We start from the raw sequence: 120,167 nt of genomic DNA, 5'->3' as shown, positions 1-120,167 counted from the left end.
TACTTATTTCTCCCAGCTGTATCCTTTTAAAAATAGATGAGCATGTCTCTTTATTTAAGACACTGATAAAAATAGTGAATGAAACAAGGCTAAGGGCAGAATGCAGTAATATATTTCTAGAAACTTCCTTCATAGAAACACATTAAGTTCTACAAATGTTGGCTGGGAACCTGTCATGTGTTGGAAACTACCCTGTGTTAGGTACCTGAAATACACAGAGAATGAGGCAACCTTCCTGTCCTTGAGAGGCCCGCTGTCTAATGCAAATTCCGATCTGGAGATCACGCAAGGACATCTCTTGCCAGCACTTCTGTCCTTTCATTAAGCTAATTATGGTAACAGAGTCCATGTCTGTGTGCCCTGAGGCAGGTCTGCTTTGCCACCTAATTAGTGATGAAAGAACCAAAGCTAATTCAATCTAGTCTGTCACTCTCTAGACTGAGGAATTATCCCAGACATCATGGGAACACAAGGTCTCTCTTGATAGTATAAGAAAGGACAGCCAACACCACAAGATTTTTATTTCTCCTGAGGAGTTCATTGAATCAGAGCAAATGTGACCTTCTACAATATATATACCTTGGAAGGAGATAGAAGAAACTCATCATATACAACATATGTAGCGATATCTCAGACGGATGGCACAGGAGAGTAGGAAGAAAGACCCTGACTTCTGACCAATTTTGTCTTAGCAGGCTGATACCTTAGAATTGATCCACCATCAACTGAATAAGCAAAACTCAAGACCTCCAGCAAATTCAGATAAACATTAAGAAAAAAAAAAAATCCAGCTCTGTGTAAGGAAGAGCTGAATAAAAAACTTTAAAACTGACCAATGTCTTGACATTGTTAGTCTAATTCAATTTTCAATTTCTTTGGAATTGAAAATTCTTTGTCCCACAGTCCCTAACAACCTGCTGGGCTTCCCAATTCACCTGCACCTTCCCCCCTGGTCCCTGGGCCCTAACATTCTTCATTTAACAATCATCAACAAATGTTTACTAGATGCCTTTTATGAAACAGGCCTTCATGAAAATAAAGCAGCATATCAATAAATAAATAAGGTTATTTTAGTTATTGACAAATGCTGCAAAGAAAATAAAACATGGTAAATGGTGAGTGACACAGGTGTGTGTTCCTTCATATTCGACCAATGTTCTCCAATTCTGAAGAAGAATGTTCCTGGCCAAGGGAATGTTCCTACCCAAATCTCCCCGAGACCGAGCCCGGGGCCCCTATTACTAGATTCCCCTCCCCCCCACCACAGGTTCTTCTTAACCACTTGGGTCTTAGCCATTTGTTGTCTGCTCTACCTCATTTTCAATGGACACCTTAGATCTGGTTGTTGGTTTGGACATTCTACATATAATACTTACAAATTCTCTCTTACCCAGGCCTTGTGAGTTGAATTCCTGGCTAGGGTTTGCTTTAGGACCCCTTTTTCCAGGTCCTTCCCTCTAGAGAAACAGACTCTGGCTCACTCCTCTCATTAGAACCCAGGAGCTTTTACTCTGTGTCCCCATAGTGCCCTGAGCTTCCCTTTCTCATGGAACTTTCATGCTATATTGTCCTTGACATGCCCATTGTCCCCACCAGACGGTCAGCTCTTTGAAGGTGGGGGCTAACTCTCCAGCCCATCTTCCAGCACAGTGTCTGACACAGCTTGGCCCTCAGACACTTGACATGAGTGGATAAGGAGTGAATAAGTGGTTTTATTATTTATTTATTTATTTATTTTTTAAAAAGTTTTATTTATTTATTTGACAGAGAGAGACAGTGAGAGAGGGAACACAAGCAGGGGGAGCAGGAGAGGGAGAAGCAGGCTTCCCGCTGAGCAGGGAGCCCGATGTGGGGCTCGATCCCAGGACCCTGGGATCACGACCTGAGCCGAAGGCAGATGCTTAACGACAGCCACCCAGGTGCCCCGAATAAGTGGTTTTAGATTCAGATTTTTAACTTCACCTCATTTGGCTGAGTCATACTGCCATGTATTTTTAATACGTATAAAAAATATATATATATTTTTTCTGATGACATTAACTACCAAGGGTTGTTTCATGTGGCTATATTTTCACTTTGTTATAAGTACGTTACATTTTTTCAATTCAAATTGAATTCCATTCTACTTAAAATGGCTTTGGGCAACCAGTCTTACTGGACAATAGAAAACTCAGTGGGACTTTGTGGCATAAGATTTATACGTTTCTAATTCACCTCTGGTATATATCTTGCTCAGTTTTAAATGACACATGGCAATACATCGGTGATTTTTCACTTTAGAAAACCAAAGTATTTAATATTTTTTTTCTATCATTTATGTGTGTTTGTTCTCCAAGAAATCTCTGGAGATTTTTTTTTTTTTCAATCCTCCTCCTTGGACATTAGAAAAAATCATAACTTTTCAGGAAAACAAGACTGTGAAAACAAGCAATTTTTAAGCTTGTCTTAAAATTCAGAAACAGGGACATTCTTACATACATAAGTAATAACATAAGTACTGTATTTTGGAAAGGAAAGAGAGTCTTCATGCTTCTCCCCAAATTCTCTTGTAGCCAATGAGTCTTCCAAAATTCCACATTTTTAAGATTTTCTTGTTAAAATGCAAATTCCCTTAGGAAGGACACATGAAGCCTTGCTCACACTGAAATTTAAGTGGCTAACATCAGATTTTTTTTTTCCTGCAAAAAAGTGAATAGCTTATAAACTTCCAGGCTCCAAGGGGAGAAGGAAAGGAATCGGAAAGAACCACAGAGATGAGGATATATAAAAAAATGGTCTCAGGACCCTGAAATTATATTTTGTCAGCTCTGCAATTCTCCAGGGGTTGATCTTGCCATTTGGGCAGGGACCAAGGCCAAGCTTGAGAGAAGGTGTTTCTCTCCTCCTATCCTTCACAGTTAGTTTTCAGATACAATATTGCTAAATGCTTTAATATGTTTCTGATGACATACCATGAAATGTGAGGAAATAAATCCCTTGCCTATTCTGGGATTCAGAGTGAAATATCCTCCACGTATTGATTTTGAGTATGCAATTGATTCTGGCCAGTCATTCATTAGTAATGGGCAAAATAATTTAAAATATTCAATAACTGGGCTATGCCCTTCTGTGTATTTACAGATGTCTTCATAAGAATCACCAAGGGTAATTTTACATTTATCTATTCAAGCTCTGGCCAACGTTGAGTTTAGCAATAAATTACTCACAGGCACTTTCTATTTTAAAGCCAGATTAGGATTCCAAATTGTATGTGTGTGTCAAATACTGAATAATTCAGATGGCTTTTAATCAGTTCTCACTGCAAATGCTGTGGGTAGGAAATAGGACGTAGAAGGGAAGGTATCACAGGGCCCAGCAGGGAAAAAGGACAAGACGTGGATTAAGCACTGCAGGTGGTTGGCAAGGAAGTAAATGATGAATGAGAGAGAGAGAGTTGATGAAAAGTCTCCTGGGCTGATGGTGGAGGAAGGTCAGGCATTAATAAAAGCAGCCAACATTATTAGGTGCCGTGTTCTGGGAATTGTGCAAACGGCTGGAGGATGCTTATCTAAGTGGTCAGCAGCCATAGGACTTGAGAGCTCAAACTTGAAACCACTGCATTCTCCCAAGAGGGATGCAGATACAGGCAAGACAGAACACGTAAAGCCGAGGAGGATCTTGGGATATAAGTTGTTGGGACTGCAGGTACACACCCTCTCCTGGCTCCTGCTCCGTGAGGTGTTCTCAATACCATCAATCACAATCACCTTCTTCTCCTCCGGGACCCCACTGCACTTGACATGGAACTCTGTTGTAACACTTTCATAGGTGGATTTGTTCTTCATTATACACCGAGTTGTTTCAAAAACTATTTTGGAAACAACTTTCCTGAGACATAATGAGGTCTAACTGACACAATAAACTTCACATATTTACTATCCATGGTTTATTAAGTCTGACATATGTATATGCTCATGAAACCATTATCACAGTCAAGACAGTGATCATATCCATCACCTCCAAAAGTTTGCTGGTGCCCCTTTATAATCCTGCCCTTTATCTCTTATCAGTCAGGGTTCTGCAGAGAAACAAACCAATAGGATATATGTTATAACAAATTGGCTTATACAGTTGTGGAGATTGAGATGTCCCAAGATCTGTAGTTGGCAAGCTGGAGACCCAGGAGAGTCAATGGTGTACTTCCAGTCTAAGTCCAAATGCCTGAGAACCAGGAGAGCCAATGGTGTAAATTCTGGTCCAAAGGGTGGCAGGCTCCAGCTCCAGAAGAGCTGATTTTTCAGGCAGGAGAGGAGAAGTCCCAGCTCAAATGTTCAGGTAGGAGGCACTCCCTCTTACTAAGCCTTTTTATTCTATTTAGCTCTTCAATTTCATAGGACGAGACCCATCCACATTAGGGAGGGCAATCTGCTTCACACAGTCTACCTATTCAAATGTTCATCTCATTCAGAAGCATTCTCACAGACACACCCAGAATAAAGCTTGGCCAATGTCCAGCCACCCTGTGGACAAGTCAAGTCGACAGATAATATCAATCCCGCCTCTCCTTGCCCCTGTGTCCAGGCAACTACTGATCTGTTTTCAGATACACCATTCATTAGTTTGCATTCCTTAGAGTTTTAGATCAAGAAATTCACACAGTATGCACTGTACCCTTTTTTGTCTGACTTTATCCATTTTTTGCAACATAATTATTTCCCCCATACTGTTGCATGCAGCAATGGTTCATCCCTGCTTATTGTCGCATTGTTTTCTACTGTACGGATGTACCACGGTTTATCTGTTCATTTGTTGATGAACCTACAGGGTATCTGCTGTTTTTAAGTCTTACAAATAAAGCTGCTCTGAGCACTGATGTATAAGCCTTTGTGTGAGCATATACTTTTACTTCTCTTGAGTAAATACTTAGAAGTGGAATGGATGGATCATACGGTAGGTATATCTTGAACATTCTCAAGAATGGCCCTACTCTTTTCTAAAGTGGGTGTACCATTTTACACTCCTACTGGCGGTATATGAAAGTTTCAGATCTTTTAGAACCTTGCTAACACTTGGTATGGACAGTCTTTAATTTTGTCCATTTCTAATAGGTATCTTGTTTTAGTTTCAATTTGCATTTTCCTAATTGCTAACGATATTGAGCATCTTTTCATGTGCTTATTTGTCATCCATGTATCATCTTTGGTGAAAGTGTCTATTCAAATATTTTGGCCATCTTTATTGGACTGTTTATTTTATTTTTGATTTTTGAGAGTCCCTTACCTATTCTGGTACAAGTATTTTATCAGATATGTATATAATTTGCAAGTGTTTGCTCACGGCTTGTGGTTTGCTCATTTCTTCAGTGTCTTTTACAGAGAAGAGGTTTGTGAGTTGATCAAGTTCAATTTAAGTTTGTTCTTTTATGAATTATGATTTCGTTGTTGTTTTAAAGAAATATTTGCCTAACCCAAAATAGCAAAATTTTTTATGTTTTCTTCCATAAGATTTATAGTTTTAGTTTCCATAATTTATTTTGAGTTAATATTTGTTCATGGTGCAAGTTATAATCAACACTGTTTCTTGGGGCGCCTGGGTGGCTCAGTCGGTTAAGCGTCTGCCTTCTGCTCAGGTCATGATCGCAGGGTCCTGGGATCGAGCCCCGCATTGGGCTCCCTGCTCAGCGGGGAGCCTGCTTCTTCCTCTCCCACTCCCCCTGCTTGTGTTCCCTCTCTCGCCGTGTATCTCTCTGTCAAATAAATAAAATCTAAAAAAAAAAAAAGAAAGAAAGAAGGAGTGTCTGGGTGGCTCAGTCAGTTAAGTGTCTGACTCTTGATTTCAGCTCAGGTCATGATCTCAGGGTTGTGAGACTGAGCCCTGTGTTGGGCTCCACTCTCAGTGCAGAGTCTGCTTGAGATTCTCTGTCTCCCTCTACCCCTCCCCACTGCTCGCTTGCTCTCTCTCAAAAATAACTAAAATCTTAAAAAAGAAAAAAAAGAAAAGACTATTCTTTCTTCATGGAATTACCTTTGCACCTTTGCTGAAAATCAGTTGTCCATGTTTATTTCTGGATTTTCTATTCTGTTACGTTGGCCTATTTTTCTATCTGTATGCCAATATGACTGTTTGGATTACTGTTGCTTTAAGTAGTAATGTTAGTGTTAATCCTGAGATTTTGGTTTTCATTTTCAAAGATCTTGGCTAATTAAGATCCTTTGCATTTTCAATATAAATTTTTGAATAAGTCTGTCATTTCTACAAAAAACCACTTTTTGGAATTTTGATTATTATTACATTGAATATAGATCAATTTGGGGATGAATGGCATTTGACAATTATGTCTTCCAACCTGTGAACCTAATATATCTCTTCTTGTATTTGGGATTTCCCTAATTTCTCTCAGCAATGTCTTGTATTTCTCATTGTATAGTTGTGCCACATTTTTTGTTAGATTTATTCCTAAGAATTTCATATTTTTAATATTATAAATAATATATTTAAAATATCACTTCTTAATCATTTGCTGTTACTATAGAGATCGAACTGATTTTTGTACATTGACCTTATATCTTAAAGCCTTACTACTCCCAGTCATAAGTTTTAGGAGCTTCTTTGTAGATTGCATTGGATTTTCTACATAGATTATCATGTAGTCTGCCCATAAGGACAGTTTTACTTCCTTCTTTCTAATCTGGATGCCCTCCCTCCCTCCCCACCATTGTCTGTTTCTGTCTGTCTCTGTTAGATCCTCCAGCATAATGTTGAAAAGAAGTGCTGAGAGCACAGTTTTCTCATTCCTCAGGTGGTTCTTGCCGGAGCCATGGGTGGTTTTTTTCGCAAGCGTGTGCTCATCAGTATTCAGTGGAGTCCTCGTGGGGGATCCTCTCTAGATACCAAGGGCTCCCCTGTGTGGAACGCTCATCCTCTGTACTTCATTTTGAGAACTCTTGTGCTGGTCTTCACAGGCTCTTGAGTCTGTCTCCTGACCCCCAGGATGGTGCTGGACTCGGTTGGTCCCTCCTCCCTGCACTGCCATTATAAAGTCTCTTCGGGCAGTAGGCTTCAGTACTTTTCAAGCTCACTTCATCTGTTTCCCGTCTCTCTGGGATTACTGTCCTTCCCTGCCTGATGGACAGTGTTTTACAATCTCTTGTTTCATATATTTTGTCTTTTTAAAAATTGTTTTAAGTGAGAGGGTAAATGCGGTCTTTCTTCTTCCCCAAGAAGTTACATATATATTGATAAGTCAGAAAGTAACTACAATGTTTACAGTGGAAAAATAATAGCTGCTAGCTCCCGCATCCCCAGTACTTGTCCCCTAGAATCAATCACTTTAAAGGTCTCGAGCTGTTTCTTCTGGAACTTAACTCCAGATTTCTACATGCATGTTTATATTGCTTTTTTGATTTTTCAATTTTAGGCTTTGGCTCTTTACTCCCCATACTGCCGATAACATTCCCACACACGCATACTTCTCTTCCCCACTCCCACCAGCTCATTTAGGTATGTCATAATTTTTGGTGACATAGAAGATGGGTTTTACATTAATATAAGCCCAGAAATACGGTTTGCAGTTAAGCCACAGAGGGTAACAAAATTAAAATTTTCTTTTTAAATCATATTTCTTTTTCTTGGAGTTTAAAACCAAACCTGCCCCAGCACCAGGTCATCTAGAAAGTTGTAGAAGAGTATAAATTTCTGGACTCTGACTTGGATCTGAATTGGAAACTTGAGGCTGGAACCTTAGAGGAAGTATTTTTAAAACACTCAGTGGGTCACTGTGACTCAGCTGGTCTTCTGCAGTTTGGGAAGGACTGCCTTTGAACTCCAGCTTCTTGAGGGAGTTGTAACTCTGATAACATCTCCATCATTACTGAACTGTCAGATCGCACTGAAGTTTTGCTGTCCAGGATTTCTCTCTGACACTATACATCAGTCATAATATGCTATGATCTCATCTGTCAACTGGCACTGAGGCAGTGGCCTGAGCTTTGCTAACAATGACTGGATTAAAATTGGACCTGAACTTGTGGACCCTGGGCATGGTATTCACATTTCTGGGTTCACTGAACTGAATTAAGAGTTAACAGCCTCTTTTGAGAAGTCAAATACATGGGAGTGACTCAATTGCTTCTGGGCACCTATATTTTAGTGGCATCAGTTTGCAAAATTTCTGATTTTGGTTGGAGGTAGCCTTGAACACAAGGGGCTGTGCAAATTGTCATCAGCACCACCTGTCTCTCTATTAGCTTCTGTGGTCTAATTAGATTTCTACCATATCAGGAAATACTCAAAGTGTGCAAATGGTGAGGCTTCACCCTGTTTCACCATCCAGTGGGAACCAGAGTATGACAAAGTGAATTAACTCTCTGCCCTTGAAAGTCCAGGAACTGTTTTTAAGCAGTTAATATTACGTTAGACATATCCTCCTGAGACATCAACTCCAGGTCCTTCCTGGAAGAGGTTTCAACCTTTCTCAATAATCATCACAAATGCTAATGCCAAATGCATTATGAACAAAGCATATGCACATGTTGGGAACTTTTGAACAGTACCATTTGGCTTAATGAGCGGGCCGACTCACAACATGTAAGCGGTACAGCCTCTGAACAACTGTGCTGCATTATTCACCTTCATCTTAGAGTTTTGAAAGTCAATGTCCTTGCCTCATCGTTTGTCACAGACATGAAGTAATTCTAACAATTTCAAAGCCCAAGCCTTTCATATGGTCCCTTCCTTGAGGGAATATTCCACACTTCATTAGTGAAAACCAGTTTGAAAATTCTGATTTGTAGAAATACTATAAAATCTAACATACTCCATCAACCACACTTTTCCAGAAACTTTTTCATTTGGAAACTGAACCTGATAACATCAACCTCTGCCTTTGCCAAAAGCTGTTATCAGAGAGCATATTAGGTGCTTTAGACAATGATACAATTGTGAGTTCTCCAGAACAAAGCAAACAAGCCATTAAATTATAATCTATTCAATCATTCATTCAAGAAACATTTAATGAATCCCTTCTACATGCCAGGCACTGGGGTACTAAGAAGTACTATGGATTAAAAGTAACAGTAACAGGGAAGAGGGTAATAGGAGGCTAGCAGAGACTTGAGGGAAGAGAGAAAATAAGTCATGGGAATATGTAGGGAACATGTTTCAGATAGAGGGAAGAGCAGGTGCAAATGTCCTGAGGCAGAAGCCTGTTGGAATGTTTCAGAAATAGCAAAGAGGACAGAAGAATAAAAGAAGTGGGAGGCGGGATCAGGAGGTCGGAAGGGGGCCAGGTCTTGCTAGAGTGTGAGATGTGGTTTGAATGTAATTTTAAATGTGAATGGAGGCTCTTGGCAGGTCTTAAGCAAGAGAGTGATGTGGCCTGACTTAGGTGTTTAGAGGATCCCTGTGAATGTTGTGTGCATGCACCAGCAGGAAATCACAGGGGAAGAGTAGAGGCAGGGATTTGTAGTTCTTGGGACCCTTATGCCTGTGTTAGAAACATGCCAATAAAGGAGAAACAGCAGGTCTTCGAAGACAGGTTATATATTATTGATTTATTGCTACAGCCGGGATGTCCTCAGACAAGTCCTGCATCACTTTAATTCAGTTGTGTAACTTAAGTACTAAGATAAAATGTACCATGTTTTAAAAACTAGGTGCGCCTGCCTTCCTCCAAGAAAGAGGAAGGTAATAAAATAAATGAGATACTCCTTTTTTACTGCACTCTGGGCATAAATTGTTACTTGCCCAGAGTTTACAGGAAAGTGTTGTTTTGTGAGGCAGAGTTCCTAAGTGTCAGTCATGAAGGTTTTCCAAGAGTTGATTTTATAAGAGATCTTCAAGGAAAAAATTTGGAAGAAAGAAAATGATTCTGAGGGATTTTTTTTTCTCCAAAACACAAAAATTATTAAGATATAATTTTTCTAATATCAAATTGTGTGAAAACATAAACCTCTGTTTCATAACGCAGATTCTAGGGTTCAATCTCCAGAGTTCTGAAATTATAAATTTGAAGTGAGGGACGCCTGGGTGGCTCAGTCAGTTAAGTGTCTGCCTTCAGCTCAGGTCATGATTCCAGGGTCCTGGGACTGAGCCCCACATCGGGCTCCTTGCTCAGTGGCAAGCCTTGCTTCTCCCTCTGCCTGCCACTCTCCCTGCTTGTGCTCTTTCTCAAAAATTTAAATAAATAAATAAATTAACTAATTAATTTGAAGTGAAGTCCAAGAATCTTTTTTCTCAATTTTTAAAAAATATTTTACTTATTTTAGAGAGAGAGAGGGAGAGAGTGCACGAGCGGGGGGGCGGAGGGGCAGAGGGAGAGAATCTTCAAGCAGACTCCCCACTGAGTGGGGACCCCAAAGTGGGGCTTGGTCTCAGGAACCTGAGATTGTGACCTGAGCTGAAACCAGGAGTTGGTCGGATATTTAACCAACTGAGCCACACAGGTACCCCAAGAATCTTTATTTTTAACCTGATCTACAGAAGTGAATGGTCTGCTCATATTTTAGGTAACAGTTTATGAATGGTTTTTCTCAAAATTAAGCTTCAGCTAAAAGTTTGATAATGGGTGTTTAATTAAGATCATGAAGTTCAGATGCTTATATTTTTGGTATCATAGGATCTACTCAGACTCTGCACTCTTTTGAAAATTGCTCTTTTCTTCTCCTTGTATCACCTAGCTATTGAGGACAACCATTTCCCACAATATGACCTTATTTCTGTTCCTTCGTCTCATCTCTAGCTATAGGTGATTGGTCCCAAAGAGCTGTCCTAAGTCAGGCTAATCAGAGCTGTTCTTTAGGGCCAGAGACTCAAGCATCTTGGTTGAGATCATAAAATAGAAAATGTGAGAATCTTTTATAGTACATGGGAGAGAGCGAATCATCAGTAATAGATAAAACATAAGAATTAAGCCCACACAGAATATGAAAATAGTCCCAATAGTATTTATGTTCTCATTCCAATAATTCCTCAAATTCAGTTACATTTCTATACTCTCTCTCAGTATCTGTATTAGCAATTGCTGTGTAACAATGTTGCTTAATGGTTTAAAGCAACAATAGTCATGTATTATATCTGGTGATATCTATAGGTCAGGAATTCAGACATACATAGCAGCAGGAATAGCTAGTCTCTGCTCCGTGATGCCTGGAGCCTAAGCTGGAAGATTCAAAGGCTGGGCGCTGGAACTGTCTAAATCTCACTCACTCACGTGTCTATTGGTTGTTGCTAGCTGGTGGGTGAGACCTTAGTTAGCTTGGACAACTGGTTGGAACACCTTCACACGACTTCTCCGTATGATGTGTGCTTTCTCACAACATGGTGATGTAGGGTGACCAGCCATCATGGTTTACCTGGAGCTGAGGAGTTTCCCGGGAAACAGGAGAGTCAGTGCTAAAACTTGGGAAGCCCTCAGTGAACCAGGAGGGGTTATCTACCCTACATGATGTCTGGGTTCCAACAGCAGCTCCTGAGAGATAGATAAATAGTATGTCAGATGGAAACTGTATCTTTATTTTTTTTTTTTTAACCTCGTCTTAGATGGCAAATAGTATTCTGCCATGCTCCATTGGTTGGGTCAACCATAAGCTCCAGCTCAGATTCAAGGGAATAAAATATATAATCCCCACCCTTGTTGGGAAGAGTGTCAATCACATTGTAAGACCCATATGTGGGAATGGCTAAATATATCAGTGTGGACATAAAGATGGCCACAATGACCTAAAATATAATTTGCCACGCTATTCTTCTATAAATCCCATTTTCCTTAAGTTAGTTCAAACTGGGCTTCTGTCACCTGCAAGCAAAATAATAATTTTTTTCAAAACTCTCCATATCGCCAATTAATAATATTTTAACAATCAACTGAAAGTTTGGGTTGAGTTATAAACATTAAGGAGCCTAACCTATTCCTGAACAACTGGTCATGGTATAAGCTAAGAGAAGTGGGCTGAGGGAACACTTTGCAGATGAGGCAAAATTTTCTCCCAGATAGAGTCTGGATCTGCCTCCAAACATGGACAATTTACATTATCGGGGTCCTAAAGTTTCACACTTAAGCTGAGAAATATTATAAGCAGGCATTACTAGTTTCCTAACGTCATTATTAAAAAACAAAAGAAAAAAGGCTCAAGAGAACTCCCCACTACCAATGGAACTTCATAGAACCCCTGGTGAACTTTTCAAGTTACAGTTATTGCAAAATTTGCCTTTAGGTAATGACTGACTTACTACGGAGTACAATTAATGATCTGTCAGTCAAAGGGGAGGCTGCACAGTAGAGTAGAGAGAATTCGACTGGAGAACGAGGAAAACTTTGGGGTCATTAAAGACTTGAAAGCATCCCATCTCAGTCCCTTCTCACTAGCTCTGCATGCTACCCACAACAGCCCCACGGGGCCGTCCTTGGGCAAGTCGCCTAGCTTGCCAGAACCTCTACTTGACTGTAGCTGGATATGTGTTTTTACAGAAAACTGGTGGAAAGACTTTCAGCCTCTCTTATGTGTATTGTGGGCTTCTCCCACTATCATCCCTTGTTGTTGGGAAAGGAAATCATGAGACTCAATTTAATTATACTTTCAAAAGACAAAGAATTTAAGGTGAGATGACAAAAAAAAAGATACAAGGATTATAACATATAAAAATATATTAAGATACATACTAAAATTAAAAAAAAACTAAATAAAAGAAGTAAAATTTAAAACGACCAGTAGTACAGGAATACTAAGGAAAAGATCTAAAGGATGACTTTAATCAGATTTGAAACTATGAAATAAAAAGATTATAAGCAGTTAAAGTAATAAAACATAAAAGTAGGGTATGGCATAAAAATAAAAATTAGGGGGCGCCTGGGTGACTCAATCAGTTAAGGGTCTGCCTTCCACTCAGGTCATGATCCCAGGGTCCTGGGGTTGAGCCCTGGATCTGGCTCCCTGCTCCCCAGGAAGCCTGCTTCTCCCTCTGCCTCTGTCTCCCACCCCCGCTCCTGCTCTCTCTCTCTCTCTCTCTCTCAAATAAATAAATAAAATCTTCCAAAAAATAAAATAAAAATTAGGATAAAGCTGAAAGACAAGAGGTTGTGGGGGGGGGAATGAAATCAGAATAAATTAGGGAGAAGATTTCCTAAAACAATGTAAATGTGCAACGGTTTATTCTCCAGAATAAGGAGTAAAATCATGGTTGCAAACAGCTGTGGAGATGAGTCCTAAGGCAGTCCTTCAAACCCCTGGCCATTCCTCCCACTCATATCTGTGTCTCATTCACCTTTATATCCCTGTCTGGCACCTCATAGACAGAGGTGCTGAGTATTTGTAGAGTAAGTAAACAAATGTTTACCGAGTGCCTGTTATGTGCAATACACCTTTTGAGATATGCTTACATAAATTAGCTTACTTAATTCTCAAAATAATCCCATGAGTTACTTTTGCCCTCAATGTATCATGGGATAGCTGAGGCCAAGAGAAGTTAAGCTGCTATCCAAGATCTTACAAAAACAGTAAGTGTCCATTTTCCACGAGACCACAACCCTGTGGCCAAACCGTCTACCTCTTAAATACCACATCCACGTCCACATCCACGTCCACACACACACACACACACACACACACACACACACGTGCACATCGTGGCAGGTTTTACAAGTGGGCATATGGCTATCACCTGCCTCATGGGAGTCCTCGTTTTAACTGCACAAAGAGCATCAGATCCTAGTTACGTCTCAGAAACCTGTGACTCTAGGCAGCTACTTTCATGAGAAGACTGTAGCAGATGGTTTCCCTGGTGCACATAGAAAGGACAAAGCATTTCCACGTTGGTGTTGTACACAACGCGCCTCACACACGAAAGCCCTTTGAGCCACATCAGAGGCTGCACAAATACTACCGTCCTTGTGTCAGTGGGATATGGAAAGAAAACTGGGTTTAGCCGAACCAGAACCAAGAGTGGCGTGTATTTCTTCACAGTAGAGTGGACATGACTGGTCTGCTCTTCCTTTTGTGTTGAGCAGCTGTGAGGACCACATGGGATCACAGTTGGGAGGACAGCAGGCAGGGGAGAAGGGTGTTGGCTCTGGAGTCAGAAGGACTTGGACGTGGCTTTGCTGTTTATTAGCCACGTGACCACGGCAATTCACTCAGATGTCCTCAGCCAGGGATGATTCCCATTTCCCAAGAGGGACCATATAGTATTGCCTCTTTCAGAAGTGTCTTGTGAGGATCAAAGATGAATGGATATAGAGCACCTCTTTGGCATTTGGTTCACAGAAGAACACAAATGAACAATATTTGGAGGACATTCTGGGGAAGGTGGGAGAGGGAGTGTTTGTTTCAGGCATCTGCTTTCTCGCCCTCCCTCCGTGTGCATGCAGGGCACCAGACAACATCAGGGAAGCCATGGGGGACAGGGATGGCCTAAGGAGAACATCATAACAAGACAGGAGTTGTGTTTTCTGTTTCATGCATCAAGCTTCTGTTAAACACTTAATGAGTTCCGTGGATGTTGGCCCCAAATAGGGCCTCATGAGTACTCAGGTGCATAGTTAGTGAGGTGGTTGTGCATTACCTGCCATGCCCTTGAGGGACACTCAAGGCACAGGCTAGCACTCTGCCACCTCTTGAGCGGTATATACTGGGAAAATCACAGCCTTGGACATTGACAGCAGGGAACGGGGCTGGATATTTTTGGGACGTCCCCTATATCTCTGAAATTAACAGGGCCCAGACAGGATACGAGACGGGCCCAAATTTCTCCTTTCCTCTGCATTTCCCCACCAGCTCTGGTGTCAGCCTCCTAGGAGAGAAAAGTGTGTCATCTTTACTTTAACCTAATTTCACAGTTGAGCTAGCGGGCCTTGAGTTCCCAGGTGTAGCCACTGCAACCCTGTCTTCAGGGCAAGAATGCTCTGCTCAGTGCAGCAGAACACACAGTCCACTTGCTTATAGGATGTTATGTCTGTCAGTCAGGCCTCCGATAGGACTTGGAGAGCAGTCAGCTCAAGGTTAAAGTCTCTGGCAAGGATGCTGTATCCTTGGGATTGTCACACACTGGGATTCAATTCGGCTGCCTGCAGAAGCTCCGCTTATGTTCACGACTTTTACCTGATTAGCAGTAGCGTTGGGAAGATAAAACATATTGTCTGTAGAGGAAAAGATACTATTTTTCTTATTCGCCGAGGCAAAACAGTATGCCTCTAGTTAATCCAAGAAATGCATGAAGCTATTTAGATATTTGGAAGGGAGGAAAAGAATATCCTTTGAAAATCAAGTTAACAATATTCATGCACAATGGATAGGATTATTCATCTAAAGGAGAAATCCTCTGGAAAGGTATAAAAAGTCTGGAGTTACAGTTTAGTAAATAGAATCCTAAAAAATAACATTTTATCTTATTTAGAGAAACACGGAAAAGATACGCACATCCATACACAAACGCAGTTGATCAACGACTCTATTCTCAGTGAGCCAGCAAAATCTGGTTTCGCCAACTCTACCGATAAGTGGCAGTTTATGAGATCTTTGGCCACAAACTGGCTTTATCTTACTAATCACCTGTGTCACATGCCATAATATTTGAAATCTCAACAAAACTAAAGAGAGAGAGAGAGAGAGAGACTAAATCATAGTTGTGATTCATAGGAGTTGAGACTGGAGTATGATACATCAGAAGATTCAGAGACTCAAATGCTGGTGACAGATCATTACTGTCCCCCAATCCTATTAATCTGGAGCTGGAGAGCAGTCAGCAAGGTGAAGAAGAACAGAGCAACACCAGCATGTTCCTGATAAAGGATACTGTATGGAGAAAACAGAACTGCAATTTATTAAGAAAATAGCAATGTTTATTTTTGGTGGCGTGTCTGGCAGTCAACGAAGTTTACAGATACATTCCCCCATAAAGGAGAAGCTGTACTTGAGAACCAGTTATAATGTACAGTTTAGCAAAGAAGGAAACCATCCCATGAACAAAAGTAGCAAAATGTTTCATCCTGAAACCTTTCAACAAGCCCCATGTAACAGAAGTACAGTGCTCTTTAGAAGAAGTGGGAGAAACTAAAAAGTTCAGATACCTTGCCCTGAGTCATGAGAAATAACTCTTATATGTCAATGGAAACCTGTATTCTACATTTTTGATATATCTACATTTATTAAACCTAGTATTACCAAGTTTGAGGTCGTCCACTAAGATCTGTCGTGTTCTGGATTTTTCTCAAGAAATAGAAAATTTAAGGGGCGCCCGAGTGGCTCAGTCGGTTAAGTGTCTGCCTTCGGCTCAGGTCATGATCTCAGGGTCCTGGGACCAAGCCCCACACTGGGCTTCTTGCTCAGTGGGGAGACTGCTTCTCCCTCTCCCTCTGCTGCTCCCCCTGCTTGTGCTCTCTTGATCTCTCTCTCTGTCAAATAAGTAAACAAAATCTTTTAAAAAATAGAGCATTTAAAAAATAATATTTACTTCATAAATTTTAGGATGGTTTCTTCTAGGTCTTGCCTGGGACTCACACACACACACAAACTTGCAGTGATTTCTCCATTTGGAGCTTATCTATCTATTCATTCTCTCTTACATGAATATCTATTCCTGGCACATATTAGCCGGTGTATAGACCTTATAGCAAAATTTTGAAGACATGATTTATTTAATTTTTAGATCAAACACAACTGATGGACTAAGCAAATATCACATAAATCCCAGGGACAAATGATTAAAACATGGCGATTTATTCCTTTTTCTATGACTTGCTTAAGCAGCAAATTGAAGGTTTGCATATTCCCAGGTAAATTTGGATCTAGTCGAGCAGTCTGTATGGATAGCGATAATCAATCTTCACTTGATTATTTATTTGAAAAACTGCCAATAGTGTCTCTTTTGGTTTTGCTTTGCTGGTGTGGAAATGGCCCGCGATCACTTAACACACGCCGTCGTAACCTCCCGCGAGGGTTTATCCAGGGATAAATGAGTTCCTGACACATGACCCTACTGTGTTCATTGCAGATGCCACTAGTCCATCAAAGCGGACTTTCCTCTGGAACCTAGATGCGACCTCAGAATCTTCCTTAACACAACACTCTGATCTGCCACTATCAATTGACTGGAATTTGTACGTAAGATGAAACTTATTTGCCCTCTCTGGCAAAGTACAAAGTATTCTTGCATTTTTATTTAAACTAAGATTCATTGAATATTTAATTATTTATGATATAATTGTGAGTAGACGGCAGCCTACAAGTTATCCACTTATTCTGTGTGAGAGGAAGTAACATCTTGCTTGCAAATTGCTCCTCATGGGATTATTATGATCAATGCCCAGATACTTTCCATTTTTCAATTTTTTGAATGACCTCCTTGCAGAATGCTGATATAGTGCTATATGTGTTATGGAATGTCAAATCCATTAGAACAAGTCACAGAGATTTGTGAACAGACACAAATTTGTTGACATTTTAGTGGCTTTTAAAAAATTGGCTTAAATTTAACAGCAGAGTCACTAGCACAAAATGCCGCGCGCACACGCGCGCGCATGTGTGTGTATTTTCTCTTGTTGAGAGAATAAAATCTGAGTATGCACCAGAAATAAACTCCAGGAGGTCCAAAATTCTGAAGAGCCTTCCCAGAGACCTTTTGAAAAATAACAAATGGCCCAGGTATACATATTTAAATATGTCTGCATTATTTTTCGCCCAAACTTTAAAATACTTGGAAAAGTGCTGGGTTAGTTTAAAGGCCAATTTAGGTAGAATGTGGGGTTTAAATACTGCTTAGTTTCTTGATTAGAGAAATTACCTCTGGGGTAATGTGGTAAGGTTTGTTTTAAGCCCAGGTGACTATTCATTGTCCCTCACTGGAGTAAGTGAATTAATAAAACCATTACTAGACCAGGTAGCGTGTAGAAATCAGTAACGGGGAAGAGACACGGGCATGTTTTATGAAATGCAGATGATACTGCTAACTGCCATAATTGGAGCTGATTCTATTAAAACAGCACGATAAGGTGCCGATCGTGTTCAATTTTCCCCTCACTTTCAATATTTGATAATTTAAAAATGTAGGGTTTTATTCTGAAATGATAACTACCTTAATGCAATTATTCTGGTTCCAATGGCTGAACAGATATTGCTCTAGAAATACAGATAGTAGAGAATCAAAACCGCCAACCTCTGAGCTGCAGATTAATATGGTCAATACTTATAGTAGAGATTACATTTGGACCCAAATTCTAGGATTGCTACAATCTATTGAATTTTTATTTAACTCTGGACAAAGCTTTGTGTTGGCATGAGGCAGAATGCAATTTTCCTTCCTTTTAGGAGAATTTTAACTTGCCAGGATTATGTCTGTTCTTGCGGATTAATCATCCCAATTTCTTATGTCTCTGGGAAAAGTCACACTAAGCAAATGCCAAAGACTTTAAAGAGCACCATTTAATTCAGTAACTAGTCTAAAAATATATTTCAGAATATAGATTACCTTCCAAAAACCTTTCTGGAGGCTGCAGGAAAAAAAAAATCCAAGAAGCCATGTTTAATTATTTTCATCTTTGGACAACCTCTAAACATTATCTCCTAATTCTCTACTCTGGAGAGGCTCCATCTTCCTTATGCCCCCCAATTTAAATGCACTTAGTCCTTCCCCATTAGCATTGGTGTGATGCTGTCTGTGTTAGCCCTTGGTTGTACGCAGCTGACTTGTGTGCATGTCAACATTGGCTGCTCACCTCTCTACCTCTGCCTCTGCTCTCACCCCAGACCCTGGCTCCAGCCTCAGCAGCAGCAGGGGCTGCATTTGAGTGGATGGTGTATCCAGAACACTCTCTAAGAGATGAAGAGAGAAATAACACAACGAGAATAAAGCCAGATTTCTTGTCATTAAGAAAGTACTACCACCTTGAAGAGACAAAATGTAAATGGAGTCTATGTACTACCTGCAAGACCACATGTATATGTGCACAGTCAAAACTGAAAACCTAAAAAAGTATATATAGAGAAGTATGGAGATGAACAGCAATCTCTGTTTTAGATGCCAGAACAAAATTTTATGATATTACATGGACACACACACACCCCCCTACCTGATGACGTCTCTCTCTCTTCTCTCTCTCTCCAAAAATTACGAGGATTAAGCCGTCAGCAGTCGCAGTGAGAGCTCACTCTACAATGCTTTCATTAATTTTACATGATGTACAATAGCAAGTTTATCTGTGTGCTATTAGGTATTTTTGCAATTAAAACTTAATCACACTTGTCAGAATAAATGAACAGAGTTCATTCTCCCTCATGTAAGATGCTTTGTTTTTAATGTTGTATTTTGTTTTTGTACTCTCACTAAAACATAACTTCGCAATCGACAGTGAAGGCCACCCGGCTTAGTTTGTCGGCTCAGAATCCAAACTCAGTGAGTTGCTTGCATAATAATATACTTAGTAAAATTAAATGAAAAACAATGTGTGTGATACTTGATCCGTGGTCCCGGATATGATGGGTGCTGTCTCCCACATTCTTTATTTCTGGTGGTGGTCTCCTAATTTTAAGTATAAGCTGGAGGCAGAAGGTGGGAAGAGTAGGCACCAAGCGAAGAAAGACCCCAGAAATGGGACGGGATAACTGTAGAAAATAATGCAAAACAACTGAGGGTTCCAGCCTCCTGGCAGTTAATTTGTTGGGAAATTGTATCAGGCAAGAGAGGCTTGACGATCGCTGCAAAGCTACTCTTGGCTCCGCTCATCTGAATCACTAAACCATGCAAATGCAGGAATAAAAATACTCATGTGAAATTCTAGTGACCCCTGGCGTTAATTATATCTCTTCCCTTAATTAGATTTGTATTTTCAAAGAGTATTCTCTGAAAAACTATTTGTGTTTTAGCAGTGAAATCTAATTTGAGCAATGTCGTTGTCACAAACCCATGCAGCTCTTTGACTCTTTGATGAATATTGGGATGGAAAAGCAGTATCAAAAGGCATTTGTCTGGTTTTGGGATCAAGGTAATGGTGGCCTCATAAAACGAGTTTGGAAGTTTTCCTTCCATTTCTAGTTTTTGGAACAGTTTCAGAAGAATAGGTACTAATTCTTCTTTAAATGTTTGGTAGAATTCCCCTGGGAAGCCATCAGGCCCTGGGCTCTCGTTTGTTGGGAGATTTTTGATGACTGCTTCAATTTCCTTAGTGGTGATATGTCTGTTCAGGTTTTCTATTTCTTCCTGGTTCAGTTTTGGTAATTTATGCATCTCTAGGAATGCATCCATTTCTTCCAGATTATCTAATTTGCTGGCATAGAGTTGCTCATAATATGTTCTTATAATTGGTTGTATTTCTTTGGTGTTGGTTGTGATCTCTCCTCTTTCATTCATGATTTTATTTACTTGGGTCATTTCTTTTTTCTTTTTGATAAGTCTGGCCAGGGGTTTCTCAATCTTGTTAATGCTATCAAAGAACCAGCGCCTAGTTTTGTTGATCTGTTCTACTGTTCTTTTGGTTTCTATTTCATTGATTTCTGCTCTGATCTTTATTATTTCTCTTCTCCTGCTGGGTTTAGGCTTTATTTGCTGCTCTTTCTCCAGCTTCTTTAGGTGTAGGGTTATGTTGTGTATTTGAGACCTTTCTTGTTTCTTGAGAAAGGCTTGTATTGCTATATACTTTCCTCTCAGGACTGCCTTTGCTGTATCCCAAAGATTTTGAACAGTTGTATTTTCATTTTCATTTGTTTCCATGAATTTTTCTTAATTCTTCTTTAATTTCCTGGTTGACCCATTCCTTCTTTAGTAGGATGCTCTTTAGCTTCCATTTATTTGAGTTCTTCCTGACTTTCCTTTTGTGATTGAGTTCTAGTTTCAAAGCATTGTGGTCTGAAAATATGCAGGGAATGATCCCAATCTTTTGGTACCGGTTGAGACCTGATTTGTGACCTAGGATGTGATCTATTCTGGAGAATGCTCTATGGGCACTAGAGAAGAATGTGTATTCTGTTGCTTTGGGATGGAATGTTCTGAATATATCTGTGAAGTCCATTTGGTCCAGGGTGTCATTTAAAGTCTTTATTTCCTTGTTGATCTTTTCCTTAGATGATCTGTCCATTTCATTGAGGGGGGTGTTAAATTCCCCTACTATTATTGTATTGTTGTCAATGTGTTTCTTTGCTTTTGTTATTAATTGGCTTATATAATTGGCTGCTCCCATGTTAGGGGCATAGACATTTACAATTGTTAGATCTTCTTGTTGGATAGACCCTTTAAGTAGGATGTAGTGTCCTTCCTCATCTCTTATGATAGTCTTTGGCTTAAAATCTACTTTGTCTGATATAAGGATTGCCACCCCAGCTTTCTTTTGGTGTCCATTAGCATGGTAAATGGTTTTCCACCCCCTCACTTTCAATCTGGAGGTGTCTTCGGGTCTAAAATGAGTCTCTTGCTGACAGCATATCAATGGGTCTCGTTTTTTTATCCAATCTGATACCCTGTGTCTTTTGATTGGGGCATTTAGCCCATTTACATTCAGGGTAACTATTGAAAGACACCATCAAAAAGGAGAATTACAGAATAATATCCCGGATGAACATGGATGCAAAAATTGTCACCAAAATACTAGCCAATAGGATCCAACAGTACATTAAAAGGATTATTCACCACGACCAAGTGGGATTTATCCCTGGGCTGCAAGGTTGGTTCAACATCCGCAAATCAGTGTGATAAAATACATTAATAAAAGAAAGAACAAGAACCATATGATCCTCTCAATAGATGCAGAAAAAGCATTTGACAAAGTACAGCATCCTTTCTTGATCAAAACTCTTCAGAGTATAGGGATAGAGCATACATACCTCAATATCATAAAAGCCATCTATGAAAAACCCACAGCGAATATCATTCTCAATGGGGAAAAACTGAGAGCATTCCCCTAAGGTCAGGAACATGGCAGGGATGTCCACTCTCACCACTGCTATTCAACATGGTATTAGAAGTCCTAGCCACAGCAATCAGACAACAAAAAGAAATAAAAGGCATCCAAATCAGCAAAGAAGAAGTCAAACTCTCAGTCTTTGCAGATGATATGATACTTTATGTGGAAAACCCAAAAGACTCCACCCCAAAACTGCTAGAATTCATACAGGAATTCAGTCAAGTGGCAGGATATAAAATCAATGCACAGAAAAGAGTGGCCATTCCTATACACCAAAAACCAGACAGAAGAAAGAGAAATTAAGGAGTCGATCCCATTTACAATTGCACCCAAAACCATAAGATACCTAGGAATAAATCTAACCAAAGAGGCAAAGAATCTGTACTCAGAAAACTATAAAATACTCATGAAAGAAATGGAGGAAGACACAAAGAAATGGAAAAACATTCCATGCTCATGGATTGGGAGAACAAATATTGTGAAGATGTCAATGCTACCTAGAGCAATCTACACATTCAATGCAATCCCTATCAAAATACCATCCACTTTTTTCAAAGAAATGGAACAAATAATCCTAAAATTTGTATGGAACCAGAAAAGACCCCGAATACCCAGAGGAATGTGGAAAAAGAAAAGCAAAGCTGGTGGCATCACAATTCCGACTTCAAGCTCTATTACAAAGCTGTCATCATCAAGACAGTATGGTACTGGCACAAAAACAGATACATCGATCAATGGAACAGAATCGAGAGCCCAGAAATGGACCCTCAACTCCATGGTCAACTAATCTTCCACAAAACCGGAAAGAATGTCCAATGGAAAAAAGACAGTCTCTTCAACAAACGGTGTTGGGAAAATTGGACAGCCACATGCAGAAGAATGAACCTGGACCATTTCCTTACACTACACACAAAAATAGACTCAAAATGGTTGAAAGACCTAAATGTGAGACAGGAGTCCATCAAAATCCTAAAGGAGAACACAGGCAGCAACCTCTTCGACCTCAGCCTCAGCAACTTCTTCCTAGAAACATCACCAAAGGCAAGGGAAGCAAGGGCAAAAATGAACTATTGGGACTTCATCAAGATAAAAAGCTTTTGCACAGCAAAAGAAACAGTCAGCAAAACCAAAAGACAACTGACAGGATGGGAGAAGATATTTGCAAATGACATATCAGATAAAGGGCTAGTATCCAAAATCTATAAAGAACTTATGAAACTCAACACCCAAAGAACAAATGATCCAGTCAAGAAATGGGCAGAAGACATGAACAGACATTTTTCCAAAGAAGACATCCCAAAAGGGAGATGGGTTAGCCCGGTGATGGGTTAAAGAGGGCACTTAATGAATGGAGCATGGGGTGTTATATGCAAACAATGAATCATGGAACACTACATCAAAAACTAATGATGTAATGTATGGTGGTTAACATAACATAATAAAAAAATAAAAAATAGAAAAAAAACAAAAGGCATTTGAAAAAAACACGACTGTTGAGAAAAAGAAGTCAAAGTAGAGGCCTGAGTTCTAATCCCTTTACTGCCATCAACTACCTAGAGATCTTTGGTGAGTCTTCTCTTTCGTCCATTTTTTTTTTTTTTTTTTTTTTATTCATGCCATCTCTCACTTTCTCAAGAAGTTTTCTACTTTGGTTCTCTTTTCACTCACACATAATTACTCTTTCTATCTCCACAGGGCCATTCCCACGTGTTCCGGTATTTCCCACCTTAATTTAAAAAAATAAAAGGAAACCTAACTGTGTCCTCATATCCCTTTACTTAACATCGGTCAGCCCAAAGTTCTAGAAAAAGTTGTCTGTACAACTCATTTCCCTTTCTCTTTTCTGCTCTAGCTTCTGTCTTCATCAATGCTACCAAAACTGACTTAAGAGACATCACAGCAACCTTCATGTTGCCAAATGCAAAGGGCTCTTTTCTAGACTCATACACCACTTCACCTTGACGTGTGTTCCTATCTGGGCTATTCTAACATCACACGTTCCCTGGTGTCCTCAGATTTGTGGGCATCACTTGTCGCTTTCCATTATTGGCTGCTCCCTTCCACCTGATCTCTCACTAGGTAATCCCTTCCCATTGCCATGGCTGTGTGAACTTTATGGATGCTGGCTCCTGCTCTCTCAAGGCTCTTTCACCATTCCTTGCCATGTGAACAGAACCTTCTCACGAAGGAGCCAAACTGCAAGTCGCTACCCAACTCCAGCCCATCAACAGTGTAGCGAGGGCCCTGAGCTCTGGACCCCAGAGCCGGTGATGCCTGGGAGTGACGTCTGCGGGTTCTGCATCCAGACTGTGCACAGTCTCATCCCATCTTTGCTGCTGATGTAACTTCCCTGTATTTTAGTCTCTTCTCTTGTAACACAGGGGTGAGAATGCTGGTACCTCCATTGGAGTGCTGTGGTACTTACACCCGGGGCTTAGGCAAGTATTTAGCCTGTCACAAAGGCTATTTGCAAGGGAGTGAGGAGACTCTGAGACCGACCTTCCTTACCAGTGAACGTTAGTCTGCTACTGTTTCATGGATATTTTTAGAAGACTCAAAATTCCTGCATCACAGGCAAGGAACTTTAATACTCACAGCACAGCAAAGACCATGAGGTCACGTTCGTATTACCACCCCATCCCCAAGTCCAATGGGGCTGATGTCAAGGAGTCCAGGCAGATGTTATCAGTTGTCACAACACAGCTGAAACTGCCCCCCCCTGCCCCCGAGCCAGGCTTATGGAATATGCCTCTTTTATAATGGGCTGTAAGCATACCTACTCTTTGCTCCAAGGGAGACATTATCTTTATTATATCGGGAAGTATAAAATCTGCCCTTTGCCTAGGAGGGACACAGTAGCTCTGTCTTCCAAGGGTTCCTGCTATACAAACATCCTTGGAAAGAGGGTCTGGAACAAATGGGTGGTGCCTTATAGGATGTGCGAAAACATGACTCACAGGGGGACTTCTCTCCCAACACTGTTATTGTCAGAAAATACTGTGCCGTCCCCTCTGTTGGTGATTCCCTATTCCCCCAGGGAGAGTTCATTGCTTCCTCTTTGGTGCCCCACAATACTCTGCAAAAACTGTATAAATATCCCTCTCTCATACGTGTCAAGGTGGTCTTTTCCCATTTTTCCTGCTTCACTGGGAGATCCTGGAAAGTAAGTAATACAGCTTATTCATCTTTTATGCCTTATACTCCTACTCACTGAGAAGAGCATCTAAAATCGTGCTTAATGTGTGTTGAATTACTTGCAATTTAGAAATCAATGAGTATCCTGGGTGGGGAGCCTTTTTCTCTTTAGTCTGTGATGAAGACCATTGTCATTATTCAAAAGGAACATATGACATTCAGGACAGTAGAGAGACCCAACTCTCATTAAGCAAATGAACATTTGAGTTTTTAACATGGAAAACAGAAAGTGACACTTAGGACAGTGTGTCACTTTCCAAAGGAAAATATTTTTTTTGACTCAAGAAGGTAATGGTAAATGCTACATTTAACCCCCACAGCATTAAAAATTCTGTATAGAGTTATAAAATTTCCTAGCTTCAAATTTGTTTTAAATGGATATATAGTACAATGGATATTCTGATTCATATGGATATATTGTTGTTGTTTTTTTTTTTTTTTCATTTTTCTTTAGAACTATCAGACAATTCTTCAAGACTTTGAGAAACTGTGTCCCCAAGGGGGTGAAGAGACACCTATATATGTAGGTCCATGGCTGTAATTTGCTCTGCTACCCACGGGGGTGACAGGTGTTGAAGAAATGCAAGCTGACATTATGACACAAAGCTGAGCTATAGGAGTTTGCATTAAGCATTTGGCATCAAGGGAGTTTGATCTAATCTGAAGTGTGGATAAATTGGTAAAAGAGTGTTTGCTTATTCTGTGTTTAAGGTGGTGTCAAATTGTGCCTTAGGAGAAGAACTTAGGGGTGAAAGTTCTGATGAAAATAATTGAATATTTATTTCATGGTCTCTGGTACAGTAGTAGGAACATAGTTAAAATTTCTGATGAGGGTGAAGGGGAATTATTACCAACAGTGAGCCTCCAGATGGGAATAGAAAAGACCAGAGATCATATATTACAGCCATTAAAGGGCAGAGCCCATGGGGAAAGTTGTTCTGGCTTTAAATTCTACTTCAGCCATTTCACAGCTACATCGTCATGGGGAAGTTCCCCAAATGGTGGAGACCCCAGTTTCCTTGGGAGAGATCTGCATTTTCGATCTCCTATGAAGGTTGAAAGACCTGATGCATGTGCACTGCTCAGCCCAGCGCTGATACAATTGCAACTTGCACATGCATTTATTCAAGAAAGAACTGGCCCAAAGAAAAAGCATCTATTTATCTAATAGTTTACTTTTAGCTGCTAAAAGTGCATATCTATAATTCCTGGCTGAAGGTGTTTGGTCCTGTTTCTCTCAGATTCACTAGAATCCTAATGTTTAAACCTCATTGCTTTTTTTTCCTGATGGGCAGGTGATTCTTTCTCCATTTAAATGAATGTATGAAATACATTTAGGATAATGCAAAGCCTGAGGTCGGCTCACTGTATTGGTAGAGACATTATTAATGATCATTACCATCCATTTTGTAGTGCTTTGCTTCCTTTTGGGGGCAGTCTTCTTCTCCTGATTCTTCCCTACCACTTCTCTGCAAATGACAGGTCGCTGCACTTCCTCTAACCCTTTTACGGTGTCGGTGTCCTAAGATCCACCGACTGCTCCTCAGAAGCCCAGGCGCCTCAGTGAGTCACCTCACTCCCAAAGCCTGCTCCTCTCTCTGTGACCAACCAGGATTCTGGTTTCCCATTGCTGTCACACCATGGAATAACGGGGTGTCTTCGTGTGAACGTCTGTTATGGTTCCTGACCTTGAACCTTGGTGAAAGCCTAACCTGACACCTGGTTCCCAGATTTCATCTCCGACTATTCCATTTGCTCCCGCAAACTGTGGCTTTGCAAATAGGGCAGTGAATCAAGTGGAGTTCAAAGCTATGAAGTGGAGGGTATGGTTTCAGTGACTGGTATTTGGCACAAGAGCTCAAATGCTCCCCGAGAGAAAAGTATCCCATGCAGAATTATGATTATTGCTCCAAGCCAGATATCGGCAAAGATATATACATAAAACCCATCTACTCTTTAGATCCCAGTTTTGTTTCTTCAGCAAGAGCTATTTTGGGGAGGTTTACTTAACGAGCGATTGCTAACATGCAAGGTGGCAGTTTAAGAGGACAGTACGTGAACACATCTGTTCTGACAACCTCATCACGGTCATCTTGGTAAGATCAGAAATGTGGGATACGTGCAACGTGGGAGGTACAACACAGGCCACTGTTAAGGAGAAGACCAAAGAATCCTAGTAACTGGGAGGGGACGAAGTCAAGAGAGGTGAAGGAAGGGCCAGAGCTGCGGAGGGAGGAAGGGAAAGCGGGAGGGAGAGAAGGTGGGAAAGAGAGAGAGGGAGGAAGAGGGGGAGAGAAGGGAAGAAGGAGGAAGGGAGGAGGGAGAGGAGAGAGTGTGAGCACGCATATAATCTGCTCAAAGGGAAGGAGAAAAGCAGGAACAGGAGTTGAAGTCTTTAAATATTTCATTAAAGGTTCACCACCTAAAACTATTTTCTATGTGTGTGTTTTCTCTCTCTCTCTCTCTCTTTTGCCCATGGATTTCAGATACAAGATTTAAAGTAGATTTAATATTCTAATTTAATGAGAGAGGAGAGGTACAGCATGAAGGAAAGGTTACGAGTGGCTGTAGGAGTTAGTGAGTTTAATTTGAGCTTCATGATTATGCATGTTGTTATTTCTAGTCTTTTCGGAAAACATATGCAATGAAATTTCCATACAGTGCTTTTGCAGACGGAGGCTTTTTCCTGTTTGCGTCTCCCCCTCCACCTTACTTTTTAATTGTGTTTACACAAAGTAGGCTCTAATTTCTGCCCAGAGCAACACAATTCTCTGCCTCAGCCATATTTTGCAAAATATAAGCTAGAGAGGGGGTGGAGGGATGTTGCACTAACCTTGAAAGCCTAGAAGCCCGCTCCCTCCCTAACTGGACTGGCCAGCCGCCTCATGGGAAACGGAGCAGGGGAGAGGAGCTCAGGGGCATATTCAGTTATGTAATGCTGTAGTTCTCCTTTCCAGGGGAGTGTGAAATTTCGGATGAGAGGTCAAAGCGCGAGCTCAAGAAGACAAAATTTTATGTTTCACACATTCCTCAATATCAAGTGTTTGGTCTAAGTTGTCAAACTTTCATAAATGGAGGAAATGAAGGAAAGGAAACTTACATCTTGTGAGAGCTTTCATAATGACGTGCTACACCCCAGGGCGGTTTTGATCCCCTCACACACACATTTAATCCACACTATAATCTTGCAAGGTTTGCAGAAGAGAAGAACTGAGACTCAGACAGGTTAGGTAATGGACCCAAACTTCAGAAGGAATTGCAAGTTCAGGTTTGCCTGAGCCCCCAAACCTACATTCTACTTCCAAACTTTCTTGATTGAAAAAGGACCTCAAAAAAATGGGGAAGATCAGACAGGACAGGCAGTAGAAATCACTGTTTGCTTTCCTGCCCCATAAATTTAATCAGAATGAAAAAGGAAAAACACGCTATTGCTCAAAACCTTTATCATTCGTTATTTTGAGGAAGTCTTAGACTTTGAAAAATAATATTATTATTTATTGAGGTTTGAAAAATAATATTTTTTTTGTGTGCTAATTACACACTACTCTTTACCCAAAAAAGTTTTGGAAAATGGAGAAGACCCTGTAGGAGAGAAAAGACATCATTAGTAAGCTTACAGTATCAGAGTTTAAGTTTGCTGCTATAATAAAGTCATTCTCAACCTAAGTGAATTATAGATTATAAAAATTAATTTCCCTCTCATATAAGAATTCTGATGAGGGGGGCGCCCGAGTGGCTCAGTCGGTAAGCGTCCGACTCTTGATTTTGGCTCAAGTCATGATCTCAGGGTCATGAGATACAGCCCTGTGTCGGGCTCCGTGCTGGGCATGTAGCCTGCTTCAGATTCCCTCTCTCCTTCTCCCTCTGGCCCTCCCCTGCCACCCTCGTCAAGGTGCGTTCTCTCTCTAAAAAAAACCAAAAAACCAAAAAAGAATTCTGAGGAGAACATTTCAAGTAAGATAGTAGTTCTGTCGTCTTCAATGTGGCTTCCAAGTTTATTCTAGCCATCGCTACTCCGGTCCTCAAGAAGAGAAGACAGAACACTTGTGCAAGAATTTATGGACAAATATTACTTCTACTTACATTCTATTTTCAAGAACTAAGTCGCATGGCCCCTCCCAGACACAGACAACTGCAGTCCCTGGATAATCTATTCTTCCTCTACTGCTAAGGAGGAAGGGTGGAATGGATTTCAGAGGAAAACTGTCTTCACCCAAAATAACTATTATTATATTTTTTCATATCTCTCCAGAATCTTAACATGAATACCTATACCTACACGATCTAAAAACAAAATTAGGATCATATTACACCCACTGTTTGGTAACATGCTTTTTTTAATTAAGCAAGTATGTTGGTAGTCCTGTCTTACGTCATTAAATATTATTCTGTAACATCACTGTAATGTAGCACAGATATTCCATCATTTGAATGTGCCATACTTTATTCATTTAATCCCCTATAGATGTTTCTAGTACTTCACTAATATGAAAGTGAGATGGAGGAGTTTATGCAAAAATATTTCTACTCTTTTCAGAACAATTCTTAGAAGTCAACAGGTAATAAACACTAATGTATATCATAGAAAGGTTGTATTAATTCATTGTACTACCAGTAGTATATGGAAGTAGAGACATCTGGGACTCAATGATAGAAGCATCACCCACCCTTGACCTCCCACAGCATAATTATCTCCATTACTCTTGAAATGCATCAGACAAGGGCTCTACTTATGGACATTTAACTGTCATTCAAAAGTATTTACTTCCTCCTCTGCCACATCCATGGAAAGGATATACTTCACCATCCTTTCAGTTTGGGCTTGGCCATGGGATCTGCCTTTGGCCACTGAGATGTCAGCCAATTTTATAGGCAGGGGCCGAACTGTTCCTGCCTGATTGTGTGGGCCCTCCTCTTCCTCTGCCATAGCCATGAATAAAACTTCCCCTGGGCAGCCTTTAGTGTAAGGAGGATGAGACATGTAGGCAGAATGGAGCCCAGTGGGCAGCTTACAGCCACCTAAGCAACCCCAGCCTATATCAGGCACATGTGAGTGAAACCAACACCTTAATGTTGTATGCCACTGAAATGCAGTGGCTCTTTATTACGCAGCAATATCTGACTGATACGGTGCCAATTGATAATACCTGTGACAGAGGACAACATACCAGTTGTGGAATGTACAATATATTTGGGGCAGCCCTGCTCTATCCCTGGCTTTGTCTTTATCTCTCTGGGTGAGTGATTGCCCCTTAATTTCCAGGTGTCAGCAGGTGGATGAGCCAAAGTTATCATCTTAGCCGAACCATTTCAGTCTTCTATGTTTTTTCTGTACTTACTTCCTCTTTGTCCCAGTCCTGTACAAGAGGCTAATAGAGTGTGGAACAGTGTTTCACTTCTAAAATGCCAAACAATAATGAGAAAAGGAAAACAATTATTAGCAGAAGCAGTCATAGATGCCTATGGGGTGCATCCTTTTACCCTACATCTTGTACCTGCACAGTGGTGACATCATCAGCAAAGTCTAAACCTGAGAAGTCTGGCTACAGTGAGGAGCTATAGCACAGTGTCTGAACTGCCCATTAAAGAGCACAGCTTTACTAAAAAACAAAACAAAGCAACAAGAACAGGAACAACACATACTTAATAATCTCTCATGGATAAATTCCAAACATTTATGCCAGGGACTGCTCAAGACTCTCACCTTATTTTAGGGACAAGCTTTGGGTATTTTCAACATTTTATTAATTCATTGAACATCTACAAGACCATCCCATGGATAATGCCCACAAGGCCTTGGCTGCTCTTTTACCCATTCATTCAACATTTATTGAGAGCTGACCTCGTGCCAGGAATCATGTTAAAGCCAGAGATCCTAAGATGAATATATGTTCCCTGAGCTCAACAAGTTTACAGTCTAACAGAGGAAGAGAGACATGACACATAATTCAACTTTAGAAGGGTTGTAACAGAGCTGTGGATAAGGTGCTATCTAAAGAGAGAAGAACAAGGTACAGCCAGGCCTCAACTGGTGTCCTGATTTCACTTTCGCAAAGCACACCACGTTTCACATACTTTGTCACTATAAATTTTAGTTTCTCCTGGCCTCCTACTACTAAGCTTTACTATGCTGCTGGTAGAATACTCTCCATTGGTTTCCTTTCTTTACTTTTTAGCCCCAATCCTTACTACTCTTTTCAGCAGGCTTACAAAGATTGCTAGCTCCTGCATATAGTTGGCAGAATGTTTGGAAGATGGCAGTGGGGTCTGGTCCTATACAAAGATATTTAAAGGGGAAAAACATTTAAAAGTAGCTGGTGGAACCTATTATTTTATGACCCATCTGAGACAAGAGTAGATTATTTTATTATTTATTTTTAGAGATGGGGGATGGGGCAGAGAGAAAGGGAGAGAGAGAATCTTAAGCAGGCTCCCCGCCCAGCACGGAGCTCGATGCGGAGCTCAATCTCAAAACCCTGAGATCATGACCTGAGCCGAAATCAAGAGTTGGATGCTTAAAGGACTGAGCCACCCAGGTGCCCCAAGAGTAAATTACTTTAATTATATTAATCTGGATCTCAGACATGGTATCAGTATGGGATCCATGCTGGCAAATTCAATGGAGAAGAACAGAACATACCAGCTTTACTCCTTCCTCACAAAGGAGCTCTTGTGTTGTAGCAAAATTAGAGATTCTTCACTAATAGGTTCTGTTTTTCCTGACAATGATACCAAGGCCTTCCAATGAATGACTGAGGACTTTCTTATTAGTTATGAAATAGTCAGTGGCAAATGTTTGCTAGTAGGCTGTATAAAACCTTTTTTTTTTTTTTTTTTGGTAAATATAAAATAGTGGTTTCCAAAGTAGTCACATACCACCAGGATCATCTGGGGAAACTTATATAAATAAAGGTTCCTAGGGCCCTCCTTTGGAGATTCTTTCTGATGGTTACAGAGTGGATCCAGAAATTTTATTGTTGTTAATAAGTCCCTTAGGTGATTTTGATAATCATCCTGATTAGGGCATCACAACTTCAGAGAAGTTTTGGGAAAGAACTACAACTCTTGATACATTTAATCCTCACATTCTTTAAATTATCTCCTTCTTTAATCAGGACAGTGACTACGATTCTTATTTCTTAGACAGCAGGAATAGTGGAAGACAGAATTTCATGGACTCCCAAGCTTCAGGACCCAGCAGGATTCCAGGTTCCTGAGTCTAGTGAGTCTCATGATTGGTGATAGATTTGTATTTTCATCTACCTACATATGGGTATAATCAGGAAGGACATACTCCATGGTCCCATCCCTTCTTAGAAGGTCCTGGGGAGGGCATCCATGCTAGACACTTGCAGGGGCACCATTAATGCTGCCTCTTGAGAGTTCTGAAGAATCTCTTCTTCAATGTATTTGAGCAGTGATGTTTGCCACTCCTGCTCCCCACCCTGAGGCTACTCACTAGTACAACACTTCTTGCCCCCTGAGGGTTGCCTTGCTCTTTTTCAGATTATATTGACTCCTGTTGAGGGACCTAGATCAGCACTCAAAAACTGTGTGGGGGAATTCATCCTTGAACTCTATGGCTTGTTTCTTCAGGAGTTTTATGGTCCATTGAGGGTTAGAGTGCTGACTCAGCAGGCATCACTTGATGTAGGATCCATTCCCCTTCTTGCAGATGTTTGGGTCTTAACTCAGGAAACCTAGCTCTAAGCTACCTACTGTAAGCACACTCAAAAACAGTGCCCTGATTTACTGAGACCCCTGGCAATCTACACTGAGGTTCCCTGGTTACTAGAGTGTGTGTGTGTGTGTAGAGCCTTGGGCTTTCTTTGGAGACTTAATCTCTCTCTCTCTCTCTCTCTCTCACACACACACGCATAAAAAAGGTGAAGGGTCAGGGTTGTGTGTAGGGAGGAAATAAATACAGCAAAAATAGATACAAGTGCTACCTGGCCTGTTCAATATGGAATCAACAATCACTAGGCAACGTATACCTGTGAACAGGTGCTGTTAAATCACGGAAGAAATATGTTCCCAAGAAGCTTACCAGCTTTGACAAGATTAACACATCTGAAATACTATCAAACCATATAAGGCAGAATATAATTAAGTGCTAACGCGTGTTGGAAAGGCTATCATAAAGACTATATCTGTAGCATTGTCTTCCCTCTGTCCATGGTCCTGTTTCAGCAAAAAGTCAACCAAAACAAACCACCACCTCAGAAACCAATGACAACTGGCTTGATTGGATTATGCCACTTCACTAGCCCCCCCCGCCCCCGCTAGGGCTTCTCTCTTTTCTCCCCCCCCAAATATCTTTTCTTTTCTTTTTTGTTTTAACCTAGCAGCAAGCATAACAAATGTAGAAAAGCCAAATAAGAAAGTGGGAAAGCTGCCTCCCTTATTTTAGAGCTTGACAAGATGTGTTAGCTTTTACATTTTGAGCTCTGTAGGATGTCAGGCACTTCAGAGCAGGGGTGGCATCTATCTTTATGGTGCTGCTTGCACAGACACCCTATTTCGATGAAATCATCCTTTGTTCCATTTATCATTTTTAAATAGAGTTTGTCAAGGTCCCAAAAGTTCCTTCTAAAGAGGCAATATGTCCTCTAGTCTCATTTGCCAATGCGGGCACCCCACTGCAGAGCAATGTGCTGCTGACTGCACAAGGGGCCCCCTGCATGAGCTTGCTCTGCCCAGCAGCTAGAAGCACGTCATTGCCTTTTGCTCCAGCCCTCCAGGGACACGGCAGCAGGAGTGCACATTTCTTGTGGTCTCATGCTACTTGTTATCACTGACAGATGTTCTCAAATGCTTGTTCGTGTGAGGCAGTGGTTGCATTTGCTGCCCAGGGGAATCTCCCAGGGAGACTTTACAAATCACCTGAGCCTGGGACTCACCCCTGAGATTCCGATTCAGTGGATCTGGTTGCAGTGCAGCCCGGGCATCCACCTTTAAAGACTCCCTGGGCAATTCTAGTTTACAGCCAAGATTGAGTGGCATAGGGAGGTGTAAGGTCATATTGTGGGAGTTAAGTGTAAGTGAGGCCACAAAGGAGAACTTAAAAAATCATGTGCCAGAATGTGCACCATCAAATTTCTCTTGGCATTGTCTTAGGACCTACTTCACATTCTCTCAAACCTCTGCTGCAGGGACCAAACATTGTGCTTCATAGTTGACAATGAGCCTTGGCAATAGCCAAGTGTCTGATTGGAAGTTCCACTGAATTACTTTTAAATCCAATAATAGGAGTGATTATGAAGTGATGAGACTAGTTGGTTCACTCCAGTCTCCATCCACTGGCAAAAATTTGTCTTAAACAACATAGATGAGATTATATCATTCCTTCCCTTAAGACCCTTCAGTGGCTTCTCATTAGAACGAAATCCAAAGTTTTTGTCAATGCCAACCAGCAATATGGTTCCTTCCCGCTACACTAAGTGAGCTCCTACTTATTATCTGGGTCTCAGGGTAAATGTTGGGTCTTCAGAGAAGCTCTCCCTCCCACCCCATCTACTCTAGTTGTCTTCTGTTTCCTTACCTGTTTCCTTGTTTTTATTGCACTTACTGCCATCTGATATTAACTTGTTTATTGGTACAGTTGTTTGTTGTTGTCTCCCCCTACCCCAGAATGTAAGTCCCTTGAGAGCAGGGTCTGGTTTGTGTCGCTTACTCTCATATCCCCAATATCTAGAATAGTGAGAGCCTGGTGCCCTATTAGCCACATTGTGGAATGTGAAAAGAAGTAGGGGAGGAAGGAAGGAATGAAGGAAAAGAGGGGAGGGAGGGAGGAGAACTTCTAGAAAGGTACTAAGTGGTTGATAATCTCTTCCCATTCCCAGTTTTCCAAATATGTGTCAGTCACCTGTCATGTGCAATTCACCTTGCTCCTCCCTAGAATGAGTGGAATCTGGATGAGATGTATGCCAACATCTCTGTAGTCTTAGTTGCTCCTTCTTAGAGCTGATACCCAATTGTTTTAGTGATATTTCCAGCAGCAGCTTCCATGAGTGGGAGCCAGGATTCCTATGATGATTGGAAGAGGCAATAACCATCAGCAAGCTTTGGTTGAGTTCAAATATCATACCTGGTGGGGTTGACACATCTCAATAGTCCATGTAGATTATTGAGAATCTATATGCCATACATGCAGGCAAGGTTTCTGAAATAAGAATTCAGGGAAAATAAAATTGTGTGTGTGCGGTATATGCTACAGCAATGTGTGAGGACAGTTACCATCTATCAAGTGCATGCTACATGCCACCAGCACTGAGCCAGCTTCCTGATAGATACCTGGAGGCTTAGAAGTATAGGGAAGCATTTGAAGAAAGAAGGGTCCACACAATTATCTCCCCCAGGCAGCTGATTTGAAATCGTATTTACAAGGAGGACCAGCAGATGAGAAGCTGCTGTAGATAACAGAGGCCCATAGATGAAGTAGAGCAAAGGTCGCATGTGCACAGTGCTGGTTGTAAGTTCAGTCTTCAATCTCTATCTCTCATACTAGACAGTCTTCAAGAACATGAGGGAACTACAAGAGAGATTATCCACCCCATCTGAGTGGGAGAGCAAGCCAGTCCCTGAGAATTCTAGTGATGATGCTCCGTTCCCTTATTTTCAGAATAAGACCCTGAACAAACTTTCTGATTCAGTAGCCAGAACACCTGGTGCAATCTGGAGTTGACTTCTCAAATCCTGGTACTTATGAATATTTAGATGTGTTTCATATCAGTGTAGTTCTACCTGAGAATCTTGAGTGCCTCACACATCCATATGGTTTGGTAGGTCATGCTGGTGATAATATTTTATTTTATTTTTTAAAGATTTTATTTATTTATTTGACAGAGAGAGACACAGCGAGAGAGGGAACACAAGCAGGGGGAGCGGGAGAGGGAGAAGCAGGCTTCCCGCCGAGCAGGGAGGCCGATGTGGGGCTCGATCCCAGGACCCTGGGATCATGACCTGAGCCAAAGGCAGATGCTTAACGACTGAGCCATCCAAGCGCCCCTGGTGATAATATTTTTAAAAATCTTACTGCTTTGCAGGAAAAACAGGATGGCACTGTACACCAGGTGGGAACAATGGAATAGTGGGTTCCCTGTGTCTGCAAGAATCATCTTCCGCCTGAGTCTTCCCACCGCCTCAATTTCTCCTCAGGTTCTTTCCTCCTGCTGGAAGAGGGGCTGGGGGGGGGGGGGTTGTAGCGCTATTTTATATTCCATTTGCTGCCCTCTGTTCTTGTCATTTCTGCGTTTTCATGCGCCTTTATCAAGGTCTGGGGATGCACATGGGAGAACTAAATGATGAGATTTTGGGCGTCCTGGGAAGGGCAGTCTGCTGAGCACAGATTTCTACCAGCCTGCTTATGTCAGTGCCTGCCTATATTACACCATTGGTTATGTTCCTTTGGGGTTTGCTTAGGATTTAACTTACCAGATAAGCTAAAACATGTGTGTGGGAGGGTGAGAATGGGAGTGTTGAGGGGATGAAGGGAGAAGGGAGCGAGAGGGGTGGTGGGTAAAGGAGATGTGCCCTTGGAAGTAGTGTCCTGGAACAACCCAGAGAGCCTGAGAGTCGAAGATAGGAGACAGGGACCCAGGGATGGGGAGAAGGAGAAGACCGAAGATAGGAGACAGGGACCCAGGGATGGGGAGAAGGAGAAGACCGAAGATAGGAGACAGGGACCCAGGGATGGGGAAAAGGAGAAGACCGAGGCGTCAGCTCCTGGGAATACACGTGCACATTGTCCTTTCTTCCTGCGGAAGCCTCTATTTCTCAACCCACCACTTACTGCTGTCATTCAGGGCTCTGTCCTTGATCTTCTCCTCTCCTCTGGTGACCCCATTCACACTGGCGGCTTCCATTGCTATCTGTGTGTTGGAGTCTCTCAACACTAACTCCCTAGTGCAGATGCTCATTCCTGAATGTCTCCTTGTGGATGTCCCAGAGACACCTCAACTTCAACAGGTACAAATACAAACTCTCCACTTCTCTCCCTTGCTCCTACCCTCCACTCATGCCTTATAGGCAGACCTGATTCTTTCACTTTATTTCCCACCTCCAGGAAGAGCACTGACACATAACCAGGAAGCTGCGCCCAAGCAGATGTCACCCTCACCAAGTCCCCCACCTCCATCATGACACCCCACCCTTTCCTGTCTCCCCCCCCCCCCGCCCCGCCATGTCACCAATCTTACTGCCACCACCTAAGATGAGCCTTCAACATTTCTTACCTGGAATCCTGAAAACGTCACCTCTAGGTCCACCTCACCCATCCATGCTAATTCTTTCTCATGACCTCATGCCTTTGTGCATGTTCTCACTCACTGAAATAAGCATCATTATACAATCTATCATTTACTGCGTTTTTTTCTCTTTTCCATATATTTTCTGCAATCCTCATGGTAATCCTGCAAAGAATCTGTCATTACTCAGGCAGTAAACAATATACCCGACATTCAGATCCAGGGCTTACCAATTCCCAAGCTTTGCTCTTTTCACTACTGTTTCAGCCTTTTCTCTATACCCTCACCCAGCCACTGTGCCTCCTACTTCTCTGCTTGCTCATCGTCAATTCCTACCCACTTCTAGTACTGAAGCTAGAAGTAGCTTCTCCGAGACATCCTTTCAAATTCACACCCAGCATGTCACAATCTATTTTATGTGCCTCTAAAAGCCTCTAAAAGGCTTTCATTAGATCCTTTGTTACCCTCCAAGACTGTGAATATTTTGAAGATGGAGATAGTCCATATACATATATCATTTTTCTGACCTTTCTCCATTTCTGCCTTCTTCTGAAAGGGATTTAAGGCTATGAGAGTAAATATTGGGTCTTTAATCTTTTATTCCCACTACTTAGAGCAGCTCCTGATACATACAATGCATCAGGTAAGATTTTATTAATGAATGAATGATACTAATAAAACTCTGTAAAGTAGAAGCAGGATTATGGAAATCTCTATTTTAGTGAAGAGGAAAGTGAAGTTCAGGCAGGGTGGACATGTCTGCTCAAGGACAACTTAGTAACAAAGTCAGAACCTGAATATTTGTCTCCTAGTCCAGTGACACAAAGCAGCACCCCAACTTTTATGGGTTTACTTTGTTTCTGCCTCAGGGGTGTCTGTTCTTTCTCTTCCATTCTTATCAAGTCACTCTTCTGAAAAGAGGCCTGGGGTTACCCCTGTGCTTCATCCATACCTTATTGCACACAAACACTCAGAAATTTACTTTTTCCTCTTTCTGTTCTCGTTTAGCAATTCACCCATTCCCTCACCTCCTTCTGGAAATGGGGTTGCCTTCTAATAAGGCAACAACAGAAGTCTACTTCTCAATTTTCCCACCTACACCTTATATTTGCCATGTGTCTTGCCTCTAGATGACAGAGCACATGCTTTTCCAGTCAATCAACAGCAGAGACCGTCAGCTCTTAAAGCAATGTTGTTGGTGTCAATTATGAATTGACTGACATTCGGCTCGTCAAAAGCTTGATGGAGGCAGGAAATATTTGGCAATGTCCAAGAGACTGATTAACTATTAGCTCTTCATTGTTTTTCAAAATTCATCCCTGTATCCAATTAATCCATGGGCAAATTACCTAACTACTCTAAGACTCAGGTTCTTCTATAATAAGAATAATTATAGTAATACCTACATCATATGGTTATTGTGAAGGCTAACTGAGTTAATTCACATAAATGCTTGCAATGCTTGGAACAGATTTACACTTATGGGACTGCTGTTCTTCATTCTCTAGGCTTTCAAAGAGGGTTGAAACTTATATTTGAAAAATATAAATTTTTATAACATAGAAACTGCCATTGAGGACATTTTTATTCAAATTTCCTTTTGGGAAGAATGTTAGAGAGAAACCTTTCCGATCTCCACATAAAAAAAAAAAAAAAAAGTTTGTCTTTCCTATGAATTGCCAGGTTTCCTTTTCTAGCAAGTAAGATATATATGAATAAGATCTCATCATATTTCCATCTCTGTTTTAGAAGCTAAGAAGTTTAGAGCTAAGTGTTATGTTCAAAGGATAACTTTCCTAATACCATCTTTCTTTTGTTATGTGCCTTTTATTTTTTTAATTTTTTAGTGCTTCTAATCTCATTATAACCTATCTCAAATAATTTTTCGAAGTCCTAGAAAAATCAGTTCCTAAATAAACACATAAATGAATATACTAGGCACAAAAGACAACTTATCAGCCTTTAGCCACACATCCATCTTTCCAACAACAATGGCGGACCCTGCATTTAAACAAAGGGGAACTGTACTAGGTAGAATTCTAAGATAGCTGAGATTCCCACACCCCCAAAAAACATGCCCTGATAATTTCCTCACGTTGAGTAAGTGGAATCTGTAAAAGTGATAAGATTTCTCACGATTAGTTCTATAATCAGTTGACTTTTAGTTAATCTAAAGTGGGGTTATCTGGGTGGCTCTGACCTACTTGGGTGAACCTTTTAAAATAAAGCAAGTGTCAGAGTGTCCTGCTAGCTTCAGGGAAGAAAGCCAACAACGGTCATATTGCAAATTGCTTATCATGAGGACCATGAGGGTAGCACCTGAGAGTTGAAAGTAACCCCAGCTAATAGCCATCAAGAAAATGGAGGGTCATAGTCCTAAAATTACAAGGAAATGAATTCTGCCAAAAACATGACTTAATTTGGAAGAAAACTTTTATCTCTGGATGGGGATTTAGCCTATGTGACCCCTTGATTTCAGCCACGTGAGACCCTGAGCCAAGAACCCAGTCATGCTGTGCCTGGACTTTTGACCTACAGATATTTTAAGATAATAAATAGGTATTATTTTAAGTCACTAAGTTTGTAGTAATTTGTAATAATTTGTTAATGCAGTCAAAGAAAACGAATTCACATTTCTAATAAACTAAAACTAAAGTTGTAAACAATTTTGATAGTATAAACAGCTATGATTTATCACCAATTCATTGTTGAGGATGCACCAATTCTCTTTCCCAAGGGATAGTAATAGGCAATATGGAGAGAGGGAGAGAGAAACACCATGCCAGGTGGGAGTCATATCACATTTTCTAATCTGTTATAAGTTATATACTTATATATGTAATATTTAGGTAAGTCTATATACAGCATATACACACACACGTATATTGTCCATATACGACATACACACACACACACGTATATAGTGCAAATATGGCATACACACGTATATAGTCTCTATACGGCATACACGCACACGTATATAGTCCATATATGGCATATACACACACACACATATAGTCTATATACAGCATACACACACACTCACACATATAGTCTATATATGGCATATACACACACACATATATATTCTATATACGGCATACACACACACGTATATAGTCCATATATGGCATATACACACATGTAGAGAGTCTTTATATGGCATATATATACACACATGTATATAGTCCATATACGGCATACACACACGTATATAGTCTATATATGGCATATACACACACATGTATATAGTCCATATATGGCATACACACACATACAAACACACGTATATAGTCTATATACGGCATACACACACACGTATATAGTCTACATATGGCATACACACACACGTATATAGTCCATATATGGCATATACATATACACACACGTATATAGTCTATATACGGCATACACACACACGTATATAGTCTATATGTGGCATACACACACACACGTATATAGTCTATATACGGCATACACACACACGTATATAGTCTACATATGGCATACACACACACGTATATAGTCCATATATGGCATATACATATACACACACGTATATAGTCTATATACGGCATACACACACACGTATATAGTCTATATGTGGCATACACACATACACACACACATATATAGTCTATATATGGCATACACACACACGTATATAGTCTATATACGGCATACACACACACGTATATAGTCTACATATGGCATACACACACACGTATATAGTCCATATATGGCATATACATATACACACACGTATATAGTCTATATACGGCATACACACACACGTATATAGTCTATATATGGCATACACACACACGTATATAGTCTATATACGGCATACACACACACGTATATAGTCTACATATGGCATACACACACACATATATAGTCCATATATGGCATATACATATACACACACGTATAGTCTATATACGGCATACACACACACATATATAGTCTATATATGGCATACACACACACGTATATAGTCTATATACGGCATACACACACACGTATATAGTCTACATATGGCATACACACACGTATATAGTCCATATATGGCATATACATATACACACACGTATATAGTCTATATATGGCATATACACACACACGTATAGTCTATATACGGCATACACACACACGTATATAGTCTATATGTGGCATGCACACACACGTATATAGTCTATATATGGCATACACACACACGTATATAGTCTATATACGGCATACACGCACACACACGTATATAGTCCATATACGGCATACACACACACACACGTATATAGTCCATTTATGGCATACACACACACACACGTATATAATCCATATATGGCATACACACAGACACACGTATATAGTCTATATACAGCACACACACACATGTATATAGTCTATATACGGCATACACACACGTATATAGTCCATATATGGCATATACACACATGTATAGAGTCTATATATGGCATATACACACACACACGTATATAATCTATATATGGCATATACACACACACATACGTATATAGTCCATATACAGCATACACACACATACACACACATGTACATAGTCTATATACGGCATACACACACACGTATTTAGTCCATATACGGCATATACGCACGCACACGTATATAGTCTATATACGGCATACACACACACGTATATAGTCCATATATGGCATACACGCACACACACGTATATAGTCCATATACTGCATACACGCACACACAGGTATATAGTCCATATACGGCATACACGCGCACACACACGTATATAGTCCATATACGGCATACACGCACAGACACGTATATAGTCCATATCTGGCATACACGCACACACACGTATATAATCCATATACGGCATATACACAGACACACGTATATAGTCTATATACGGCACACACACAGATGTATATAGTCTATATACGGCATACACACAGACATGTATATAGTCTATATACGGCACACACACACATGTATATATTGCTGAAGTCAGGCAGCACCATTTCCACTAGATTCTGTTAGAGTGAATTGTTATTTTGGCCCATATTCAAGGGGAAGGGCAATAGATTGCATATTTTGGATGGCAGGGGTATCAAATAATTATCAAACATGTTTTAAAAACTCCACATCTTCTAGTGCGCCTTACTTAGCATTGGTCCCTGTTCTTACATTTTCTGAGTTCTAGGTAATGTTATCACGTGTGGCTTTGTATAACTACTTCCACAATTGAGATAGGGGACCATACCGCCCCCAGAGAGCTCCCTGGTGCTCCTCCTTTATAGCCACGCTACCTTCTCCCTCCTAACTTTTAGTAACCATTGATTTCCCGTCCACCTCTATAATTATGTTAGTTCAAGAATATTAAATAAATGGAATCATACAGTATATAAACTTTTGAGAAAGGCTTTTTTTTCATTCAGCATAATTTCCTTGAGGTCCATCTAAGTTTTGTATCAATAGTTCATTCCTTTTTGCTATTGAGTAATATTCCATGATATGGATGCACCACAACCAGTCAGCCACTGAAGGCCATTTAGGTTGCTTTCAATTTTTGGTTATTATGAATAGAGCTGCTCTAAGCATTCATTTTCAGGTTTTTGTATGAACCCAAGTTTTTATTTCACTGGGATAAGTGCCTAGAGTGCAAATTCTGGCACATTATTTTCCAAAGTGGCTGTAAAAATCATTTGTCTTTGTATTTCAGCCAGTAATGTATGAGTGATCCAGTTTTTCTGAATGCTCACCAGCATTTGGTGTTACAACTAGTTTTTTATTTTAGCCATTATGACAGTTTTGCCGTGACATCTCATGGTTTTAATTTGTAGTTCTTTAATGGCTAATGATGTTGGATATCTTTTAATGTGTTTATTTTCCATTGGCATATTCTCTTCATTGAGATGTCTGTTCATGTCTTTATCACTTTCTAATGGTTTGTTTTATACTGTTGAGCTTTGATAGTTCTTGATATCTTCTAGACACAAATCCTTTGTTCAATATATGGCTTGCAAATATTTCCTCAGTCTTCAGCCCATCTTTTCTTCCTTATAACTGAATATTTTGCAGAGGAAAAAAATCCTGATTTTGATGAGGTATAATTCGTTGACTCCTCCTTTTATGAATTGTACTTTTGAAGTCAAGTCTAAGAATTCTTACCCAAGTCCTATAACCTGAAGATTTTCTCCTTTTTTTCCTAAATATTTTATAGTTTATAGTTTTAGAACTATAGGCAAAACTTGTTTCATGACTTAACATCTGAACCATTTTGATAAATGTTTCATTAGCACTTGAAAAGACTGTTATTTTACTTAGCTGAGCTCTTTAGACTTTCTATATCTTTACTGATTTTCTTCTTTTTTTATCAATAACTGAGAGAACTATGTTATAAAGCCCACAAAAATGATTATGTATTTTTGCATTTCCTCTTTTATGCTGTCAACTTTGCTGTGTAAATCTTGAAACTACATCATTAGAAAAGTGCAAATTTATTAATGCTATCCATAGCTAATGAATTGATCTGTTACTAATTATGAAATATGCTGCTTATCTCTCATAATACTTCTTAATTTAAAATCTGTTTGTTTGATATTAATATACCTACATCAGCCTTCCTTTGGCTAGTTTGCATAGTATATCTATTTACATTCTTTCATAAGAATGTAAATAAAAATTAAGAGCCGACTGAGCCTGGGTGGCTCAGTTGGTGAAGCGTCTGCCTTCAGCTCAGGTCAAGATCCCAGGGTCCTGGGATAGAGCCCCGCATCGGGCTCCCTGCTCCACGGGGAGCCTGCTTCTCCCTCTCCCACTCCCCCTGCTTGTGTTCCTGCTCTCACTATCTCTCTCTCTGTCAAATAAATAAATAAAATTAAAAACAAAACAAAACAAAACAAATTCTTTTGATAGCTATCCTAGAAGTTATAACATGAATTTTTAATTTTTTACTATCTACCTTAAATTAGTACTTCTATCATTTCCTGAGCAATGCAACAATCTTACAACAATTTAACTCTATTTCCCTCTTTTTTTGCATTATAATGTTATAAATATTGTTTTGTTTTAAAAACCCAACATTATTTTATAACTATCCACATATTAACCCTTTCTACTGCTCTTAATTTTTTCCTGTAGCTCTGAGCTTCCACTTTGTTTTGTTTTTCTTCAACCTGAAGAACTTCCCACAGTAGTTCTTAAAATGTGAATATTTGAGGGCGCCTGGGTGGCTCAGTTGGTTGAGCGACTGCCTTCGGCTCAGGTCATGATCCTGGAGTCCCGGGATCGAGTCCCACATCGGGCTCCCTGCTCAGCGGGGAGTCTGCTTCTCCCTCTGACCCTCTTCCCTCTCGTGCTCTCTATCTCTCATTCTCTCTCTCTCAAATAAATAAATAAAATCTTTTAAAAAATAAAAAAAATGTGAATATGTGATAAAATTCTTTCAGTTTTTTTTTTTTTACAATGTTTTTTATTTATTTATTCATGAGAGAGAGAGAGAGGCAGAGGCAGAGGGAGAAGCAGGCTTCCTGCCTAGCAGGGAGTCCGATGCGGGACTCGATCCCAGGACCCTGGGATCATGACCTGAGCCGAAGGCAGACATTTAACCATCTGAGCCACCCAGGTGCCCCAATTCTCTCAGTTTTTGTTCATCTGAAAATACCTTGATTTTTCCCTCATTTTTAAAGATATTCATTCGGTATAGAATTTTAGATAGGCCGCTTTTTTTTTTTCTCTCTTTCAGCACTTTAAAGTTGTTATACAATTGTCTCCTGGATTTCATGGTTTCTCTTTCAAAGTTAATGATAAATCTGATTGTTGTTCTTTTGAAGACTGCTGGCTGTTTTCTTTTCCTCTGTCTTCTTTAAAAGTTTTCTCTTTTCTGGGGAGCCTGCGTGGCTCAGTCATTAAGTGTCTGCCTTCAGCTCAGGTCATGATCCCAGGGTCCTGTGATTGAGCTCCACATTGGGCTCCTTGCTCAGCAGGGAGTCTGCTTCTCCCTCTACCTCTGCTGCTCCCCCTGCTTGTGCTCTCTCTCTCTGACAAAATCTTAAAAAAAGAAATAAGAGCTTTCTCTTTTCTTTGAATGTAGTAGCATGACTACCATGTGCTTAGGTATGTTTCTCTTTGCATTTACTTAGCTTGAAATTCCCTGGGATTCTTAAATTTGTGGGTTGAAGTTTTTCATTGATGTTGGGGAAAAAGTTACCATTATCCATGCAAACATGGCTCACCCACTACCTCAATTTTCTCTACTGTCCTTCAGGGACTTCCTTTACTTACATGTCATGCTTTTTACCCATGGTTTTTCATATAACTCTTACATTGTACTCTTTATTCCCATTTTTTTCCTTCTCTGTGCTACAGTTTGGACTGACCTATCTTTAAGTTCACACATTACAGCTACTGCTTATAAACCTATCCAATGAGTTTTCATTTCAGACATTTTCTTTTGCTACTTGAGAATATCTGTTTGATCCCTTCCTGTGGTTTCCATTCTTTGTTGAAGTTCTTCATATTTTCATCAAATTTCTCTGTATTTTCTTCAAATTTCTTAAAGATATGAGATACATCCACTTTGAAGTCCTTATTGACTAACTTTATTATAGCTGTGAGTCTGCTTCTAATATTTTTCCTCATGAATATTGGTTACATTTTCCTTCTTTGTCTTGTGTCTACCAAGCTGTACATTGTACTTCGTATGGAAAGCAACGGCAGAGATGCCAGGTGGCATTTCCCACCAGGACGGTGGTCCCATGACTCCCCATCATGGAGTAGGGGTTAGAGGGTGATTCATTAATCTAATCAGTGACTGAGCTGAGTAAAGTTTGGTTTGCAGGTTAAAAAAGACTAACTCTCTCTCTGGTTCTTCCGTTTACCCCAACTGTATCCTTCTCTGGGTTTTGGTTGAGAACTCAATAATTCTCCTTCTCTGCAGACCTGAGAGCCAGTGGGAGAGACTGTCTGCCCTTCAGAGAATTTTATCTTGGCTCTTTGGCTCCCTGCCCAATGTCATTTCCAGCTTCAGGGACAGTCTTGAGGACCAGACAGCCGTATGTTGGAAGCAGGAATCCTTCCTTAAGTGTAACTTTGTTTCCTAAAGAATGTGTGACTGCAGGAGATTGGAATATTCCTTACGGATCCTGAAAACCCTCCAAACAGACTCAAAATTCAGTTAACATATTCTGGAGAAACAAGTTGGGGTATTTAGGGTTCCTGAAGCTTCCAAATCCATGATGATTAAAAGATTTGCTGACTCATTTGTCTTCTTTCTAAAGCTGATTCTCAACTCGTACCTAGAATTGATGGAGGATAGCCGGAAGAAAGGCAGGCAGGGACAAGGGGCCCCTGACCTAAGAGGAAACCACCCTTAAGAGGATTTTACACCACCCTGGAGGAGCCCTTCCCCCTTTCCCACCTGACAGGTAGATGACAAAAACTTGATTGGGTAACAGATGCATGGAGGGTTAATCAGATTAAAACAGCAGCCAACAAGCTCATAGAAACCCCTAGACTCTGGCGGCAAACCTCTCAGGTCTCCGCCCTCTTTGGGAGCTTTGTACTATCATTCAACAAACTTTGCGTTGCTGCCCACCACTCATCTGGTCTACCTCTTCATTCTTCCACATGACCAAGAATTGTGGGCACCGAAGGAAAAGAAAATCCTGTAACAGAATCAGCAAATACATCCTAGGAAAGAAATGACTGATGGAAGACTCTTCTTGTTATAAGGACTCTTCTAGAAATCTCTGGAATTTTAGTTTATTGAATATTCTTTGCTGCTATAGCTCTTGAATGTCTTTAAAAATAGGATTTTTTTTTTTTTTTTTTGCAAATTGGGTTGTTTATTTCTTGCATAGGATATGGTGGTATGGCATAATCTATATTTCATTCACATCTGAAAACCCTACATACTTCTTTTTAAAACTTTTTTTTTCAATTAATAGTGAAAATGCTCTTCAATAACAGGTATTTTAAAGAATGTAGGATAGTATCCTGTCATGCGTATTTTCAAGATTTATTTAATAAATATTTATTTCTTTCCCCTCTCCTTTCTCTCCTTCAGAGATTCCAATTGTACCCTATTAGGCCACCTGAAGTTGTTCTTATAAATATTCTTATTGTAGTTCAGTGATATGGTTAATTTTCTTTGAAATAGTTCAATCCTTTCTGGGGTTATAAACTTGTTAGGTGGGGCGGAACACATTTTTTTTTTTAAAGATTTATTTATCTATTTTAGAGAGAGAGAGTGCAAGAGCGCCACATGAATGGGGGGGGAGGGGGGGGGAGAGGGAGAGGGAGAGAGAGAGGGGATCTCAAGCAGACTCCCTGCTGAGCACGGGGCCTGAAGCGGGGCTAGGCACTGGCTCAGTCTCGTGACCCTGAGATCATGCCCTGAGCTAAACCCAAGAGTCATATGCTTAACCGACTGAGCTAGTCAGGCACCCCAGAGCAGAAAACATTTAATCTAGGACTAATTTTCTAGTACTACTGATGCAAAATCTTTTTTGCTGACTCTACCTGTGTTGATAAATATTATGAATCAACTTGACTAAACTAGGGGATGTCCAGATAACTGGTAAAACATTATTTCTGGGTGTGTCTATGAGGGTGTTTCTGAAAGAGAAAATCATTTGTATTGGTTGACTGAGTAAAGAAGATTACTTTCGACAATGTGGGTGGGCCTCATCCAATCTTTTTGAGAGCCTGGATAGAACAAAACTGTGGAAGAAGGATGAATTTGCTTTTATGCTTGCTCTGAGATACCCATCTTCCCCTGCCCTTGGACACCAGTGCTCCTGGTTCTTGGACCTTGAGACTTGGACTGTGACTTACACCATTGGCCCCTTAATTCTCTAGCCTTTAGACTTGGAAGAAATCACATCACTGGCTTTCCTGGTTCTCCATCTTACAAACTGAACATCATGGGACTTTTCAGTCTCCATAATTGTGTGAGCCAGTTCCTATAATAAATCTCTTTGGATGTTTTAGTGCCTCGCTTTGGGCAGTGTCTTCTCACACATGATCTGATAAGTACTCTCAACTGAAGACTCAAAGAAGATTCTCTGTAGATCTCTGAAGCTCTCTCTATGTGCAGCTCTCCTTCTTTGCTGTCTCATTGTCCCAGCTCTATCTTGACAGCTCAGAGTTAACGGAATCTTCCTAATTTCCCCTTCCCTGTGCTATTGTGTGTGAATTCTCTCCAGGCAGTAAATTGGTGTAATCATAGGGCTCACTTTGGTTTCCTGACTCTCAGAGATCACTATCCTCTGTTTTCTGATATCTGACATCTTGTGAAAACTGTCTTTTCATATATTTACTTTAGTTTTTAAGTTATTTCTTGGGGTAGGGTAAACCTAGTCCTTGCTTTTCTCTCTGGTTGTTAGTGGGAATCTTGGAAAATCATTTTATTTTAGAGAATATTTACGAACATTGTCTTTTCAAACTCAATTTCATTATAGATAAGTAACTCTTCCTTTCTACATTCTAATAATTATGATTAGCATAAAAACGTAATTAGCAATTAGTGTTACACAGGGTTCCTCCCATCATTTTATATCTATTTTCACTTGATCTAATCGGGTCCCAACGAAAAGTAAATATTCTTCAATGACTAGTTCTCTCTAGGAAATCCGCTTCTCAAGGACTGATAGGATCATAGAATTTCATTACTGGAAGGTTCATTTGAGTTTATTTTTGGCCACTCTTGTTTTATGACGAAGATACTGAGGCTCAGGCTGAGGGGATTCTTCAACACAAAGCATCACTGACTGATATTTGGCCAAAGTAAAACATCATAGACTTCTACAAGCAGGCCCTCGGCTTACGATTTGGTTATATATAACATGTAAAATTTTTAAATTAAAAATTTGTGATGCAGGATATATTTTCCATAGAAATAATGCAATGGGTTTGGCTCTATATTGTTGACATTGTATTATGAACACAGGTAGGTTTTAAGTTAAATATGCTTTTGTAAACTGATATTTGAACCGGTCATTGGTGCTACTGGAAGAAAATGTATTTGGGTTCTGAATTACAATGCAAAGAAATCATCTTCCTTTCTTGGTTACTGTTATGTTTCTGACAGCTATTTTAGTTGACAGGAGTTCCATCCATGTATTTTTTTCCCTTGCCAGCAAATTGTTAACGTACTCTGTCTCTTCATCAGCATTAAAACTTTCTCTTGAGTAAAAAAAAAGACATTTTCCTGGGAAGACACAGGGTGTTTGGGTTTAGGCTGAGTATATTCTTCTCAGAGAAATGTATCTACATTTCTGTGTACTATTCAGTGGTTGTATGTTGGAGACTTCCTGTATCTGTCAGGCTGAATTACCCCTAGGCTATCTGGTTTGTATTTTCTTTGCACACAGTTCTATATCAAGTGTTACAGGGAATAGAAATGAAGAAAACAAAATAATCCCATTAAACAATTATAATTTAGAAACTTATTCTAATGAGATTATTAGAAAAGTATGAAAAGGCATTTGCACAAAGTCGTTTGTCTGGGTGCTGTTTATAATAACAAAAGTGAGAAGCAACTTAATGCCCATCAACTGGAGAATGGCTAAATACATCATTGCATTTCCATCCATACAACTATAAACTTTGCCGTCATTATAAATGATGATATTCTATATTATGAATATAAAAAGATATCCATAAAGAGTTAGTAAGTGAAAAGAAAGTTAAAGCAGCTTTTAATTTTTTAAAAATTTTATGTAGGCTTGTGCATGCACATATACGTCTACGTGTGAATGTGTGAGTGTGTATGTGTGTGTGCAAAGAGTGGACTGCCTACAAGCTTATTAATCAAAAGGTTAGTATAGTTACTTCCCTGGTTGATGGGACTTTGTATGTATTTGCTTTCTTCTTCATAGTTTATTTTATTTACAAATTTTATTACAAATTGTACAAGACTTTTTACTCTAAAGAAAAAAGAAAAAAAAGACTTTTCATTCTGAAAAAAAATTAAGAGAATACACACTCTGTGAGAATCCAGTTAGGAGTCAAATGCAATCAACGAAGAATATAAGACAATACTGTATATAAACAAATACCATAAGTCACGAGATGTGGAGCAACATGAGCTGGGAAGAGAAGAGAAGACACAGGAATTTTCCAGAGGAAAATTTCCAGAGGAAAATCCAGACCGGATTTGAGCTTTGAGAGGAGACACAGACACTGGGTAGGGAGAGAGAAAGGACAGTATTTCAGGCAGAGTGGGCAATATGAATGAGAAAGGAAGGTCTTATCTGGTGGGCTGTTGTTGTTTAGTGACAGAAGATGAAATTGCACAGAAAATTCAGAACCAAAGTATTTTCTAAAATCTGCAATAGCCACAGCATGCACATGTGATTGTGTTAACCTGTTTTGGGTTAATTAATAAATTAATTTATTTATTGAGAGAGAGCACAAGCAGGGGGAGGGGCAGAGGGAGAAGCAGACTTCCCACTGAGCAGGGAGTCCAATGCAGGGCTCGATCCCAGGACCCTGGGATCATGACTTGAGCCAAAGGCAGATGCTTAATTGACTGAGCCACCCAGGCACCCCCAGACTCTTTTTTTTTTTTTTAAAGATTTTATTTATTTATTTGAGAGAAAGAGAAAGAGCATGAGCTGGGGAGAGGGGCAGAGAGAGAGAGAGAGGGAGAGGCAGACTCTCTGCTGAGCAGGGAACTGGACCTGACCCATCCCAGGACCCTGGGATCATGACCTGAGCCAAAAGCAGACACTTAACCAACTGAGCCACCTAGGCACCCCCTGTTTTGGGTTATTTTAAAGCAGAATTCTGATGCTGCTGGTGGGTTTTTCTTGTCAAAGTACTAAGCAAGTCCCTCATTATTACCATTTTTCTCTCTTCTTAGTACATTGGGCTGCTATAACAGAATGCAGTTTTTGAGGGGGGCTTATCAACAGAAACTTATTCCTCACAGTTCTGGAGGCTGGGAAGTCTTAAGACTGAGGTGTTGGCAAATTCAGCATCTGGTGAGGGTCTGCTTCCTGGTTCGTAGGCCACTGTGGTTTCACTGTGTCTTCCATGGAGGAAGAGGTGAGGGAGCTCTCATGGGTCTCTTCCATAAGGACACTAGTCCCATTTATAAGGGGCTAATCCTCATGACTTAAGCACCTCCCAAAGGGCCCTAATACCACCTAATACCATCACATTGGGGTTAGGTCTCCACATATGAATTTTGGGGGCACACATTTAATCTATAATATCCTGGTCTCTTCATTCCTATGGTTAGGGGGTCTCATGTCTCCCCCAACACTCTGCCTCTTGTCCTCGGCCCTATTTTTTTTTTTTTTTAATAATAGGCTATAGCCCTTAAGAGCATGTCTTTAGAATTGGATCTGATTTGAATCTCAGTTCTTATCACTTATCTATAAACTTTAGGCAGGTCACATGACTCTTCTAAGCCTCCACTTCCTCATCTGTGAAATGGAACTAATAGTAATTAATGCTGCACTGGAGCTTAGTGAGAAAGAGAGACAGCTGATCGGCATGTTTCTTCTTCTTCCTTCTTTTTGCTATGGTTTTCTGTCTCTGGCGATTCACCTGGGAAGTACCAAAGAACTTCTAAAATCTGAATTCTGGACTTCACTGAATTCATTAGACCACCATTTATTAAGTATTTATTGTGGTTACTAAAAGCAAGGGTGAATATAACATCCTTTCCATATGCACGTTTTAACAAGGACCTTCCGGAAACACATTTCTTTAAGGTGGAAAAGATGTCTTAAATGGTGAGAGTGTTAGGCCTTGTGGGAGAGAAAGGTCTCTAGGACACTGAACACGTAGAGAATGTGCGCCCTCTCATTTCTGTGTCGCAATGTTAGAGATTTTCACATATGCTGAATGATCTGATTAGCATATCCATCATCTGAAATGGGTTTAATGGAAGCCATTATGCCCACTTTCCATTTTGGAATCTAAAGCCCAAACAGGATCATGACCTACATAAGATGATTAAAAACAAATTCTAAAAGCTACAATTTGGAGATATCTACTATGTACCAAGTACTTTACATGCATATGTCTTGAATGCACAATCCATATATTATGGATAAGGCTTGGACTCAGAAAGGCTGAGTAACTCATGTAAACTAACACCAGGAATGACGAAGCTACGCTTCACACCACATCTCTTTTATTCTAATGCACTGCCTCTAGATTGATTTATTCAAGAAATATTATCTATCAGGCATTTTGATGTCATTGAACAAGAAGAGAGAGATGAAACATTTTAGTGTATAAAATTAATAGCCAACACTTAAAATAGTGCCAGGAACTGTTCTAAGAGTTACCACGTATTTGCTCATTTAATTCTCCCATTAACCCACTGAGATAGATGTTATTGTCATCACAATTTTACATGCAAGGAAACAAAGATGCTAAGCATTTTGGCCAAAACACAAAGTGAATAAGTATCAGAGATTGAGAATACTAGTCTGGAATCCTTAGCCAGTACTTTATGCATTCTTGAATATTGTGTGCTGCTGTATTTAGCAATGGTGATGACACATGGGTCAGAGCCTGGGAATTAGGTATCACAGAATATTTTCTGGGATTTCATACGAATACATCACCCTATACCTACAGCGTCTGGTAGGTGCCTAAGCTTGCTGGTACTTCTGGGGGCTCAGAGCTCTTGCACCTCTTTCATTTAATAGTAACTGAACTGGAGTGAACTTAGATCAGTGGTTCTCAAATTTAGCTGTACACTGAAATCACTTGGCGAGTTTTAAAAAATATTGATGACTGGGTCCTATGGCCCAAAATTCTGATTTAGTTAGTCAAAGGCATGGCTTGGCATCAGGATTTAAAAAAAAAAATCATATCAAGCATCTTAATGAGCAGTCAAGTTTGAGAACCACTGACCTAGATTAGCAATTCTCAGTGAGGTCCACAGACCCCAGGAAGTTCTTTCTCTACAGGGGCTCCATGACATACAAACTACTTTCATAATAATACTGAAACATTAGTTTGTTTCTTATCTACTGTGTTGACATTTGTTATGATGGTACAAAAACAATGGTGGGTAAATGCATTGGTGTCCTAGTATGAATCAAGACAGTGGCACCCAATTTTATAGAGATGCAATTTCACTGCCACACACTCATATTTTAAAAAAATCAGTTTTACTTAAGAATATTTTCAACGAAGCAGCAGAAAGTATTAATTTTGTTAAATCTTAAGGATGCATTATTTTAATACTCTGGGTAATGACATGGAACGTATGCATAAAGTACTTCTGCATATTGAAGTAGAATGCTTATGAGTGCTTGTCTTGAAAAAGAGCATTTGTGTAACTGAGTTGCAAGCTAAACTAGACCTTTTTTTTTTGGTGGAACAGCATTTTTTACTTCAAAATATGACTAGTAGCAAATCATGGTAATTTAGACTTGGGTATTTGGTAGACATTTCCTCAAAAATGGACAAAGAAAGAATTTACCTTCAAGGAAAACAACTGACAATTTTGTTTGTTCGCTGCCAGTGATAAAATTTCAGCTTTACATGAAAATTAAAATTGTAGAAAACTTGCACCAGCCACTGTGAGCTATGCTGCTACTTTGCACTTAAAGACTTTTCTGAAAGGGTAAGGGGGGGTACTTAAAAAGTAATTTTTTTTGACAGTGGATAACGAAATGTAGTCAACATTTAGAAGATTGGCATAACTCAGTGAATCAACATCTTCCAAAATGATAAATACATGATATTAAAAAATCATGCGAGTACAAAAGACTCATTCAATGTGCACAATAAACCAAGAGATTTTTATAAAATGGAGCATGTATGTGATATGTTTTTAGATTCCACACCGCAATTAACCTACAGCTATAGGAAATCACCTTTGAGTTTTGGTATAGTATCAAAGAAGATTTATCTATAGTTCTCTGGAAAGACTATTGAAATATTACTCGATTTTTTAAGCTATATAACTACGTAAGATAGGTTTTCTTCCTATATTTCAACTACAGCAATAAATCCTAGGAAACTAAATATAGAAGCAGATTTGAGAATCTAGATGTCTTCTTTTATGTCAGATATTAAAGAGACTTGCAAAAATGTAACATAACTTTTCTCGGTACTTTTTTTGTTTGAGGTAATATAGCTGTTTTTTGTAAAAATGTTAGCATGTAATACATCTAATTACTGTTTTAAATGAATATTTTTAAATGATCAGTTTTAGTGTCTAACATAGTAAATGTCAATATATAACCAACATAAACAAACTTCCTTTGGGGTGCCCGAAAAATTTTAAGACAGCAAAGGGCCCCTGAGACCTCAAAGTTTGTGAATTGCTGACCTAGATGATTCTGTCTTCTCGTCTTAATTTTTCCCATGACCTATGACTCCCATCCATAATTGATTCTGGGTTGCCTACTGGATTAGCTCTAGGCATCCATGTGATGTCCTTGATCCAGTGACAGCCTCAAACATTCCTTGATGTACCACCTCTTAACCCCTTACCTTTCTGCCTGCTGCCTGCTGACAGGTGGGGAAATAACTCTTCTTCTCATGTCCTGCGGAGATTGTTTTTAGGTGGGATGTCTCTAGGTGGCTGCTTGGTCACCCAGGAACAGGGTTCTTCCAGCTCTCTCCTCCCCAGGATGCCTGGGCATTTCCTAGAGAAGTGAATCAAAGTAGGTTCAAGAACAGCCTCACACTGCTTCTAGAAACGCGGTTGCTTTTCCTCTCAGCCATGTTTGCTGACTAGGGTCTTCCTGCCTGGGATTACACATTCTGGGGTGCACTGTTTCTTCCTGAAAGTTGGATTCTTCTGGTTAATTCCCCAAATCTATTACATATGTGTATATATAAGCCTAAGCCTTTATTATGGGAAGGGCTTGGGCTATTTTTACCAGTGGGGTTCCTTGTGATGAGGATGCATATCAGTGGAGTGAGTCTCTCTATCATCAGCACATGCTGACCTCACTGAGCCTGGGCTGTGACTTACCTGGACGCCTGTAACCTTACTGAATACTTTCGTACCTAGAGGATTACTCAGCAGAGGTGTTGACAACAACTTGCTTCAGGTGCCACTCTGCATGTGATATGGGATCAGAAGCTAGCTCTACACTTGGGCTCTGCTTATTCTACTATAAGCTTGAAAAGAGAACACTTACTTGGATGCCGTGGGCTCCTTTATCTCTGACCTACTGCTCCCTGTATTATGCTCTGGGGTAAGGAGTCCTGGAAGAATCATCTACTTCATAATTTCCATCTTCGGAAGCTCCTCTGGTTTACTGCCTTAAATGGGACCACACACTTCTTTTCTGCTTTGTTAGCTTCCTCCCCAAGGACCACTGGAGACAGACACCAGGAAAGACACCACTAGAACCTTCTTGGAGGCACGGTAGTGCCCACCCATGCTTGATTCTCTGTTCTTTAATCCAAGCACTCCTTTCTCCAATTCTGCTTTACTTAAATGCTCTATTTGGTATTTTAAGCTAAAAACACAAGCTCTTTCAGAAGAAAGATACTTTTCATATGTGGCTCACAAATAAATGAGTAACCCATCGACAGAAGCTTTGTGGTCAATAAATACAGTGGCCTTGCTTCCTAGCTTCAGGGTCAGCTACAATATTGTGTGAGAATTGCAGCAGAATTGCAGAATTTGCAGAATTTGACGACTTTAGGCACCTCATACCAGTAGAATCAATGTGATATTTTCCTTTTGTGTCTGGCTTATTTTACTTAGCATGTTTTCAAGGTTCATCCATGTTGTAGCATGTGTCAGACTTTCATTCCTTTTTAAGGCTGAATAATATTCCATTGTATGTATACACCACATTTTATTCATCCACTCATCTGACAGTTGACATATAGGTTATTTTCATCTTTTGGCTCTTGTTATTAATGGTACTAGGCACACAGATATACAAATATCTCTTGGAGTACTTACTTTCAATTCTTTTGGGTATAAACCCAGAGGGAGAATTGCTGGATCATATGGTAATTCTATTTTTAAATTTTTGAGGAACTAGCATATTGCTTTCCATAGCAGCTATACCTTTTTACATTGGGAAGTACAAGTGTTAATGAACAGTTAACCACCTCTGTGACTCTCATGTTCATTAGCTCTGTGAATTTGTGCAATTAATTGACCTCCATGAGTCTCATTTTCCTCAGTTAGAAAATAACGCTAATACCACTTCACAGGGTTATTGTGGGATTAAAGAAAATAGTGTATGAGAAGCCCTTCGCATGGTGGCTGGCACCTAATGTGTGATTAACATACAATATTTCTTTTCTATCTCCTCGCTCACCACATCTTACCCATTCAATTCCCTCAGAGCTTTCGTTGGCAGGAGTTAGCCACTCATGGAGTGACAGATTATCCAGTCCAACCAGACCAAGTCTGGGACACGTGCTCTCAGAGGAAGCGAGAATACTCAGTGGTTGAGAGTTTCTGTGGCTGGCTCATGGGGAGAAGATTCTTAAACAGGAAGCCTGCAGCTGCACCCCTCAGTTTGCACTAGGCGATGCCGTCTCTGCTAAATTCGGGCTGGGTCTTTGGGAAAAAAACTATTCAACAACTCAGTGACTACATCATCCTTCTTAAGCTTCCCCACTTTACTTTTCATTAGCATTGCTTCTCCTGCTTAAATCGTTTTCAAAATTCACATCTCCTTTTGTTTCTTATTATTTCAGACTGGCCAAGCTGATTTAAACAATAAGAGTCACACAGGATTCCCATTTCAAAGGCCAACTCAGCAGTCCACAGGAATGTCAAAGTCAGACCAAACGGTGGTGCCCTCAGACAAAAATCAGCCCCGATCTCCCTTCACTCTGCTCTGTCCACGCCTTCACACCAGCCTGTGGGGGGCCTTCAAGGCTCTGTCTCTGCTGGAGCCAGAGACAAGGCCACTTTGTTCCCCCCACCCACTGGTGTCTGAATTTTGATTTGGGCCCTGCCGCCACCCTTAGTTAACTCAGGAAGTGATCGGGGACACTCACTTTCCCTCCAGGAACCAACTTCTTCACTTGCAAATTTATAGAGGTAACTTAGATCAGCAACTGAATTACATGATCTTGCAGGCTTCCCGGAACTCCCAAGAGTCTCTGAGTCTTTGCTTTCCTTGGCAATTTGAGGTGCTGCGTGATATCTTCCACACCTTTTTATCAAAGCTAAGAAGACATTTACCAGCAGGGAGACATTCTTCTTCACACACAAACATACTTGTAATCAAAATGTTTGAGGATTATTGTGTTCTTCCACGGCAATACACAATCAAACAGCAGATGCTCAGCATTCAAGACTACAGAGGCAGCTGAACAGTTTGATCTCTTTCATCTGATAAACTGATAACGAAGAGGCTGGCACAGCTACCTTGCTGATGGCTCAGCCTTGGCTCCCCTCAGACAGGCTGCTTTGGAAGCATGCCTGGAGCCATCACTGAACTTGGCAAGGACAGCAACCACACTTTTGAGGTGGGGAAGTCTGAGTGATGGGGATGGCAGTGACATGAGCCCTACTCTGCTACAACACCGTAGTCACTGAAGCACTAACAATAAAAGCCAAAAGAACAAGAACAAATGGGAATGGATGATTCCAGAGAGGTCTGTGGGAAACTGTCAGAAGTTTTCTCCAATGCTTTTAAGTAGAATTATAAAGTAAGATTAGAACTTTTTTTACAGAAGGCAAAAATGAGACTTTGCAATAATGCCATTATTTTTTGTTTACAACAATAGGATTCCAAGAGGAATGCTGTAACAGCAACTCTGTGAACTGGAATAAAGAAAACCTCACTAAGGTGGAGTTTGAAGGCCAGAAGTGGGAGCTCTCTCGAACCTACCACTCACCATCAATGGCAGACCCCAAGAGGAAGAGACTACCTTGCACTCTCTGGCATTCCCACAGGAAGAAGCCTATACCTCACTGCCCCAGCAGAAGGAAGAAAGTTTCTTCTTACAATACTAGCCCAGCCCGTGAAAGACTGTCACAGCTCAGCCAATGAAAAGCCACTACATTTCAAACTCCCGTCGACCTTTTGTTTCTAACAGCCCCTTCCTATTCCCCTTTTCACTATAAAATAGCACTCCTCTCCTCTGTTCTCCAGACTAGCTTGCATGTCCCAAATTGCAAGTCTCTGTTATTCCTGAATAAGCCCGTTTTTGCTGGTAAAATAACTGACAGTTTTATTTTTAAAGTTGCCCCCATCTATACGGAAAATGTATGTATTTCTTCTGCCACAAAAATGCCATAGGGAGGAGCATTTTAATATTGACGTAATACGTTATTTGTAAACACAATCATGTTTCTTGATATTTTTAGCAAACAAATACCTTGTTATTTGTATCTAAATATCTCTACTATTTATTGCTAACCTCACCTTCTGGATTCTGTCAAAAGTTAGAAAAATGAGCATCCTCTGATGTGTCATGGCAACATCGGCCAGACTTTTGTGTTGCTCTCCCTCATTTCTTTCGGGTCCTCTCATCTCCATGGTGTCCAGTTCTGAGGCTTGTTCCAGTTCCTGTATCAACAGACAGAATGGTTTCTTATATTCGTTCACACTGGTGTCCTACTGACTTCATGCTCTCCACCTCCGGGGGCTCTTGCATTTGAAAAGAGTGTGGCCACAATGCCTAAACTCTAGAAATAAGCCTCAAATCAAGGAATTTCAGGCATAATGGCACCTGGCTTATTGAGAGAGATGTTTGAGGTCAGAAGAAGCCTCTAGTCACAGCACTCGGGTGACTACTCATTCTGCTTACAATTCAAGCATTTTGCACTGTACCCACAGCACTACCTTTTCTATGAAGCTTTATTATTCCCATGAGCTGGGTTTGAGGCTAAATTAGGTTGATATAAATCTCAGCTGGTGGTTGTGGATTCATGCCCTAATGAATGAGATCTGAAATATGACTGTGAACTCCCTCCATCGGCTTCCATTTTCCTGCGCATCGGCTTTGGCAGATGATTTTGCAGTCTGTTTTAATCACTTTAGGTAAGCTCTTAGCACTGAGCAACCATTGCCATCAAAGTCTCTGCCCAGCAGCGACAGGATCCTGTGGCCCACAGAGAGATGAGTGAGGGAGGTCTGACTCCATTGATTTGAAAAAATAACTTTTCCAAGACACAAAACTGCCATAATTCTACCACACCAGGAACCAGTGGCAAAAATTAATGACAAGTCACCTCTCAGCTTGTATTCCTATTGGCATGTTCCTGAACACTGGCAGTCCCACAACAATTGTTTTGCACTGACAAGAGGGGGACCATGAGGATGCCCTGGACTTCTGAAGGGGGTAGGAAAATCTAATGTGGGCTGGGTAAGTCACAGGGCTATCTCCAGGTGAATTACTTCTGGGGCTCGGGCCGGGGTGGTGGGCTGGGATGGGGTAAGGAGAACGTGGCAGAGTTGAACTTAACTCAGGGGGATTGGCTTTCGCCCTGAGCCGGTCCCTTGGGCAATTAACTGGTGCCCCCAGCCAGCCACAGTCAGATTCCTAGTACTCCATGCCTCAGTGTCTCATCCTGAGATGGGGCTTTCTCTTAAGATGAATAAAGTTGAAAGAGAAGTACTCTAGGAGCGTGGAGGGTCTGCATGCTGGATGCCAGAGCCGAGAAGATGGTGGCCAACACAGCTGTCTCTGTCCTCAAGTCTTGTCATTCTTTCCCAGTTTCTGTCCTCTTTAGTCAGATTTTGATCCTGAGTTTTCTTTAAACTGGGATTAGCGTAACACAGTGTTCTTTGGAAGTCTCACTAAATAAAAGGCACTCTGAACCATCTCTTGATGTTTAATAGATGTCAAGTAATGGTAGTATGCTGTTATTAAAAATGTTTGGTTTCCTGAAGTGACTCAGAATTCACTTGTTTTTCTTTCTGCACAGAGACATCGATTTGGCGGTACAATGGCACCCCAGAAAGATGTGGAGTGGTGAATAATTTAATAATTACACAAAAACATTTTGCACTTTGACAAAGCACATAAAAACCTTTCAGTTTAAAATAAACTTTAGCTTATAGTCATTTTTTCCCCATTTTTTTCTTATAATCTCAAAGGTCAGAAAGAAAAATAAAATTCTTTTGAACAGCGTATGAAAACTAAAGTTTTATTAAAAGCAGTCCTAATCATAGGGCACCAGGTGGCTCAGTTAGTTAAGTGTCCAATCCTTGATTTTGACTCAGGTCATGATCTCAGGGTCATGAGACCGAGCCCCACATCAGTGCTGAGCGTGGAGCTGCTTAAGTTTCTCTCTCCCTCTGCTACTCCCACCACCTCTAAAAAAACAAAACAAAACAAAACAAAACAAAACAAAACAAAACAAAACAAAACACAGTCCTAATTAATTGTATATATCTGATCCATTTATGCCACAGAACAAAAGCTGGAAGCTTTTTACCTATAGTCGATGAACTCTGAATTTTATTTAGGGCTATTCTTATACGCTGTGGTCCTGCCACTATCAGGTGTTAACATTTAGAGTGATGCCTGGTAAAAAACTTCCATAATCAGTTATCTGAACCAAATGAAGTTATTTCTATAAGGAAGGGTATTATGGGTTAAACCTGAAAAAGACATATGATTTTATGATTTCACATAATTCTGCATTTAGAACATGCGTACTAATTTGAAAGATCTAAGATTTGTCTCACTGTCTTCGAAAGCCATTTGAAGTATTGAAAAAAGCTCAGGATGCATGCCAGTGGATCCAGATTTGAGTCTTGGCACTATGATTTACTCACTTCATAAACAAGAACAGAACAGGTTTTGTATTCTGTCACTTGAGATGGAATCAGCTTATTGTGTTCTCTTATCTGTCAGGGTTACCGTGATGTTCAAAAAAGATAAGGTGATATTCTTTGCAAATTGCAAGGGCTTTGCACAGGCTAGATTTTATTTATCAATGGTATAAGTCTAAGGAAACAATAGGCTGATGGTGGAAATGAAAAACATAAGGAAGGAGGGAAAATGAAATACATTTTTGAGTAGCCACTATGTATTGGGCATTTTAGAATTTTTCAGCACATGTAGTTCTTCCCATCTGGGATTAAAATGATAAGCAATCCCCCAATTTCCAAATCAGAGTTAATGTAACTTGCTTAAGATCATATAGCTAGTACGCACTGGAGTTTATGGTGCTCCCATTTAAAATCTGTCTTTCCAGACAGAACATGTTTTTTCTTTCAAATGCAGTTCCCTGATGGAGAGGCTGATACACATATCTATTTACTCATTTGTTTGTTCAATAAACATCTTTTTTTGCATTGTTGAATTTTTATTTGAAGGATCTTATGAAGTTTTTTTCTCCCCGACCTTGGGTTTGTTTTTTTTTTTTTTTGGAAATTGGTAGGAAAATTTGCAGTCTAATAGAACAAAACACCCCTGCCTCTAAAGAAATAGTTAATTTTTTGTTGCTTTTAAAAAACTTTTTAAATTATTTCTTTATGATAGGCCTATGCTTTATTCAATAAACTGTCATGTTGCTTAGAATGTAGGTCCCTTGAAGACAGGGTCTACACAGTGAACATATATTTTAAAACTACTTAATCCTATAGACTCTTTCAACTTTTCTATCAGTGATTTCATGTTGACTGGTTTGAGCCCATAGGAATAACCCAACTATACTGCTTCGATCTACCTCTTGTCTGTTCAATGTATCTGACCTAACCATTTCCTCGAGCATTTTTTTTTTTTTCTTAAATTCCAGTATAGTTAACACACAGTGTACAACACAGGGATTCATCACTTCCATACATCACCCTGGGGGTCATCACAACAAGTGCACTCCTTCATCCCCATCACCTGTTTCACCCACCCCCCCCCCCACCTCCCTCCTGGTCACCATCAGCATGTTCTCCATGGTTAAGAGTCTGTTTCTCCTCTCTTTTTTCTTTGTTTGTTTTATTTCTTAAATTCCACATATGAATGAGATCATATGGTATTTGTCTTTCTCTGACTGACTTATTTCGCTCAGCATCATACTTTCTAGCTCTGTCCATGTCATTGCAAATGGCAAGATTTCATTCTTTTTATGGCTGAGTAATATTCCACTGTATACACACACCACATCTTCTTTATCTATTCACCTATCGGTGGACACTTAGGTTGCTTCCATAATTTGGCTATTGTAAATAATCCTGCGATAAACATCTGGGTGCATGTATCCCTCTGATTTAGTACTTTTGTATTTTTTGGGTCAATACCCAATAGTGTGATTACTGGATGATAGGGTAATTCTATTTTTAACTTTTTGAGGAACCTCCATACTGTTTTCCACAGTGGCCGCACCAGCTTGCGTTCCCACTGAATGTGCGCTAGGGTTCCTGTTTCTCCACATTCTTGTCAACACTTGTTTCTTGTGTTGTTGATTTCAGCCATTCTGACAGGTGTGAGGTGATATTTCATTGTGGTTTTGATTTGTATTTTCCTGACGATGAGTGAGGTTGAACATCTTGTGTCTGCTGGACATCTGCATGTCTTCTTTGGAGAAAGATCTTAGAAAGTATTAAGAAAGAATTTATCATTGTTTTCTTTTTTCCTTGGAATGCTTGTACTTTTTCAGTTAACCATGTACTATTATAGCTAAATTTCTTTTATTTGTTTGAGTATTTTTATTGAGATTTAATTGATATATAACATTACATTAGTTTCAGGAATATAACAATGATTCAATATTTGTATCTATTGCAAAATGATGACTATAATAAACCTAGTTAACCTTTGTCACCACGTTCAATAAACATTTATTTTTTGTCAACAAGAAGTCATTGTTTTTGGTTGAGGTCAGAAGAAGCCTCTGTTGGGGAAACAGAAATGAATAAAATGCAATCCTGTGCTTATGGAGTTAAAAATCCATAGTCTACAGTCGATTCTTGGTATTCCTTGCTGATGGTAGGGGGGAAGGATAATTGAAAACACTGGGAAACAGATGCTCTGCAAGTGGATTCTTAGACCAAGGATGAAGTTCTCTAAGTCGCTGCCATTTCTAGTTAAGAGCCAAGCAGAAGATTTTGTTTTTTGGTTGAAGATAGAACAAGAATTGCCATACTCTCTTTGCTTGGTAACTGGAGTCACAAGGCTGTGTTCAAATCCTAGCTACACTTACCAATTGTATATACTTGGAAGGTTACTTCTCCAAGCTACAAAGTCCTTATCTGTACAATGCACTTTTAACTGTAAAATTGGAATAAACCTACACTCCCGAAATTGTTAAGAAGATTAAATGAGTGCATGTGTGTGTGTGTGTGTGTGTGTGTGTGTGTGTGTGTGTTTACATGGTGTATAATGTATGTTAAGCACTTAACACAATGCCTACTTGGCAAGCAGTTCTCAAAGGATCACTATTATTATAATTAATTTGAGGACTCAGGATTTAAGGACACATAAGTCATTATTCTGAATGTCAGTTTTGATTGCAAAGGACAGCTGACCCAGATATCCTACTTACTTACTGATTGGGCTGAGTCTAGGAATCTCTTGGGTTTATTTATACTTGATTATCTTACTAATTTTAAACTAAATTCCTGGTAACAGTTTTTTAATTTATGTTGTTCTTATGAACGGGTGTGGCAGAAAAAAAGTCTAGCTAATTAAGGGTTTGAATTACTTGATTTCCAGAAAATTATATTTTGTTGACTTTGCCCTTAAAATACTCACTTTTTCTCCTGACAAGTTCCCTTTAATTATAGTTGTTACATTTATGCAATGCTTACATTGCATCAGACACTGTTCTAAGTGATTCTCATGAATTAACTTATTCTTCTAAAACCCAGTGTGGTGGTGGGTACTGCTATTGGGCATCTAGTTGGTATGAGCTGCTGACGCCTATAGTTACATAAACCACAAGAAACAACAAACACTAAATGAGGCTATCATTTTAGAATGGTGGGCCCCATTTTCTAGATAAGGACATGGAGTCACAGTAATGTTAACTAACCTGCCCAGGCATGTAAGTGTGAGCACAAGAAGCCTGGCTCCAAACATCTAGAGCGCATGCCTCCCATAAAACCAACTGATTCTATGTTTTTATGTACATAATGAAATCAACACTTGTCTCAATGAGGAAACAACAGGTGTTTGGTGACTGGTCAGCCCCCAGGGCTGGAGTAAACCAAATCTTTTCCTTGGTGCATCACGGTGAAGCAAGAAGGTAACTGGACAGAGAATTAGGGGCCAGAAGCTCTCACTTAGGGCCTGATGTCAGGTTGCAGGGTGACTGAAAAAAATGACTCACCAATTATTGTCGTCATTCAGACAAGCTGATCTCAAGGGACTCTCCTAGTTCTAAAAGTCAGTGGGGTTTAAGTCTGGGAATTCTAAAGTTAGGCAAAATTTCCTGTATGAGAACCATTGTTGATTAAAGTGATTATTATAGATGGCCACTGATAAAAGAGCTTATCTCAGGTGGAAAAGGGGCCCCCTGACGGTTTTTGTTTTGTTTTGTGTTTTCCCCTTCATAGTCGGGCTGAGATCAATCCACTGGATTAGTAAGCTATTCCCTTAAAAAGCAAAGAGCTGGGTCAGGATGTGGCACAGGGCGGGTACATTCTGACAGTGTTGGAGTAAAGGTGGGGAAAAAAAGGAGGGGGGACTTTGAGCCCTGTCTGGGAGGGTGTCGAGGATGGGGGCACTGTGAGGGACAAGCAGGTGCCCAGGGGCTGGTGGTGAGAAAGCTGGGGACTCTCTCCTTTGTATATATTCTGAGAACACTGTTATGTGGAGCTTTTCTTCCTCCAATGACCAACTGTCTAGGAGCTGACGTGTCACTTAAGTTGGCCAATCAGAATACTTCCTTGATTTTTTTTTTTTTTTTTTTTTAATGACTAAAGGAGAGAACATCTACCTCTCTGGTGGTGAGATGTGAGGCATGAGACCTGCCAGCGAGCTTATTCTCCAATTTGTGGAGGAAGTGAATTTGAGAGACTAACCCTGATCTGAAAAGAGAAGCACATCTTGGTAACATTGGTGTCTCTGATTCCATTTATTCCAGAAGCCAAGCTCACACTTTTTCCCCCCTAATGTAAGCATTTGTTGGACTCTTCAGGAAAAACAAAAACAAAAACAGCCCTCCATTTGTCTAAGCTAGCTTAAGTTGGGTTTCTATAACAGGAAAAAGGAAGTAACAAGAATAATTCAATTCACTAATAATTGAATTCAAATCAATTAGACTCTGAACCCAGAATTCATGAACTACCTAAAGAAGCATGGAAAATTTTATTGGTTGTTGCATTTTTCTGTTGTAAAGATGCATGGCTTCCATCAGTTTCTCCAAGGGGGGTGTGCACCAAAAAAAAAGGATACGGACAATTGTACCAGGGAGCGTGTGGGCAGGGGTGAGATCGTTTCTGCAGAAGTTCAATAAACAGCCATTGCATGAATTCAGCACACATCAAGTAAGTGCCTGCTGGGCTTCAGATATGGCACTAGGTTCATGAGGGACACCAGATGAATGGCATGGCCTCATGCAGAGCACATCTTGTGGGCAAAAGACACAGCCAAAGTGAAACAGAGTGGAGTAATTTTTGTAACAGAGGCCCACAGTGCGAGCCTCTACGGGAAGTAGGAGCTAATGGCTGTTCCCTGCTATGCGATCGGGAATGCTGAACAAAGTGGTCTGCATGTGTGTGAGGCTCCAAAGGCTGGGCATGGCATTGTTCACCTGTGTAGCATAGTGGATGGGAACTCAGATTCTGTTATCAGCCAAGTGGGTTCAAGTCCTCCCCAGTTGACTTGCTGTGGGACTTGGGACCTGGCATGGCTGAGCCTGAATTTTCCCATTTATAAAAGTGAAATACTAACAGTATCTACCTACAGGGTAGAAGGAGTGTTACAACAAGTTAGTACAGAGTAAGGGCTCAATAAAAGTGGCCAGTGTGGTGGTGGTTGTTCAATAAGGGGATAGAGCAGAGTCCCGGCAGAGAGCGAAGTGAGGACAAAGCAGAGAGGCGGGAGGTTGCGTATTACGATTGAGAGCAGCAATGTGCTTCAGATGGCTTTGGAGAGGGAAATCAGAATGCCTTGGTAGCCAGGCTCAGGAATTTGGGAGGCAACAGGTGGCCGTCAAAATGTCCTATGTAGGGGAATAACATGATCGGAGTTAGATGTTGGTTAGGATAAAGACTGGCCGCAGGGTAGAGGAAGGACAGCCCAGTGGAGACATGGTGGTGACACAGCAGAGGAAGGGCAGGGTCGCCCAGTAGTTAAGGGCTTAGGCTTTGGGGTCAGACTGACCTGGTTTCAACTCTTGCCTCTACCCCTTACTATTCATATCACTTTGGAAAATTTACTCAACTTCTCTAAGACTAACTCCTTCAAACAATGGTGGGAATAGTACTTACCTTGTGGCATTGTTGTGAGGCATACATGAGATAATGCATGTTAATGAGTACATTTTCTGCTTGCCTGGCACATTTTTAGTTATTATTATGAAAATCTTGGAGAACAACAAGACTGGATCTTTCCCGGGCCCCAGCCCACTCGGCAGACAACGTCTAGAGATAAGGCTCTACCTCCCTTTCTGTCAGTATCTTTCCCCACTTGGCAGCTCTCCCACTTGGCATTTGTTCTTTGCAGTTTATGTTAGTCTGCATGTCTTGAAAGGTCCACAGCAAAGGGATGCCCAAGCTTGGCTGTAGATATGACCCAGACACGGTCATCATCACACCAACGCCTGCTTCCTGTTGAGCCCATGCTCTGAGTAGCACTCAGTAGCCTCCAAGTACAAAAGCTTAAATACTTGGGCTTGTTGCTTAAAATGGGTAAAATCTCTGTGATATTTGTAATGTAATTCCGAGATAGGGAAAAAGCATTTCGAATGGAAAGTGAATTGTAGGCTAAAAAAATGAGAACTCGTTTCTTCCTTTTTTTGAAATCCAGGCTAATAATGAATGATTCTCATTTGAAAATACTGAAGAAGAATTAGGAAGAAAAAAAGTATTTCTAAAGGAGGTATTTCAGACTGTGGGCTGGTATATATGCCAGGTCATTCATTGTATCATTTGCTAACTTTGTGCTACTGATCTTTCTTTCTGGAGCTTTCCTTCAGTTGCACTCTTCTTTCAGTTTCATCTTTGAAATTAATAAAAGCCCCGTCTCCCCACACAATCTGCTCCCCTTAAGTGCTTTGGGCATTAAAAAACTTGGGGTTAACATCTTAGAAAGAATGGACATACATGGCAATTGTCTAACGGTTACAGATTTCTTTGCAATTCATGTTGGCGATGATGGTGATAAACATTTACGTGGTACTCACTGTATTCCAGGCAGTGGTCTCAGAGCTTCCTGTTTTCTTAACTCATTTGATCTTAACAACCCTATGGATGAGATAATGTTGTCACTTTGTTTTGCAGATGAGGAAACGGAGGCACAGGGAGGTTAAGCAATTTAGTCAAGGTCACACAGCTCGGAAGATAACGGGAGTTAGGATTTCAACCCAATCTGTCAACTCTCTATCTTTAACTGGTTTTTTGATGACCAAACCTATTTGCATTCTTGTGATTTTATGTTGCTAGCATATTACCTTATCACCTAAATTGAGATTAACGATCACCTCTGTAATAGTTTCATTAAAATTTCACAAGATAGGAAGACAAACTGGCATGACATATAAACACTGCAGAATATTTCCATTCCCTAAAATTACCTCAGTCCGTGCCACGGAGAGGCCAAGGCCCTTCATGACAGTGATGGATGCTGTCTTCGTATGCCTGGCCTTTCAAGTTCCTTTCGCTCCTCGGTGATTTCTTCCTTTCCTCCTGGCTCCTCAAGTTCTTTCTCCTTTGTATTTTCTCACCTATTGCTTTTTGTTCTCCCCATGTGTCTGCCTATTGCTATCATGCTGTAGCGCAAGTCAACCTTCTTCCTAGAAAAGAAGCAACAAATTTACCTCTTCAGGGATCACTGTTCTATCCCTGGGAGTGTGTGTCAAATACATCAATAATATTTAGACTGATTGTGACACCAATTTTGATGTGTGGGTTCTTTCTCCACAGCAAGCAATTCTTCGTCACCAGCTGGGTGTCCTACAGTTCAACTCAGTTTTGACACTGTTCATCCGGAGATAGCATCAGATCCTAAAGGTTGAGGGCTCGATCCCATAAGACTGTTCCCATTTCAGATACCACTCCCAAATCTACGGACAGCCTGGCTATAAATCAGAGCTTCTCACAACCCCCTTCTTGGGTCTGATGAATTGTCTAGAGCAGCTCCCAGGATTCAGGAAACCAGTTTATTCACTAGATTACCGGTTTATTACAAAGGATATTAAAGGATATGAATCAATAACCAGATGAAGAGATACATAGGACAAGTCCTGAGCACAGGAGCTTCCGTCTCGGACGAGTTCAGGGCCCTGCACAGAGGTACATGTATGCACTCTGCTTCACCAAGCTGGAAGCTCACCGAACCCAGTCCTTTTGTGTTTTTATGGAGGCTTCATTACACAGGCTTTACCGATTAAATCATTGGCCACTGGTGATTGAACTCAATCTCCAGCTCCTCTCCACTCCCTGGAGATCCTGGATGGTGGGAAGGAGGGGATGAAAGCTCCAAACCCCCAATCACTGACTGGTTCCCCTGGCAACTAGCCCCCAACCTTTGGTTAGGCCTTCCAAAGGTCACCTCATTAATAATAACAAAAGACACTTTCTCATTCTCAACACTTAAGAAATACCAAGGGGTCCAGGAACTGGGATGAAGACCAAACATAAATTTACTATAAATTACATACATGTCTATTATTTTTTTGCTACATGCTATAGTTGGTGTGTGTATCTGAATATGAAACTATTAGTGGAAATTTTCTTAAAAAGAAAAAAAGAGGGGAGTTTTTTTTTTTTTTTTTGCATTGCCTTTAGATTCTTCTAACCTCTTATTAATTTTTTTTTAATTAAAAAGAATCAGTCGCATGTATTCATTTGCTAGGGCTGCCATAACAAAGTACCAGAGACTGGGGGGCTTAAACAACGGAAATGTGTTTCTTCACATTCTGGAGGCTGGAAGTCAGAGATGAAAGTGTTACCAGGGTTGATTTTGTTGGAGGCCATGAGCCTCAGCTTCTAGATGGCTGTCTTCTCCCCCTGTTTTCACATCATTTTCCCTCTGTGTCCAAATTTCCTCTTCTTATAGGGACACCAGTCATACTGGTGTCCCTATAAGGGCTTACCCTAATGACCTCATTTTACCTTAATTAGCTCTGTAAAAACCCTGTCTCCGAGTACAGTCACATTCTGAGCTACTGGGCATTAGGACTTAAACATATGAGGTTTTTAAGAAAGGACATAATTCAGTGTGTAACATCATACAAAATAAAGATGGTCTATTAGTTGATTTATTTCTATCTTAAAAATAAGCATTCTTACAGGGAGGTTTTTCTTTCACTGGCACTGGCTAAAGAAATGATCGCAAATATAGATCATGCTGTGTTTCTGGAAATCATCACGAGGTCCCCAGAATGTCTTAGGGTGGATTTTTTTCTTTTTAATAAAGACAGTGCTATAAATTGGGGATGGCATTTCTGACAGAATATTTTTGGTATTAAATTCTTCCTCCATTTTCTCCAACTGGTATATGGTCCAGCTTTGATTTTTACCTTTTCTATGTCTTCGCTTGCTTTCTAACCCTTTATTTTGTGCTTTCTGATTTTTTTTTGGATTGTAGGGACCAAAGGGAGACTGCCCCAAGAGGAGTCAGTTTGGTATAAAGATTATTTTGAGTTAAAAGCAATCAAGACCCAGCAGATTCAGGAAAAGCTCTTTACCTTCCCACCCCGCCCCCCACAAGTGCCTAAAAAGAATTTAGATAGAGGATCTGCTCCAGGAAGAGAGCTATCACTATGGGTAACTACAGTATAATATGCACTAAGAGGGGTCAACTGGGAGGAATTCAGCAGTCTGTTCGTTAAAATTCCTTTCCAAGCCCCACTGTTTCTGAATGGCCCAGAAAATATTTGTTTACCAAACATTTACTCTTTTTTATCTTCCTGAAAATTGCATGGCTTTCCCCTGAAGTCCTAGACCCCTAGCCCCTTCTCCTTAGCTCAGGATTATAAATATACCTCATTTTGCTTGAATGTCTTTGGAATTTCCATATCTGTGTGGACTCCTTGTGTGCACGAAATTAAATTTGATTTTTCTCCTGTTAATCTGTCTCCTATCCATTTGATTCTTAGTCCGGCTAGAAGGACCTTGAAAGGGACAGGAATTCTTCTTGCTTCCTGACAGAACCGCAATGATATCCCAGTACTTTCTACTGAATGACCCTTTCCACGTTTGTTTAATAGTGATAATGACCTTTTCACAGGGTTGTGGCGGGTCACATGAAATTAACTATGGGAAAGTCTTGTTCCTAACTGTACCTACATTTTGCTCCCCACTTAAACTGTGAACTTCTAAGGAACAGGAAATGCATTCAATTCCCAGTAGACAAAACTAGGCACTAAAATAAAAGTTTGTTGGATAAACAAATCAATTCTATGATCAAGTACGTTATACTCTATTGTAAATGATAAAATAATCTAGTTTGAGCAAGATGCAAGATCCGAGGAGGAATATAAATCTGGGAGTAGGCTGAAGGAATGACTTTGGAAGTGGAGGGTTGTAACGACAAAATTATGAGATACAGAGCTGGGTCATTCAAAAAAATGTGTTCCCAGTAGATCTGGGACAGAACAGTGGGTATTATGGGTTGAATTGTGTCTCCCCTCCACCACCACCAAAAAAAAAAAAAAAAAAAAAATCATATGTTAAAATCCTAACCCCCAATACCTCAGAATGTGACTATTTAGAAATAAGGTCACTGCAGATACAATCAGTTAAGAGGAGATCACACCGAAGTAGGGTAGGCCTCTAATCCCACATGACTGGTGTGCTTATCAAAAGGGGGAATTTGGACACAGAAACAAGCACAGTAGGAGAATGCCATGTGAACATTAAGGCAGAGATCAGGGTGATACCTCAACAAGCCAAGGAATGCCAAAGATTGCTGGCAGATCACCACAAGCTAGGAGAACAGATTCTCCCCCATAGTCTTCAAAAGGAATTAAGCCTGCCAACACCTTGCTCTTGGACTTCTGGCCTCCTGAACTGAGGCAATAAATTTCTGTCTTTAAGCCACTCATTCTGTGGCACATTGCTGCAGCAGACCCAGGAAATGCATACCACGGGGCTGGCAGCTGTGGGGGGCCAACTGGACAGGGTCCAAGTCTAGGGTCCCCCACCTTGAGGATCAGGATTTGGGGATGAAAGATAAACCACGAAATCTGAAAATAATGTAGAAATGACAGTCTCGTGGCTTGATGCATAAAGAAGCCCTTGAGGACTTCAGCTCTTCAGAACAGAGGTGTCAGAACTACTCATCAGGGATAAAAACCAACTACCAACTTTCTGGCAGGATTCCACTGGGTTTTGGAGGGTTGAGGTGAGAATGGACAACAGGCTGCTTTCCAGTGCTGTTTGCCCTTTATGAACAATGGGGGTGGGGATGGCGACTGAAGACATCTATCCACGAGGATAGGTTAACTTTGATGGATATTGTGGCAACAGCCCCAAGTCTTAGTAGTTTTTATTGTCATAGGTTTATCTTGTATTCGAGCCATACATCCAACATAGCTCAACAGGAGTCTCTGCTCATCAGGGTATCAGGATGGTGGGCACAGGGTACGGTACACAGCAAGTAACAGACTAGCTCTTAAGGCTTCTTCCTGGAAGTGGCCCACGTCCCTTCCACTCATATTTCATTGACCAAAGGAAAACTCTGGTCAATGTCCTACCAGATCCCCAGAAAGCAAAAAGCCAGGAGCATTTGTTGAACAGCATCGGCAGCTGCCACAAGATCTTAAGAACCACACAGTCCAGGCATTACTTTTATGGTTTGGGAAAGCAGAATCCAGAGATGTAAATTTTGCCAACAGAGCCTTAGCTATAAAGTAACAGACCCAGAAGCCTCGTGCCATGCTCCTTCTGCTCTATCTTGCTGCCTCTTGCACAAGGGCTCCATCACCTCAACTACAGTTGTAGGAAACACGTTTACTAGACAAAATGCCTCTTGTTCTATCAAGTGTATGTGACACACAGAAAGTAATCTTGGTTATAAAACAATGAGATCTATGATAAATGTAGTCCCATGTTCTCTAATTTAGTAGCCATCCAATAAGAATTCCCTGGCGTCCCCTCCACCATCACTTTTTTAAAGGGGTATTTTAAAATTTCTAGATTTACCACATTTTTGTCATCTTTCTATCTATAGCTTCTAGAGCTGCTACAGGCCCACTGCTTTCTTGGGTTAATGAAAATAATCAGCATAAAGCTTACTAGAGAAGTTTAAACTGGTGTTTTAACATATTTTTTGTTCAAGAGGTGCAGTAAAGAGTTAACTCAGCAGGCTGAGAGGATGGAGCAGTGTCCTGGGACTCTCCCAGCGAGAGCACCTGGAAACTCATGCTGGTTTCTTCTGGATTCCTCCCTATGTGCCTTTGCCATTGGTGATTTCTTTTGCTGTAGTAAACCATAAACGTGGGTATACAACAGCTTTTCGGAATTCTGTGAGTCCTTCTAGCAAATCGCTGAACTTGAAGGTGGTCTTGGGACCCTCAACAAACCTTCCAAGTAGCAAGAAGAGGCATTCAAAATAATTCCATAGATGAATCTTTGAAACTGGCCATCAGGAAAACAGAAAGGATGCTGGAAAGATGCTGTGAGTGGGGGCAAGTGAGTGAGGACCAACCTGACAGGATCTGCAGGGGGCCTGACCAGGATGGTCTGGGATTTGGAAGGACAATTAGCTGTACAATAATGTAGAGACAGATAAACAATCAGTCTGCATAGTGTGCTGATGGCGTAGCTGAAGGTTATTTGGAAGTGAATATTCACTGTAGGAAAGAATAATAGCACATCTTCAAGTTGGGCCTAAACGAGGACTTTAACCAAAGGTAATTATTTGCTTATTTGCTAAACCACTGCCTTTTCTAATCATTCTGTTAAAAACAAATGTTAATGGAGACTTGCCTCCAGGTTATAAAACAGAAGACTTGTGAATTGCAAACATGCCATGTTTGTGAAAGTGCAAATGTGTTTGCAGTTAACAAGTGGCAGTAATTACCGTCCTTATTTTCTCAAACAATTGGTTACTTTTGGGAAAGAGAAGTAGAAACATCATCAAGTTTAATGAATTTGCCAACTGTTCCTACTGCATATTTGAATTTGTCTAAGTCTCTATATAATCAATCAATGAATAAAAATAAACTTTGAATTAAAAGAAGAAAAAGCCCACTAACTACCTCTACAGATTTATTTAAATGTACTTTGTCAGTGGTGCAAACACTTCCCTTCTTGATTGTAGAAGGTCCCAAGTGCCAATGTGTAACGCGGACTGTCTCCTGCAGTGAGTCATTTTGCTATTTGCATCTTGAACTATTCGTTCATTTTAAATGAGGGAATATGCTAAATTGCTTAGTCAATTGTAATGTTTGACACAGAAGTAAGCATCGATGATTATTCTTATGGGCTAGGGCCCATAGGATCCCATGTCTAGCCTCTCCCGTGCCAAAGGTCTTCTGTCTCAAGCACAGATTTTTAGTAAATGGGGGTGTCAGGGGTTTGGGTTTGCCTGGATGTGATCTGGTTGACAAGAGCTGGCTGGAGCAGACAGGAAGGTCTAGGGCGCGGAGAAAGGCTCTGTCCATTGGATGGGGAAGTCGCAGCCATAATGGGATTAGTCAGGAAATATTCTGGCAGACAGAACACAGATTCCATGTGTATAGCGACTGCATGCTGGGATTCCTGGACTTCCGGAGACTGTGGGGACAGGCAGCCCAGAACCATGCAGATCGTGGAGAGCTCACTACCACGGCCCGTGAGTGCACAGAGACACACACTTGCATTTCAGCTTTACCAGTCAATGGCTGTATGGTTTGGGGGTCAATGAAAGTCTCTAAGCCTGAATTTTCACAAATATAAAATGGGATGATAGCAGCCTCCTGAATGAGTTAACGGGAGGATAAACTCTGACAGTGTGTGTAAGGCATTCACATAGCGCCCGGCAAATATTAAGGGCTCATTAACCGTCAGCTCAGACATATTTAGCATGACAATTTTTAAGTCAGAATCAATTGGTTTCAGCTACGTGGAGAGGGCCGCTTCTGCTGCTTAGGAGCAGGCAAAATGCTCCCAGGGAGGAGGCAGAGAAGGAGGGGGAGGAGAAAGGGAGCTCGGCTAGCCCAGCGGGCCATGGGTTGCCACGTGAAGGAGGAGGCATGAAGCCTGGGTGGGAGAGACGCGCGTGCAGTTCATACTGCCACTATGAAAGGTGCGTCTTCTCTACACCTCCTGCACCTCACCTTCACCAGGGATAATTCAGCAGATGGTGCTGCAAGGCTTTGCTGAGCATCATCCAAGCCCTAGTCTCTCTCTTATCAGCCTGGGACACTTTAGGACAGCTGATTGCAGGTGTGTGCCAGCTTCTTGACACACACAGAGAAGTAGAGGTAGGGTGGGAGGGAGAGCCCCAGCGTGGACATTTCAGAGGTAAGGAACAGAGGGACGACACACCCCATTACATAGTGTCAGAGGTAACGAGACATTTACAATGCTCACAATCCTCTGACAATGTGTTTCAACACTTCATTTGAGTTAGAATGATCTTAATTATTCTTCACACTTGGGCAAAACAGATCTAGCCATTTGCAGAGGACACATGGGCCATAAAACGCATTAAATGAGCGCGAGGAAGGAGCCTCCGGGAAATTCGAGGCACTTGCATGAGCTCTTCATTCCCAGATCTGGGGAAGAACAGCCCGTCGAACGAATGAAGGACCTGATGCTGAGTCAGTGTCCCTAGGACGGCGAAGTGGGCAGCTCTGAGGCCACACAGTTCATCGTTGCCATGGGTGCACCTTACCATGGTAACAATGAACAGCAGAGATGGGGCCTCATGCTGAGGAAGAAGATCTTGGGAACATGGAACAGATGGCCTGTTGCCTGTTTCTACTTTGGTCATGACAGATGACAGTGGGTCACATCTCTGGATTCTGCTTTCCCAAACCATAAAAGTAATGCCTGGACTGTGTGGTTCTTAAAATCTTGTGGCAGCTGCTGATGCTGTTCAACAAATGCTCCTGAGCAATGGATCCAAGCATATCATGGGAAGGGGAGGGCCTATGTGGGAAGACATTTGTGATCTACGGGGCTGGCTGTGGAGTCATGGCACAGCCCCACGTGCATTCATGTAGGACTCACTCAGGAGTAGCCATGGTAACTATGGGCATGCTCCAAGAGGTCGGCCCCTGGACCACACATCACCTGGGGAAGGAGGTGAGGATGGAAGGGGTGACCAGCAAGTCCAGACGATGGCTCTTGCAGTCTGCATAGACAATGCAGAGGTGGACACTTAACCTTCACCATAGAAGACTGAAATTTTTTTTTAAAAAAGTACCTATATTCTCTATCCTTTTGTCAAAGAAAGATTAAGCGCTCCCTTGTTGATCTTAGTGTTAATCACTCAGAGATGCTTCGAGTGTTTCCCATGAATGTTGAGAAGAGAGATGATTATTTCATATTAAAGGAAATGGCGAGCCTATGTCCTAAAAGAGCTTTCTTTAAAGTTGGTTTTGTAGTACATTATAAGTGTAACTCAATAAAAAGTTTCTTGTCAAATCAATTTGGACCATCTAAAATTAAACATGTCTCTTCATGAAAGGACCTCACAGTCTTCGATGACATACATTATGGATATCCAAACACAGCATGTAAACCATGGCATTCTGAAAGATTATTTAAACAAGTAGCGCTTTTTATCTGGAATATTTGGCTAAGGAGGGAGCAGGGGTATATTTTAGACTAATGTTTTGCAGAAACCTCTTTGGAAAAGGCTACTTTAGGGCCCTTTAGGAATAATTACAGTTCGGAGCTGATGACAAAAATCACAGAAATTAACACTATAAAAATGGTTGGGATTTTACTAATCTAGTTAAGATTAGGAAGAGTTCCCTCTTTGTACTTTCTTCACATGTAAAATGAGAGTAACATCCCAGTTTTGAATTTTTTCATGAAACCCCCCACATGCATTAATGTTTCTAGTTAGTCATGAGCATGAAATAAAAGCTGACTCATGGACGTTTTCCAAAGAGGAGGTACTAAATGAAAATAAAAGTGAGCTAGTGGTTGACATATACTACTTTGTATTTCAGGAGGCTTAAATTCCAAATGCCTTGACATTCTCAAAAGCTTTGTTGAAAAACGCTATAGCCTTAGGATAGGATCTATGCTCTGTTAAATTAAATAGTTAATATAGGGCGCCTGGGTGGCTCAGTTGGTTAAGTGACTGCCTTCAGCTCAGGTCATGATCCTGGAGTCCCAGGATCGAGCCCCACATCGGGCTCCCTGCTCAGCGGGGAGTCTGCTTCTCCCTCTGACCCTCCCCCCTCTCGTGTTCTCTCTCTCATTCTCTCTCTCTCTCAAATAAATAAATAAAATCTTTTAAAATAAATAAATAAATAAATAAATAGTTAATATATTCATCCCCCAGTAATCTTTTGCAGCGAGAGCAGTAGAGCACACTCCCAATCAGGGACATGATAAAGAAGTTCTGCCTCAGAAAGTTTATTCTGAATAATGCAGGATTACTGATATGTATTCCCCCCTGCCATGAATGCTAGGTAAATGTATGCAACTACATATGCTTTCAGACCACTAATAATCACATCAGCCTAGAAATTCTTCTTGTTTGTATTCCTGTGGCACCAAATTGATAGCAGACCTCCAGCTCAATATTTAATGAATCCTCTCAGGAAGTCTTCACTGATAATGAAAAGGACAATGGAGCCTGCAGGGCAGCAAGCTCATGGCCAAAAATATTGCGACTAGGCGTGGCAAATGGGACCGAAAAAAGAACGTGCTCACTCTGAGGCTGCCCGTAGTAAATGTGTTCAGCAGGGGAGTGGGTGGCTGCTGAATCTGCCAAGCCCAGGGCAGCCTGAGGCCTTCGAGAGCTGCCTCTTTAGCACTGGGCAGAGCCGCAGTGGGTGGGGGAGGAGAGGAAGGGGGAGGGAATGCTGCACAGAGGAGAGACCTGGTCTCAGGGTCAGGAACTGAGATCCAGGCTCTGCTCCAAGCTCTGCTGCCATTTGCCATTCTCCTGGGCAACAGGCCCTGCCTTCCTCGCTTCACCTTGTAAATCACAAGCCAGGGTGGCCTTGGGGCTATGGGGTCTGCTAATGTGCTCCCATCTATTGCACTGAGAGCTGCCCACTCAGATGACCTCCACCAATCTTGTTACTTGGAGGTGAGAGTGCTGGAGAAATAAGCGTTGTATCTGGACAGAAAAATTAATCATCCAAATTAAGTGGGAAGATTCTGGCCTGATGCAGTGAAAGTGTTACTGAAGGAGAAAGAAGAGGTGACAGGGGAGTGTGGGGAAGAATGTTCCTATATATGTTGTTAAAGAACAAAATTCAACTGAGTAAAATTTAAAGATCTTATTGGCCTAATTCAATAATTCATGAACTGAGCAGCATCCCGTCTGGCAACCCGAAAGTAAGGAGCTCTGAGGAGCTGTACAAAATGGGAGGCTTTTATAGGCAGGAATGACGAAAGAGTGGATTGCTTCTGTCCTTCGTCAGGGGGATGGAAGGGATCTACAGACAAGATTGCCTCATAGTGCAGACCAGGTAATTCCAGATTCACTGGTGACAGGTTCCATTCCTGGGGGAGGCTAACGTGGCAATTAGGTATTTTCTTGGTTTCCTGGTGTGGGGCTTAGCACCAGCGACTCCATTTTGGTCCTGTTGTCTCTGAACCACATGTGACTCTATGGTCGTACTGAGGAACTCAAGCTCCATATTTCTCTTAGTTCTGTGCAGTGAGTAATAGAGTCTTGATGTGGTAATATTAGATTAATTAGAATTACAGTAATAGCAACCACTTATTGAGGGCTTCTGTTCCAGGTATTGTGCTAAGGGCCCCATGGGCTTTACTTCATTCCATTTTTTACTATAAACAGGCACTATTATCCCCATTTTACTTACTAGGAAACTGAGGCTCAGAGAGGTTAAGCAACTCACTCAAGTCCACACAGCTAGGTGGCAGTAGGGCTTAGTCTTCTAACTCCAATGATGGCTCTTAACCACAAAGCTGTATTGATAAAGAGTCATAAAATTTGGGGTGAGGGTGTAAAATAGATTTTAATGAGAACACATATTTCTTGCTGTCATGAGGCTTATGCTTAGGAAGGGAGATAAAGTATTTAATACAGTAAATTAGATGTTTAGAGGGGTGTGTAGAGCTGGAAAGGGGAAAAGCAGGGTGCTGTCAGGCATTTCATAGGGACCACTGGCCAAATCCATCCCCTACCTCACTCTGCCTCTGTCTGCAGCCCTTATACACCTGCATGACTATAATTAACTAGGAAATTCAGGTCCCACCTCCAATCTGATTTTAGAGTTTCCACTGCTTCTCTGTTCCAGACAATGAAAACACAGGATCACTGCACCTTATCATCTCCTGTGCCCTCACTGCCTACAGAAGAAAAAATGTATCTTTTTAACTGATTTATATGCTTGATCTCTCTGTCCTTTTGAGCCTCCTAGATGTGGCACGGGAAGAGAGGCGCATTCAAAATTCTGAGTCCCAATCTTTTTCACGGGACGGACTGCACTTATTCGTTTGGGAAGCTCCAGAGGTGAAATGTGGCATGCAGGGCTGGGTGCCGTGGCTCATGTGGGGTCCAGGGAGGTGGATTTGACCCCGGAAAATGTGCAGTCGACTTGGTGAGTTCCTTCTCTGCTGAGTGTTTCAGGGGTCCTGCCAAAGGGTTCCAATGATCCTCTAATTTGAACCCTGTCCTTCTGCTCTTGTCTGTCCCGGCACTGCGAGGGTGTGTTTCTGTCTCCACAAGCGTTCTCTAGAATCACGCCTGATTCCTGAGGATTCTGGAGTCTAAACACATGCAGAGTTGTCCTACACGGGGGCAGGGGAATCAGGCTCTTAGTCCCCCATATCAGCCCCCGTCGCTTTGAGCGGAGCTAATCACCTGGAGCTCTCCAGAAGCCAAAGGGTGAGGGGTGGGTACAACAGCAGCAGAATCTGAAGGGTGGGTCAGCTCCGGGCTCATAGAGGGGAATGCTCCCAGCACCCCGGGTCCCGATGCTTCAGTGGGCGTTGTAGAGCATTTTTAGCACAAAACACAACACAACAGATGCTTGCCGTCTGAGAGCAGCCCGGCAATGGGAGAATGGGGAACTCAGGTGCTGACAGAATAAGGCTCCCCAAATCCTATTTCCTGCTTCCAGATGAAGGAGAAGGTGGTCCTGCCTGGCAGTGCCTCTTGATGATGAAGACCATGCTTGGAACACAGAGCTGTTTTAGCGACTGTCCTTCAGGACAGACATCCTCTTGGATGGAGTCTCTAATGTGTGAAGTGACACTCTGTTCCTCAGGGACAAGTCTCCACATGGGCCACAGAAAGAGGTAACAGCTTTGACACATTTTAACTTCACTCTCACCAGCAAGAGAACTGAAATTCTTCCTGCCTCTGTACATTTCAAACAGCAAATGTGGGAATACAGGCAACTCCTCCTTCCTTCACTTTTCTGTACCCGAATATTCAGTTCCTGTAAACGTATAGTTTAAATACTTGCTTCAGAATAATTTGTTTGTGAATATCAGCCATCCTAGAATGAATTCCTAAACTGACAGTCAAGTAAAACTCTGTAAAGGCTCTTCCCCAGAGTAAAGATCCCTTTAAAGGAGATTTTTTTTTTTTTCCACCAAGGCTTGAAAGGTGTGGCTATATGTACATATATACATAAATAAATCCTTCTAAGTCCTTGCAGCCTATTTTGTGTCTTTGCCAGGAAATGGATGCAAGGTTCCCTTCTGAAAGGTCGTTACTTTCTTTCCCCTTGGCATATGTTATATTCCAAAATCCTGGATGTGATGGTTCTGTGGTTAATGTGTGGAATAACTATCCAGAATGCCACGCTTCACCGAGTAATCTGCTCCCCTCCCATTCTTCGTGGAGCAATGTCAATTAATTTCACATTGTATTTTTGATGGCTGTAACCAATTGGTTGTTTCAACTCAAAACTTTTCACCTGGATAGGATTACGGTGAATGAAGGAGATTATGTAACCAAAACAGAGAATTGATTTAGCCTTCGTTTATATGCTGACACCTCTAATGTTTATGCGCCTCACGTAAATTAATCACAGATTCTTCACAAAAGATGTGCATCCAGAGCCCCGATTTATGGATTTGCTGGCTGTTTTATAATGTTGGAAAATTAACCTCATGTTGTGTCTTTAGCCATAATGTTTACAACGTCTGTTATGTATGTCATTGGCTGCTATTCTCCAACTGCAACGATTAACTGTGCATTATATTGACAATGACTTACATATTTTTTGAGCAGACGAAGACAATTTACATAAAGAAGTAAATGCCCACAAAGAGGAAGGATTTGTGCATCTGTGATTGGGCCTCCCTGTTTTCCCACACGCTCGCGCCAGGACGGTGCCTTCCTCCAGGGTAGGAGCATCTACCTTGATAGCATGCATTTCCTTTTACGATCCAGAAGCCATGAGAAGACAGATCCATCCTTTTTAACTTTGACTCCCAATGAAAGCCAGTATTGGTGACTGGTGAGACAACTCTCTAAATACACTGACTAAAGAAAAGGAATTTGAGTCAAGAGAAGTAGAAATCAATATTGACTCCAAGAAATGATAAATCTTGCTATTCCATACAATAAATATGTATGTTTATTATTACTAATTTGAACAGATGAGCCAGAATTTAATGCATCCTGCAAAGGAGCCAGGTTTCTACTTGCCAGTAGCAGATGATGACTTATACCAGGTAAGGAGTAGAGAAAAGCTAATTTAAGTAATTTTGTTTCTCCACGGAGGAAGGATAAATTAGGAAACAGACTACCGGGACACTTTCTAATATTTATTTATTTTTATTTTTTTAAAGATTTTATTTATTTATTTGAGAGAGAACTAGAGATAGAGCATGAGTAGGGGAGAGAGGGAGAAGCAGGCTCCCTGCTGAGCAGGGAGCCCAATGTGGGACTCCATCCCAGGACCCTGGGATCATGATCTGAGCCGAAGGCAGATGCTTAACCGACTGAGCCACCCAGGTGCCCCTCTAATATTTATTTATAAGAATAATTAAAATTTATGATTGAGGTTTACTACCTGTCTTTAAGTTGTATGACCACCTAGTCTACTCTGACCATGGTTAAATCGAGGCAGTGAGCTCACTATCTGGCTTTTCCAATTGCACAGTTACAAATTGCTCCTGTATGGACTGAAGAGATGTTCATTCATTTCTTAAACAAAGAGTTGTTTGATGCTTATTATATAAGAGGTGACAGGCATATGATGGTGACCCAAATAAACCAAGTCGCCACTCTCATAGAAATGACTTTTTAGTCCTTGTGATAAACAAGAAACAAGGAAGAAACATATCCATGTGTCAAATAGTTCCAGATCAGGAGAAATGCTATCAAGAAAATGAAACAGAGTAAGGGGACTGAGTAGGAGAGAAGAGCATGCTAGTTTTAAAGTCACTGCCAAGGAAGGCCTCTCTGAGGAGGTGGACTTGGAGTGGAAACGTGAAATGACATAATCTGTATGATTACGCAAAGCATGTAAATCTATACGAATTTGGAAAGATAACTAGTTAAGATGAGATCATATGGGGGTAGGATGGGTCCTAATCCAATGACTGGTGTCCTTGTAAGGGAAAAGCAGGAACACAGACACACAAAGGAAAGGTAGGCACGTGAAGAGACAGACTCACCCAGGGAGAATTCTGTGTGGACGTGAAGGCAGAGACAGGGGGTGATGCATCTACGAGTCAAGGAAGGAGAGAGGAGGCAGGAGCAGATCCCCCTTCAGCGCTTCTGAAGGAACCATCCCTGTTGACACCTTGATGTCAGACTCCCAGCCCCTAGAACTGTGAGACAGTGTGTGTCTACAGTTTAAGCCTTAAGCACCACCCCCCACCCAAGAGAAATAGTGGTCTACACTCTAACCAGATTCCTGCTGTCTTGTTCTCAGTTTTCTGACAATATCAAACACCACAGTCTAATTATTTGGGGCAAATTTTCTTTAGGATGGCACCTGGATGCTTTTGAAGGTGAACTTCTCATCTGGCAATTCAGGGGACCTGACTAGCACCTCTGAAAACAGACCGGCCTCCAGTCAGACACAGGAGGAGAAACAAGTTTGACCATTTGAATAGCCATATGAAATAAAATTGACAGATACTTAATTGAGAAACGCCTCTGCTCTACCTAGCAATTTTCTAAAATAAACCAAACAGACCAGCTGATCGACAGATTAAAAATCGATGGGAAATTAGAAGGGCAATGTCTGTCTCAAAAAAGATGACGTGACACAATGTTCTAATAACTTAGAGCAACCAAAGCACTTGAAAAATTAATGTGAAACCCATCATCGATCATTTTAGATTTTTATGGCCAAGAAACTGCATTTGTATAACTGGATTGCTCAACTGCATAGCAACATTAGACCCAGAGAAGGGGAATTAGATGAAACGAGCACTGACCTTTGCTGCTGATGGGAATTAGAATCAGCATCTCAGAGCACTTCTTGTTTCACATTGTTCTTCTTTGGACAATATTACAGAAACGACAAGAAATAGGACTGGGTATTGATGGAAATGGCTCTCACGGATGGGAGTCCTTTGACACAGTAATTCCAAGGTTTTCTAATTTGAAAGTGGCTGAATTGTATTTTTTTAAACTAAATAGTATTTTTATAAACATCTCGAGAGGAGACATATCCAACAAATGCCTAAAATTGATCTACAAAATTTCACTGTCTCAGGGATCCAATTACATGGAAATTCAGGTCATCTAATTATGCACATGAAGAAGACAATTAATTGGTCAGGGGTCTAATAGCTTTAGACAGAAATACCAGACAAGTCTGAGAATTGTCAGCATCGTACAGAAGCCACAAATTGGGCTGTCAAAAGCCAGTCCCCTTCAATAATTATCCTGTATACACTAAACACAACAGGATCTACAGGAAGCAGAAATCTCTTGAAAAAAAGAAAAAAAATGCTAACAGGGTCAGGCAAGAACTCCAAGTAAGCTATTGGCATGAACAGAAACTGCCAAGGGATTTTAGAATTAAGGTCAGTCAGAAGCTGAACCTGACAAGTCCCCAAGAAACTGGCCAAAGACCAGAATATCTGACACTCTGTGGCCAGTCGAGTGTGCAGGGTCTTGCTAATCCCCGTCCATGAGGCTCATAGCTCCTGCTTTGCACCCTAGTCTACCACATGGAACACCATCCCCCCTCACACTCACAGGATGTTCTCCTCCCCTGCACACACAGACAATAACCAGCCTTGGCAAGGAAAATGGCAGAAAAATGGTCATGTTGGCAAGATGGTTGTTTCCTTAGCCTCCCTTTCTGACTCTTGATCTTCATGAGTGTTTTTCCACTCTTGGGTTCCAAGACCCCATTGCTTTCTGAGTCTTCTCCCAAGAAAAGCAAGCACTGGTCTATATCACCATTATCCTTTGATAGAAATTCACTCATTGGTATGAGAAGAGCTGTAAACCGTCCTTCTCCATACTCGACACGCCTTTCTTTGTGAAGGACGCTTTATCCCATGGGATGGTCATCTACGGGCCATCAGAGATATCTAGAAGGGCCACAAGTGAAGAAGTGGATCTCCTGCTGGGAAAGGCAGGCATTGGGAAAAGGGGCACCATGCAGAATGGTCTGCCAGGTGAGGCATGGACTCTAACAGGCATAGGAAGGAGTGGGGAGATGGATGGGTAGGGGTAGTGATAGGGAACCAAGGTTATGCAGTGTAAACTAATGTGGGTTGGAATACTATTTCTAATACTTGCTAAAATCTAATGAGTAAGGGAAGTCTTGTGCTGGTCCCTAAATTCATCTTGTACCTAGAGTTGTCCTAAAAATAAATATTTTAGTTATTTTAGGCTATCCAAAGGAATAATTTCCCTGTTGACACTTTGCACTGACCTCAAACATTGACCATGACCTCAGTGGATTCTCTCCCCTCATCTATGTTTTTACTGTTCTGTATTCCTCTCTCTGATTCACCACTGTGATCACTGTTACCACCACCTCCACGTTATGGTGATTGCTGGACAGGCAACCCATAGCCTCATGGCCCGGAATTTCTGCCACATAAACCATCCGGTGGCCGGAAGACTTAGGAGGCAGGGCGTAGTTGCTTTAGAAGCCATCCGGTATGAGGATTCGGGAGAGGACTGCTGAGATGTCAGTAAGTGTGAGAGCAGAACGCCCTCAGAGTTGGGCTCGGAGCAGTGGTTACAGAATGGGAACGATAATAAAAGGTGCTATTGTTCAAAGTATTTGCTACCCTCCCTGGGAAAGCATTCTCTCCCCTGCCGCACTGCCTAGCCATGCAACTCGCAGCAGCCGATGAAGGGAGTGGTAGTTGTTGGTGTCACTTCTGAGAAGTCCTAGGGGTGAGCATGTCACAGTCCATGTGTTCCCTCTGCTCCATGTGCCACAATGACTGTATTGAGCCACAAGAGAGACTACTCCATCGGCATGGGTCCCAGGGCACAGACCGCAGGAAGTAGAGCTACACAGTAGATTCATCTGTCTGTCTGTCTATCTTTCTATCATCCATCTATCTATCTATCTATCTATCTATCTATCTATCTATCTATCTATCTATCTATCTATCTATCATCTATCTATCTATCATCTATCTTTCTTTATTTCTATCTATCTTCTACCTAATTATCAATGAATAAGCTTTTGTTATTGTAAGCCACTATGATTTTGGGTCTGTCATCTTGCCTCAAGCTAACCTAACCTATTCTACTATGATAAGAGAATGGCAGGAACAGGGTAACTCTAGCCACTGATGAATGATTGTGTGTGTGTGTGTGTGTGTGTGTGTGTGTGTGTGTACACATATGTGAGGTAGAACGATGCACAGGAAACAAGGTCAACAGTAACAAAGATGACAAATAATCAAACAAAAAGAGATAAACTAAAAATATGATTTGGTTTGGCTGTAACAGTGATACTGATTATAGTCATTGTTGTGAACTGCTTACCATTTGAGACTAATTTGTATGCAGCATGATAAAAACTATGCATAGCATTAAGACATGCACCTGATTAACTCTGTTGCAGGCTTTGTTTGATTACAACAATAACCTCTTTATGTGTATATTCAATCTTTGTAATTTGTTGTTCGTGTAGCAATTTAAAATAATCTGTGAAAACATCCCCATTAAAAGGGTCAAATTAGGAAACATGCTGTAGGTGAGCATATAGAACAAAAGGAAGACGTGTCCCTACAAAGAAAACTGGGAATCTGAGTAAATGAGTAGGACCAGTCTGACCCCAGCCCGAACCATGTAAACATGTATTTATGGTATTATGTTTCTTCTACAACAGGCCTCCCACCCTTCTAGTGAATCTCATCCATACTCATAGCTTTGACTACCAGCAGTCGATCAATATCTTCAAAAATTTTACCTCCAGCCCATACAGAATGCCAACTTCCTGTTCATCTTTTCCACTTGGGTGTCTCCAAGGTACCCCAACCTCAACATACTCCAGATCTCAGTCACCGTCTTCCTCATAGGTTGGTTCTCCCACTCCCTTTCTCTTTCCTACTCTTGACTACTCTTTAACTACTGTTGACTTTACCCTCTAAATATATTCATCCTAATTCCTTATTTAGAGCCATGCTTGTGCAACCCTAGTCCAAGTTATCATCATCCCCAGTCTGAAAGAGCCCAACTCGTCTCCCACATCTATGGTGCCTCCTCCAATCTATTATCCTCATTGCACTTAGGGTGATTTGTATCAAGGTACAGATTTTACCGCATTGTTTAAAATCCTTAAGTAGTTTCCATTGATCTTAGGATGGAGACCAAAATGTTTAATGTGCCATGAATCTCCCTGCAGTGGATATCTGCTACCTCTCCCACCCAACCCCCTCTTTCAGAAATGCCTCTCCCCAATGCGGTGGGTTTCTGATCACTTAGCTCCATCTTCCCTACAGAGGAAGAGCATGAGACCCCATCTGGCACATCCGAGTACTCCAGTGATTGGCTCAGAATTGGGCATTATTCCCACAATAGGGGTCAGTGAGAGCCTTAGTTTAGCAATTAATATGAATCCTAGGAGAAGGAGGGTCTTCCACCTTCTGAGATAAGAGCTTCTAAGTCTACCTCTAGGGTTGACCTTTCCTACCATGTGGAGAAAGCCTGCCTGAGAATGTAGCTCCTGCAGAAGACAAGTGAGTCAGGAGATGAAGAAGAGACAAGTGAGTGGTAGTGTTTGTTTGGGTCAGTGCTGGAAGCCAGTGCCCGACCTTGGACTTCCCAGTCACGTGAGCCCGTCTACTCCTTTTTGATTTCAGCTCATTTAAATTGAGTTGACATCACAACTAAGAGTGCCTCATGAGAGGGAATCTTACTCTTACCTTAGTCTTGGTTCTACAGCCATACCCCATCCTTCTCTCACACCAAGTTGGTTTCTTGGCTTAGACATCACTTCTGTGGGGAAGTGCTTCTTAATCCTCCAAACACGGTAAGGCATCTTGATTACGTTTGCTCATTCTCCTCGTCTCCATTTCGAATGATATGTTAATTGATGCATTTATGTCTCCAATAACATGATTCTTCTCCGTCTCCCCCCACGTGACTCTAAGCTGCATGAGGGCACGTTGTGATGCCCCCCACCAGGCTTGGTGCCTTGTACAGTGCCTGACAAAATATTTTTGTTGACTGAATGAACAGAGACTAACTCGGTGTGAGGCACTGTGCTAAGTGCTTTTGTGCACATTACCTCATTGAAACCTCCTCACAATCTGGCAGCAAATGCTCTGTGATCCATTTACCAATGTGGACACTAAAGCGCGGATATATTAACAAACACTGTCAAATGAATATAAAGAGAGAGAGAGACCCAGGACACAAAATGAGGTCTTGTTCCAGATGCAGAGATCCTCTTCTCATGCCACTCTTGAGGGGCCTCCTGTCTATGTACAGTCTCCCCTTTCCCTACCAAATGCTTATCGTGACTCCAGTCCCTACAGTATTTTACTCTCTTCTACCTTTTATTTAAATTGGTGGTTCATTAGGTTTCACATGTTCTGGGAACACTTGAAATATACCCCTTTCACTCCGACAAAGCCTTCACGATCCAGAAGAAAAAACTTTTTTTCTTTTCCTTTTCTTTTCTTTTCTTTTCTTTTTTCTTTTCTTTTCTTTTCTTTTCTTTTTTTTCTTTTCTTTTCTTTCCTTTTCTTTCTTTTCTTTTCTTTTCTTTTCTTCTTTTCTTTTCTTTTCTTTTTTCTTTTCTTTTCTTTTCTTCCCTTCCTTCCTTCCTTCCTTCCTTCCTTCCTTCCTTCCTTCCTTCTTTCTTTCTTTCTTTCTTTCTTTCTTTCTTTCTTTCTTTCTTTCTTTCTTTCTTTCTTTCTTTCTTTCTTTCTTTCTTTCTTTCTTTCTTTCTTTCTTTCTTTCTTTTTCTCTTTCCTTCCTTCCTTCCTTCCTTCCTTCCTTCCTTCCTTATGAGCAGTGGCTCTGGTTTGGTGGTGGAGGGGAAGGGTCTGTCTTGAGATTCTCTGTATCTTTCTATATTGGTCAGTGACTTTCCTGTCTGCTCCTAAAACCATCTGGTAGAAGAGAGGAGGAGAGAGAATGTGTGAGGGGAAGAGAAGGGAGAGACCATCTATGCCATCGAGTTAGAATCACTCCAAAGCCCTTCCCTACTCACGATGCCTCTAGGGATCCAGCATTTGGTCATTTGCACATTGTAATGACCTGACAACAACATGCACTTTTGTGGCAGAAGAAGTTCAAACGATGCTAGAATGTTCTGTAGACATTTAGAATCTGCTCGGTACACGGTACTCAGCACTATAACAATAAATGTTTAGATTAAGTGCCCAGGCTCAAAAAAGGCTGCATAAAAGGAATAATTCCAAAGATTTCTGGATCTGCTGGACTGGCCCACAGTAGTGCTATTCAAAGAAACCAGCTTCCAAAGTTTTTGTTAGAGATGAGGAACTTTCACCTGAAGGTAGATCAATGAACCGTCTCTTTCACTGAGGCGATCTTGCCACAAAGAAAATGCCAGCTGAACATGCTCGATGCCGGTGTAAGCTTCTTCTGATCTCCTGTGGGTGACAAGCTCACCAACCAGCCTTGGGCTCTACTTTTGAGCAGCCACGGCCTTGAGTGGTTTGCAATGCTGGCTGAATACTAGAAGCACCTGGGAGGCTTTATGATATGCTTTGTAATAGGCTTTACAATAATGCCCTAATCCCAGGACAGTGAGTTTGGGGTGGCATCTGGTATGTTTTAGTACTTCCCTGGGCGATTCTAGTACACAGTCAGGATCAAGAACTCCCGGCCTTCCTTGCTGCAGGACTGCAAGACTCTAGTGCTGACCTTTGGTGAAGTCTTGAGAGCTAAGCAGAGTTGACACGGGTTGGGGAGCTTGTCCTTTGAAGCACTTCTTGCTTCTTGGATCTTTCATGAGCTAGTTGGGGGAAGGAAAGAGAACGGAACAGTTCCCAAGAGATAGGTGACATGCACGGCGGGAAAGGAACACCCACAGGCTGTTCGGAACCTCAGGCTTTCAGAAATCTGAGCTGAACGAGAGAATTGGAGGAGGGGACACTCTCCCACGGCACAAGGCAGAAGGACACAGAGGAGGCAGCTGAAGGACAAAACACAACAAAACAAAAGCCATAACGGCCTCATGTTCTCACCATCTCCTCCGACAGTGGTTTTCTGGGGTGGATGAAGCCATCGGTGACATCGAAAGAAGGAAAAGGGAGGATCTAAGGACTCGAGGACTCTAAATACAGCAGTCTGGAGAAGAGGGAGAACCTGTTGCTTATTGAAAACACCTCAGGCCACCGTTGAGCCTGGGAACTGTGTCACTCAGGGTGACTGAGCACACAGGGCAGACCCCCAGTTCAGGCCACCATCACCGGAGCAACACAGGCTCACCACGTGCCTACCCGTACTCTACTCACCCACTAAACGAGGACGGAACTCAAAGACAAACCTCAGAAACGCGTTTGGTGCCGGCTGGGCCTCTGCTTAATTGTGACAGCCACTCAGAGCCTGCGTTCCAGAAAACCTCATTTTGGAGGCCAAACTGATCTCCTCGGCAGCCCTATGTGGCTCACAGTCATTGCCAGGCTGCCTTCACAGAAAACATCCTCAAAGAGAGTGTCCTAGCATTCCTGTCCTTTGCATACTCATCTGCTAGCTCATTAAGAGTATCCTTAAGCACCGGGTACATTAATATGGGCAGCATCGCAAAATGGGAAAGGTATAGGCTTTAGACACCAGCCCTTCAACTTGGTTATGGGACCGACCGTGGGTAAATTAATTCACTTCCTTGAATCTTGGGTTCCTTGTATATACAGGGTATAATAATCTCTATCTTTTAAAGATTGCCATAAAGATTAAATGTGAGGGGGGCCTGGGTGGCTCAGTCGGTTAAATGTCCAGCTCTTGATTTTGGCTCAGGTCATGATCTCAGGGTCCTGGGATCGAGCCCCATGTTGGGCTCTGCCCTCGGCAGGGAATCTGCTTGAAGATGCTTTCTCTCTCCCTCTCCCCCTCTGCCCCTCCCCTGGTTCACACTCGCATGCTCTCTCTCTCTCTCTCTCAAATAAATAAATTTTTTTTAAATAAAGATTAAATGTGAGCTAAAGCCAGCTAGTGAGCAAGCTGCATTTAGGAGGATGCAAGTGGGAGCAGCGTTACCTTTTGTCAACATTCCTCTTCCAATCCGGTCTGCTGAAACTCCCTTTCCCTCTACTCAGTAATGGTTCGGGCACATTCTTGTCACTTCCTGGCATGGAGAAACAGGCTCATCTTCAGTCCAGTCCACTTCTTACATCAAAACTTCAATTTCTCATGCAAGCTTGAAACACTGGGCCTCCTCTGGACCAGGTCTGCCCGGTCTTTAGAAACATGTCCTGCCCCCTTCCCCAGGGCTCTGTGGCTTCTGGATTCTTCAGGACTGTGACCGGGGAGAAGATGGGAAAGGGGAGGATCTAGCTTTGGGGCTTTATGCTAGGCGGACACTCAGTGCTGGTGTTGTCTATTGTGGGTGCTTTGTAGTCTCTCCAGGGGACCGAAGAAAGTGCACGAAAACAAGATGAGTGGCATATGCAAACTCTAAATGACCGGTGTCTGGATTTAAGCAAAGTGTGTGGTACAGGTTTCTGTGGACTTAGGAAGAACGTTCACCCGCTCTTTACAGAAAAAGTTCTAATGAAATATTCTGGATGTACATTGCTCTCTATTTGACAGCTCCCTTCACCATAACATACATATTGGTTCCCTTGTCTCTCTCTCTCTCTTTTTTAATTGTGGTAAGACTTCCTGTCTCCATGAATCCGACTGCTTCTAGGTACCTCATGTGAGTAGAATCCTACAATAACTGTCCTTTTGTGTCTGGTTTATTTGTTCACTTAGCAATGTTTGTAAGGTTAACCCATGTTGTAATATGTATGAGCATTCTCTTCCTTTCTAAGGCTGAATAATGTTCTGTTGTATGTATATACCACATTTTGTTGATGAATTCACGTTTCGATGGGCATCTGGGTCATTTCCAATTTCCTTGTCTCTTAAATGCCATTTTAGATAAAGTCTTTGCCATAAGTAATCATCAGCGGCTGGAGATACTATCAGTGGAGGATTCCTCTTTCTCTGGCCCATACTTCTCCCTTCTACACGTTGGATAAGCATTGGGCAGCAGGTAGACCCCTGTTCACTGAGAACTGCTTACCCTCAGGGGAGGTCCCTGATGACCCATGCTTCTTCTCAGCATATCTGCTCCCCTTCCTCCACTCCCTCAGCATATCTGCTCCCCTTCCTCCACTCCCTCAGCATATCTGCTCCCCTTCCTCCACTCCCTCAGCATATCTGCTCCCCTTCCTCCACTCCAACTCCCAGATGGACCCTTGACCTGACTTGGGCCCATCAAGACTGAAATGTGCAGACATTGGTCCCGCCCAGCAGGAAGGTACACAAACACCTGCCGTGATGCTGTCCATTCTGACGGACGGTGATCCTGGGGTACCTTCGGCTGTGTTCAGCTCCCCATAGCAATTCTCAGGCTTTTCTTGGTTCAGTCTAGCCTGGAGAGATTTCTTTACTTGCAGCCAGATCACTTGACTAATGTCTTCTGTGTTCTCTTCCTACTTTTCCTTTCTCCTACTTTTCCTTCCTGTTTTTCTTCTCAGATTTCTCTTCCACTGGCCAGGGAGTTTTGCCCAGGGCTGTTTTAGCCAATATCCCTTAGGGCTAAAGGGATTGTAAACTCCAAGCTCTCGACTTTTTAAATTCAGCTGAGTGCTGTTTTCTACCCTGGCTCCCATCTGAGCCCTGCGTAATTTAAGAGGACTGTCTGGCCTCCAAGGCCAGGAGACACAGTACATCCACTCAGGCATTTATAGTGGAAAATACTCAAGGCTCTCAGCTGGTGGTATATAAAATCCTGGAGCAAATGTCAACAGACTGGGTGCGTGATCAGCTTTCAAAAACCATAATTTTCTCTCACCTTTTCAGCAAGTTATGCCCCTGAAGCTCATACTTTAGCTAGACCAGCAGAACATGTGTGACATAATTCACGCCTTAATTGGCTGGACATGGTGGACCCTAAAAGGTGTCTGTAGAGTTCATTCTTTTTTCTGTTGGTTGGATTTCACAGTTCAACTGCTTCTGTAATTTCGGTTTTTATGCGAGATTTCTCTTTCCCTTCAGTTCTTCTCAATGGTTTAGTAGTTTAAGGCTTTCTTTCTTTCTCTCTCTCTCCCTCCCTCCCTGCCTTCCTCCTTCCCTCCCTACTTCCTTCCTTCTTTAATTCCTGGGAAAGATGGATCAAAACAAGGACTGACTCTCAGAACTGCCACTTTGGGACCTGAAATTCTGGTGGATCCCTGGGCAGGGATCTTCCCTGGGCATTTTCTGTGAGTGATACCATGATCTCAGCCACCAGCCTCTTTCTCTGCCGACTTTACTTTACTGCTCTTTGCACAAAATGCATCGAACAGCCAAGCATTAAATCCCCCATTTCCATTCGTCCATAGTGCTCTCCTTAATTGGGATGCTGTATTTGCTAAGGCTGGAGGGATAAAGATCTGCTTGTTAATAATAATGGCGATGCTTCCACTGATTGATCATGTGCCTGTGCCCATAACAGGGCAAGGTTTTAGACTTAAAGCTTCTAACTTTTTTTTTTTAAGATTTCATTTATGTATTTGAGAGAGCAAGCAAGTAAGAGCACACTATAGCTGGCGGAGGGGCAGAGGGAGAGGGAGAAGCAGACTCCCCGCTGAGCAGAGAGCCTGACGTGGGGCTTGATCCCAGGACCCCAAGATCATGACCTGAGCCAAAGGCAGACACTCAAACTGACTGAGCCACTCGGGGAACCCCCAGAGCTTCTAACTTTTAAAAAATATAGGTATGTCATGAGGTGTGACTGACAAAGACTGGCCTTTTAAAAAACATCTTTCAGGGATGCCCGGGCGGCTCTGTCAGTTGCGCTCCCGACTCTTGATTTCCGCTCAGGTCACGACCTTAGGGTAGAGGGATCAAACCCCACATCTGGCTCTGCGCTCAGCACGGAGTCTGCTTGCAATTCGCTCACTTGCTCTCCCCCTGCACCCGTCCCCCCACCCCCCACTCTCCAGCACACTCTCTAAATAAATAAATAAATAAAATCTTAAAAAAAGATCTTTGAACTCCCACACCAAAAGGTCCAAGGAGGGGGTACGTTCACTCGTCATCACGTGCGCGGTGGGTCCTGGGACTTCCTGTGCTCTTGGTCCCCCACTATTTGCCCACGCGCCATCCTTGAGCTGTGTCTACAGAGTCTGTGAGCTGAGACCGAACGACATCACAGGCGCGGCTCCTGCAGGGCGGCCGTCGGCCCACAGCCCGGCGTCTGACGGCACACGGGTCCCAGCTGACAGTCCCTGTTCTGTAAGCCTATCCCGGTAGTCGCTCCAAGTGGAAATTTAGACATTTCCCTGTCATAAAACAATTGATCACAGGAAGGAATTAAATTCAGTGCGTTACTGAGCTCTCACCATAGCAAGGTTAGAAAAAAATCCCCATTCTATTTGGAAACAAACACCAATTTCTGTCGAAATTCAAAGTGACTCTCCATTCATACACTTGGGAGTCAGGTGAGCGGACTCTCAAGAAGAAAATGCGACTCACCTTCGATGAGTGTGGCGTTTGCCATGAGGATGCCCTTCATGCGGATCTGCCAGGATCGTCAAGCACGGGACAGAACTGCTCAGGCAGCTGTCTCTGCCAATCCCCACCGGGCCTTCCAAGCCTCCAGCACCTGCCCCATGCCAGCCCAATGGCTCATTCTCTGACTGATCTCCTTGCCCTTTCTGGTGACCTTAAAACTCTCCCTTCCAGTTGGTTTCTGTTGACATGCAGCCCTCTGCCGCCTTCTTCAGTGCCTCTGCTTTATGACTTCCTCACATTAGGACAGCATTCTCCACGTTTCTGTCCCAGGCTTCTGGGACTTCTTTGGACACACTCTCTCCTCTGGCTAGCACATAGGTGTCCCCCACCCCAGCCTCAGCAGCATCCCTGCCCGGGGTTACCGTTGGCCTCCGCCCTGAGGGTCAGGGCCCTACTTCCCCAGCCCTTGCTCCTGACTTTCCCAGTGTCTACCTTCACCTGCTTTGGAATTCCTTTGCGCTGCCTTCCTGCTGTCTTGCTGGACATTTGTCTTCCATTGGTCCGGGGGCTGACGAGCATTCCTTAGGGCCCTGTTTTCTTGTTGCACTGGACTTTATTCCAGAGCGGGCATGTGGGTGTCTCCCACTATGTGCATCTAATTCCAAATCATAACTCCTCCTGGTTCCTCTCCCAGCCATGACTGAAAGGTGATATTCACTATTAGACACTACACTCTTGCTGGACATTGTAATCTCCATAATGCCTGGCGCACTGTCTCGCATGGAGTAGATTCTCCATAAATAGTTCTACTTACTGAAGTAAATAAAATTGAATTAAAGAGAGTGTTTACCACCTCAGGATAACACTAGGTAAGGGGTATCGAAGATTCCAGAAAAAAAGAGAAAAGAGTGGGAAATTTAAATTTACTGTATTGGTAAGAAACTATCACTTAAATGTCTGTGGAGGTTTGTTTATATAGTGTGGAGAAGTTTTGGGGCCTGTGTTTACCATGTTCAGATGTGAGGATAAAGAGAGTCTCTTGGGTGGGTATTCTTTCCTCACCTCGGAAAATTTGCCTTTAAACCTAAAATAAGTATGACTACAAGATTAAATTATTAACTCTAACAGTGTCCCCAGTTTTCCTCTGCAGGAGTCTTCTGGCAAGTTAGCGATCAACATTTTATACCACACAGGGTAGTGATTAGAATCTCGCCTTGTTTTCTCGCCCCCGTCTCCTCGGGGAGTCTGATTTGCCATCATTATCCGCATGATCACTGAGACGCGATGGTGACTATCTCCTGTTTGTGGACAGCCGCAGGGGGCTGAACCAGGATATATCCCCAGACAGGCCAGTAATTTGGCAGCCTTTAAAACTGATATTCTCTAAACATTTAATAAAGGTAAGGATAAACCGATTTTCTATTAACATATATTTTATCCCCCCAAAATTCACTTACTAAATCATTTCCCCCAGGCAGGGACAGAGTCAATGTTGTGAAAACAATTCTGTAAAAAACACTTTTCTATAGTTCTCTTTTCAGCTTTCATTGTGATTTCCTGAAGCAGATGTGCTTTCCTTGGGAGACATATTAAAGATGTGAAATGTGTATAAAAATAAACCATTTGTTTTTGCTAAATAGTTCCATGTCAGGCATGATACAGTTTTCAGATGTTGCTGATTCTGAGGGATGATCTCAGGCAACTGTTAATGGGCTGGTTCGGGGTTTTTAGCTGTATTATGCAATTTGCAAAAATGCTCAATGGAGACACCTATGCCCTGGTGAGGAATACTATTCTTTAAACCTCCTTCAAGGACACTGCCTAGATCAGCAGCAGTGGAACCAATTTACAATTCCCGGTTATGTGGGATGTCATGTGCTGAAGCCTGAATTAACTGGCCCCATACATCCAATCTATTTTGATGGTGCTTTAGCATCATGATAGGTCGGCACCCTCCGCAGCCACCCTGCCTCTTGAATCTGGCTCTAACTCCATCATGAGGCTCATGTCTGCATTCTGTCCTCCTTCTGGCGTGAGATTGTTTTCCTTTCTATTCAGACTTTGTCTTTTCCTCTCCACAATTAATAATGCTTCCCTTAAGCTCTTAAGATATTTCAGCAATTTGGTCACAGAAATTCTCTTCTGTGGCAGACTCATGAAAGGTCTCTGCCCAGTCCCTGGTTCGAAGTTGCCCCACCCGCACCTGCTTCTGGCCAGAACTAACTAAACGGAGGACCGTGGCCACGTAGTTCAAGGAGACCCACAGGGAGGTTGGATGAGCCGATAGGATTCTCTCTCAGAGGCATTTGCAATTGCGAGAGACTGAGTCAGCTGATGACAGCAAGCACTCATGAAAGACCAGGTGACGTCAGGACTGCTGTCCCCATGTGCGGTCGCAGGAAGCAGGGGAAGCCAGAGGAGGAAAGAAGAAAGGGAGCTGGAGAGAAGGGAGGGGAGAAATCACGAGACTCCTGAGGACACGGAACCTTCAGTCTGTCCTTGTCTGGCCCAAAGGTGCTTCATCTTTCTTTGGTCCTGAGAAATACTACTTTTAAAGTAATGTCCCCTTTTACTTAAATTACCATGAGGTAATCTGTTTCTTTCAACAAAACAGACTTTAACCAAAGCCCCTTTCTTCTTTCTGCTGCCCTGGCTGCCTGAGTGTCTTCTGGGCTCAGCCTTCCTTCTTTCTTTCCAACACCTTCTCCAGGGGAGGCAGCAGATCGGCCTCCTAGCGGACAATGACGGTGACTGAGAGTCACTTGCCCACTTTATTAATCAAGGTCATTAGTGAGAACTGCCTCAATAGAAAGTCCCCTAAAACTTAGTAGCTCATCTCACCAAAAGCATATTTCTCATTCCCATAAAGTCTGGTGTGGGTTAGGAGGCCCTCCTCCACCCAGGAGTAACGTCATCTGGAACAAGGGACCTCTGTGGTTGCCCATGTAGGAACAGAGCGGCAGAGAGAAGGCAGAAGAACTCCTGATGAATGGCCTTGGGCTGGGATTGACAGATACCACTGTGGCTTCTACTCAGAGCCCATTGTCCAGAGCCCACGTTCACTGTGTGGACATCTGGGAAGCAGAAGGGAGCGCACAGACCGCGGGGTGACTATGGCTGCTTACAGCACACCCGTGTTTGCCCCCCGCATCTGGTGGCTTGAGCGGATGCTCTCGAGGAGACAGCAGGGAGGCTGCGAGGCCCAGTCGGGAAGAGCATGGGCTCTGGGGGAGCCAGGCCACAGACGGGCTCCGGCTGGGGGAAGCTGGAGTGCCCGCATCGCGAGGACGCCCCCAGGTCACGCTGCTCCTGCCCACCTCCCAGTCACGCCCTGAGCACAAACCTTGTGCAGGCTCTGCAGTAAAGGAAAGACTATGAACGAGCGTGACTTAAAAAAAGAAAAAAAAATTTAACAGACCTTAAACTTTGAAGTGGTTGCTGATCAGAGGGCAGTCCAGCAAATGACTGAGAGCTTGAGGGCTCTTGCGTCAGAACCTCTGGTTGAAGTCCCCGCTCTGCCATGTGTTTGCCAGCCATGCGACCTCAGGCAAGTTATTTAACCTCTTGCGTCTCAGTTTGATCATTTGTAGAATAAGAAGAACAGGGCTTCCCTCCCTGACGTGTTGTCAGGATACAGGGGGCTGATACATACAACATGCTTAGAGGAACGCCTGACACATGGCACCTGTTACGCGTTATCATTATCATTTCACGCAGGCATGTTGGGGGGCCGTACAATTATTCCAGTTATGCTACTTTGGCATGAAGCACCTTGGGAAATCCCTCCAAGCAGTTCTTTCAAATCCAAGCCGTGACCGGATAAAATCAGTGTCTCACAACTGCTCTTGGACTGATGAGCTGAAGCCGTCATGCATTTATTGGACAACTGTCCTCCTTACGCTCCAGACTCCTGCCTAACAGAACTACTTCCGGTTCCTTCAGTGCTCAGCCTTCTGCTCTGCCCACCTCTGCGCATGTGCACCTGTCTGCTGACTCTTCCCCAGGGGCTATGCAAAAATGGGCCTTGCCCAGGTCTCGGCTCAGCCTGTCTTCTTCTGCCTCCATTCCATTCTCTTTCATCCTCACAAAGGCTTGGCTTCTTCAACTCTCCCTTTCCTTTGGACCATCAATTTCCCTTGACTACTTACTGTTTTCTATTAACATTAAAATATTTTGTGATATTTCCTGTCTTAAGAAAAAACCAACAACATCTTTTCTGTACCAAATGTCCCCCTCTAGCTATCACTTCATTTCTCTGCTCTTCTTTGTTGCAAAAATTCTCACCAAATTGTCTACATTTAGTGCGTCCACTTCCTTTCCTCCCTTTTTCCCGTTCTAGTCAAGCTTTTGCCCCCACCCCCTCACCACAGTTTCAAAGACCACCAAAGACCTCCATGTTGCTAACTCCAATGGTCAATCCCCATCGTAGGGACATGAAACTCAATGGATAAATTCCCTCCTTTCAGAAACACTTTCTTTGCTCGGTTTCTAGGTCATGCTCTTTTGGTTTTTACTCATTTCCAAGTTCCTTAGTTGAAATCCGCTTTTCTTCCCAAGCTACAGGTATGGCTGGGTGGGCTGGGGCTCAGTCCTCTGGTCTCTCTTTGTCTGCTCTTACTTCCTAAGTGATAACACCCATTTCGCTAAATACTCTCTTACTTTGACAGCTTCCAAATATATACTCGACGCTGGACTCGTCTCTTGAATTCAAAGTATGTATGTCCTAAAAAGTAGCCGAACTTCGGAGGTCCAATCTGCATCTCCAACTTCACTTTCCTAGAACTGAACCCATGATTCCCAGCTCCCAGTCCTCTTTCTCCTTCTGCGTTTATCTCAGTAAAGCGGGGGCACTGCTCACTCAGTTGTTTAGATTACAAATGTCGCATGTCATGCTCATCTTTCTCTCGCACTTCACCAGCAAATCCTGTCATCGGCACCTTCAGAATACATCCAGAATCTGACTCCCGGCTGCCACCTCAATCCACACCACCACCATCTCTGCTGGAGGCTCACCTCCAAGCCTGCCTTCTCATTTTCTTATATGGCCCCCATACCACACCCTTTGCTTCACACAGCAGCCAAAGCTAGCTTTCAAAAAAGTTTTTACCAAAGTCTGTAAGACCAAAGTCTATGAGACCCAGACCCAGGCTGCCTTTCCCACTCCCATCTCAACCACTGGTCTCCATGCCACTCCTCCAACACGCCATGCATGCTGCTGACTCAGGAGAGTACTACTTCTTGTTCTCTCATCTTGGAATAGTCTTCACCCATAATATTTTAATGTGGTATTTCCATCCCTTTCATTTCCATTAATTCCTAAGCCAGTTCACATGTCTTACCCCCTCGCTTCATTCAAGTGTCACTTCCTCAGAGCTGTCTTCCATGGTAATTTTACCTAAAATATCAGTCTCCATCTTCTCTCCCCTGTATCTGCTTTCTTTTTTATCATAGCATTGATCTATCTATCTCTCTCTCTATCTATACATATATTTCTTATATATGACATATATTTCTTAAATATGATATATGTAAGTATATATATATATGTATATACATCTTTTCCCCACACGCTCTTGGATAGTATCTGTATGGGTAGAGAATTTGTCTGCTTTATCCACCACTGTATGGATGATTTGCACAGAGTTTCACCTCTCCCTGGACCTTCCCTTTCTCCAATTTTTCTTCTGACCAACTCCTTCTTAATATCCCAATTTATTTTTCCTTCCTTTGGGAAGCCTTCTCTAGGACAGTGGTGGGTACAGTTTCTATGCACTCATAAACTGTTGTTTACCCTCATCATGGAGCTCACTATACTGTATGGCAGTTTTCTGTTTCTCCAGCTGGGCAGCCCACAAACCAGGCCTCCTGGTGCTTGGCTGAACCTGTCCCTGAGTCATTTCTCCAGGAACCAGGCCATGAGATCGCCATCTCTCTGCTGCTAGGAGGAGACGTTATCTTTACTTCTCCATACAAGAAGAGCTGCCCTCAGAGTCTCCCTCTTGTGTGGTCCAAGAGCACCTTTAGAGGACCCCTTGATGGGGCCCAGCCTTCCAACCCCCCAGAAAAGCTGGGCTCTAGTCTACCATCCTGCAGTGACTGTCGTGAGGGAGGCTGCAAAGCTTTAGGGAGCAGTAAATGCCACTGAGCTGTGAAGGGAGCAAAATGCTGCCTGGAGAGAAAGACTGCAGCTGCCATAATGACTTAAGATGAGAGCAGAAGGAACTCCGGTTGTTTCTTAGTCTGTCACTTTTTCTATTATCCTCAAGACTGAGCATGAAACATTCATTATAGCACGTCCTTATTGATTCAACTGATGAAAATATATTGGTATTAATAACACGAAACTCTAAGGCACTGGGGATAATAAAACAATTGATTGTGAGCATAACGTGTCTCAGAATATTTTTATGTTGTAGTTCCATGCATTTATTTCCATTAATTACTAAGCCAGCAAGTAGGTGATTTGAGCATCACATCATCAAGCTACATCACCATTTTTATTTGGCACTTATATGATTATCCAGAGGAAGTAGTTTGATTGGTTGTTAGCAAAGTTTAATTTGAGGCAAAAATGATATAAAACTGTCGGAAAGGTTTAACTCACTGATGAAAGGCATAGAGCTGGGGCTTCAAAGGGCTTAAATATGGTCATTAAAAATAATGTTCTTTTGAGGTATTTTTAATATTGCATCCTTTTAGGAAGTTTCAAAAACAGAGTCTTCTTTGTTTTTGTCTGGGGTCTAACTTAGGTCCTTGTCTTTTGATATTCAGATTATTATGATAAGGCATAGGAAAAAACTTTTTTATTATGGATTGTAACTTTTACCTGAGAAACATTTTTTGTTTGATCATTTTTTTCAGTTCATTTTATTCAAGTTTATTGTCAACTTTTGGCAAGACTGATCTCACCAAGATGTATGATGTAAAAATATGCCATTTTTAAGGCATTGCACAAAATAATTATAAAAATTATGGGAGCTGGGATGCCTGGGTGGCTCAGTCGGTTAAGTGTCTGCCTCAGCTCAGGTCATGATCTCGGGGTCCTGGGATTAAGCCCCGCGTCGGGCTCCCTGCTCAGCGGGGAGACTGCTTCTCCCTCTCCTCTGTCCCTCCCCTTGCTTGTGCTCTTTTTCTCTTTCTCTGTTTCTCTGTTTCAAATAAATAAAATCTTTAAAAGAAAATTATAGGAGCTTTAAAAGAAAAAAATCTAAATTTAGTTGACCTCCAACCAACTGCTCTCATTTTGCTATATTGTCTGGTGTTTATTTCTATGCCATATATATATTTAGAATACATATTTAGAATGGCATTCACAAAATTTTCTATTTTCTTTTATTCTTTTATCATTTATCACAAACATTTTGTTTTATATTAATTTTATAATGACCACATAATGTTTCAGACAATTATATAGCTGTCACTTCCATTTCCATTTTGTAGATAATACCACAATGGAAATATTCATTCTTACCAGTTTTTCATATACCTTATTCTTTCTTTAAGATATTCCTATGAGTAATTTTACTAGGTCAAATTGTATGAACTTTTTTTAAAATCTCATAAAATACACTTCCAAATTACTTCTCAAGAGGACTGAACAAATTTAAATTGTCCCTAGCAATATATCAGGTACCAGTTTAAAAATAGTTCCATCAGGATTATGAATTTTCACTTAAAAGGCTTGTTAATGTAGCATGTGGAAATCACCTTGTTTCTGCCGAGTGGTTTCAGAGACTCTTTTCTACGTTTGTTTAGCAATTGTTTTTCCTCTTGTGTGAACTGTCTTTTCAGATCCTTTGTTTACGTCCTCTTTGGGTCTAGATAATTTTCTTGGCAATTTCTACAAGCCTTCACGTTTGCTGTAAATATTTTCTTAGTCTTCTGGGCCTTTTTGCATTTTAGTTATGTTACTTTTTATTGTACCTGAACTTTAGGTACTTACACAATTGAATTATTTCTTCTTACAGTTGTCATTCCTTTAGAGTTGGATATAATTTTTTTTTAATCCTATGGTCTGTTGGTTTTCTTTGATTAGAATTTTATATTTGCCTCTTTAATCATGTAGACTTTATTTTGGTAAATGGGCGGGATGATAATTTTACATTATGTACTTTTATTCTTACATAGGTTATTAAATAGCACAGGATCATTTAAAATGCCCTGTTGGCAGTAGGATATTTTTGAAGCTCATTCAATAATATGCATTGTTGAGTTGGGTAGTGCTTTAGTCACAAGGAAATGAAAAATGAAAATGATGCCATTTTAGTCATTAAGGAGCTCAGAGTTTAGGCAAGAGAAGAGGGCAGGGAACAGTCCATAAATAGCAACATTCTGATATTTCACACTGACCACTGAGTCACTGTGCTGGGAAAGTGAACTCTGTTCTCTTCTCGCTCCTATTTCTTTTCTTTTTTGTCACACTCCTTTGCTCTTGCCTGTTCTGTTTGTTCTCTTGTTCCTGCCTGCTCTTGGGCTTGCTTTCTCCTTCTCGTCCTTGCTAGCCTTTTCCCTCCTTCCCACTTTGCCCTCTTTCTCTCCCCATTTGCTGTTCTCCCTTCTGACCCCTTCCTTCTTTCTTCCTTTATTCTCCCTCCCTCCATCTCTTCTTCACCCATACCGCCTCCAGAGAAAAGAAATCTTTACTCTCTTGGGAGACATACATCCTAAATCAATGGCAAGGTGTTAGTCAAAGTGGGCTTAGGAGCTAAGCAGACTTGAGTTCAAGTCTTGGCTCTCTCCCACCATCAGCTATATCAACATAAGCAATTGCGGGAAGTCCTTACTTGGCACAGTTCTGACATGCATGAATTTAAGTTACCACAATTTAATTAAATAATCCTACCCCTTCAAGAACACGGTTCAGAGGGGCAGAGCAAGATGGCGGAGGAGTAGGAGACCTGGATGTCATCTGGTCCCAGGAATTCAGCTGAATAGGGATCAAACCATTCTGAACACCTACGAACTCAACAGGAGATCGAAGAACAGAGTAGCAACAACTCTCTGAACAGAAAAGCGACCACATACTGGAAGGTAGGACGTGCGGAGAAGTGAATCCGAGGCGATATTCGGGAGGATAGACGGCGGGGGAGGGGCCTCCGTCGGCCGCTTCTGGCAAGTGCTAGAGCCGCGGAGCACAAAATCGGACCTTTTAGGAGTCGGCTCCGCGGAGGGACGTCGCTGCAGTGGCTAAGCGGGGGGTGGAACCCTCGCGGGACAGTGTTTAAGTCCTGAGACCACCTGGTGGTCACAGAAAGACCGGGGGTGCCTGAGTGCGGCAGAGCTCCCAGGGATCGGAGCGGGGAAGCCGGCTGCAGAGACGGAGCCGAGGCGCGGGCTCTCAGCTCGGGGTGGCCATAAACTGTGATCGGTGACAGTCGGGCCACTGCTCCTCCAGCAGGGGACCCAACAAGCGGCAGAGCCGGGGAGACTCCCCTTCCTCCCCCGGGAGGAGCGGCGCGGGAGCGCACCGCAGGGATCTGCTGGGTTTGGAGACTCCACACGGGGTCGGGGGCCAGAGATAGCAACGCTTGATCACAGGCCGGGTGAGCGCGGAGTGCGGCCGGAGACCAGGGAGACGGGAGTGACTGCTTTTCTCTGGGGGCGCACTGAGGAGCGGAGCCCAGAGTTCTCAGCTCCTCCGGGCCGAGATTGGGAGGCCACCATTTTCGCCCTGGTCCTCCAAAGCTGTACCGAGAGCTTGCAGGGAACAAAACCTCCTGAGAGCAAACCCGAGCAGCTTGCTTAGCCCGGACCGACAAGGGCGGGGCAATTCCGCCTCCGGCAAAGACATTTGGGAACCACGGCAACAGGCCCCTCCCCCAGAAGATCAGCACGAACAGCCAGCAAGCCAAGACCAAGTTTACCGATCAATGAGAACAGGAGAATTCCAGCGCTAGGGGAATACTGCACATAGAATTCATGGCTTTTTTTTTACCATGATTCATTAGTTTTTCAAAGTTAATTTTTTTAACTGTTTTTTTTTAAATTTTTCTTTTTCCCTTTTTCAACCAACGTCTTATCAATCCCTTTTTAAAAAAACATTTTTTATTTTTCATTTTTAGAGTCATATTTTATCCCTTCATAGTAGTTACCCTTATTTTTGGCATATATATATAAGTTGTTCTCTCTTTAAAATTTTGAGATACAGTTTCTTCTAACAGATCAAAATGTACCCTAAACCACTAGTGTATGGCTTTGTTCTAGTCTCCTGCCTGATCACATTCTCTCCCTTTTTTTCCTCTTTTTTTTTTTAAATCTTCTTCTTTCTTTTTTCAAATAACTTCTTACCTTATCAATTCCTTTTATAAAATCTTTTATAATTTTCATCTTTACAGTCATCTTCCATCCCTTCATTGTATCAACCCTTATTTTGTGCATATATAAGTCTTTCTTCCTTTAAAATTTTAGGAGGCACTTTTTTCTAACAGACCAAAATACGCCCAAAATCTAGTGTGTGGCACTGATCTAGGCACTAGTCTGATCATATTTGATCATATTCTGGTTTTTTATATTGTTCTGTTTTTGTTTTTGGTTTTTTTTCTCTTTCTTTCCCTTTCTTTTCCCCTGGTTTCAGGTCTTTTCTGATTTGTATAGAGTATATTTCCTGGGGACGTTGTTAATCTGTTAGCATTTTGTTCTTTCATTCATCTATTCTCCTCTGGACAAAATGACAAGACGAAAAAAATCACCTCAGCAAAAAGAACAAGAGGTAGTACCATCAGCCAGGGACCTACACAATATGGACATTAGTTTGATGTCAGACCTAGAGTTCAGAATCATGACTTTAAAGATACTAGCTGGGCTTGAAAAAAGTGTGGAAGTTATTAGAGAAACCCTTTCTGGAGAAATAAAAGAACTAAAATCTAACCAAGTTGAAATCAAAAAGGCTATTAATGAGGTGCAATAAAAAATGGGGGCACTGGGCGCCTGGGTGGCTCAGTCGTTAAGCGTCTGCCTTCAGCTCAGGTCATGATCCCAGGGTCCTGGGATCGAGTCCCATGTTGGGCTCCCCACTCAGCGGGAAGCCTGCTTCTCCCTCTCCCACGCTCCCTGCTTGTGTTCCCTCTCTCGCTGTCTCTCTCTCTGTTAAAAAATAAATTAAAAAATCTTTAAAAAAAATGGGGGCACTAACTGCTAGGATAAATGAGGCAGAAGAGAGAATCAGCGATATAGAAGACCAAATGATGGAAAATAAAGAGGCTGAGAAAAAGAGAGAGAAACAACTACAGGATCACGAGGGGAGAATTCTAGAGATAAGCGATATGATAAGATGAAACAACATTAGAATAATTGGGATCCCAGAAGAAGAAGAAAGAGAGAGGGGGCAGAAGGTATACTGGAGCAAATAATAGCAGAGAACTTCCCTAGTGTGAGGAAGGAAACAGTCATCAGAATCCAGGAGGCACAGAGAACCCCTCTCAAAATCAATAAAAATAGGTCAACACCCCGACATCTAATAGTAAAACTTACGAGTCTCAGAGACAAAGAGAAAATCCTGAAAGCAGGTCGGGAGAAGACATATGTAATCTATAATGGTAGAAACATTAGATTGGCAACGACCTATCCACAGAGACCTGGCAGGCCAGAAAGGACTGGCATGATATCTTCAGAGCACTAAACGAGAAAAATATGCAGCCAAGAATACTATATCCAGCTAGGCTGTCATTGAAAATAGAAGGAGAGATAAAAAGCTTCCAGGACAAACAAAAACTAAAGGGATTTGCAAACACGAAACCAGCCCTCCAAGAAATACTGAAAGGGGTCCTCTAAGCAAAGAGAGGGAGCCTAAAAGCAGCATAGATCAGAAAGGAACACAGACAATATACAGTCACAGTCACCTTACAGGCAATACAATGGCACTAAATTCATATCTTTCAATAGTTACCCTGAATGTAAATGGGCTAAAAGCCCCAATCAAAAGACACAGGCTATCAGACTGGATTAAAAAACAAGACCCATTGATATGCTGTCTGCAAGAGACTCATTTTAGACCCAGAGACACTCCAGATTGAAAGTGAGGGGGTGGAAAACCATTTACCATGCTAATGGACACCAAAAGAAAGCTGGGGTGGCAATCCTTAGATCAGACAAATTAGATTTTAAAACAAAGACTGTAATAAGAGATGAAGAAGGACACTATATCCTACTTAAAGGGTTTATCCAACAAGAATATCTAACAATTATAAATATCTATGCTCCTAACATGGGAGCAGCCAATTATATAAGGCAATTAATAACAAAAACAAAGAAACACATTGACAACAATACAATAATAGTGGGGGACTTTAACACCCCCCCCGACTAAAATGGACAGATCATCTAAGCAAAAGATCAACAAGGAAATAAAGACTTCAAATGACATACTGGCCCAAATGGACTTCACAGACATATTCAGAACATTCCATCCCAAAGCAACAGAATACACATTCTTCTCTAGTGCCCATGGAACATTCTCCAGAATTGATCACATCCTAGGTCACAAATCAGGTCTCAACCGGTACCAAAAGATGGGGATTATTCCCTGTATATTTTCAGACCACAATGCTTTGAGACTAGAACTCAATCACAAGAGTAAAGTTGGAAAGAACTCAAATACATGGAGGCTAAAGAGCATCCTACTAAAGAAGGAATGGGTCAACCAGGAAATTAAAGAAGGATTTAAAGATTTTATTTATTTATTTATTTGAGACAGAGAATGAGAGAGAGAGAGAGCACATGAGAGGGAGGAGGGTCAGAGGGAGAAGCAGACTCTCCGCTGAGCAGGGAGCCCTATGCGGGTCTCGATCCAGGGACTCCTGGATCATGACCCGAGCCAAAGGCAGTCGCTCAACCAACTGAGCCACCCAGGCGCCCAAGAAGAATTTAAAAAATACATGGAAACCAATGAAAATGAAAACACAACTGTTCAAAATCTTTGGGATACAGCAAAGGCAGTCCTGAGAGGAAAGTATATAGCAATACAAGCCTTTCTCAAGAAACAAGAAAGGTCTCAAATACACAACATAACCCTACACCTAAAGGAGCTGGAGAAAGAACAGCAAATAAAGCCTAAACCCAGCAGGAGAAGAGAAATAATAAAGATCAGAGCAGAAATCAATGAAATAGAAACCAAAAGAACAGTAGAACAGATCAACGAAACTAGGAGCTGGTTCTTTGAAAGAATTAACAAGATTGATAAACCCCTGGCCAGACTTATCCAAAAGAAAAGAGAAATGACCCAAATCAACAAAATCATGAATAAAAGAGGAGAGATCACAACCAACACCAAAGAAATACAACCAATTATAAGAACATGCTATGAGCAACTCTATGCCAGCAAAGTAGATAACCTGGAAGAAATGGGTGCATTTCTAGAGATGTATCAACTACCAAAATTGAACCAGGAAGAAATAGAAAACCTGAACAGACCTATAACCACTAAGGAAATTGAAGCAGTCATCAGAAATCTCCCAACAAACAAGAGCCCAGGGCCAGATGGCTTCCCAGGGGAATTCTATCAGACATTTAAAGAAAAATTAATACCTATTCTCCCGAAACTGTTCCAAAAAATAGAAATGGAAGGAAAACTTCCAAACTCATTTTATGAGGCTACCGTTACCTTGATCCCCAAACCAAACAAAGACCCCATCAAAAAGGAGAATTACAGACCAATATCCTTGATGAACATGGATGCAAAAATTCTCACCAAAATACTAGCCAATAGGATCCAACAGTACATTAAAAGGATTATTCACCATGACCAAGTGGGATTTATCCCTGGGCTGCAAGGCCGGTTCAACATCCGCAAATCACTCAACCTGAAACAATACATTAACAAAAGAAAGAACAAGAATCATATGATCCTCTCAATTGATGCAGAAAAAGCACTTGACAAAGTACAGCATCCTTTCTTGATCAAAACTCTTCAGAGTATAGGGATAGAGGGTACCTAACTCAATATCATAAAAGCCATCTATGAAAAACCTACAGCAAATATCATTCTCAATGGGGAAAAGCTGAGAGCTTTTCCCCTAAGGTCAGGAACACGGCAGGGATGTCCACTCTCACCACTGCTATTCAACATAGTATTAAAAGTCCTAGCCACAGCAATCAGACAACAAAAAGAAATCAAAGGCATCCAAATCGGCAAAGAGGAAGTCAAACTCTCAGTCTTTGCAAATGATATGATACTGTATGTGGAAAACCCAAAAGACTCCACCCCAAAACTGCTAGAACTCATACAGGAATTCAGTAAAGTAGCAGGATATAAAATCAATGCACAGAAATCAGTGGCATTCCTATACACCAACAACAAGACAGAGGAGAGACAAATCAAGGATTCGATCCCATTTACAATTGCACCCAAAACCATAAGATACCTAGGAATAAATCTAACCAAAGAGGCAAAGGATCTGTACTCAGAAAACTATAAAATACTCATGAAAGAAATTGAAGAAGACACAAAGAAATGGAAAAATGTACCATGCTCATGGATTGGAAGAACAAACATTGTGAAGATGTCAATGCTACCTAGAGCAATCTACACATTCAATGCAACCCCCATCAAAATACCATCCACCTTTTTCAAAGAAATGGAACAAATAATCCTAAAATTTGTATGGAACCAGAAGAGACCCCGAATAGCCAGAGGAATATTGAAAAAGAAAAGCAAAGCTGGCGGCATCACAATTCTGGACTTCCAGCTCTATTACAAAGCTGTCATCATGAAGACAGTATGGTACTGGCACAAAAATAGACACATAGATCAGTGGAACAGAATCGAGAGCCCAGAAATGGACCCTCAACTCCATGGTCAACTCATCTTGGACAAAGCAGGAAAGAATGTCCAATGGCAAAAAGACAGTCTCTTCAACAAATGGTGTTGGGAAAATTGGACAGCCACATGCAGAAGAATGAAACTGGACCATTTCCTTACACCACATGCAAAAATAGACTTCAAGTGGTTGAAAGACCTAAACGTGAGACAGGAGTCCATCCAAATCCTAAAGGAGAACACAGGCAGCAACCTCTTCGACCTCAGCCACAGCAACTTCTTCCTAGAAACATCACCAAAGGCAAGGGAAGCACGGGCAAAAATGAACTACTGGGATTTCATCAAGATAAAAAGCTTTTGCACAGCAAAAGAAACAGTCCACAAAACCAAAAGACAACCGACAGAATGGGAGAAAATATTTGCACATGACATATCAGATAAAGGGCTAGTATCCAAAATCTATAAAGAACTTCTCAAACTCAACACCCAAAGAACAAATGATCCAATCAAGAAATGGGCAGAAGACATGAACAGACATTTTTCCAAAGAAGACATCCAAATGGCCAACAGACCCATGAAAAAGTGCTCCACATCGCTCGGCATCAGGGAAATCCAAATCAAAACCTCAATGAGATACCACGTCACACCCGTCAGAATGGCTAAAATTAACAAGTCAGGAAACGACAGATGTTGGCGGGGATGTGGAGAAAGGGGAACCCTCCTACACTGTTGGTGGGAATGCAAGCTGGTGCAGCCACTCTGGAAAACAGTATGGAGGTTCCTCAAACAGTTGAAAATAGAGCTACCCTACGATCCAGCAATTGCACTACTGGGTATTTACCACAAAGATACAAACGTAGGGATCTGAAGGGGTACGTGCACCCCAATGTTTATAGCAGCAATGTCCACAATAGCCAAACTGTGGAAAGAGCCAAGATGTGCATCGACAGATGAATGGATAAAGAAGAAGTGGTATATATACACAATGGAATATTATGCAGCCATCAAAAGGAATGAGATTTTGCCATTTGCAATGACGTGGATAGAACTGGAGGGTGTTATGCTGAGTGAAATAAGTCAATCAGAGAAAGACATGTATCATATGACCTCACTGACATGAGGAATTCTTAATCTCAGGAAACAAACTGAGTGTTGCTGGAGTGGTGGGGGGTGGGAGGGATGGGGTGGCTGGGTGATAGACATTGGGGAGAGTATGTGCTATGGTGAGCACTGTGAATTGTACAAGACTGATGAATCACGGATCTGTACTTCTGAAACAAATAATGCAATATATGTTAAGAAAAAAAAAAGAAGAAGATAGCAGGAGGGGAAGAATGAAGGGGAGTAAGTCTGAGGGGGAGACGGACCATTAGAGACGATGGACTCTGAAAAACAAACTGAGGGTTCTAGAGGGGAGGCGGGTAGGGGGATGGGTTAGCCTGGTGATGGGTATTAAAGAGGGCACATTCTGTGTGGAGCACTGGGTGTTATGCACAAACAATGAATCATGGAACACTACATCAAAAACTAATGATGTAATGTATGGTGATTAACATAACAATAAAAATTATTTTAAAAAAATTAAATGTGTTTTTCTGTAAGTGGATCTGTGTTTATTCTAGATATACATGCACACATACCTACGTATGTTTGGTATATATACATGCACCCATATACACAATCTGCTATCTGCTATACAATTTCTCTTGAAAATACTATGTACATCGATATAAGTAAACACAAAAGACAGGGAAAGAAAATTTAAATTTCTTAAGATGTTTGATACTCAGAAAAGGGTGGTAGAAAGATTAAGATTTATAAGTTCAGAAATGGGTCCCTGAGGGATTAATGGGTGTGGTCATTTGAATGTTCAGAGGAGAAAAGGTGGGGGGTGTCTAGGGTAGAAGGCTCAGTCAGGATGAATTTTTCCATCTTTCTCCCTTTAATAGGTTGACACTGACATCAACAAGGAGAGAAGAGTAGCTCTTCAAAGTTTTCCTGAGTTAAATATGTCTGCCTTAGTGGCATTCCATTTGATGTACCAATAAAGTAAAAGTACAATCAGATACCAATCTTGTCATAAAATCCACTCTGTCCTAAAAGATTTTCAACTTGCTAATCAGTTAAACCCCATTTAAGTGACGGCTGGCAGCCATTCACAGACACGTAAGCTGTGGCTGAATCATGCAGCTGTGGCCAGCCCCCCCCACCCCCACCAAGGCGGACCCCGCTGCGTGCCTTTCTGGATCTCTGCAGCCCCAGTGACTCGAAGAACCACCACACGCAGGCCATAGGGCTAAGCTTGTGGGAGGAACTTAAGAAGATCTCTTTTTCTGTGCTTAATCACAAAAGGATGGGGGAGACAGATCACACTGAAATAAAGTCTGCCTTGTTCAGGAAAAAAAAAGGAAAGAAAATAACTCTGTCTTCTTTTTTTTATGTTTGGTAGTCTGTGCCTATAAGTGTGTACATTTCAAAAAGATACTGCTACCATTTTCAGACACTTATAGGACAGCCCAGATGCATACGATGTCTTTTTTCCCCCATTTTTTCCTTTGCTGGGAGCTATTGGAAACAAGCATGTCTGATTTGTGAAGCCATTCCAGGTCCACGGAACACAGAGTCACAAGGTTTGGTGCTGTTTGTGTCTTGAACAAGTTTTGTGAAACTGCTGGGCTGCTTTGCAGGTCAAACTATCAATCAGCCCTGCAACGACAAGGGTCAGGTAGGACCAGACTCGAATTCTGCCACATTCCCAGCAATTCTTGAGTCGGCATTTGGCATGAATCCCTACTTATCCAAAGGAAATGCACTGGAGCTCAAACTCATTCATATTCACTTGGTGCACTGCAGTTCTCTGGCGAGGCAAGGACAGCGGAGAGCTGCTTATAATGCTGTTTCCGACAACTGATTAGAATTCAGGGATGGCAGTGAATATTCTTACGGAGAATGAGACATAACAGCAATAACCTTTCTAATTACCAGGGAAAACTAATGCACTGGTGACGGAAATCACTGGAAAGAATGGCTGAGTCGTTCCTTGTGGCTATCGCTGCTCAGAAGGAAAGCAGTTACAGGACAGGTCTCCTTCCTCGTGCGACAGGACTGAGAATGGAATTCTGAGTCCAGCGAAGCAGCCTTAGAATGGGAATGTGCACCTAGAGCCTGGAGCCTGGCAGGGTGCCAGGACTCCATGGAGCCAGATGCCACACTTCCAAGGTCCAAAAGCAGGCAGAGAAGAGCGCTCGTTCTCAACTGGCTCTCTGAGGCAAAGGTGTCTCTTGTCACCTTCAGAGTTGTGTGGCCAAACTTTAATTAACGTGTAAAATTTACTTTTGCGGCAGTCTGGATCTGTGCAGAGTCTCTGTACCTTAGAATATTGAATCTGGATGGTTGTGTAGCAAGCAGAGCGGGGTACGAAATTGTCTGCCATATTCCGGTAAACAGGCAATCTTTCTTTGTTACTAGCTTCGTCTCTTCTTCTGTTCACTCTGAAATTTATTATCCACACAGGAACGCTTGCCCCCTTCACGTATCCCACACACTCTGCTTGGGCAATCTTCCATATGCCTGAGCTTCATTTAGTACCTGGGCACCGATGACTTCTCAGCAGGTCTTGAATCATGATTCTGCCACTTACTACTTCCTTACCTGTACTTTGGGAATTCTAATAGCAGCCTCACAGACTTGGAAGAACAAGGGTAAAGCACCCGCACAGAGTCAAGTCTAAATAAATATTAGCAAGTATTACTGTGAGTAAACATGCCTCTAGCCCAGTTCCCTCTCCTGAGCCTCAGATTCATCCATCTGTCTGCTGGACATCTCCACTGGATAGTTTATGCACACATCATTCACCATGTCCACTATGCAATTCACTGTCTCCCTATACCTTCTCTTCATGAAATCTCTGTCATTTGTGAATGACTCTATCATGAACCTGCCAGATATCTGAGGATCATTCTTGATTTCCTTCTCTTCCATTTGTGACACCCCATTAATCATTGACTTTGACCAATTTCACTTTGACTCTGAACATGCTTTCCCATCCCTTACTGTGACATTGTGGCTCAGGATCTTTGTAACTATGAGACTACTACAGAGTCCTCCCAAATTTGTCAGCCTATTTCAAGTCTTGATCCCCTCAGAAGCATTCTTCATTCTGATGCCAGATTAGTACAGATAGAAGATAAACCTACCCATGCATCTCCCCACCCAAAACCTTCAGATGATACACATCTCCCATGAGATAAAGTCCAAACAGAGTACGGAGTCCCTAAAGAAAACTCCAAGAGATCTCATGGCACTTGATTCCAGAATATTCTGACCTGTGAAATTTCATTCCTTTTTTTTGTTTTTTGAGAGAGAGAGAGAGAGAGAGAGAGAGAGAGAAACACTCACATGAGTGAGCATATGGAGGGGGGGTTGAAGTGGTGGGAGCAGTGGAGGGTGGAGCAGCAGAGGGAGAGTGACAGTCTTAAGCATGCTCCATGCCCAGCAAGGAGTCCGACATGGGGCTCAATCTCATGACCCTGTGATCATGACCTGAGACGAAATCAAGAGTTGGATCCTTAACCAAGTGAGCCACCCAGACACCCCTATATCATTTCATTTTTAAAATATATTGTAGGAAGTAGTGACTGTGTTGTTTCTCAGAAAGTAACTTAAACATGTAAAAATCATCATTGTCAGAAGGCTCTTCATTTAAACCTAATCTGAGGTGTGCTTGCTGGGCTTTACACTCATGTTCTTTGCTTGTAACACAAAGAGAGGGATGGCCCAAATGACCTTGTTTTTTATTGTAATGACAAACCCAGGGTTTCTCTTAGGAACCTTGGAAGCCATGATCAGAGAGGGCACCAAAGAAAACTTGAATTTATAAGAACAAGGGGTTAGCATGTATTAACCATTTAACACGGATCAGGAACTAAACTAACTCTTGGTGTGTTAACTCATGTCATTCTTGGAACAGCAGTGTGAGTACAGTTCTGTCCATCTCAGAAAGCTGGAGCAGAGGATGGAGGCATAAAGGACCAGTGTGCATGTCCCTGGAGGTGGCAGACGGGGATCTGGAGCAGCCTGGCTCCAGCAACTTTACCTCAGGCACTGCCATAAAACTTTTATTTGTGACAAATTAATTCCAAACCATGTTTGCTACTTCATTTTATACCCATAACTCGTTCTTCTAAGCAGAGCTAGAAAATACAGCCAAGATAAGGCCAGTAAGAGACTAATTGTGGGAGGGAGAAGGATGGTTATTAATTTAAAACATTCTTTCCACAATCCACAAAACAACCCGTAGTTAGTATTAAGACACAGGAGTACTTGGGCGCCAGGAGCTGTGTAAGGGTTAGGGACGAAACCAAGGGTAGAACAGTTCCCCGGACTAAGAAATCAATTCCCACTATGTTGTTAAGAGATTTATATCCTAGGAAAACACCTGAATAAGATTTTTACCACATACTGTAATTGTTTAAGAGCCTATGAGAACACTGGGAGAAGTAGCAGGGAGCAAAAATATTATTTATAGATTGCACTATTCTTTTTGAAATCCAAGATCTGTCATTGGGTGGGGGGGGAGAAATGCCCACAATGCCAGTGGGCCCCACCCCCCACTTAACCTGCATCAGTCAATGCGACTCTGAACGCTGAATACATACAAATGCCAACCAAAGCCAGTGCAACTATTTAAAATGAGATTGTACCATATCATTTTCTTGTTCAAAAATGTTTCTAGGATATCAGTGACCTGAAAGATAAAGTCTAACATCTTTGATAGGTTACTGGTACATAAGGCCATTTGTAATGCAGCCCCAGCGAGTGTCTCCAGCTCCGTCATTTCCCACTTTCCAGCATTCCTGTTGAAATCCAAGAACCCATCCCTTAAACAGCTGCTACTCTGTGACAATGAGCCAGGCTTTCAGATTTCTATGCTTTTGCAACACTGTTTCTATTATCTAACGCTATGCTGTTCAGTAAGGTAGCCACTAGTAATTTAAAGTTAATTACAAACGAATTGAGATTAATAAAATGAAGCATGCAGCTCCTTGGTCACACTGTCCACATTTGCAAGGGTCCCTTGGTCATATGCACTAAATAGTGCAAATAAAGAACATTTTCATCGTCAGAGAAAGGTCTATTGGACAGTCCCGCTTTAAAGAGCCTCTGTTTCCTTCCATCCCTCAACTTCTGGGCCCTTCAAAGTCTTACTCATTTTCAAGTTTTCATTCAAAAGTCCCCCCTTTTGCGATGCCTTCCCTGGTGCCTCCCTCCAAGCTACCACCCACTGCATTTTTCTCACACCTCTGTTACTGTAATTATCAATTTTGCCAGCTGTGTGTGTGGTTATTTCCCCTGCTTGGGCGTCAGAAACATGAGAGAAGGGACTTTATGTTCTCATCTTCATATCCTCATCAGAGTTCCTGAATTAAAGCAATGATTTGGGGATGGATGAATGGTTTGGGATTGAAGACAAAAAGTCCCTGACCTCAATTGTATTTTTCTCCGTCACTCCCCTGAGGGAGGGAAAGAGAACGCTGTATAATGGTTTCCCGGTGTTCCACGGAAGGCTGAGAAGAAGCAGGAGCCCATCTTCCTGACCCCTCTATGAATGTGAGTTCATAAGGTGTGCTGAGCTCAGGGAAGCTGTATTCCCCGCTGCCTTGAACTCTTCCCTGATCCCTGGCGCGCAAATGCGGAGATGATGGCGCTCACTAGTTGTACCTCAACCCACATCCTCGTACCAATGCGTCTTCACTTCTGCCTCGTCCAAAACTCTGCAGCCCAACTTACAGAAATTTGCAAGGGAAAGCCATCTACGTACACGATACCAATCCACCTCTGTGAATGCCTTATTTCCCAGAAATTTATGAAAAGAAAAAGCTTTAATTGTGCAGTTAATATGGAGCATTTTTGGGTAGCAGTCATGATCTCTAAAACTATATATAAAATTCTGTTTGTGCACTTTGAGAGGGGATAATCTTTGCCTGCTTTTATTCCTACTGGAATAATTTCCTTGCTTCACTGCCATTCAACACCAGGAGACTACAGAAAGCTATGAATAGACTATGAAAATTATTTCTAAACAGGACAAATCCTTCTAGCATGCTTTCAGGGTGGGCTCTTGCACAGATGAGGGAAAGCAAGACAGTCTGGTATAGCAGAAAGGAAACAAACTAAAGAGAGGGGAGGACCGGTGTTCAAATCAACCCAGCCCAGGCAGCCCTGGGTGGCTCAGATAGTTAAGCATCTGCCTTCAGCTCAGGTCATGATCCCAGGGTCCTGGTACCGAGCCCCATGTCAGGCTCCTGGCTCAGCAGGGAGTCTGCTTCTCCCTCTGCCTCTGCCTCTGCCTCTCCCCCTGCTCATGCTCTCTTCTCTCTCTGTATCTCTCTGTCTCAAATGAATAAATAAAATCTCAACCCAGCTCATGTATAGACTTTCCTGAACTCATTTTGTTGGGAAAAATAGGGCTTGGGTTATGGTCTGACTTATAGTCACAGAGCCACAGTTATGCTCAGGTAGAGAAATAAGACAGGAAACATTAAATTTCTCTGCTTAATCAATAAAATGAGAATTACACATTTCCAGAGACAGACTAGGACAAAAATTTTGAGTCAGATCAAACTCTAGTCTATGGACCATTTACGTCAGAATTACTGATGGAGATAGGTGATTGTCTCATTTTCTAGGGTTGCCATAACAAAGTCCCACAACCTGAGTGGCTTAAAACAATAGAAATATGTTTTCCCACAGTCTGGAGGTGGGAAGTCTGACATTAAGGTGTCAGTGGGCCTGTGCTCTGTCTTCTAGCTTCCGGTGGTCACCAGGAATCTTTGGTGTTCCTTGGCCCATAGCTGATGACCCCGGTCTCGGCCTCCATCATCATGTGGCCTATACCCCTGGCTCATCATGCTGCTCTCTTCTGTGCATGTGTGTTTATGTCTCTGTCTCTCCCTCTCTTCTTAGGAGGATATTGGTCACACTGGATTATAGGCCCACCTGTTCCAGGATGACCTCACTTTAACTTACATCTTGATGTCACCTGCAAAGACCCTATTTCCAGGTGAGCTCACATTCATAGGTAGCAGGGATTAGGGCGTCAACATAATTTTTTGGAGGATGCAATGCAAATCACAACAATGATTATTAAAAATTCAGATCCCTAAGGCCTACCTCAGACCTACTGAACAACCCCCTGTCATTCCTGATACAGTCTCCCATGCACCTTCAATGTACCATAAATTTGAGCATGTTGGTGTAGAAGAGCAATGGAGGGCTGAGATGATGGGTGGTGGGCAGGGCCAGAATGATGGTGAGGCAAGTGAGGCACTTCCCATAGGTGTGAAATTTAACGTTAGTTGGTTTGTTTAAGTAATCTCTACACCCAACATGGGGCTCGAACTCGCAAACCCAAGATTAAGAGTCGCATGCTCTTCTGACTGAGCCAGCCAGGCACCCCTCATGTGTGAAATTTAAAGGGTCACCAAAAAGGTCAGTAATCAAGATAAATAAAATTTTAGTGCAATATTTTTAAAAATTGAAATCAATGCAAAAAAAAAGTCCGTGAAGAACAAAATATCAAAATTTTAAATAAGGACAGGGTCAGCATTACTCTGTTTTCCTTTTGTCTCAGGCCCCGACGTGGGTAGTAGGGCGACTAAGAAAGACTGCATCTTGGGGCACCCGGAGGGCTCAGTTGGTGAATCGTCCGTCTTAGGCTCAGGTCATGATCCCAGGGTCCTGGGATCTGGGCTTCGAGGGGGCTCCCTGCTTCCCCCTCTCTCTGCCCCTCCCCCTGCTCGTGCTCTCTCTCTCAAATAAATAAATAAAATCTTAAAAAAAAAAAAAAAGGAAAGGCTGCCTCTGGACAGTTAAGAACATTACTGCCTGAAAGTTTAAGGGTGTGGTCTTGCATTCCTCCGGCTTCCCCAAAGTCCAGCAGAATTCCTCTGTGCACATCTGCCTTGTCATAGTGAAATTTAGGGAAATCAAAGGGGTTTTGCCCACGTTTGGGTCACAGCAGGTAGGCAAGAGAAAACCCACATAGGACTGAGTCGCAGGTGAGATGAAGTAAAGGGAAACAAGAAACCAGCCCAAGAGGTGGCTAGTGGAAATCCAGGCCCTTTGAAACACACATTCCTGTCAATGCTGGGGCAAGTGGTGGGGCAGATGTTAGTTCCTCATTTAGGTGTTAGCTGGGAGATTTAGCCATTTACATTTTAGGATTAAAAGTTAGGGGGCTCTAAAAGGCTAGAAATACTTCAGCTGTCGGTGACATGAATTTCATATAGTATCAGGTTCATTGGATATTGTATTTATGGCTGGTTTTTCTACCAAGACCAAAAAGTGATGACCTTTGAAGGCAGACATTTGATTTATTTATTTTTTACTTATTTATTTTTAAAAGATTTTTATTTATCTATTTTTAGGGGGGTGGAGAGAACGCAGGAGAGGATCAGAGCAGGGAGGGACAGGGACAAGCAGACACCGTGCTGAGCCCAGAGCCTGATGTGGGGCTGGATCTCAGCACCCTGAAATCATGACCTGAGCCGAAATCAAGAGTCAGACGCTTTACCGATGGAGCCAGGCAGGTGCCCGAAGGCAGACATGTTAGTGTGAATGAGTTGAGAAGTGGAACCTCTTAGGAAGTGGGTGCATCCCAATCAGTGGCCCCTGGGGGTCTGGGAGCTTAACGCGCTCTCTGGGCACACTGACGTTGACAGCGATTGTTGTAGACACTCAGATATCATGCTCTGACTAACCAACAAGAGATCCCTTCATGAGGCCCCCAGGGGGATCCAGGAAGGGCTGGACTCTGAGAGCCAGTCCTAATTTAGTTTCCCGCCCAACACATGCCACCTAACCCTAGACCTCGCAGCTCCTGAGCTGGTGTGGTTTTTACACCTCCTCCCTTCCCGCTGGTCTCCTTGCCCACAAAGGAAATGTAATGGGGGATGCCTTTGCAATCTTTCTTTTCTGGGGAGTTACCTTTACTTTCTGATAATCAGAAAGATAATCAGATCTCTAATCAGAATATTGGAGATAAGAAAGACACCAAGGTAATGGCAGAAGTGTTCTAAATCAAGAAGAACATAAAAAGGTCTTTAGGCAGACGTAGGGGCTTTCAAAGTTACTATGTCTGGAGATGATATTTCAACTCAGGAAATGTGTACATGTGGGCAGGGGACGTAGGGGGTGGGCAGAGATTTTCTTGTTTATCAGCATTTATTCCAATTCTGTTGAATATCTTATTGGGTCACTTTCCCTTGACAAATTCACAAATAAAGATTAAGAAAGGACAAATATATTGAAAATTAAAAGTGAGCAAAAAGAATGCAATAAAAGAGTAAGAAAATAAGACATTGTCTATGTCTTAGACCCTCTCAACATTTATGATAAGGCATAGCAGGCAGAACATTGCAATGGAGCCAGCCAGACCTGGGGTCATATTCTGGGTCTATCAGTTGATATTCTGTGATCTCAAGCAAGAATCTTAACCCATTGGTTTTGTCATTTGTAATACAGCAGCTGTAATGTCCTCTTCATGGGGGTGAACGAACACAACATGGGCTGCCCTTGATAAAGCACCTGGTGCAGTGTCTGTGAATTCCTCTCCCCATAGACTCCACTGCTTCATTGACCTTCCCACTTCATAGTTTGGTTCCACACATATGCTAAGACCTCTGGATTAAAAAAAAAAAAAAAAAAAAAAGGCCTATCTTTAACCAGACCTTTCCGTTTGTATTGCGAAGATGTAGACATGACTCTCTGGGACCCAAGTGCAGGATGAGGTGTCTGGACAAGCCAGAGATCTAGATGCAGAGACGAGAAGACAAGGGATCTTGACCTGAGAGAGGGTGATAAGAGGAGGCAGAATTTCTCTTTCCAAGGGAAGGAAGGAATAGGGGGAACCTGGGCTTGTCTAAGTTCACCCTGTCACTAGAGACTTAGGTAAATCTCTTACTCTTTCTAGGCAATTGGGGATAATACACAAATTGCTTATCTTACTGGATAATTGTGACAGTCTAAAAAATTAATGCATATGACCAGAATGTTTGATATGTAAATCGGTATTAGTTAGGATACATTTTGGCAGCTACAACCAAGAGCTTCCAGATGAAAGTGAATTAAACAAGACAGAAGCCAGTCTTAAATAGATACTTGTTAAGTGGATAATTGGCTCAAGGTACTATCTCTGCCCACGTTGCTGATGTTTTCTATAGACTTCATCTCTTTCAATTTACAAATTAATTCTACATTAATTCAATTCTACAAACACTTAGTGAACATCTACAATGCCAAGTGATGGCGAATAATGGGGAACATTGGGGAACAGAAATAAATACAAGCTCCTTTCCTCAAGAGGCTAGTTGTCCTGAAGATACACATACACATACACACAGTACCTCATATCCCACATATTATAATTAAAAACATCATTCCAAGAATGGAGGACTATTTCATTGCAAAAACCATTGAAGTACTGGAGACATTTTTCTGAATGTAAGTTAAGGCATGTATTTCGAGGAGTTTGGGTCATATAAATTTTAGCTGTCAGAAAACGATGAGGAGATCAGAAAGTGAATGGACTGTGCTGCTACCAAGGGCAAAATCCTATTTAAAACGGGCTGTCCTTTGGGATCCACCAAGTGGAATCACACAGTAAATGCAAACTGGTAATCCATCACTGGTGTCTCCACTTACCAACAACATCACACTCTACTTATGAGCCACTCGTGACTGGAATCTTACAGAATTTTTCTTACTCAGTCCAGAGTGCCCACTAACTCACTGGGTTGGCTGAATATCTTTTTTTGTCTGTGACCCAGGGGAGATGACTGACACTGAGCAACATCAGCCTGGAAGCCAACAAAAGGAGCTGAAATCAGATTAGCTTGGTGTTGCTAAGTCTTGCTCTCATGCA

The 120,167-nt window shown here is 41.7% G+C and overlaps 1 long non-coding RNA gene across 1 annotated transcript; it reads right to left on the bottom strand.

The window, feature by feature from the left end:
- Window positions 1–28,552: 28,552 nt before the first annotated feature.
- LOC113915176 lies at window positions 28,553–96,945 on the bottom strand. The gene is made up of 6 exons (XR_003517600.1): window positions 96,911–96,945; window positions 67,901–68,119; window positions 67,511–67,571; window positions 58,641–58,784; window positions 54,775–54,929; window positions 28,553–28,636 (listed from the first exon to the last, which is right to left on the bottom strand). It is a non-coding gene; the product is annotated as an uncharacterized LOC113915176 (long non-coding RNA).
- Between the last annotated feature and the right edge of the window lie 23,222 nt (window positions 96,946–120,167).

The sequence above is a fragment of the Zalophus californianus genome, chromosome 11, assembly GCF_009762305.2.
Source record: "Zalophus californianus isolate mZalCal1 chromosome 11, mZalCal1.pri.v2, whole genome shotgun sequence".
NCBI classification, from domain to species: domain Eukaryota; kingdom Metazoa; phylum Chordata; class Mammalia; order Carnivora; family Otariidae; genus Zalophus; species Zalophus californianus.
Note: the sequence above shows the minus strand (reverse complement) of the source record. Positions and strands in the feature narration are given on the sequence as shown.